General features: G+C 40.3%; 3 protein-coding genes and 1 pseudogene across 18 annotated transcripts; all 4 read left to right on the top strand.

The window, feature by feature from the left end:
• Positions 1 to 3,971: 3,971 nt before the first annotated feature.
• Positions 3,972 to 15,010, top strand: ZNF165 (zinc finger protein 165). Of its 13 annotated transcripts, XM_059938144.1 has the most exons (5): positions 4,008 to 4,130; positions 7,795 to 8,205; positions 8,550 to 8,688; positions 10,765 to 10,893; positions 14,561 to 15,010. In XM_059938144.1, exons 1-5 carry the CDS (start codon positions 4,020 to 4,022, stop codon positions 14,767 to 14,769), a joined length of 999 nt encoding a protein of 332 aa, XP_059794127.1. In that variant the 5' UTR covers positions 4,008 to 4,019; the 3' UTR covers positions 14,770 to 15,010. The 13 variants fall into 13 exon arrangements, with proteins under 13 accessions (XP_059794124.1, XP_059794126.1, XP_059794127.1 ...); XM_059938141.1 differs by lacking the exons at positions 4,008 to 4,130; positions 14,561 to 15,010 and adding an exon at positions 3,972 to 3,995 and having other exon boundaries at positions 7,726 to 8,205; positions 10,765 to 11,745; XM_059938143.1 differs by lacking the exons at positions 4,008 to 4,130; positions 14,561 to 15,010 and adding an exon at positions 3,984 to 3,995 and having other exon boundaries at positions 10,765 to 11,745.
• Positions 15,011 to 18,615: 3,605 nt separating this feature from the next.
• On the top strand, positions 18,616 to 27,401 carry LOC132374451 (zinc finger protein 501-like; annotated as a pseudogene).
• A 6,601-nt stretch (positions 27,402 to 34,002) lies between these two features.
• Positions 34,003 to 54,469, top strand: ZSCAN16 (zinc finger and SCAN domain containing 16). Of its 4 annotated transcripts, none has more exons than XM_059938170.1 (5): positions 34,003 to 34,067; positions 34,690 to 35,112; positions 36,097 to 36,235; positions 40,538 to 40,957; positions 54,122 to 54,469. In XM_059938170.1, the coding sequence occupies exons 2-5, from the start codon at positions 34,729 to 34,731 to the stop codon at positions 54,223 to 54,225; spliced, it is 1,047 nt and encodes a 348-aa protein (XP_059794153.1). In that variant the 5' UTR covers positions 34,003 to 34,067; positions 34,690 to 34,728; the 3' UTR covers positions 54,226 to 54,469. The 4 variants fall into 4 exon arrangements, with proteins under 4 accessions (XP_059794153.1, XP_059794152.1, XP_059794155.1 ...); XM_059938169.1 differs by having other exon boundaries at positions 34,018 to 34,067; positions 34,646 to 35,112; XM_059938172.1 differs by lacking the exon at positions 40,538 to 40,957 and having other exon boundaries at positions 34,018 to 34,067; positions 34,646 to 35,112.
• A 2,212-nt stretch (positions 54,470 to 56,681) lies between these two features.
• On the top strand, positions 56,682 to 106,685 carry ZKSCAN8 (zinc finger with KRAB and SCAN domains 8). Its single transcript, XM_059937918.1, is given in 13 exon segments — positions 56,682 to 56,919; positions 63,825 to 64,332; positions 64,974 to 65,115; positions 66,947 to 67,038; positions 67,354 to 67,477; positions 68,903 to 69,851; positions 82,852 to 83,523; positions 85,327 to 85,396; positions 99,481 to 99,945; positions 100,236 to 100,365; positions 103,219 to 103,967; positions 103,969 to 104,455; positions 105,091 to 106,685. Coding segments are annotated over 11 exon segments (3,885 nt in total). The 5' UTR covers positions 56,682 to 56,919; positions 63,825 to 63,915; the 3' UTR covers positions 104,044 to 104,455; positions 105,091 to 106,685.
• The last annotated feature ends 8,351 nt before the right edge of the window (positions 106,686 to 115,036 follow it).

Below are 115,036 nucleotides of genomic sequence, written 5' to 3' on the forward strand. Positions count from 1 at the left end.
CTGCGCTCTCACTGCTGAGGACCCAGGTTCATCCCTGATCCAGGAACTAAGATCCCACATGCCTCGTGGCACGGCCAAAAATAAATAAATAAATAAATAAATAAATAAATAATCTTCTAAAAATTTTTTAAAAAAAGAAAAAATAGTCCAACAGAGTTCCTCCATTTTCTTTAGTTTAGGTAACCACATTGTCATGCAGGAAAAACAGCAGAGAATAAAATTGCTATGTAATGAAAGGTTCAAACTATAACTACAATGTGAGGTAAGAAAAAAGAAGATATTGGTAAAGGCTTAAGAGGTCAAGTAAAACTTCAGGGAAAAGACAACACTTTAATCTGGGTCTTGACCACAGATAAGTTTTACAAAGGAATGATGAAAATATTCAAAATATATGAGGAAGAAGTGTAGGTAAGGAGGACCATGGTATGTATGAGTAAATGTATTGAATAAATTAATCTTAATTAAGGGTCCATATTAGGCATTGGTGAGAATGAGGGATGGATTATTTCTTCTCACCCCAATGTTTTATTCATGTTTTATGTCTATATTGTATGCATTTCCTATGATCTGTCTTTATTCCCTTGTGTAAAAAGCAGGATTTATATCTGTTGTCTATGTATATATATATATATGTATATATCTTCATGGTGGTCTACAAAAAATTACCTGGGAGGCTATTAATTATCATTTTAAATTTTTAAAATCTGTGTGGTTATTTACTCTGGGACATGTATAAAGTAGCCTATATGAGAAGTAGACCCCACCAGCAATAGAAAGCATGTGCCCTTGTGATTTTTGATTTGGAAATCATATATGATTTAACAGATTGTTTTCCGTGTCCACAATGTCCCCCAGAGCCCTACAAAGTGCATTTTTCCATATGCCATATGTCTCATATTTTAAGTCACACCATCTGAAATATCTCTTCAAAGCTGGTTTTTGAAAATGCTCAATCATTTTTATATGATGTGATACCTGAGAGAGAAATAAAGATACAAAGATAGAAATGAGATAAAGATAGAGGTTTTTTAAAAGATATCCTGCTATAAATATGTATTTATTTGTTTATTTATGATTAGAAGACCTTCTACAAATTATCCTTGTGGTTTTTATCTTCTCTGATGAGAAAGAGATCAGAAAAATTTGTTGGAGCATGTAAGGACCAATGTAAATAACACTAGGTGCAAAGACAGAAGCAACAGCAAAAATGAACCAATCAGTTCCCAATTCCCTATCTCTTGAAAGATCTTTGTATGCACCAGATATCTTAGTTGCAAAGAAGAAATCAATTCTTCTTAATTAAGCAGAAATAAAGTTTACTGAAGGAGTATTGAGTAGTTCATAAAATTGCTGGAAGGGTTGGAGAAGCAGACTCAGAGGCTCATAACCAGACCAGAGCCAAAACAACATACATAACCCTCCTATGAGTTGACCCAAATCACTGTCATTAAACACTGGATGTTACAGCTTGATCCACTGATGCTTTATGCCATGGACACTAGATGCCTATGCTAGCCTACTGCCACTGCTGACCCAAGAACTGGCCATTTCTGCCACTGCTGTCACTACCAGAGAGATTTTTCCACTGCTTCTAGTTTTTGTATCACCTATCTTTGATCCAAGTTGCAGTGAGGCTGTATCTGATTGGTCAAATACAGACTATGTGCCCTTGCCCTAAGTACAAAAAAGGCTGAGAAAGAGAATATCTTCAATTTTTCCCTGCGCTGAACACCATGCTATGCCTCCCAGATCCCCTTTCAACACTGACGGGCTTATTCTCCCAATTGCTGGGAGTGTTGCCAGCTGGTAGCCCTTTCTGACAGCTCTCAGTGTCAGTCCTCTCCAGTAACTGCCCTCAACTGAAAAAGACCAGCTTGGTCCAAGGTAATGACCCCTCCCTAAGGGCAAGCTACATCCAAGGGACTGGTCTCTTGAGGTGGTATAAAGACCTTACCCCTCCACCCAAATCAGGACAATTCTAAAGGACCATCTTTGTTCCATGGGAACAGTAGAGACTTTTGTTGTGACTGCATCACAGCCCAACTTCTTCTGCCCAATGCTACGGCCTTCAATCCCTCACAGGTGTTAATCTCCAAATCACTACCTATAAACTTCCTGCCTGCTAATCTGTCTTTCATAGTATGCTTCTCTTGGAAGCCAACTTGTGACACCAACTATAATGAAATAGTTAAGTAAGCATTCTCTGAATATAATTCAATATAACTAAAAATTAATGACATTCAGAAACAGAAAACATATTCCTTCATTTGAAATCTTTTTAATTCTCTCAGCTATTGATTCAAAGAGACAATATAAATATTTGAGAATATCTAAAAAATTGTGATAATCAAAACACTACACCTGATAAAGTCTGGGAACAACTACAGCAGTGTGCAAAGAAAAATTTTTAGCCATAAACATTTAAATGAAACATAGATGTACTTTAAGAATCCAGTTGAAAAGAGACAACAAAATAAATAAACTGAGGGACTGCAGCAGAAATTGAGATAAAAGCAGAAATCAGTGAATCAGAAAACAGAAAAATAAAACTTTAAAAAATAAGTCCAAGAGCTGTATATTTTAAAAACGATTAGTAAAATTGAGAAACTACTATCTAAACTAAGTAACAAAAAGAGAAGAGAGGGCTTCCCTGGTGGCACAGTGGTTAAGAATTCGCCTGCCACTGCAGGGAACATGAGTTCGAGCCCTGGTATGGAGCAACTAAGCCCATGTGCCACAACTACTGAGCCTGTGCTCTAGAGCCTGCCAGCCACAATTACTGAGCCCACGTGCCACAATTACTGAAGCCCACGCGCCTAGAGCCCGGGCTCCGCAACAAGAGAAGCCACCGCAATGAGAAGCCCACGCACGGCAACAAAAAGAGTAGCCCCCGCTCGCTGCAACTAGAAAAAGCCTGCGCAAAGCAACAAAGACCCAATGTAGCCAAAAATAAATTTAAAAAAAAGAGAGAGAGAGGAGAGAGCAAACATACAACACAAGATGATGGTAGAAGTTCCACATGAGGGAAAAATGATATTCTGATTTAAAAAAACAAAAACAATATCACTCTGGCTGCTCCATTGAGAATGGGCTGTGGGGGAGACAGGCAGAAGCAGAGGGCTCACTTTAGAGTTTACTGCGGTAATCCAAAAAGAGATGATGGTGTTACCAACCCATCTTAGGAGAAAGGATGAACACAATGATGTATTCACAAATGGAATACTATACAGTAATGAAAATTAATTTTAACTCAACAATATGTGTATATCTTAACATATTGAGTGAAAAGAAGCAAATTCAGATTACCTATGAAATGATGCCTTTTAGACAAAAAACAACTAAAATTAAAAGCCTATGTTGTTTGGCCATGAGTATGTATCAAACAGAACTATCTTTTCAATAAGTAAGGGAACACAAAATACGGAGGGAGACAAGAGAAAGAGTTGTAGTAAAGGTTAGGTTATTGTCAATGTTCTAGTTCTTATAGATTTGGTAATGGATTAAAGAATGTTCACAATTTAGGGTAACGCAAAGTCTTAAGCCAGGCGTTATGATCAATGCCATTTTGCATATCTGCGGTCCACCCGGGTTGGGGGAGAAACCAAGGATTTGCGAAAAGTTTCCCATCAGTCCAAAGGTGAAGTTTGAGCCGCGTCCCTGCTGCGTGGGCTTCCAGTTCACGGGCCCATACTGAAATGGGATGAAGTCCAGGATGAGGCCCGCATGGGAGCTGTAGAGGCAAGCTTACTACTACAAAGAGAAGAAAAGACGCCTTCTCCTTCAAAGTCTGAGGACTTCAAAACCGTAGCGAAGACGCCTGGGAAATGGAGTCCCAGCTCCTGAGGAGGTCCGAAGGCTTCTGGGAAGCGCAGTCCAAAGCCGGCCCGTCTCCTTCTGCGCAGCCTCAAAAGTCTCTGTGGAAGGACGCCTTGGGGGGTATTGCAGCTCCGTCCTTCCACCGGAAGTGTCCGATCGGAACCAGCCCTGTGGGAGAGGTGAGTCCGGCTCTGGGGCCTCAGATGTCCGGCCCTTTGTCCCCTTTAAACACCCAGTCCCTATCATGTTCCCTTCGGGATTGCAGCAGCCCTGTGGCGCTCTGGACCGGAACCTCAGAGGAATCCCGAGGAAAGGTGGAACTAGGTTTGGCGTTGGGAGAGCGTTCGCGCCCTCCTATTTCGGGAAAGGATAGGGGTTTCCATAGTTACCCCCGCCGCGCGTGACGTCATCGTTGAGGGCTAAGAGGGCGTGGTTTGGGGGGTGGGCCTCGGGCATTCCTGCTTGCGGAGATTATAGGGTCACTGGTAAGAGGAGAGGCCTGACCCAGTCAGGCAAGGCGAGGAAGGGTGGCATCTGTTTTGGATAGGCTGCGTTCTGCCAGAAGAAAACTGCCCCACGGTCCGGCCCTGACTTCTGCTTCTCATGGGAGGAGTAATCCGCCTTTTCGCAGGAAAAGTGGGGACAGCCCGGCATCCTCATGAAATTTACTCACGCAGTAAATATTTAGTGAGTGTTTCCTGTGTAGCGGGGAGGCCGCGAAACCAGTATTGAAACCAATATCTCGTTCAGAATGAGAGAGAAGACAGCAAATCAGGCAGTTGTAAGACTGGAAAGTGCCACAATTTGAGAAACGCAAGGTGCTGTGAGAGCTGTGAATCCCCTGCTCTGTGACCTCTACTGGATTTCCCCTAACTGCCATCCCTCCGCCAACAAAACTCCTCCCCCCACCCCCGTCCTCCTCCTACCCCAACATACACGCCCAGAACCTACCCATTCACCAGGAACCTACTCATCCAACAGGAAACCTGCACTTTACCAAACTTCCACCTTTCCCAACGTAACTAATTACTCCCTACTGTCTGTTCTAATGGCATTCGTTTACATATCTGCTTAGGTATTTTTGTAACTCTGCTCCAACACAATGATTGTAAAGCACTAGATGCTCAATAAATGTATATTAGCTTGAGGTTAGTAAGACATTTGAAACCCAGCTTTAGGGGATATATATCAAATCCTTGAGAACTAGATGATTTTATCTAGAGTTGTGGACTGTTTTAAGTGGATGAGAAGTGATTAAACATCTGAAGACAGAACTTTCAGCTATGTGAGGAGATATATGTTGTAGAATCAGCTGCTTAGCATGATAATTTAAGTTTAAGCTAGGAATTGTGGATTCTGTAGGCCTACTTTACTGTTCATCTTCCTACACTAAATGAGATAATGCCCATAAATATTTAGGACACTACCTGGTAAACACTTAACACGTCTAGAAAACATAACAAGAAGTGAACTTAGGTCTCTATATCAAAAGAATGTCCCCATAAACTATGAAGGATTGAGACTGATATATATACCATAGCTCTAACCCCCCATTTTCCTCCTCTATCATTGCTAAATTTTGTTCGTACTTTCACCTCCTCAAACTCTGTTTTCCAAGGTTCAATCTGAGCCTGTGATCTTCATTTCATACTTTTGGAGAATTATCCTCAATATTTATCTTTAACTGCCCTTTCCATGGATCTTATCTAAATTTGTATTTCCATTCCTAACTCCTTTCCATTAAAATCTCTTAATATCTGTTGGAAATGTTTTTCTAAGTGGATGTCTCATCATCTAAAATACAGAATATCCAAAACACAAAGCAATTAGGAAACTCAAATTTCCTAATTTACATTTTTATCCAATAAATCAACAAATGTGGGAACTTAAGAATAAATATTAATAATGCATGGTCTTTAACCTCATGGAGCTCCAGTCAATTGATGAAAAAAAAAAAGAAAAAAAAACCAGCCAAACAACTAAAAATAATACAGGTTGATATGTGTTGTATCCACAGATGTTATGTGTTAGGAACTGTAGGAACTCAGAGTAGAGTTGGTGAATTCCTTATCAGAGGTAGTGTAATTCTTAGTCACTCCAATTACACCCTGCAGGCTGGTCTCACTATCAATCTGCTGTTCTCTCCCACTTCCTCAACTCTTTGCTCTCCCTTCCCTTTTGCCTTTCTGGATCTTTCTCATCCTTTATTGTCCAGTTTAAGCCCCACCACCTGTAGGAAATATTTGCACACATACACACACATTCTTTCCTTACCTCAGAGCTATTAAGATATTCAGTGTCTCTACCATGCAATTTGTTTAGTACTTCGGCTTTCAACATTTATCAAACATTTTCAATGTGTGTCACATGAAACTTGTTTTGTTATTTAAATGTTTTGTATCCATGTGTGTTTTATGTCATTTCTTTCCAACTATTTTGCAAACTCCTTGCAAACTCAAATACTATTTTTTAAATTCCTTATATCTGTACATCAGAATAGAGAATATCTAGGCATACCCCATACTAACCAGGTCAGCATCTCCAGCGGCAGGGCCAAGGAATCTGTTTCTAACAAAGTTCCCACATGACAGTTAGGCAGTGAGCTCAGCTCTGAATTCAGACTTTCTTGGAAACCACTGCCATATAACTTCTAGCCCAATGCTTTGCTGTGTTAAGATTCTTAATAACGTCCATGTCTGTGCAAGAATCAATAGTCAGCTTGGTGAAATGTTGAGTAGAAGGACATGAAAGATTGGTACTTGTATTTTGCTATTGTACTCTGGGGCTTCACCTCTAAATTCCTTTATTCAGTTTTTCAGTTCAGACACCAGAATGACCATTCCAAAGTGCTGATAAGACTTGAGGAACTCATATCTAACAAAAAGACTAACAAAATACCGATAATCAAGTCTTGGTGCTGGTTTATTATAATTTACTGGTGATATGATAGGCCTCAATGTCCAGGACATAGACAGAGCCATGAAACCAGAAAGGCAGAGAAGGAATTGTTGGGACAAAAGGAAACCTACCTGAGACTTTTAGGGAAGAAGCTAGTTACACTGACTGAAATTGTTAACCTCTGGCTGTCAAGAAAAGTTGCCCTATTTTATTATTTAAGAGATTTATAAGTAATCCTAGTTCCACATTCTGAATAGATAATTATAACATTCTAAGCTTGTATTTCCCACACACTTTTATGAGTATAGTAGCCTCTTTATGTTTCTATCTTTTCATATTGTGGTCCATCCTAGAAATAAACAATATATCTCCACAAACAATATTTGTCAGGCCATTCTGCTCAGAAGCTTTTGTTGGCTCCCCAGTGCCTAAAAGATAAACTCTGAATTCATGAACTTGACATTTGAAGCTTTCTTCAATAGGGCCTTTGTCTCTATAATCTCCTTATACAAACCTACTGACATTTTGCTTTCCCACTTCTGTGTTCCTACCATTAACCAGTTGTTCAAGCTTGTAATTTCCTATTTCTTTCTCCCACATCCTAGTCAAATCCTATCCATTCATCAGAAGTTAGTTTTTTAATTAAGCTTCTCCTGACCATTGTAACCTACTGTGCTCTTTTCCATCTCCAACTTTATGAAGCACTTCTGTCATTTTTCTCTTTTGATGGTTATTTTCTTTATGACTAATAAATAATTTAATTGCATGTGACAAGTTAACATTTAATATTGCCTTATATTTATATTGTCTTATATTTAATATTTGTAATTTAAATTATCTTATTTTTAAAATAAAATTTTAAGCTGCTTTTAGGTAGAAATTATGCAACAGTTGTATTCCACAAAACAGGTATTTCAGTGCTTTTAAGTGTATAATGAAGAATAACTATTTCTATGATGTGATATTTTGTCTTCCTAGACAGTAATAACAATTTTTTTTATCCCTGAGGAGAGCTCTTTAAACTAAAAAAGGCCTTTCACAGAGCAGAAGTGGGATTCTGATCATACATTTTATCTCAAGATGACAACAGAATCAAAGAAAGCTGCAGCTCAGAACCTTCAAGAGCATGAAGGACTTCTGATAGTGAAGATTGAAGAGGAAGATTTTGTCTGGAAGCAGGACACTTGCTTACAGAGAAGTGATCCCCTCAGGCAGGAGCTCTGCCGGCAGCTGTTCAGGCAGTTCTGCTACCAGGATTCCCCAGGACCCCGCGAGGCACTGAGCCGGCTGCGAGAGCTCTGCTGTCAGTGGCTGAAGCCAGAAACCCACACCAAGGAGCAGATCCTGGAGCTACTGGTGCTAGAGCAGTTCCTGACCATCCTACCAGGGGATCTACAGGCTTGGGTGCATGAACATTACCCAGAGACTGGAGAGGAGGCAGTGACCATACTGGAAGATTTAGAGAGAGGCACTGATGAAGCAGTACTCCAGGTACAAAGGGGATGGGAGATCTAAGACCTCCAGGACGGGTGGAGTCCCACAAAGGGAGAAAACGGCCTGAGATTGATATCTAGTAAGCTTTGTAGGAACTCTTAGTTCAGTATGCAGTTATGTCTCCTTCCCTCTCTGTTTGGTACCATACTACCTTTTATAATTGAGTCAGACTTAGTTCTTCCTTCCCCAGTTTTATATTATTGAGTTGGCCAAAAAGTTTGTTCAATCCGAACGAACTTTTTGGCCACCCCAATACTACAGGAGGTTCTCTTTGGTTTTGGAAGATGTTTAATTCCAACAGGGATTCTCTCATAAACTCAAATGTACTTTGTTTTTCTCAGATTCCAGTCTGTGGACATGGACAAGAACTATTCAGGAGAAAAGTGGCACCTCCTGGACCACCACTTAGTGTCCAGTTCCAGCCAGTGAACACCAAGGTCCTTCATGGTTCTTCAGAACCCCAACTCCTACTGGACCATGGTAAGGGACAATACTGTCTGTGGTGAGCGTCCCTGAAGAACTGGGACAGTGAACCTCCCTTCTCATATTAGTCTTTGTAACTGTAGATGGTCCTTTCCTTTATTACTTAATGAGAAATAGAGAACTTTTTTCTTGTGTGTCATTGGCCAACCAGAAAAAGAGGAGAAAACTTTGTTTCTTATCCAAAATGTCTCCTTTTTTTCATGTGTTCTTTATCCATAATATTTCCAAAACATGAGATGTTTTCATGTTATGAGCAAGTTAAAGGAAAGAAAATGAATGAGTTGAGATGTCAGAGAATGAGAAAAGAAGCAAAAGGGAAAGAAACACATACACAGAAACAAAACATGTTCATAGAGAAGCACATACAATGATAGAGAAAAAGAGAGGCAAATATGTGATGATATACTGAGAAATAGAATATAATTCACAGATATGTAGAACAAGATCCATATTGTTGCCTTTTTTAATTTTAATCTTGGTTTTACAAAACTCTTTTATGTTTTTATAGAAAGTTGGCCATACTTGCACTGACTACCTCCATAGAATCCTCATTGCTATTCGAAAACTCATTGTTTAAAAAGTTCATGGACTCAATATCACTTTAGGTGTATATGGTCCCAAAAATAAACCCAAGAGTAAATTACAGTAATTTTTTTTAATTACCCAAATTCTGCTTTCAAGTTTTCTCTGGACACATTTCCATTCACCCCACCTAAAATTGTAAATTTTCCCACCCTAAGACCAGCACTGCCTAACCCCCTTTACTGCCTAGCTTATTCTAGACAAAGGACACCCTATAACAAAGAGGGGCTGCTTGATTCCAGCATAATATAGAGTCATGAGCACAGTATATGGTTGATGAGCTAGAAGGTAGGAATTTTGAGGACTAGATCATAGTCCTGGAAACCAGTCTGAAGAGCTCAGGTGTGTTGTAGAAGAGATTAAGGGTTTCTGAGTAGGGTGTAAGAGGATGACAGGGTTTTTTTTGTTGTTGTTGTTGTTTTATTTTTGGCTGCATTGGGTATTTGTTGCTGCACGCGGGCTTTCTCTAGTTGCAGCGAGCTGGTGCTACTCTTCGTTGCGGTGCACGGGCTTCTCATTGCGGTGTCTTCTCGTGTTGCGGAGCGTGGGCTCTAGGTGCGTGGGCTTCAGTAGCTGTGGCACATGGGCTCAGTAGTTGTGGCTCGTGGACTCTAGAGCACAGGCTCAGTAGTTGTGGTGCACGGGCTTAGTTGCTCTGCGGCACGTGGGATCTTCCAGGACCAGGGCTGGAACCCATGTCCCCTGCATTGACAGGTGGATTCTTAACCACTGCACCACTAGGGAAGTCCCAGGATGACAGGGTTTAATGACAATTAGTCTGGTAAGGGTATTTAGGATGACTGGGAAGAAGAATAGCTCAGAGTCAGAACAACAAGGAGGCTGTTACAGTTATCTAAACAGGAAGCGGTGAGGTTCTATAGTAACAGAAATGTAAAGAAAGGGAGGTATATAGGGGACATTTAGCAGAAATGACAGAATTTGATTATCCATGAATGATGAAGAAGAAATGGAAGGGTGGATTGGATGGATAGATGGATGGAGGTTTTTCCCACCACATACATACCTCAGAGTCATTATAACTTTACTTTTCTCAATGCATCTATGTCCTCATCTGCTTTCTTTGAGATGGTGCCTCCCTTTCATCCTCTAAGCCTAACACTAGAAATATCATAGACCCAAAGCTCCTCAAGAGCCCTCTCAGTCACATTGCATGGTTCTTTCTCCTTACTTTGTTCCCCACCCCCATTCTTGCTGGTGGTGATCCTCTTCCTAATCTTTTCTGTTGTATCTGCTCATCCTCGGATGTCTGTTTCCTCTCTCTGCCAACCACTGCATAAATTACTTGCTTTTACCAATTTTTCTTTCTTTTGTATCCTCATCCATCAGTCCTCTCATTCCAAAGGCCACACATTTTTAGAGTGGCCAAATGAAGTACCAATAGGTAACCATCTTGCGTGTACCTCAAAGTTTTATTTTCTATCAGCTCAGCAAACAGGTATTTACCCCTTTATTTTTTCATCATTATTTTAGATAATGAGAGTGAAAACAGTGGATCCATGCCAAAGCTGGAAATTTATGAGAGAATGGAATCGCAGAGAATTATATCAGGAAGAATTTCAGGATTTGTAGCAGAAGGATCTGCTGAGCCTCAAGACATCTGTAAGTCTACAGGCAGGATAAAGAGACAACAGGAAAAAGAATCAGGGGAGTCTCAGAAACCATCATCTGCTCAGGATGGAGGTTTTAGTAAAATCCTCACCCACAAAAATACACTTACAGGTGAAATAATAAGCCATGATTGTTGTGAGAGAAGCCTAAATCTGAACTCAAATGAATTTTCACACCAGAAATCTTGTAAACACAGTACCTATGACCAAAGTTTCAAATGGAATTCAGATTTTATTAAGCATCAAAGAATTTATGCTGGAGAAAAAATTCACCAATATGGAAAATCTCTCAAGAGCCCAAACCTTATTAAACATGCAGCAATTTTCAGTGGAGAGAAAACCCATCAGTGTAATGAATGTGGGAAAGCTTTCAGACACAGCTCAAAGCTTATTAGGCATCAGAGAATCCACACTGGAGAGAGACCTTATGAATGTAATGAGTGTGGGAAAGGCTTTGGGGGGAGCTCAGATCTTATTAGACACCAGAGGATTCACACTGGGGAAAGACCCTTTGAATGCAAAGAATGTGGGAGAGCATTCAGCCTGAACTCACATCTTATCCTGCATCAGAGAATTCACACCAGAGAGAAACCCTATGAATGTAGTGAATGTGGGAAAACCTTCAGAGTGAGCTCACACCTTATTCGACACCTGAGAATCCACACTGGAGAGAAACCCTATGAATGCAGTGAGTGTGGGAGAGCCTTCAGTCAGAGCTCACACCTTAGTCAACATCAGAGAATTCACAAGAGGGAAAACCTATTAATGTAAAGAACTTAAATTCATAAGGAAATAGCAAAACGTGAAAAACATTGAATAAAAAATAAATACTTGGTGAGATGAATGACTGTAAGACCAGTGTCTCTTTATTCTCTCTCTCATTCTCAGTTTTCTGTTCTGCATATGATCTTCACCTGTATGTGTCTGCTTTCTGTGAGACGGTGTTCTCCCTCTCATTCTCATTTTTCTGTTCTGCATATAATCTTCACCTCTATGTGTCTGCTTTCTGTGAGACAGTGGATGTACCTCTTCTGTTGACCACTAAAATCAAACCAAAATAGCAGAATTTGGGGGAGGCTAATAAATGGGTTAGTCTATGGCAATGAAAATAGAAAAAGAGGATGCTCTTGGGAAATAACCATGATTACAGTGTGGGGGGAAGAAGATTCAGGTAAAGAGACTGATCATCAACTCTAGTTAATGATTCTCCACAAGAGGAGGTAGGCTAAGCCCAGGAGTGGAATAGCTTGAGCAAGGTACTGCAGAACAGTTCTTTTGGAAGATTCCTTTAAAGAATGAAGACATAGCACAACTAAATTAGACAGTCGTGTCAAACAAGAGGACATATACAGTGGTGGCATTCCAATATGTAAGCCAAAATCTGTGTCCAGAGGTCATGCCAGGAAGTGAACAACCGGAAGAGCATTTAAAGCAAGAGGCCATAATCCAGAGATTCAAATAAGACAGGAGGAGAATAGAAGCAAATTAGGCAAGAGCTAGGGTTAGAGGTAAGGAAAGGTGTTCAAATTGAACTAAACCTTAGAATTTGGAGGAGATACACAGTAGTATAACTGGGATTTTACTGCCACGTATGCTGTGGGGTTTTTGGCACCTTCCTGGGGTAGGTGGATAGAGAGTGTAGTTCTGGGGAGCTCTCTTGACAGAAATAGGGTTCTCTGGCTACTGACAATTGTGGAAGAGGGCTGAAGGAATTAGTACTAAAAATATAGGTCCTGAAACTTTATTTCATTGCTGCTGGCTGCTATTCTCTCCAGAAAAGACCTAGAGGAGAGTGTAGAAAGGGTAGGTATCTGAGAGAAGAGTGGAGAGGAATCTGCAACAAGTTGGAACTCTACCAATGATTTCAGTATATAAAGGTGAATCCTGCTCTACTTGTTTTACCTTTTAGATGAAGCACATTTGAACTAATACGAGAAATAAAAACATATTTAAGGCCTAAATATTCTATAGTATATAATGCTTTTATATGAAAACTCTCTGGCTAGAAACAGAACTTCCATATGAGAAGTATAATCTAATGAACAAAATTTTCCACTAAGAGGCTTTATAAAAAAAGTCTTAGCATTTATTTTTCAATGCCCTTGAACTAGAAATGTCCTGATAGTATCTAAATAACCCAATATTTGTTTTAAGGTAATGTTGAACCCATAGTTTCTTTTTACAGGCGCTGTGCTGATAAAACCTGTCTCATGATTGTACAAGTGCTGTTATTTTTACCATTTTATTTTATTTTATTTTATTTCCCATTTTATAGTTGAGAAAACTGAGCTGTAAAGTGTCTGGCACAAGAACACATAGTAAATGGTAGAAACGGGATATAAACACACATACTATTCCAGTGCCCTAGTTCTTAACCTTAACCTTGACTATGTCACTGACAGTATGACAACGGGATATAAAATTAGAGAAGACAGTACTGGGGAATTCCCTGGTGGCCCAGTGGTTAGGACTTGGCGCTTTCACTGCGGGGGGGCCGGGATTCAATCCCTGGTCCGGGAACCAAGATCCCGCAAGGCGCGTGGCACAGCAACACAATTTTAAAGTTAGGGGCAAGGGGTTTGTATATCACCCTTTTAGAACACTAATTGACCATACGTTTCAAAATCAAGGCGGCAGCAGGGACCTGGTAGGCTAGGCGGCGACTTTGCCCTGGAGGCCCCGAGAGACTACCACGAAGACTACCACCCGCCTGGTTAGCAGGCATTCGGGCTTGTGTGGCCCGGGGGCTGTTGCCCAGGGTTTAACTTCCCTCAGGGCTGCTGTTGAGATTCAGGAACAGGATTCCAGAGGTGAAGGCGGCAGCTACAGGAAGGGGCTGCGACTTAGATCGCCCCCCCTCACACCACACCACACACATGCACACCCACACACCTGTCTGTTTATGTTGCTAGTGAACGTCTGCACACCATTTGATCATTTACTAATCATGATCAGAAGTCTTATCTGTAGATTTATTTCTAGTGGAAAACACCAGCGTGCTCGGTTTGGTAGTTTTGATTTCATCCCTTTGTGGCCAAGCTTCACATTGTTTCCAAATTATAAATTGTATTGTTTGTCTTGCCAAGTTTGTGCTTTCTGTCACATGTGACAAAATTCACCAGCATTGTCAGTTTTCCTTTTGAATTAATATTTTAGTGGTTCATTCAATGAGTTTCAAGATGACTAGACTTCTTTAACCTCAGTTAAAGATTTCAGTAACCTTTGGCATTTCTCTACGTTAGTAATGATTTATTTTGCCTTAGGAATGACCCCGACAAATCAGCCCCAAGGACAATCCCCTTGAAGCAGAGACTGCCATATACCCCCAACCCCTGGAGTAAGAGTTTACTCAAACTGTCATAGGCCATATTGGCTGCAGTCTTGGCTATTAAATATCAAAGGGAACAGAACAGTCTCCTGACAGTAAAAGAGGAGGACAACACGACTGTGGGAGCAAGGTTGCAAAGCTTCAGTCTCTATTCACCCTGACTAGATATATTAGTCTCCGTGTTTCTACTTCCTCTTGAGGATGGAATAAGACTGTGCACATTCTTTGTCTATTGTACGCCCTGAGAACTGTTCCCTAAGATGTCTTTCTAAGGTATTAACTCTGGTTCATTCATTGAGTCTTTCACACCCCAACCATATCTTGTTTCCAGGCTGTAGCCAGTGCCTGTGGAATGGGAGTGCATTCCGAATTTCCTCATCAAGAGACACAGGAGCCACCAACTATTCCTTTCCAGACTATGAAAAAGACAGCTTAAATGGGAATATCCAGAATTCCAGGCCATTCATGAGCAAGGTGAACATCAGAATCCATCTTGAGAAGAAGGGAGTGGTTGAAAGTTCTGCCAGTTATCCAGATTGAACAGCATCAGGAACACTTTAGACATAAGAAACACCATGCTGAATCAGACTGAACATCCATCCTCTCAAGTATTGCATTCCAGCTTGGGTTGCATCAACAAAGGACATGATGCAGAATAACACAGTGCTGTCCTCCCTGTTATCAGCATCAGCAGGAAGCTATGCACCAGCTTTCCTAACTTCATTTAAAAACCTATTCCTGACTGATCTCATAAAATAAAAATTATCTTTATTTAAACCTATTTGTATTTTCATCATGTGTAATTTCATAGTCTAACCTCTACTGTACATTTAGTGCTTGCTCTGTAAAGTAAACTTACTCTTTTGTCTTAAAATTTTTGTACCCTCTTTCCTATTCCCTTATAATAGAAGCCAGATCATCTACCTGATCCTTCAGACTCACCTAAGCCTTGTTTGTTTGGGTTTTTTCCTTTAGTCCCTGTAGTCTTAAAGGGTCAGAAATGATTCTAAAATATCTCCTAGATCTGTCCTCTTCAGTATTACCTCCTCAACTGAAGAAGGGCCCTTCTTCAATTTACCAGTTACCTGGAAGTCCTGCCATTTACAACAATATGGATGGACCTTGAGGGCATTATGCTAAGCGAGGTATATCAGACAGAGAAAGAAAAACACTGCATGATATCATTTATAATTGGAATCTAAAAAAACTGAACTCATAGAAACAGAGTAGAATGGTTGTTACCAGGGGCTGCAGGTGGGGGAACTGGGGAGATGTTTGTCAGAGGGTACAAACTTGTAGTTAGAAGGTGAATAAGTTCTAGGGATCTAATGCACAGCATTGTGATTATAGTTAGCAATACTGTATTATATACCTGAAAGTTGCTAAGAGGCTAGATCTTAAATGTGCTCATCACAAAAAAAGATGAGATAATCATGTGAAGTGATGGAGGTATTAGCTAACACTAAGGTAGTAATCACATTGCAATATATGTGTATCAAATCCTAATGTATACCTTAAACTCACACAACGTTGTCAATTATATCTGATTTTTTTAAAAAGACAAACACAAAAGTATTTTTTAAATGTCAGTATCTTGAAATGGATTCATTCTGACATGAAACATGTTTTCCCAAATCCCACTATTCATATGTCATGATTATTAGCTTTTAGATTAATAATAAATAAATGAAATTTTATTTTATTTATTTTTTGGCTGTGCCATGCAGCTTGTGGGATCTTAGTTCCCCTACCAGGGATCAAACCCAAGCCCACTGCAGTGAAAGCGCTGAGTCCTAACCACTGGACTGCCAGGGAATTCCCATAAATGAAATTTTAAATTCATGCTATACCAAAAAATGGGATTTAAAAATGACTCTTCCTTTATTCTTTTCATTTTAAACCAAAATTTCTCAGTCTCAAACGTAACTTCTTCTTATAGACCCAAGTTTTGTTTTGTTTCCTGAAATTTAAAAAAGTCTTAAAATATTAGAGCCCATCTTTCCCATCTGAAGGCACTGCTCTTCCATATTTTTTAAAGAACGAATATTTGGTTGGAAAGACAGCAACGTTTATGTCTTCTGAATGTGAAATTTTTATAAAAGCATCATAACAAATGCTCTGCAATATATACCTTAGGAAAAAATTTTGGTTTATATTCTGGAAACACAATTGTAACCTGTTTCTTAAGTGATATTTGTAAGGTTTTTTTTTTTTTTTTAATATTTATTTATTTATTTGGATGTGCCGGGTCTTAGTTGCGGCCCGCGGGGTCTTTAGTTGTGGCATGTGGGATCTGGTTCCCTGACCAGGGATGGAACCCGGGCCCCCTGCACTGGGAGCACAGAGTCTTAACCACTGGACCACTAGGGAGGTCCCTGTAAGCTTTTAATATGTATTTTATTTTTGTTTATTTCTTTATTTAATATGTCATACTTTTTCTGTTCGTCCATTTTGCTTTGGCAGAGCCAATACTCACCTCTACTACAACATTCTTAGACCAGCACAGGAATGCCTGTATTCAAGATGCCTTTCACATGATACCTTCTTTTATCCTCATAATATCCTTACTCACCACAATTACAAGGGTTTTTTCTCCAGTATGGTTTCTCCTGTGCTTGATAAGATTTGAATTCCAGCTGAAATTTTTCCCACATTTATCACCTGTTTGTTTGAAGGTTTCTCCACAGTTGCCTCCCTTGTAAGGTTCCCCACTGAGTCTGCTAGATGTGTAGTGCTAGCTTCAAATATGTGTGACTTATGCAGTCACACAATGCCTTAGCACTCACAAGTGTCCTGCTTTCAGAAGGTCAAGAGCTTGGTTTAATGCCCTGTTGTCACAGTCTTGAAATTCTTAACTTTATCGTTCAAACTGTGTTTTGTAAGTGAAGTAAAGTAGGACAATAGAGCATGTGCCTGAGCAGAGGATATGCCCCCATTCACGTGTAGCATTTGTAATCCCTCATGAGCACAAAATTCCAGTGGACCCACAATTCATGAAGAGTTCAGCAAGATGCAAAGTGAGTATGAAGTGGAGCAGAATAGGCTACCCAAAAATGTGCCACTTTGGAATGTGGATTATTTTGAGTTGAAAACTATCAAGACCCAGCAGATTCAGGAAAACTTTTACCTCTCCCTTAACTACCGGAAATAATTTAGACTGGGGACCTGTGCTGGAAAACGAGCTATTAACAGAGATAACTTTTTTCATCTAAAAGACCTATCTGCATGGCAGGGCAAACATCTAATTACCAAACATCTGCTCTTCTTATCATCCTGTTAATTACCCTCCTCCCCTTTGAAGCCCCAGACCCCTATCCCATTCATCAGCTCAGGATGGCATGTAAGCCTCTCTTATCTTCAGGGCTCCTAGACATAAAAAATTAAATTTGTTTTTCTTCTGATAATCTGTTTTATGTCAATTTAATTATAAGACCAACCAAAGAACCTAGAAAGGTAGAAGGAAAATTTTTCTTCCCCAACACCTGCTTCCCACTCCACTTACCAACTTAAAAAGCCTACAGAGTAGAAGCGTTCTTTACAAGCTACAGACCATCAGTTGTTAAATTTTTCCAGAAGACTCTATTCTCTACCTGGGGTTCTAATTTTCTTAAAGAAAACTTTTATGGTGTCCGAGCCCTGCAGCAGTCTCACTTGTTCATGTCAATACACACGATAAGCCTGGAAATTGTCATTTTAACTTGAGCAGTGGTGGTCTCTCTCACTGCGGCCACGCTGCAGGGATCCCAGGACAGGTCTTGGTCACACATGCGTGGGGTGCATCCTGTCCCTGGGCTGTGCAAACTTGGGCAGGTCACTTAAGCTTTTTGCGTGTTTCCGGGTTGTAAGTAGAACACACAGCACCGCACCCATCATAGCGTGCCTTAAGCCTCCTCCTTTCCCTTCCTCTCCTTGTGGGTCATTTATGATCCAGACGGAGCGACTGTACTGATGGGAACACTGCGGACACATGCTGGTTGCGCGATGTGCCTGCCTGGTAAATACATTCAGGTTGACGGAGGTCGGGACGGAGTGAGGGATGCTGTCCAGGGAGGCAGGGATGGGGAGAGGACTCGGGGTCGGGGAACTGGAATTAGAGAAGTGATGCTCGGAGGGCAAGCGCGCCTAGGAAGGTCCTCGCCCGCTGCCCCGCGCGGGGGAGGGCGGGGGGACTCAACGACGCGGAGCTGGCGCTCGGACCCTCTTTTTAAGATGAGGCGAGTTACAAATCAAAACCCCATAGGCCTAGGCGTCCTGATGTGCAGACCTCGCTGCAGGCACGGGGCGCTCGGCCAAGCCAAACGGCTCGCACCTTTCCGAAGCCGCCGGAAGCGCAGGCGCAGGGCTGGGCCGGGTTCGCGGACGCACTTCCGCCGCCGGCAGGTCTGGGGCTCCGAGGGCCTGGGTAGGTCCGGGGCACCGCCTTCCCCGGGCGCTGGTAAGACTGGCGGGAAGACGGCCCCGCGTCGGGGCCTGGGACCCCCAGGTCGGCTGGGCGCGGGCGGGGAGGAGCCACCTCCTTGCTCAGTCGGCGCTGGAAGTGCCCGCGGAGACCCCGCAGCAGCCGGCCGAGCTGGCGGCCGGCGCCGCAGAACGTTTCTGAGTCTCGCAATCCTGGGTTACTGGTGCTAACACGAGTAGTTCTATGCTGACCACCCGTTTGTCCAACGTGGCCGCCTACTGCCGGAAGCCTTTTGTGGTCTGCCAGGTCCTTGTGGCTTGAAGGACACAGACAGCCAACACCTCCTGAGCCTTGCGTTCGTGGTTGGTCACAATGATGTGCCAGTGCGGTAAATGAGAACGGGGTTTGTAGTCTAGCCTGTTAACTCACTATATTGTCTTGCTCTTTCGAAGATCCAAACTAGTGGAAGACATGTATAAGTGGCTCCATGTCCTTTATCTTGAATGATTCCTAAAACAATCTTTCTCCAAGCCCAGTCTAGAATCCCCTAAATTAATCTTTAGGGCCGGGAAGGTGAAGGTGTTTTGGAAAGTTGCCCATTGAGTAACAGATGCTAGGCGCAGAGAAGGCACTAGAGGGCCTCCTTGCATCGTCCTATATTCTGTGCCCGGAAACCTAGAAGTGTACCTGAGCTCCAGACGTGATCCCTGGAGCCAGCACCTGGATGACCAATTCACAGTGGTAACTGCATCCCTCTAACTGAGGTCTTACTAAGTGCCAGGCACTGAATTTAACTGATTCTCAAAATAACCCTATGTAATAAGGTCTGCCGTTTAGTTAATCGCACTGTAACATTATTTTCCTGGTTTTGTAATTGTGCTGTGGTTATGTAAGATGTTAACATTAGGGGAAGCTGGGTGAAGGTTATGGGGATTGTTCTGTACCTTTTTTTCTGGCAATTTTCTATAAGTTTAAAATTATTTAAAAATAAAACGTTTAAAAACCTCTACGATATTTTTGCAGAGGGGAAAACAGAAGTTTACAGATGTTAAGCCACCACACATAAGAAAAGAGGATTCAAGCCCAGGTCTTTTGGAATCCACAGCCCGCGCCCTTAACCACTGCCTGCCATGCTAATTAGTTGGTAATCCACATTTCCGCAAACCCATAGGCCCTGCTTAAGTCTGTTGCTACATGGAAAAGTGAAATCACATACCCCCACACAGCCTACTACCTACACTAACATAATTTGACTGTTCAACTGTCTTCCCTAAATGTAACTCCACTATTCCACTTCTTTAGCAACATACCTTTACTATTCCAGGAAATTCTTGCCCTAGAAAGTAAAAGTTGCCGATAATTATATGTGTTTCAAGAACTTGCCCCTCAATCCATTTATGTGAACATCAAACTCTTCAACTTTCAATGGATAGGATCTAGACTTTTTGTAACCGGCAACTCAAATTCTGCACCTTGCTGTGCCCATCAATCCTAAACTATTGTATCATGATCCTTGCCCAATCCTTATCCTGCTTTGAAAGATCTGCCTTAAGCCCCCAAAACCTCATAAATACCCTGTCTTTGCCTTCCTCCCTGGGAGACACCACTAAGACTCTGTCAAGTAGTGCTCTCTAAGAACAAACTTGGGTTGGCCTTATCAACTGATTGTTTTGGTGTTATTTGGAGGAAGCAAGCATCCAGCAATATTCCCAGTATTGTCAAAAATGCAGTCTCCTGACAAACTTCCCTTCTCCTACTTGGAAAAAGGTTTGAATTGCCTTAAACTTTTATTTTTTTTTTAGTTTTCTTTATTGAATTCTCTTTAATTTGGGATTGAGCCTCCTGTTTCTTCTAAAACAGAAAGGTTAGACTTAGTGTGTGAGCTCAAATATTGAATCAGCCTGCATATACGTATGTTTTTAACTATGGTTTCTGTAACCTTAGGAGTGTGCCCTAAAGGATAACACGTATCAGCAATCCTCCTCTTGGCCCATTGGAGTGGGAATGGCTGCTGTTTTCCTTCCAGATGTTCCTGAAGAGCCAAAAGAGCTCTTTGAAGTAACTAATAAAAAAGGGCCTGCTGTGGGTCAGAGATCTGGCACAAAAGGGAGCAGCCAAAACAACCAGGAGTTATTCTGCCAGCGCTTCCAACATTTCTGCTACAAGGAGACTCCCGGGCCCCATGAGGCCTTGAGCCAGCTCTGGGTGTTCTGCTGTGAGTGGTTAAGGCCTGAGATACACACCAAGGAGCAGATGTTGGACTTGCTGGTGCTGGAGCAGTTCCTGACCATCCTGCCTGAGGAGCTCCAGGACTGGGCACAGGAGCATCAACCAGAGAGTGGGGAGGAGGCGGTAGCTCTGCTGGAAGATCTGGAGAGGGATCTGGATGAATCAGGCCAACAGGTAGGAAAGGGCCCTATGCTCAGCGGAGGGATAGTTGGGAGTGAGCATCCAAGCTGGTCCTTTGTGGGGTCTCTGGGTATCATTTACTCTGTGGGCCCTTCAGATGCCTAAATGAGCTTGCTTGTCCTCAGGTTTCAACCCAGGCCTGTGCACAGGAAGTGCTTTCTGAGACATCAGTACCTCTGGATCCATCTAAGAAAGCAACATATCTACAGCCTCAACCCATGGAGATCCAGCTTAAGGGTGAATCTCAGGACCCTCTACACCAACAGGATTGTGGTTAGTGTTGACACTTAGGTCACATGGCTCCCCTGGAGACCTTAGAATCGTTCATCATTCAGCAGATGTATATTGAGTACTTATTATATGCCAGGCACTGTGCAAGGCACTATGTGTAATAAACAAAGTGGACATGATCTTTGTTTTCATGGAGCTTACAATAGTCTGACGACAGAGGCATTAAACAAACAACCACACAAATAAATATGCCATGATAGATTGTATATGGGGGGAGAGGGATGACAGAGAAGGTCTCTTTGAGGAAATAACATGGTAACTGAATCCTAAAAGTGGAGTAGGAATTAACCAAGTGAATAATAGAGGGGAAAAGCATTCCAGGCAAAAGAGCATGTGCAAAAACAAGTGTGAAAGAAATTGGTGGGTTTGAAAGACGGCCAGTGTGACTGGAACGTGGAGAGACAGGCAGAGTAGCAGAGAGAAGATGGTCAGGAGCCAGAAAATGGGGGCTTTGTGGGTCCTGTTAGGAAGTCAGTAAATCTGTACCTTTCACTGTGTGTAAGCCTAACTCTGGGTTCTCTGAGGATCCCTGCCCTAAAGGGGTTGAGTATCCATAAAAAGATAGCTGTTGATTTGAGACAGTGAATGATTATGTGCCAAATTGGAGATCATGGTTCTGAGGAGAAGAAATCTACCTCTTCAGGCCCTGGTGGTAGCAGAATGGCTGGGATTTGAACTGGGTCGTAAAAAAAGCGGGTAACATTTCACTGGGCAGAGAACATCAGGAAGGCTGTTGCTCATACTCACTCCTCTTCTAGCTCTCTCTGTCCAGAGACCCTGTTCTTCAGCTCTTCAGTGGAGATTTCTAGTTATTTAGCCCTTTTTTTTTTTTTTTTTTTAACTTGTTTATTTATGGCTGTGTTGGGTCTTCGTTTCTGTGCGAGGGCTTTCTCCAGTTGCGGCAAGTGGGGGCCACTCTTCATCACGGTGCGCGGGCCTCTCATTATCGCGGCCTCTCTTGTTGCGGAGCACAGACTCCAGACGCGCAAGCTCAGTAATTGTGGCTCACGGGCCTAGTTGCTCCGAGCATGTGGGATCTTCCCAGACCAGGGCTCGAACCCGTGTCCCCTGCATTGGCAGGCAGATTCTCAACCACTGCGCCACCAGGGAAGCCCGTTTAGCCCATTTTTTTTCCTCCCAGTGCTTCTTTCCTTCCCTGTCCTATCAGACCCATGACATATTTGGGTTTTGCTAATATGCTCAACATTCTCCCGGCCACCCTCACTGCACTGCCACACACATCACCATCCTGTTGGACTCATAAAACACCACCTGTGACCATACCTTCTCCACTCGCCTGCCAAACCAACTCAGAGCTATTCTTCAAGACTCACCTCAGCTGTCGCCTCCTTCAGGAAGCCTTTCTTGATACCTTCCTACATGTTTGAGTTATGTGATACCTCTTGTGCATACCTCTGTCACAGCAGTTAGCATATTGTATTTCCACTTCACTTGTCTGAAGCTCCTTCCGTTGATTACAGTTGGTCATTCTTAGGAACCAGTTTCTTTTTTAAATATGAAATGGACATTTTCTTTAATAGTAAGATGTTAGTTAAGTTTTCTGACATGTTTTATCAATTTCTGAGGCACCGTCCTTGTATGCCAGCACCTTTGCTCTGGATTCACTCTTGTTGAAGTTCATCCTTTAATAATTATTTTATTGAGTCATTTGTTGAGACGTGGATGGATCTAGAGACTGTCATACAGAGTGAAGTAAGTCAGAAAGAGAAAAACAAATATCGTATATTAACGCATGTATGTGGAACCTAGAAAAATGGTACAGATGAACTGGTTTGCAAGGCAGAAATAGAGACACAGATGTAGAGAACAAACATATGGGCATCAAGGGGGGAAAGTGGGGGGGGGGCGGGTGGTGTGATGAATTGGGAGATAGGGATTGACATGTATACACTGATGTGTATAAAATGGATGACTAATAAGAACCTGCTGTATAAAAAAATAAATAAAATAAAATACAAAAATTAAAATAATAATTTTAGCAAGATTCTTTGGGTAGTAGACTTAGTCTTTGCATGTCGGAAAATACCCTTATTTTGCCCTCCCTCCTTTTTAATCATGGTTTAGCTAGGGTAAAATTCTAATTGATAATTTTTTTTCCTCAGCATTTTGAAGATACTACTTCACTGTCTTCTAGCTTCTATTTGCTATTAAAAGGTTACTATCAGTCTTACTGCCTTTTAAATTTTTTTAGGGATTCCATCTTTATCCATTAGTGGCTTTTAGATTTACTCTTAACCTTTATGATCTGAATTTTCATTAAAAAGTGTGTCCTGATAGGGTTTTATTTTTGTTTGTCTTGCTTCATCTGAAAATGCTCTTTTGCTCTAAGATCTCATGTTTTTCTTCAATTCTTGGAAAATTCTCAGCTACTAATTCTTTAAATTGTGCTGCTTTTAAAATTCCTTACATTATTTTCTTCTGGAACTCCCAGAATACACTGATTAGAACCTACTTATCAATCTATTCATTTAGCCACTTTTTCACATATTTTATGTCTTTGTCTCTCTGTGGTACATCCTAGTGGATTCCTCTTCTGTTATCTTTGAGTTTATTGTCTCTAGTTTATCCACTTCTAAAATTTCTATTCAGTTTTTATACCACATATCTTTGTTTCATTTTTGCTTATTTTATTTCATAATTCCATGCTTATTTGCCATGGATGGTATGTCATCATTTATCTCTTTTAGGTATCTTTATTCTACTAATATTTTCAGGATTTTTGATGAAAATAACCTCATCTGGATTGAATTCATGTTCCAATTGACTTTCTGAACCATCTTTCTTAGTGTTCAATTCATTCTGAAATTTTCATATCTAGGCTCACTTTGAGTTCTTTCTGATCTGTTTTACATCATCTGCTTCCATGTTTAGCTATTCTGTTGTTACTGTTACCTGGCCCCCTGGAACCAGGTTTTAGGGCTCCTGTTTCATGTCATACACAAATATCACCAGTGTAGTCACAGGCTTCCAGGTGGCTTGACATGGTTCTTGGTCAGAGTTGTATCTTTCTCTGTATGGGTCTGTGTGCTTGTGTATGTGTGTACCTGCGTGTCCCACCCAGCCTCTGGCATCAAGCAGTGAGCTGGTGCTACTCCCTCCTTTCATGGAGTACTTTTAGGTCCCCATTTTCCTCTGGGACTAAGACTTCAGTCACTCTCTGGGGCCCAGCAGACCCACAGCTTCAACTGTAGCCACCATTGTGTATTTTTGTTTCCTTTCTGGTCCACAGAGATGTTTATCTTACTTTTTAGCACAGATGGGTTTTTAGATTTATTTTCATTTTTTACTCAGTGTATTTAGAGCTGAAGTGTGAACTCATGGCGCCATCCTGCCTAGAAGTATACCATTTTCCCCAACCTTTTTTAGACAGTTAGAAATTGAATTTCTATGCTGTACTTTTTTATATTAATCCATAAATTTTTTTCTCATGCTGATACGGATTTTAGTTCTATTATATGTGCAATGTTGTTTTGCAACCCATCTGCAGTAGCCATTTTTTATTTGCTAATGGCTCTAAAAGACTATGTTCTTGCATAAATGCGTCTCTTCGTGTAATTTGCCTTTAAATTCTACACAGATATATCTAAGGTAACTGTAACATAAATTAAAGTTTTAAAGCACCTAAATACTTTAAGATAACCTTATATAAACCACTAACAATGAGGGTTTTTTAACCGTAGTGGCAAACTGGTTTGGTGAGGAAATTATTGCAGGTTCCTGTCCTAAAAGGAGACCCCGAGGAAAGGCTTCTCTCACTTTTGGCAACATTCTTTCTCAGCTCTGCCTTATCTCTGGGTTTCTGCCCTTCACAGAATGGGCGCTCCAGGACCCAGAAGTGGCTGTCACTTTTCTCAGGCAGACTGCCAGTGAGCTTCTTCCCTCATCCACACTCTCAGAGATCTGGAATCTGCTGTTTGACCATGGCTCCTTCTCATCGCTCATCCCAGAGTCTCTTTAGACAACCCATTTTGTCACAGTCAGCCCAGTGTTTCTGCTCAGAGTTAGGTCAGACTTGTACTACATCCTAGATCTTCAACTGGCTCCATAGTAGTCTTTCCATTTTTTTTCCCATTGAATATCTTTTATAACACAAAGCAAACCACTTTTCCTTGCATTATTTCTACATGGTTATAAATTCTGCCCTTTACTCTGGGTCCTAAAAATGTGATTACTTCAGGGAGAACCTGGCTTGAATGGGACAATCTCACTTTTTTTCAGAAACTGTTGATCATTGAGGAAGTGGCCACATCTCCCACCCTGGAGGAGTAGGGGGTGTTGGGACTCTGCTCAAAGGAACCTCTGTAGGAAAGAAAGGCAGAGGAATTATGGAATCATGCTTTCCTTGGGTGAGGTCAGATGGGAGTCTAGGGCCTGCTAAAGAACCTTCTCTGTGCTAGTACTGGTTTCCTGGGAAATCTCGAATGACCCACAGAGTGTAGCTTCAGGTCTGACAGATTTCCAGTGTTCTTTGCAAGAAGAGTAGTAATGTCTCTGGGAGCTAAAGCAATTTCTGTCTGTCCCCACATGAGAACATCCTCTTTTACCCCATGTGTCTAGACTCTAATCTCTTTGTCCTGCATGTTTACAAATGTGATACTTCTCTGTGGCTGATCCCAGAGGCCTTCAGAGCAACCTGAACAGAACTGTTTCATGACTCCAACTTGGTACCTGCCACTGTCAGCTTCCTGTTTTGTTTTGTTCCTCCCACAGTTTCTGTTCTTTCATCCCTCTCTACTCAACTTTTGGCCTTCCTGGTGAACCCATTCTTATCTTAGGTCTCCTTCTGTTGTTTATGATGCTTGTTCATTGGACCACTCTTAATCCTCCCTGATTTTTCTCCACTTTTTTCTTGAATCACCCCCTCCCAGTCCAGCCACTGCTAGTCCTCTCTTCCTTTGCCATCTCCCAATTTCCTCCTCAAACGTTGTAAAACCATTTTGTTGGTATATTGAAGCTGTGTACTTCTAGTATAAGAGTTTCATTTTATTTCCTGTATATTTCAGTGACATTTGAATACTGTATTTTTTATTTCAGATGATGTGATACGAATTGAGAAAGAAGAATTCGTTCAAAAGCAGGAGCTTACTGTAGATATGGAATCCCAAGAAAAGTTATCAGACCAGATCAATGGAGAGGCTCTTGAATGTGGAGAAACCCAAGAACATGAAGGATGGACAGAAAGATATCAGAGAAACACTTCAAATGACAGAAGATATAAATGTGATGAATGTGGAAAAAGATTCACTCAAAACTCAAGCCTCATTAGACATAAAAGAATCCACACTGGAGAGAGACCCTGTTCATGTAATGTATGTGGCAAAACTTTCATTCAGAGCTCACAACTTACTGACCATCAGAGAATACATAGCCAATTAAAACCGTATCAGTGTGATGAGTGTGGGAAAGCCTTTTATTACGGTTTACACCTTGTTCAGCATCAAAGGACCCACACTGGAGAAAAACCTTTCCAATGTAATGATTGTGAAAGCTTTTCATTACAGCTCAGGCCTTATTCAACACCAAAGGACCCACACAGGAGAGAAACCATACCAGTGTAAAGACTGCGGGAAAGCTTTCTCTCTGAGCTCACATCTGATACAACATCAGAGAGTCCATACTGGAGAGAAGCCATACCAGTGTAGTGAGTGTGGGAAAAGCTTCAGCCAGAGTTCAGGCCTCTTCATCACCAGAGAATCCACAGTGGGGAGAAACCATATGAATGTGATGAGTGTGAAAGGCTTTCAGTCATAGTTCAGCTCTTGTTGGACACCAGCGAATCCACAGTGGAGAGAGGCCCTATGAGTGTGATGTGTGTGGTAAAGCTTTCAGATATAGCTCACATCTTCTGGGACACCGAAGAATCCACACTGGAGAGAAGCCCTATGAATGTGATGTGTGTGGAAAAGCTTTCCGGCAGAGCTCACACCTCACTGTACATCAGCGAATCCACACTGGAGAGAAGCCCTGGTGATGTCAAGAGTGATGTAGAATTTTCCATCTATGCTCATTCCTGTGGGACATCAGAAAAGCACAGCTAGATGTAGGGAACTCTGTGATCACTATTGCAATTTCAGCAGTCTTTTGAAAATACTTATAGAGGCTGAAATAGGCAGGCACCTGACAGCTTACCAAGCAAGACGTTGTGATGTTCTGCCACTAAGCACATCATGTGATGAACTGGGACTTTGGAAGGGCTCATTCCATATTCTCAAACTTTTCTTCTCTGAAGCAAGTGGCTCAGGCAATCTAAATGGTCTGTTAGACAAACAACAAGATTTTAGAGATTACTACTCTTTCTTTTCCCCTTCCCTTTTTATTCTGCCGTTTTCTTTGGAGATAGAATAATAATCTTGTCTAAAGTGTGAATTTAGAATTAACATCTGATCTGCATTTTTTTAAAAAAACATGAATTTTTGGTTAGCTTGATAAAATACATTAACCAATCAATTACATACACTAAAACATTGTGCAATACAAAAGCCACTTTGTAATATTGGAATGAACTATGATTTGCGCGGGTAGGATGGGTTAGTGGCAGTAGAGCAAGAAGATTTACCATGCAATTTCCCAGTGACCTTTCACATCTTAAACCAGAGAGGGCAAACAGGCCAATGGGCTGTAGTTGGCCTTCACATGCATTTTTCGCACAAAGTTTTTTTGGTTTTTTTGGTGAGATAAAATTATTGCAACTACTTAAGTTCACATAAACTCTGACTTTCCAGATTCTCTTACAAAAAGGCATGATGTGGCAACCCTGGGCACCACATTCCCATGTGGGATCAACTGACTGGAGCTGATTATCACTGTTGTCTAGTTGGACATGGTCCCCACTGCCACACAGATTCCTACTGTCTTATGTACCCCCCTTAATTCATTTTGTCTGTGTGAACCCTGCCCCTGCCCTAAGGGTTTCTCAGAGAGGCTTCAGGGCTCTAGGTCCCTTACCACCAAAACAGCTTCATTTTAATTAGTTTTAAATATTGGCCTCCTAAATAAGATTTCTCTGAAGAAAGGGTTTTCTGCTAGCAACAGTCTGAAGATTTAGATTAAATAATAAATTCTAAAATGTAACTTTTGAGCACCTGAAGGTAGAGGAAAGCCACTTTAAAATTTTCTTTAGATAGAATTTATAGGTAATCTATTGAAAGTCAATTATAATAGCCTCTAACCAAATTCTTAGAGACCAGTTAATCAGGAGAGATGAAAAACATAAAAACACACATGAAGGGAGTCAACATTAAGTGAAAAATTGAAAAAACGCAAGGCCAAAAGCAGAGACCATTTGGGAAAGAGAACCGTTGAAATGTGAAACATTCAGTAATAGGAGCAGTTGTGGGAAAGCAGTGGGATGAGGCCTTAATGGGAGAGTAGGCAGAAGTGAAAAGAAAAAGCAGCTAAGAAATGGAAAGATGGGGATAAACTCTACGAGAGGAGGAAAGCGAAGAGAAGTTAGGGAGAAAAGGGAAAGACCAGAGATGCCAGAAAAACAAACTTCGAACAGGAAATAGAAGCAAAATTAGTGAAAACATAATAAATGAAAAAGCAACCTTTAAAGAAATATGAAGGGGAAGTTGAGGGTTTGTAGAGGCTAGAGCCCATGTTTTGATCGTTGACCTCCCAGTGACTTCAGAGTAATAATCAACCCTTTATTTCTATGCCATGTAGGCCAAATCCCTCATATGAAAGATCCTAACCCAAACCTGAGTTCACTACTCTATGTACCACTCAGGATCCTGGTCCTGCATGGGTCTCTGAGTGTTGAGACACAGGACGCCCCTCTTTACCACTCTAAGCCCCAACTTGTTGAACTCTGCTCAGCCTGAACTCTACCTTCTTAGCAAAACCAAACAAGCAGAAGGATTCTCCTGAGGAGCAATAGTATATTCTTGGCCTCTCTCTGCGAGGCATGTGGCTTGCCTGTTCCACTAAAGAGGAAAAAGCATGTTGTGAGATAGTAATATCCATTATAAATTAAATAATAATATATGCAAAAGGAAAAGCCCTTTGCAAAGTATAACAATAATAGCTACCACCTGTTGAACCCCTGTGTCCCAGACACTATACCAAGCACCTTATGGTCAATATATATCTCATGTAAACTTTCCATCTCTTCTATAAGCACTATTTATTATATCTCAATGTCTACATATAATTTATTCTTATGAAAAGCTTGTAATAAAATGAAAAGTTTTTATTACATTAAAATGTTAAATAGCCTGTTAAAGTGCTTTTAGAATAAAATCACACAACTATGTAAAACAGATTAAAAATATCAAAAATTGGAAGGGAATGACAACAAAATATCAGTAGTGACTGTATTTAGGTGATGAAAATGGAATGATTCTCTTCTTTTCTTTCTACTTGTCTTATATTCCAAATGGAAAAGTTAGAATTTGTCCTACACATGTAATAAATACTTTTAAAAAATTAAAATGCTACAGAATTTTCTGAGCCTTTCTGGAGATGATTCTATGATAGTTTTTTCAATTATTTTCTTTAGGACTGGTTTATTTAGATTTTTCTACTTCTTGAATGAATTTCGGAACTAATGGTTTTTTCCCAGAAAACCATCAATTTCATTAAGATTTTTTTAAAATTTTGGTAGCATACTTACCTCCTCATCTGCTATTATTTGTCATTGATAACTTAATTTTCTTCTCTCACTTGGATTTACCATAGGTTTGTTGTTTTTATGGGCTCATTTCCAAAGATTTCATTCTTGGATTTATTTATTAATGTGACTTTTTCTATTTTTAATTCATTTACTTTTATTTTTCTTTTCTAACCTTTTCCTTGGGAATTTCTTTCTCATTCTTTTTCTGATTTCTTGAGTTGAATTCTTAGTTCATTTATTTTCTCTCTATTGAAATAATGAAAGCAAGTGAGTATATACATCTACCATGTGCTGATATTTTTTAAAAATTGTCCACTAGTGTTTTTTCTGGGGTTTTGTTTTGCTTTGCTTTGTTTGTTGGTAGTTTTGGAAGATATAACTGGGGGGGGGGAGGAAGGACTCTCCTTGTCATACATAGACTGTCTGCTTATGCCTTAGCAAAGAGGTCAGAGAGGCTTTATCCAAGTAGAGGAAGGACATGCCTAAGCCAAGGGCAGAGCCAGGATTTTAACAGGATCTGTGACAGTGGTTGGGAGCCTCATTTTGTCTGGTGTTCAACCACTCAAGTTACCACAGCTGGTGCTCCAAGGCGCTGGTGTGTTGATTCTCTGAAGTTGACGAGTGACTGAAGCCAGGGGTAGCTGAAGAATACTCTGGGCTACTCAGTAAGTTCACGGCCTCTAGCAAGGTTTGTGTTTGAAAACCTGATAAGAGAATTTGATACAACAAGGCACTAAATAAGGAGAGAGAAACATGCTGATAGTGCACCATGCACTAAAGGGGAAACAGGAAATAGTTAAGCATTTTCTAGATTTTTTACTTGCTCGTTTGTCTATGAGGGACATATTATGCCACAGTCAAGGGAAAGGGCTTTGGCTTTCCATCATGTAATTCTAATGAAAAAAGAACAGGGGTTATCCTTTGTCTAAATTTTTCTACCCAGAGAGGAGAGTTTTCTAAAGCTTACTTGAAAGTCACTCATTTCTACGCTTTCTAAATGTTCCACCCAGGTTTACTTGATCACTTATATTTGCCCAAAGCACAGGGAAGTTAGATCTGATTTTCATCTTAAAGGAGTTATACTCTTTTACAGGATGACTTGTCAGGCAAAGAATTTCAGAGAGAAAAAAGAGATATTGATGGCATTCTCCAAACAGGAAAATTGTAAGTTGTGAAGAATAAATAGGGTTTAAAAACAATTATCTTTTTCTATTTACACCAGTATTAAGTTTTTATAAAAAATTAAACCTTAACAGAAATATATAATGTATAAAATGCAAGTTCTCTGTAAGTTTACCCCAAGTGATAATCACTGAGAACACGTTTAAGATGATTATTTGACAAAAATGATCATATCATACTGTTTTGTAACTTACTTTTTTTACTCAATATGTCTTTGGCATCTTATAGTTTTTAGTTTTAAAAGTGATTGGGTATAAAGGCTTCCCTGGTGACGCAGTGGTTAAGAATCTGCTTGCCAATGCAGGAGAAATGGGTTTCGAGCCCTGGTCCAGGAAAATCCCACAGGCCGCGGAACAACTAAGCCGGTGCACCACAACTACTGAGCCTGCGCTCTAGAGCCCATGAGCCACAACTACTGAAGCCCGCACGCCTAGAGCCTGTGCTCCGAACAAGAGAAGCCACCACAGTGTGAAGCCTGCACATCAGAACTAAGAGTAGCCCCTGCTCGCTGCAACCAGAGAAAAGCTCACATGCAGCAACGAAGACCCAACGCAGCCAAATAAATATAATAAAAATTTTTAAAAAGTGATTGGGTATATAGAAATTTAAATTCCCAAATGCTGGATATTTGGGTTTCCCAGTTTAAATAAAAACTGTCTTTTTGTACACATGTTCAAACATTTGTATAAGTATTTTATATGGATAATTCAAAGAAGCTAAGTTGCTGGATCAAGGAGTATGGACATATTAATTTTAAGAGGTCTTGTCTTCCAAAAATACACAACAGTGCCTCTATTTCCACACACTTTCTAATATTGAATATTATCGATTTTTTGTCTTAAGTAATCAAAAAGATTTTTTAAATCTCATTATTGTTTTAATGTAAATTCTTTAAGTAGTAAACTTGAATACTTTTTAACAGTCATTTTTGTCTATCAATATTTGTGTTCTATAAATGACGACTTAGGTCCTTTGCCAATTTTTCTACTGGCCTGTTCACGTTTTTCTTTTCTTTTTTTTTTTTAAGAGATCTTTGCTTATTAGGAAAATCAGCGCTGTGTCTTTGAGATGTGTGGTATATTTTACTCTGAGCTTATATTTTAGGTGTTTTTTTTTTTCATTCAAAATTCCTAAATTTTTCCATCACCAGTTCCGTTTATCTTTCTCTTCATGGCTTTTCAGTTATGTCTTCAGGGTTTTTTATGTCACATTTAGAAAGTCCCTCCCCACTCCAAGGTAGCAATAGCTTCACACTTACAAGTTTATTTTTAACACAGCAGCCAGAAAATCTTTTCAATGCCTAAGTTTGATCATGCTACTCCTCTGCTCAGAAATTCTGAATGGCTTTTCATCTTGGAGTACAAAACAATATCCTTGCACTCACACAAGACCCTCATCTCTCTCTCTCTCTCTCTACTCCCAACACCCGTTTGCTCCTTCAGCTCCAGACACATAAGTCTCCTTCCTGTTCTTCGATTATTTCAAATACTCTCCATTCCAGGCCTTTGCATTTTCTATCCCTCTCCCCGACACGCCTTTACCCCTAGGGCCCACTCATCTCCCTCAGTCTTTGCTCAAGTCAATGTACTAATGAGGTCCTCGATGACCACCCCTTTAAAATTGCATTACTACTTCATTCTCATCCCAAACTCCATATTTTCTTTATTTTCTCCTGAGCACTAACAACCACCATCTGATACACTATATATTTTTCTTGTTTGTTTATTGCCTGCCTCCCTACCCCCGCCCCCCCCACACACACACACTTATAAGTTTTATGAAGGTACGGGCATTGTTCTACCTTAAACTAGTTCCAGCTTCTAGAACAGTGCCTGGCACAGTAGGTGAATAATAAATATTTGTGAAAGAAAGAGAAAGAAGGAGAAAAAAAACTAAGATTTTCTTACCCATCAGCTTGGCAAAGATCAAAATATTTTGTAACATTGTGTTGGCAAGTATAGGTAAACATCGCAGATGCATTCTATGATTAGTAATTTGGCACTAAGAAAAGTACAAATGCCCCTACTCTGTGCTCTAGTAAATCTTTTTCTAGGAATATATACTATGGGTATATCCTTACACACAAGAAATTATGATGTTCAGAGTAGTTTATTGCAGCATTGTTTGAAAAATAAAAGAATGGAAACAACATACTTGACCATCAATAGTGTAATTATTAATAAATTATGGCATAATTGAATACTATGTGATTATTCTTTTTAAAAAAGAGTAAGATGGAAGAAGCCCTTTATGTACAATCTCCAAAATCAATTAGTAGGAGGCAAAAAAAAAAAAAACAAGTTGCAGAACTGTTACCATTTGTGTATGGGTGTGTGTATTTGGGGGTGAAGGTGAGGGAATCTAAACCTGCGTAATATACCTATGGAATGATATAGTATATGTCACGAAAAACGGTTGTCAAATCTAGATGCGGGGGCCAGTTATCCTTTTTTTTTTAAATCTTTTTTATTGAAGTTTACTTAATTTACAGTGTTGTGTTAGTTTCGAGTGTACAGCAGAGTGATTCAGTTATACCTATATTCTTTTTAGATTATTTTCCACTATAGGTTATAATTCTTTTTAAACATTGAACCATGTGAATGCATTACATACCCATATTACTTACTTAATAATTAAGTGGGGGAAAAAATCTTGAGAGGGAAAACTTTTTTTTAAAGAGCAAAAAAAAAACCAGCTTGCGGGCGCCTAAGTCCCATCAGTCAAATGTACAGGAACCGGGTCCTCCGCGGGCTAGAGCTGAGGGTAAGAAGCCCGGCAGAGGCCACCGAGGCGAGGCTTCCTAGAGCGGCCCGGAAGTGCCCAGCTGACAGCAACCCAGCGCCGATTGGTCGGTTTGAGTCTAACCTTTGTTCGGGCCGCCCAAAAGACGCTAGCTGTCGCACCTCTACCTCTCCGCGCGAGGTGAGTCTCTCCCTGCTCCTGGGTGGAGGAGGGGGCAGGGCACAGTCGTGGTCTGCAGCAACTGTCTCCCCACACCTCCCCATCACAGGCTGTCCCCTCCCTCCAGACATAGCTACGAGAGAGGACTTGGGCCGACATCCCGGGAGAACGGAGCGAAAGGGAACACTGGTTACGAGTTGCTCTGCGAGGACATTCATCTAACCCCCATCCTGAGTTGGCGCATGTACCCCACAACCAGTGCATCCTAGGGACCCGTACATCTCAGGTTGTGGAATGAAAGAGCTTTTTAACAACGCTGTTAATACTTAGCGTTTATTTAGTGCTTGCTCTCAGGCCAAGGACTTTGCATACTTATTTAATCTACACGTCGACACTATGAGAAACACGAGAATTTTTACAGATGAGGATCTAGTAACTTGCTCTAAATTACACAACAGCCCAGATTCAAATCCATGCTCCTGCTTCAGTGTTCTTATTTACAGCCTCCTATCAGACGGTTTTCTCTACTCAATTCTGGTTGCTTCCCTTTATCAGTGTTTATGTTCACAGCAGCTTTTGTCATTTCTCTATGGTAACAGATTTTTCTCTGAGACAAGATTCTAAGAGATTCTCCTTGAATCAGTTCCAGATAGAGGCTTAATCTTCTGAAAAACAGCCCAGAATGGCCACATCCCTGGAACCTGAGGAACAAAAAGGACTTTTAATAGTTAAGGCAGACCATTATGGGGGACAGGACTCCATCTCACAAAAGTACAGTCCTCACAGAAGGGAACTCTTCAGGCAGCACTTCAGGAAGCTCTGCTATCAGGATGCACCTGGACCCCGTGAAGCTCTTACCCAGCTCTGGGAGCTTTGCCACCAGTGGCTGAGGCCAGAATGCCACACAAAGGAGCAGATTTTAGACCTGCTGGTGCTTGAACAGTTCCTGAGCATTCTCCCTAGGGACCTGCAAGCATGGGTGCAGGCACACCATCCAGAGACTGGAGAGGAGGCGGTGACTGTGCTGGAGGATCTGGAGAGAGAGCTTGATGAACCTCGAAAGCAGGTGGGAAGGGGGCGGTCATTTGGCTGTGAGAGATCAGGGTATAGACCAAGCCAAAGCAAAAGCATATGAAAGAACACCTGAAGGTATTTAATATGTTACCCTAGAGAAGAACAAGGCTTAGGGACTGACTGCCAGTGTCAAATAACTGAAGTGTGACTAAGTAAAAAGAGACACTAGACTGATTCTATGTCAGTTTGGAAGGCTAGGATCAGTGAGAAGCTGTAGGAAGGCAAAAAGGTATCAGAGGAAAACAAACAATTTTCTAACATTCACGGTTACCTATACATAAAATAGGCTACCTTGTAATAAAAAACTCCCCTTCAAGGTGTGGTTCAAGTAGATAATAAGGATAATACAGAACAGCATGGTCTAATTGTGACCCATTCACATTTAATACATGTAATTAAATATACATTTAATATATGGTAATTAAATATAATGTGAGCCCTATATGTAATTTAAATTTTTAGTAGCCACATTTGTGAAATTAAATATATTTCATTTAACCAAAAATAAGTAATCAATATTAAACATGAGGTATTTTACATTTTTTTATTTCAGTTTTCAATATTTGAATGTATTTTACACTTCACATATCTCAATTTGTATTAGCCACATTTCAAGTGCTCAGTAACCACATCTGGCTAGTGGCTATCGTATTGGACCACATGGTTATAGAAGAAATGCCCCCATTTGGTGGAAGTTGGGTTCAATCTTTAAGGTACCTTTCAAGTCCCAAGACTCTATGATTCTGGACCTCTGCAGATCACTGTTAGAGGCACTGAATTTTATTCTCCAGTGTCCTGAACTGTATAGATTAGACTCTGTCTCTTCATTTTTAGTCATTATTGCCATTTGCAATTGAATGAGAATTTGTCCTCTTTTCTATGGCCCTGGCCCCTGGCACATGCTTCTTTTGATCTTTCTCTGAAGTTCTTTCACAAAATCTACCTTGCAAGCCCAATCATACTTCATTGTTCCCAGGTCCCAGCCAATTCAGAAAGACAGGACACACTTTTGGACAAGTTGGCCCCCTTGAGAAGGCCACATGAGTCACTGACTATCCAGCTCCATCACAAGAAGACCCAGCAGGAGCAGGAATCTGGGGAGCCCCAAAGGAATGGTAAGGAGCAGGAGTTTGTGTTTATGAGAGAAGAGCTGGTTCCTTAGGTTAGAGAGGAGCTTTCTCACTTTCATCCTCTCCCTTTTAAGTTTCCCTGCTTGTCCTTCACCTCACTGTGGAAGATGCTATCTCCCTTCCTACGCTTGCCCTATCATGGAAAGAACTATATTTCAGTTTTTCATTAGACTTAAAAGCTGCTATTTGGCCCATGGGGTGGGGGAGGAGTTCACCAGATGTAATCAATGCTACTAATAGAACACAAGATGAGGACTGATAATAGTCCCTTGAGTTTGGCATTTAGAAGTTAATGAGTCTTAGCAAGTCTTAAGTCTCCTGCCTTATCAGGAGGCAGAAGCTGAAAGAGGCAGACTATTTTAATAAGCTTTAGTAAGCTTAACTATGTGGAATCCTCACTTCTTTTCTGTGAGAAGCCATATAAGCTTCTCTCCTCACCTTTGAGAGAAGACAGGACACGAACTTATAAAATACGTCGCAATAATAATTTAACGTGTCTATTGTGCTAAATTCTACTGCGTAGAACACAGAGAATTATTATTATTATGACTAATGGCTTATCTATGCAAAACTTTAAATTCTAGATATCTTTCCTTCTGTTTTTTTTTTTTTACAAATACTTCTGGACCAGTTTCACTCTGCTTCCCATTAATGTAAGTCCAGAAAATTACACACTTCCTATACCTAAAATTATAGAGGTTTACACATGTGCTGCTACCAAAATAACCCTTCGAGGGAATACTATACAGTTAAAATATGAATTGTATTTTCTTAATCTAATCTACCAAAAGATACTTCATGAAATCTAGCTATCCTTGAGGCCTATGACTTCTTAGGGAAGTCTACTTTGTCTGCATTGAACAGTATTAATATGACTTTTTTTCTAAGGTACAGCCCTGGCAATCTTACACAATTTTTATCTGTGTTCCCACTACCACTATACTCCCCGCCAAAAAACAGACAAGCAAAAAACAAAACCACCAAAGCAAAACCAAAGGAAAAAAAGAAAAAAACCCTGCAGAAATCACAACAAATACATTTGAAGAAATGCCTCTCAACTTTATTAAAAGAATGTAATATCTGGTCCAAATCCTCATTTTACAATTAAACAGATATACCCACAGTGATTGTGACTTTTCCAAGTTTCCATAAGGAGTTAGAGGGAAAACTGGGTCTCCTGCCTACTAGTAGAACAATTTTTTAAAACCATCATGATAATATACCAAAAAGCCAGTGTCTTTTAAAATAAATTTATTGTTAAATAGAGAGACTTTTTTTAAAATTATTTATTTATTTATGGCTGTGTTGGGTCTTTGTTTCTGTGCGAGGGCTTTCTCTAGTTGTGGTGAGTGGGGGCCACTCTTCATCGCAGTGCGCGGGCCTCTCACTATCGTGGCCTCTCTTGTTGCGGAGCGCAGGCTCAGTAATTATGGCTCACGGGCCTAGTTGCTCCGCGGCATGTAGGATCTTCCCAGACCAGGGCTCGAACTCGTGTCCCCTGCATTGGCAGGCAGATTCTCAACCACTGCGCCACCAGGGAAGCCCTAGAGAGACTTTTTTATGCAATATCTCATTTTAAAATTTTCATTTTATCCATATCAGCAAGATTATTAGTATTAGCCGTTGGCTAGGGTAATGGGACTCGTCTCTGTAAACATACCTGGAAATTATAATAGTGGTCACTTAATACAGAATTATCTTCACATATGAGAGAACTTGGAGAACCGAGTGTCTTGCAGTTCTTTGTAGCACATTGTCAGGTATTTCAAAGGGAACTTTTTGGATGTTCTCTTAACCCACAACACTGACTCTCCGGTAGCAGTAAGTGATAGTCTACTTTGTTCCAGTTTCACTTCAGTCAGCATTTAACCTTGTTCTTTCCCTCTAGACTGTCAAGCAAGTTGTACGTATGGTAATCAAATGGTCTTTATGGACATACCCTCATCTCAGTGACCAGCAGGACTGGGCTTATCTGGAATGTAACTGATAAGGACTCTTGGATATGCCAAAATAAAATTGGAAGAATGGCCCTGGCAGAAGATGCTAAAATGAAATACTCCTAATTTAATCAGTTCTGAAACAAGATCTCCTAGAATCCTATTAGCCTGGGAATAGCTGGCACTTGGAAGAGATACATAAACAAAGCCCTGAAACTCCAGTTGGCCAAGTAGACTGCAGGTCCCTGAGATGAGAAAAGTTCCCATTTGACAGTTTCCATACAATTTTCTTTATGTTGTTCAATTGCAGATGTAAGGGAGAGGGTTATAATTTGAATTGCTGAACAAGGAAAACTGACGCTGTATTTAAAAAAAAAAAAAAAAATCTTTTGAAGTCCTGGTGAGGGATTTTTCTCCAGACTTCTCCTGAAGTTGTAGGAGAGAGACTCATCCTAAGGACTGGTAGATTCCCCTGAAGGTGGTAAACTGACCACAAGTGCCAACTCTTTCTATCCTTTTTAAAAAGATATTCATCTTCATCAGTAAGCCACCGAAAACCAACCATCAGTGACTCCAGTATGTAAAAGAAGCTGTGGAGCCAATATGTTGATATTTGAAAACACTTTTCTTAATGGTATGGGGGTGTCTCTGATTTCTGTGATTTGCTTAATGATCATTAACCTACTAACTTAGCAATACTTCTGCCACACATTATACTTTTACACATGCTTTATCATACATTTCGTCATCTGATCAAACTATAGGAAAGGAGGAGGGCACAGAGGTGATAAGGAAACCAAAATGGTTATGATCTGCCAACATTTAAACAATTATCAGCAAAGCCAGGACTGATATCTGGACTTTCTGGCTCTAATCCAGTCCTTGTAATTTCTAGCCTGAGATAATATGGTATTTAGATTCCAAAACAATATCATTTTAGAGCAAATAACCAAACTTTAAGAAATATATTGCCTGATTAAAAAATATATATTGTAAGGAGGAAGGTAAGATTTGAGGAAGATTTGGTAGGATGGGGACGTTGTGATGACAATGAAGAACGGGGTTCATGGCGCTCAGTCCAGAGCCAGTGTTTTCCATACCCAGCCCAGGCACTGAAATGTTCTAATAGCTCTTGCTGCTTCTTCCGTCATACCGAGTGAACCACTGAAAACTATATGTGATTAAATGATTGTTTTACAGTTGGGATTCCTAGGCCTGTTGAGATGGAGGTTTCATCATAACCAAATAGGTGACACCCAGCATTAAGACCAAATAGGTTTACTCCCTCCAAATCATCAAAACACCTATTTTCTTATAGAATTCAACTCAACAAATATTTATTGAGTACTTGCTATGTGCCAAGTTCTATGCTTAGCTTGGGGTTGAGGATATGGGGATCAGAAAGAGGGAGAGAGCACATTCGATTTAGGAGGTTAGGGAAGACTCCCTGGAGGAGACAGCATTTGAGATGGACCTTGAATAACAGTTAGGCCAGTGGCTCTCAAAGTGCAGTCCCTGGACCAGCAGTGTCTGTCATACCAAGAAGAGCAAATTCCAGGGCTCTACTCCAGGCTTATCAAATCAGAAGCTTTGGGGGTAGGTAGCACAGCAATGTTTTGGTAAGCCATCCAGATGATTCTGATGCACAATAAAGTTTGAGAACCACCAAGCTAGGGTTTAGACAGGAGGAGATGATAGGGAGGACATTAGTTTCAGAAAAAGGATTCAACCCAGCACATACACCAGGCCATCCACTGTCACTTCCTGCTTATCTTCCTCCATTTATCCTGACCTGCATGCTCTCTCTGCTTTTAGCTAACTATCATTTATACATACTTCCCTCCTTTAATGGTTCCGACTCACTATATTCCTCTCAGACCCCTGATCCCATTACCTTCTCCAGTCACTTTTACTTGGTTTTACTCCCACTTACTACCTAGGTTTCAGACCCCTCATGTTTCTCCCAAAATTTTACCTCCCTCCCCATCTGTTTTCTAATCTCCCTGTTTATCCCTCTTAATTATCCTTGGCATGTGTGTAGTCCCCATTTACCACTCTGCATTTGCACAGGATTGCCAGGTAACCCCTTGTCCACATTTTTGCCTTTTCCTCTCTTCATAATCTATTCACAAATAATGTAGCCTGCTATCTTCCTTACTGGCCTCTTCTTTAATTTCTTCCCTATATTGTCAGTATATGTTTTGATGGTGCCAAATATCTAATTTGTGCATTGCATGTGACTTTTCATTTTTATAACACACTTTTAACATTTACATGTTCTTTATTCCATAGGCTTTTTGCTTCTTAAACCTAGAATAGGACCTGTTTGTATACTGTTAATTTGTTACAGGTGATAAAACCAAGACTAAGAATGAAGAGTTGTCCCAGAAGGAAGATATACCCAAAGACATGGAATTCCTTGGGAAAATAAACAACAGACTTACCAAAGCTATTCCTCAGTATCCTGAATCCAAAGATGTTATTGAAAGTGAAGGCAGATTCGAATGGCAACAGAGGGAAAGAAGACGCTATAAATGTGATGTCTGTGGAAAAAGTTTCAGTCATAGCTCAGACCTTAGTAAACACAGGAGAACTCACACTGGAGAGAAGCCCTATAAATGTGACGAATGTGGAAAAGCCTTCGTTCAACATTCACATCTCATTGGACATCATAGAGTACACACTGGAGTGAAACCCTATAAATGTAAAGAATGTGGGAAAGATTTCAGTGGGCGCACAGGTCTCATTCAGCATCAGAGAATCCACACAGGTGAAAAACCCTATGAATGTGATGAGTGTGGGAGGCCCTTCCGTGTAAGTTCAGCCCTTATTAGACATCAAAGAATTCATACAGCAAATAAGCTCTACTAATATGGTGTAAGTAACAAAAGTTAGACACTCAGGCCTAATTAGTTATCAGAGAAATCTGCCTTGGAGACCTTGAGTATCCTGATGTAGGCAAAGTTTCAATCATCATTAAAAATTTCTCTGGCACCAGAGAATTTACCTGAGTAAAATTTCTTTTTATTTCTAAAGTAGTTCAGTTTCTTGGAAGGAACTAAGAGTTATTTCAGAAAGCCTTGTCCACTGCCAGCATTGCTCACTTGCAGCCCAAGATAACCATGTTTCCTGGTTGAAAGATGTGAATTCTACCTCTCGACTCTGGCTCCTTTTTCCTTGACCACTCAGGGTATGACTTTAGGCAAGACATTCATATTTTCTCTGCCTTCATTTTCCCATTCTGTAAAGTGCAGATGATATAATAGAAGCCCACCAGGTATGCTGTATTAAGTTAAAATAGATGAAAACTGCTTTTGAAATTAAGAACTAAAACAATACTATTTTTCCCCATCATTAGTGATATAATGGCCTAAATATCCCTTATCTTAAAGTAGGGAATATAATAATTTTGTGGAATATTTTGCTTTGCCAATGATAAAAAAATGAGGAAACCACCAGAAAAGATAGCAGGCTAAGAAAAACATTAAAATGGAGAGGAAAGCAATAAGTCATCAGTGGGAGCTGCTGGGAAGGGGGATGATGGAGTGTGTTAGGGATCTGTAACTTTGGATAAGTCACTTCTCTTCTGAATCTCGGGTCATTTAAACTGAGGGAGATGGGGAGAGGTTGGTCTAGAACTGCACTGTCCAATATGGTAGCCAGTAACCACATGTGGCTGTATACATTTAAACTTAACTGAAATAAAGTGGAAAATTCAGTTCCTTGGTGACATTAGCCACATTTTAAGTACGCAATAGCCACGTGTGGCTAGTAGCTACAATAATGGACAGCACAGATCCATTTTTTATCACTGCAGAAACTTCTCAAGGACATTGCTGTTCAATCATTGGTAAGGTACCTTCCAGCTTGGATACATGATTCTGAGTTCAGGAAGGTAGCAAAAGAGATACCTGAAGAGGCTGTAATAGCAATAGGAGATAAAATACAAACAAAGTAATTTAGTAAAAATAACTTTGTGGTACTTTTTCAGCCTTAGAGAGTGTATTGTAATTGGAGAAAGATAATTATTAAGTAAGTACAATAACCTAATAATCAAAATTGAAAGCTTAACTTACTACCTCATCTCTATAAAAAGAGTGTAATTACCTTTACAAGGTAACATCCCCTGTCAGTTACCCTATACTAGTGAGAAACTGGGACTCTCAGGACACTAATACTTTAAGACACAGTGAACAATTTAGTTTTTCTTTTTCTTTTGGCTTCTGAATGTATTAGCATTTCATGAACGTATTTGCGACAGTTTTACATCACTAGTTTGAGAATTTTATAGCATGACAGGAATTGTGACCAAAGGCCAACACATTCAAATTTACAACACCATCAAACTGCCACGAACCACTGATTCTAGGAATACCCATCACCAAAATGATCAGTAAGTGATCTAATCTCTTACTGAAGACATTAATTACACATACTTGCTTTGAGAGTAGAAAAAGCACCAGAATCATTTTGTGTCTACTACTATTGGAAGATGACTCTTAAATCATTCCTCATAACACCATAAACTGAGCTTCTATGTCTTTTGAACATAATGCTCCTTTTAAAAAAAAATGTAAGTTTACTTTGAATGTATACATCAACTGATACAAATATTTTAAGACATCAAGTTTCACACTCATACTTGTTTTTTCGCTTATCTGAGCACTATTTCAAAACATTTGAAACAAAGGATTTTTTAATGATCATGAAAAGTAAAGTATTAAATCTTTAGTATTAGAAACATCCTTATCTAAAAAGTAAAGTTAGGTGCTTAATGAATGATAGCTTTTCCCCCTTTACCTTCAGTCTTGCTAAAAAACTGTCATGTGTAGAAGCTGTTCACAGTCTTTAAAGGGGAAACTCATGTCTCTGATCTTATCCTTGAATTTAGAGTCTTCTGCAATGGTAAGAAAGATGATCCTGGCTACCACAAGATTAAGTTTCCTCAAATGGGTAAAAACGATGACAGACTGATTTTCCTCTAACGTACTCTGTATGACTGAACATTCTATTCAGGTAGTAGTTTTGAATACCTGTTGTGTATAAAGAATTGTTCTAGTCTTAGAGTCGTATACCCTCAAAGTCTGAGTGAAGAGTAGTTTGGAGCACTGAGACTATGCTACCCTTTTTAGTCTGGTGTTGATTCCAAATTGCCACCACAGTGTCCGCCATCTGATCTTGACCAGAGGGGCAAGGATAAGAGTCAGAGAGGTACAGAAAGATTTGGGGCCAGAGACAGCCTGGAGTGATAGTGGCAAGAGAAGAAAGTCCAGTGGGACCTGGGATAACTGCTGGCATAAGGCAAAGGAGGCATGAGGTTGAAGGAGATCTAAGTAGTTGTTAGTATTATGAAGGATTAGGCAGTGTCCTAGTAAGTCTGTAGAAACGCACAAAACAATTGGTGAGGATGCAAGCAGTTGGAAAGAAGATCTCTGAGTTCAATCACAGCCACAGTTATTGGAAAAGAAGGTGTAATATGTTAGACACCGTAATCAGAACCACTGAGTTCTAGCAGAGAGCCATCCTGGAATGATGGCACCTGCTCTAAAAGAACCCTAAACATGGAAGGCAGTTTCTCAAATAGTTGTGTCAAAAACATATGCATCACTCCTCCCAAATTTTTTGGAGGGTTTTTCTTTTTTTTGGAGGGAGGCAACAACTTAGAGTTTGTAGTTTTCATGAACTAGTAGGACAGACAGTGATTTTAAGAGGCACCTAAAGGGAGTACGGGGGTAGTTCTTTCAGATACAGTTGGGGAATGGTGGTTAAACTGGTGATTTTGAATGAGGAGCCAACAGCTATAAAGGGAGGAAACAGGTGAGAGTTGGGGTAGGAGGGGATGTCGGAGGTATGCACGGGCCTTGGTGAAGACGGGGGAAACGATAGAGGAGAAGTGGATGGAACAAAAAGAGAATGATAAAAAAGGAACAAGGGTATAGGGAAAGGAACAAAGATAAAATAAGAGATGGTGATAGAGAAAGAAAAGAGTGACAAGTAATTCTAATATTGACATCAATTATAATTGAGACAGTGGGTTATATACCACAGCCATACAAAGGTGAACAGCTTATCCCAAGGTCATCGAGTCTTACATGCACAGCACATATTATTTATGTTATCTTTATTGAATGGGTCTACAATCTCATTCTGAGCATAAAATTATTTCTTTATAGTCTAATCAAAAAGTCCATCAATAGTGAAACTGCTAGAAACTTTGAAATGCTTCAAAACAACCTGTTCTCCCCTTAGTAATATCACAAGGCAATTAGACTAAGGTTCTAAAAGAATAGATCTCTCAGTCTTTCTTACTCAAATCCTCTAGAGCACAGTTTCTCAACCTTGGTTTCATTGACATTTTCAGCCAAACAATTCCATGTGGTGGGGGGCTGTCCTCTGCAGTGTGGGATGTTTAGCAGCATCCCTGGCCTCTACCCCCTGGATACCAGCAGCCCCAACTTGTGACAAGCAAAAATTTCTTAAGAGATGCAAATATTCCCTGAGGGACAAAATCTCTCCCCCGCCCTGCCAGCCCAGTTGAGAACCACTTCTCTATAGGAAAATAATCTGATTTCCATGACCGTTCCACATCATATACAATAAGATTCAACTTAGAAATGTTATATATGACTAGGACTGTTAGACCCTTTTACTACCCCACAAAATGATTCCCAGGGTACCTAAAATCTATGCAGCAGTCATGCTAAAGAAGTAGTCTACTTTAGGAAGTCATACCTCACTTACTTTTGAGCACCAGAGGAATCTGTCCTCAAGTGTGACTTGCATAAAGAGCTTACATTGCATTTTTCTAGACCTTCTTCTTCCCTCTATACCATACTTCTGCTGCTACCCTCTCCTTTGCCCCTTGACCCAACCACAAATAGACACTTTATCCTTGATCTGCACTGTCCAATACATTAGCCACTAGGTACATGTGGCTATCGAGCACTTGAAATGTGGCTATGCAACTGAGGAACTAAAATTTTTTCACTTTAATTTAAATTTAAAAACTGATACTCAATTCAGTTATTGGAAAACCTTTAAGTATGTTTGGAGTATTTCGGGTATAGGAATCTAATTTTGCCATTCAAAATTTCATGTAATCTCAATACAGATCAAGTATTTCCAATGAAAATTTAATAACTGAATTGAGATGTGTAGTAAGTATAGACACACTGGATTACAAAGACTTAGTATGAAAAAAGGAATGTAAAATATTTCATTAATAAGTTTTATATTAGATTTTAAAATAATATTTTGGATATACTGGTTTAAATAAAATATATTAAAAATTAATTTCACCTGTCTTTTTACATTTTTAATGTGGCTACTAGAAAACTTAAATCCACATAGGTGGATCACATTACATTCCTATTTATTGGACAACACTGATCAAGATCTTCTCACTCTCAGGGTAGGTCCCATTCACTATGTTCCAAACCACCTCAATTCTGTGAGGCTAAGTTCTGTGCTGCCAAGGACTTTTTACCTATTTCTTCTTATTCATTAATCCAACAGGTACTTACTGAGTGCATGCTATGTGCCACACCTCTATTTTAGGTATTGGGGATAGAGCAGGATATAACAAGATATTTCCATGTAAGACTATGAGAAAAATAGTGAATGTTAAAATTAAAGGTATAATGCTGTCCTTTCAGATGGAAGACTATTAGGACGAAAAGGCGGGGCATTTCAGGTTAGGTGTGGGGAGGAAGGAAAGAAGAGGGGGAAAAATAGATTGTTATTTTGGGATTACAATTTCATTTCAATTTAATAAGATTTCAAGTTTGGTTTGTTTGGCAAGTCCAATAGCACAGCAATAGGGACTAAAGGTCTTTGGATATGCCATTGCATGAGAGGACTTATTAAAGGTTAGACCTGCTTTATGCATTATTGTTAATACACACTTCATAGTATTTACTGCAGAAGTCTCTTTGGGGAAATTAGCAATGGAACAATTTCTATATGTAAGAACCATAAATTCCCATGTATGTTGAATTAACCTATTATATATCACCGTAATACTGGGTACAAGGAAGGAAATTTCATTAAACCAGTTATTGTGCCTTTCTGTTTTTCTCTACTCCACTCAGTCGATAGTCTTGGAAAACTCTGCTATAGCCTTAACTTTATCTCAAAGACGTGAAGTGATTACGTGCTTTTGATGTTTTTTGTTTAAAAATAACTTTCCTATGAAGAACAATCAACAGCAGTTAGAAAGTAGATAATTATAAACAAATTCTATTTTACTATCTCTATGTAAAAATACAAACATGAATATGAGGACATCTAAAAATGCAGAAATAGTTATATATTCCATGTATCAATATATAAAAACATAGCTGGAAGGAAATCCTTTTTCAGAATCAGGAAATAGTTCCTTATCTACTAGGTTAAAATCCTAAACCCTCCAGCAAATGTATAATTCAATATTTTGAACAATTTTAGTATTTCATTGTCACATAAAATATGTAAATAGCTATTCACATTATTGTGGTGATTTGCATGTACAATAGGAGTCAGATGGGAAAGAAAATACATTCTTATTTGTAAAGTAATGACAACACAATAAATCTGGAATCTTTGAAATAATTTAAAGTTAAAACATTTCTTAACCTACTGCATATATTTATAAGTTACATAATGTCTAACTCTTGCACAAGTTGAGTTTTTTGCATAAACACTTAATGCTACTTTCTAGGCACTCTCTTACTCAAGGGTTGACCTTAAATTCATTTTTCCCCTTGGATCAGTATTCTTGACACCTATGGAAAAGAACATCCTGGCTCCTCCGGAAAGTAGATAAAGCTAAGTCAGAAATAAAGAAGAAATAAACATGACACTCCAATGGGAAAAGTATAAAACCATCATAGTCAGACAGTTTGGCTTCAAATGAAGAGTAAGTAAATCAATACCTCCTAGAAAAATCTATGCCATTTCTTACACAAAACCCAAACTACTACCAGGACTTTGAGTTAGTTCAGTATAGACATTCTACCAGACATAATGTATTTGATAAAGCTTCTAGCTTTTTATCTTCAGACTGGTTTGCTATATTAATTCAAGGGTCTCAGAAATATGAGAAACAATGACAATAATTCAAAATTTTTCATTATCTGTTCTTGGATGTGTCTTCGTTTGTCACAACTGTTGGGCTATAATAAAGGAGCTGCTTCTGTCTTTTCATAAAAAAAAGAAATCCCTGCTTTTATAAACCTGTATTACAGTGAAGGAAGACAAGACAAATATCAAATAGGAGTAGTGGTATATGGAATATAAATAATGAATTGAAATGAAACAGAGTGGCTGAATGACTACTACAAGTAGTCAGAAAAGGCTTTTCTGGAGAGCTGACATTCTAACTGAAATATAAATGTCCAGCCTTGGGAAGTTCTGAAGAAGACCATGTCAGGCAAAGGGAATTGCTAATGCAGTCTCTACAGTAGGAATGAATCTGAGGTGTTTACAGGAAATGAAAGAAGGTCATTGGGTCTAAAGCACTGGATTAAGGGGAATGTGGTATAAAATTAGGCTAGAGAGGTGAGCAGGGGCCAGGATATGTATTCTAAGCATAATGGGACACCATTGGAAGGGAAGGACATGATCTGATTTTTGTTTTTAAAAGATCATTCTGGTCCCTTAAGGAAGCAAGAGTGAGAAAAGAGCAGAAGCAAGGAGACCAGTCAAGAGGCTACTGCAGTAATACAGATGAGAGAAGGTGGTGGCACCAACCACAGGTCCAAAGTGGACATGAAGAGAAGTAAACAGATTCAAGGTATATTTTGGAGACAAAGCCAAAACAATTTGCTAAAAGACTGTTGTAGACTCCTAAATTCTCACACAAAAAGATGTTTAAATACTGGGTTAAACGTATGAAATTGCCATTTCTGTGTGTCAGAAGCAGTCAAATATCAGCAATTTCAAATGATTTAACCTAGTAGAAACAAAATAAGAACAGAGAAAAATCTAGAGAGAAATGGAACAGGGGAAGGGACTTTGAAATTGTGTGGGGGCCTAATTATGGGCCTAATTAATTTGTTAAATGGAAATCTGTATTCTTTTCTCCTTAAAACTTTCTGTGGAAGGCACCCTTTGTTAAGCCCTTTGTCTAAAGGGAAATTGCCAACAAACCTGATGAGATTCAGAACACCACTATAATAACATGTCTCTGTACAAACTTCCTTCTGGATAGCACATTTCCTAAACTGATAAAGTCAAGGTTATCAATGAAAGGCAGTAGAGCAGAGGTTAAAAGCAGAATGCCTGGGTATAAATCCTTACTCTGCCTGTTACTAGTTATATGACCTTGGCTTACTTTCTGTGCCTCAGGTCTCCCACCTGTAAAATGGTGGTAAAATGGTATCTACCTCATAAGGTAGGAATTACATAAGTGACCAAATGTAATGAGTTTAGAACAGTGCCTGACACATAGTAAGTGCTATGTTAGCCGCTGCCAATAGCGCAGTTAGGTCTTCTTGTTTATCAAAGTGCATCATGTTCAGCATTTTCTTCCCCCCAAACTGCTTAAATTAGTTAACTGGCATTTGATCTTCATGAATTCACTGCATTTGTTGCTGTTGTGTGTGTTTTAAAATAATTCCTGTAATGTTAACAATTACCCTAATTCTGAACTGCTCCCTGCTCCCTAAGTACCTAACCCCAAACCCAGCCCGGTCGGCCCCACCTGTCCACCGGCGGAGAACACCACCCCGGTGACCCTCACTGCGGCACTTACCGCCAGCGCTCGTCTCCCGGCGGACAGGGAAAGGGGGTTTCTTCTGCTTAAGTTCATCCTGGAGGGCAGGCGCCCCTCTCTTCTGCGAGAGGGGCTGGTTGGGACGTTCGGTCACACCAGGAAGGGGCGCCGAGGAGCTTCCTCCACTCACGTCTCAGGGTTGCCAACGGTACCTGCTGTGCCCCGCTCACCGTGATCTGGCAGGACCTTGGGCACTAAGGGAGAGGAAAACTGGCCTCTGTTTAAACTTCTCTGATCGTTAGGGGAAATGAGGGCCCAGAATGAAATGGGTGAAGAGTACTGGCGCTGGTATTCTTTAAACCTGGATTCAAATTCCCGCTCCACCACTTTCCTGTTAGGATCAAGGGCAATTTTTTTAACCTCTCTAAGCCTCGGTTTCCTCGTTTGTGTAAATCAGAATAATATAGTGCCTGTTTCATAGGATGGTTGTGACGACTGTGGGAGTGCACGTAAAAAACTTAGTCTTTAGACGTTTCCTTCCCCTCCCCTGTATCTGCTATCACTCATCCATGTCAGACAAATAGGACTAATTAACCAACTGTCACTTTTGCTTTTCTGGAGCTCATGTGAAGAAAAGTAAAGTGCAAGACTTGAGTAAGGGAGAAACCACGAAGAATACAAAAGATTGACAGTCATTGTGAGCTTCACATAGTTGCCCATCCCAGCATTTTCACCTCACTTGGCTCCTGGCACATGGTAGGCTCTTGATAAGTACTTACTTGGATGAATGAGGACAGATCTAGGGAGAAGGAATTAAAGAACAGAAGGGAGAAAGTGAATCAGACTGACTAAATTTAGCTAGTTGACAAAACAAGCGAAACCACTTTTCTTGTCAGAAATGTATGGTAGTCACTAGGCTCCTGTGTCAGACAAAGGACTTTACTTAATGACACAAGCATCATGAGCTTCATGCTCCCGTTGTCCTCAAAGCCAGAGGAGTGACGTGGAGGGGCCCCAGTGGGTGCTGCTCACGCAATGGGTTTGCATCCTAGCAGAGGAACCCCAAGCATAGGAAAAGCCGGTCTTTGCCCAACCTTGCCCCAGAGTGAGGCAATATCTTTATTATCCTGGTCAGGAAACAAATCTGCTCCACAAGGAGATACAAAAATCTTTGAAAAGATAATCTGAAAGAAAATCTGTCAGAACCCTTGGAGAAATGTGAGAGATCCTTGGAGAATTGTTTCCCAACACTCTAGGTAATAGCATCTGGGGTTAGAGGAGATGTCAGCCTTTTTTTAAACTTTATATACATTAAGGTTCTAGTTTTTTTCATATTTTGTTATTTTAATTTTTTAAAATATAATAAAAATAAAAGGCAAACAGAAGTTTACATTTGTTTTAGTAAGGGATAAGGAGTCACTCAGGGTCTGTGACTGGGGAAATGATAATGATATTTAAGGAACATGAATCTAGTAAACATATCTGGAATGGACTAAAGTTATGAAGATTATCTCAAGGCTGCAGTCATGTAGGTATGAGGTAATTAGAACTGAGGAAGGTGGCTATAATAGAGAAGAGCAACATTTCAAAGGAGAAATCTGCTGGCTCCCACCCTGGAATTGATTTAAAGCAACTTTCACCTGGCCCACAGGGCCCCAGATCAAAGCCAGTTCTCACAGTGAAAATTTAAAGTCACCACTCTGCAGAAATAATGAGGATACGGCAACACCAGTCACAAATCAAGTAGGTGGCCTGGCTCAGCTCCTAGCTGAGAAGCTGTACCTGTGCCTTGTGGCCTCCCCTAGCTCAGCAGGCCTATCCACCTAGTTTGCAACTTCTGCCCTGCTCACTGTTTTGCATTTTTATTCTGTTTCTGATCAGTAGAGATTCAAAGAATGTTTCAACCTAAATGTTTTTTTCCACTTTTTTATATTAACCCATTTCTATGTTTAGAGCAGCGTGGATTAAATACTTAACATACTCATTTACCTAGAAGACATCTGCCAAATTGGTCTTCAGCATTCATTCCCCAACTGATTTATTTAAAGTTTCCTTCTGTTCTCTGGATTGTGTCTTTCTTTTGGGGGGTCAGATCTCTTTGTTACTCTTGTCCCTCCTTTCATGCTCTGCACCTGATTTTCATTAAATGTCCTCTGGATTGGATGCTTATATTTAGGAATGGAGTCCTGTGCTGGTTAATTTAGGTAGTAGGAGTTTCCGCTGCAGTTGTAGGAGGCTGCTTGTGCAGCTGGTATTATCCCAATGGAAATTCTCAGTCCGGGTTGTATGTAAGTAGGCAGGCCTTCCTGTAGAGTGAGTGAACAGGGAGCAAGCAGACAGGCTGGGTGCCTACACAATTACCAAAAATGAGAACCTCTTTCTCCTCCTCCTTGTTCCATTGTAGAGGTCCAGAGTCATTTCAAATTTTGCTATGCTTCTTTCTGAGGCTCCCAGTTAAAAAAGGGAGATATCCAACTGTCCCAAATGCAGTTCTTAAATGGATAGCCCATTCTTGCCATTTGCAACTCTTGGTCCTGAGGTTTGAACTTCTCCAGGATTCTTCTGCAGATGCATACCTGGCCCTGGTGTCTTACAGGGCAATTTCCTCTGCTTCTCCAACAATCTGATCCCAATTGCTTATTCTTTTCCAGAAATTCCTCAAAATTTCTGCTCCGCTCTTTATTTTCTAGCACTGTTATTTATTTATTTTGTTTTAAATTTTTTCAGTTATTTGTGTGTTCTTGGGAGGGAAAGGAAGTAGATATATGTCACCCTTCCAACTTGAACTTAAAACAAGCCATGTTCTTCTATACCACCTCTCTCTCATTTTCTCATTTTTACACACCTCAGTTTTGGATTCTTAGAGAAGGCTTTCTGTTTAAAGTGAAATCTGAGCCAGACCTCGAAGGATGGATAGAGTTTAGGTAAGTGGAGAGTAGTAGGAAGTACACTTCTAGCAGAGGGGTCAGTATGAGCAAAAGTGTGATACTGAATGAAGTAGCAGATATGAGAACCAAGCCACCTCCTATTAAGCCAGACATTAAAGAGATTTGCAAAATGTGAAATGATTCCACTCCTTTTACTTTTTTTGAAAATATAGTTAAATTTCATAAAATATTAAAGTAACAAAATATGTTACTTAAGTTAACATGTAATGGGTATGTTATTGTTAAAGAATAAATATTTTTAATTCCTCAGTTTTAATTTCAAACAAAGTAAATCTTGATGGATATGACCCATATAAACATAAGCTCTTTGGAGTCCTCACTAGTTTTTAAGAGTATAAAAGGAGTCATGAGACTAAAATATTTGAGAATTAATATGCTAGTCCATACACTATATGAAGTTATGCTTCTGAAACTAAAATGTAGAGCAACTATGGAAAATGTGGGAACACCCTTGTGGCCCTAGGTGTGGAAAATATTTGGAGTCTTATTAAAAACATGTTGCCTGCTTATACAAATAAGGAAAGTATGAGTAACCAGAGTCTAACATTTTTTGTGCTTTGGTGGGGCTGTCATGGTTGTTGGACCTAGTGACTCAGGCAGTTTAAAATATGTTCTAAACCCTGGTGTGGCTAATTGTAGTAGTGATTTAAAAGGGTTAAATGCTTACTTTCCATAGCAGGAAGTCAATAGATAATATATCTATACCTGAAAAATCAAGAAATGGCAGTGTTAGCGTGTTATTTATAAATATGGAGGTTAATATCAAGAGTAAAAGGAAAGAGTTAAAGTGGTTGATATTGATAACGGAAGGGAAGAGTGAGGCCTGGTGTTTTTCACAGTATAAACCTGAGAGTACTATTCAATTTTTTTTTTTTTTTTTTTTGGCTGTGTTGGGTCTGTTGCTGCCCGTGGGCTTTCTCTAGTTGTGGTGAGGCGGGCTACTCTTCGTTGCGATGCACAGGCTTCTCTTGTTGCAGAGCACAGGATCTAGGCATGCTGGCTTCAGTAGCTGCAGCACGTGGGCTCAGTAGTTGTGGCTCACAGGCTGTAGAGCACAGGCTCAGTAGTTGTGGCGCACAGGCTTGGTTGCTCTGTGGCATGTGGGATCTTCCCAGACCAGGGATCGAACCCATGTCCCCTGCATTGGCAGGTGGATTCTTATCCACTGCGCCACCAGGGGAGTCCCTACTTTTTTTTTTTTTTAAAGAGCTATTCTTTTTTTTTTTTTTAATTTATTTATTTTGGGTTTGGTTGTGTTGGGTCTTCGTTTCTGTGCGAGGGCTTTCTCTAGTTGTGGCAAGCGGGGGCCACTCTTCATCACGGTGTGCGGGCCTCTCACTATCGTGGCCTCTCTCGTTGCGGAGCACAGGCTCCAGATGCGCAGGCTCAGTAATTGTGGCTCACGGGCCCAGTTGCTCCGCAGCATGTGGGATCTTCCCAGACCAGGGCTCGAACCCGTGTCCCCTGCATTAGCAGGCAGATACTCAACCACTGCACCACCAGGGAAGCCCAGTCCCTACTTTTTTAAAATATATTTTTATTAGTAAAATGCACAAATCAGGTGTGCAACTCAATGAATTTTTACATATGTATGCAACCATGTTAACTACAACTCCAATCAATGGTAAACATTTTTTTGTCTTCTGTCACCAGAGATTAATTTTACTTGTTCATACAAGGCGACTTTTATTCAACATAATATTTTTTAGATTCATCTACGTTGTTCATCTATCAGTAGCTCCTTTTAATTTCTGAGTAGTATTCCACTGTATGAACATAACACTATTTGATTCTCTGTTATCCTGTTGATGAGCATTTGGGTTTTTCCAGTTTGGGCCTACTATGAATAAAGCTGCTATGGACTTATGTTTTCATATCTCTTAGGTAAATACTGAAGGGTGAGATTACTGGGTCATAATGTAGGCATTATTTAACTTCATTAAAAATTGCCATTTTTCAAACTAGTTGTACCATTTTACACTCCCACTAGGAGCGTATAAGAGTTCCAGTTGCTTCATATCCTCATTAGCACTTGGTATTGTCAGTCATTTTAATTTTAGCCATTCTAATGGATGTGTAGTAGCTTTAATTTTATATTTCCTTGATGAATAATGACCTTGAGTACCTTTTCATGTACTTATTGATAATTCATATATCAATATGAATTCTTTGGTAAAGTGTGTGTCCATGACTTTTGCCTATTTATGTTTGTCTTCTTATGATTGAGTTGTAAGAGTTCTTTATATATTCTGGATACCGGCTGTCAGAAATATGTATTGAAAATATTTTCCAGGAACTTCCGCAGTGGCACAGTGGTTAAAGAATCCGCCTGTCAATGCAAGGGACATGCATCCGAGCCCTGGTCCGGGAAGATCCCACATGCCACGGAGCAACTAAGCCTGTGCACCACGTCTACTTAGCCTGCGCTCTAGAGCCTACGAGCCACAACTACTGAGCCCGCATGCCACAACTACTGAAGCTCGCGCACCTAGAGCCTGTACTCCGCAACAAGAGAAGCCACTGCAATGAGAAGCCCATGCACCGCAACAAAGAGCAGCCTTGGCTCACCGCAACTAGAGAAAGCCCGCGTGCAGCAACGAAGACCCAACACAGCCAAAAAAAAATAAAATAAATAAATAAGTAAGATGATATTTTCCAGTCTGTAGCTTCTTTTCACTTTCTAAATGGTGCTTTTTGTTGAACAGAAAATTTAAATTTTGATGAAGTCAAATTTAGCAATTTTATCTATTATTATTAGTGCCTTTTGAGAAATCTTTGCTTAGGTTATAACGCTATTTTACTTCTAAACTACCTATGTGTACAACTTTGGTTTCTAAAAATTATTTTTTAATGTAAAAAAAGAAACAGAGAGCATAGTTCTAGTCTGTTGACAGTTATTTCTAGTTACCATCCCAGCCGGGAGGCAAGAACTATGAGATAAAGAGCAAAAATAAGTGTTTTGCAAGAGCTGAAGCACTGTAACTTCTCAATGTTTGTTGTTATTTGTTTCATTGTGATGATTAGATGACAAAACTCTTAAAAACAAATCAAAGCTACAGGGGGTAGACAAAATATTTTTAGGTTAAGGTTGGGGACTGGATAGAAACATCGGTGGTGGCTATCAGCAGGAACAGATAAGGAGGGGAAATTAAGATGAAGACTGGAGGAACTTCCCTGGTGGTTAAGAATCGGCCTGCCAATGCTAGGGGACACGGGTTCAAGCCCTGGTCCCACATGCCGCGGAGTAACTAAGCTCGGGCACCACAACTACTGAGCCGGCGCTCTAGAGCCCGTGCTCCGCAACAAGAGAAGCCACCGCAATGAGAAGCACGCGCATCGCAACGAAGAGTAGCCCCCGCTCACCGCAACTAGAGAAAGCCTTTGTGCAGCAACGAAGACCCTACGCAACCAAAAATAAATAAATATATTTTTTAAAAAGTGAAGACTGGAGGGGAGCCTGAAAACCCAAAATAAATGGGTAGTTAGAAAGAGTGTTAAAGGAATAAAAATGGGGGACCAAAGTAAAACAGTTTCCATGTGAAAATAAATTAAGGAAAAACCTCATTTAAATTGGAGTCAGGAAGCCCTGAAGGAGAGCTCTCACGCATGTACCACTGTACAGCCTGCATAACCAGCAGGAATAAGGAAGATAAAAATGATTTTAACAAGGTCAGCTTATACAGAATTTTTGTATAAAATTTTCTCTGTCACAACTTCTTATCCGTGATAATAAGAACGTTACTCCTCTTCTGGTACAAGGGAAGACATTTTTCACATGGGAATTGCATAACCTGCTTTTAAGAAAGATCACTTCTTGTCCCAGCAACAAGGCACTGACCACTGCTTGCAGCTAATAAGAAACCGCCATAACAACTAACTCTTGTTCCTCTCCAATGAACTTTTTTTCAAGACAACCCTCCCCAGTCTCCTCCTAAAACCTAATAAAAGCTGACCTTCCCTTTGTCTCTTGCACTTGCCTATGATTCACCACGGCTTGCCTGACCCAAATTGCAATTCTCTGCTTTTCCTGCATAAACCCATTTTGCTGTTAAAATAATTGTGTTTTATTTCTAAGATTAACATCCACAGCCTCCGCCCCAAAATCCTACGTAGTCTGAAAAGTTAACATTGTAAGGGTGTATAAAGAATGAGCATAGATTTGAACTTAGGTTTTTCGAAATTTGTGGTATTAGAACTAGGGTCTACTACTGAAGCTTACGGCACAGATTACGTCATAATGCTAAGCTTAACTCAGCACTAAAAATAAACTACAAAGCAGGTTTTGTAAGAGACCGCAATTCATTAAGATAGGAAAGGGTGGAACATATGTAAAGACTCGAAAAGAATTTACATTTAATTATAATTATTTTTTGAATACTTAATAGTATAAGGTGTACTATTTATTACTAGGTGCCGTAGGGGATTCAAAAAGCTATGAACCATAATTAACAAGAATTCCTCAAGAAATCTGCAGTCTATGTGAGAGGACTGGACATATTTATGAAGCGAGAACAGTAAAGTACAGGGGTAACTAACCCGGCCAAACGCGAGTCTAGTTAATTAGCATCATAAGGATCCTTAAGGTGTATCCTCCTGCACCGATACCCCAGCTTCCGCCTCCTCTCATCCCTGGCCCCCGCACGCCCTCAGATCAGCCCGCAGGGGGACGGTTACCTCCCCAGCGAGCGTGCGGAGCGGACTGGGTGAGCCAGATGCGCGGGGCAGAGGTGACACCACAGTCCGTTATTACCCACGACTTTCCCGATGCCCTAGAGCCGCGCAACCCTGCGACGCGTAGACGCAAGAGGAACGCTAGGCCCAGAGTACTGTTGAGAGGGGCGCGGTGGCCCCGTCCCCTTAGTCGGTCGACCATAGAGCTTTCAGACCTCCAGGATTCCTAGAGAGCTCCCGGAAGTAGCTTGGGACAAGATGCTTGCTGGCCGGTGCTGTGCCTCCGCACGTTTGGAAGTTAGGGGCTGGAGGGGCCTGGTCCAGTTACAGCTCTCGCCCCTTTTTCTACCAGCCCTTCCTCCAGGTCTGTTCACACTTTGCAGCGTCCCTTCCCCACTCGGGCCGCCGCTGGAACTCACGGTGAGTACGGTTCGGGCTCCGGGCCGGTGGAAGGGGAGCGCTTTGTGGCCAGACCAGGCCGCAGGTGAGAACAAGCGTGAGGGGTCTTGAGAGGGGACCTGAGCCGAGGTCGGCGCCCCGGTGATTCGGTGAATCAAGGGTCGCTTTGGTTGCCAGCGCAGGCCGAGTCCGCGTGCCCAAACTTTTTGCGAGGGAACCTTTAGTAGAGATTCGCTGTCTTCATCGCTCATCGTTCTGTGGCGTTATTTGCAGTCGATTTTGTCTTAAAATAGGAAACTGTTCCCGGGTTATCTTTTTTTTTTCCCGTGTTATCTTTCATCCACCTCTTTCCACGATCTGAATTGTTTTTACTTAGCAATTTTGCATTTCCGTCACAATTCTCTTTTTTTTTTTAAGATATATTTTGCTTTTGGAAACCCCAGTTATCCTTGGAAACCTATTTTTCCTGCTAAGTTATTTTGCTCTTTGTAGTGTATTCAGAATGTGGTGGTGTGTTGACTGGATAAATGTACAAAAGAAACATTTTTTGACAACTTCGTGGTGATGTAGAATTCAGACTTATTCAGAATACTTCGTTTATTAAAGCTAATTGAAGCAGATGCCTGGGAACTCTTTAGGAGGGGCCCCATTTCCAAAACTCAAGTGACTCATGAGTAATTTTTGTCAGGCAACATTAAGACTGCCACTACCACCTCTAAAAAATGATCCCTATTTCTGTTTGATTAGTTCAGTTAAGTATACTTATGTAGTAATCATTGTTGTAGCAAATGCATACATATTTTGAATTTCTGCTGTGGTTAAGTGTAAAATGTGGTAGATGTTAAAACTTAAGCAGTTTGAGGTAGGTATAAAGCACAGTGTTTGCTTCACCTTTATCTTTAAAGCCTGGAAAATATCTTTGTTTTGTTTTATTTTCAACTCCCAAACATCCCAAATTAGGCTTAAATTAGTCTAAAGGAAGAAAACATTCTTTCTTCATCTGTTGAAAAGATAATGCTGTTAAAATGGGTTGTGCTTTCAGTAGTTCACAGGATTATAGCGTTTGAGATGAGAAAAAGCTTTAAAGATTGATTATTTTAGCTTCCTAAATCAAGAAACTTGATGAGGTATTCTTAAAAAGAGAATGTAAGAGGCAGTCTTTATCCACAAGGTGTTTACCAACCTAAATACAGGTGTATATACACAAAACTGTTTGAGAGGAGGGTACATAGTAGACTAATTTTGTAGTACATATCTTTGTACTTGGTTAGTTATAGGCTGTAATTTTCAAAAACTGTCTCATGGAAGAGGGAAGAGGCTAAAAATGGAAAATTAGCTACTAAAAAGAATAATCAAATGGATAATGGATAAGATTTGTTGGTTGATTTGGTTTAAAATATGAACAAATCTGATAATTAGATGACTCCCATCAGTTTCACTACTGAGACTTTATTTAATGTCATTTAGTATTATATTACCGTTTTAACATATCAACAATATAAAGCTCTTGCGTGATGCACACTTAACATTGAAACCTTTTAAAGCTAGTATTGACGAGCATTGATTATAAGATGGAAGTTGGCCAGTAGTTCAGTACTTAAAGATCAACCTTGACTTTAGGAAATTCATAAGAAAACATGGTAAAACTATGACTATGCAGAATCACATTCAAAACAGTTAGAGCTCAGAATTCATGTCCCATAGTAATGACCTTTTAAGTTTTTAAACTATAAGTATCTATTTTAAGAAATTTTAAGAATTTATTAAATTTTCCTTGATTTTTTTAAATGAATTATTTTAAAACCATGGGTGTTAATCCTGTCTGTTCAAAACAAAATTGTTTACCCCTTGTCTCAAACCCTCCACAAAATCTCAGCCTCTTGTCCAAATTCACTCTTCCCTCAAATCTCTGTATTCCAGGAAATTCCCCCACTTCTCTGTAAAGTTATCATCTATGAATTAAACCCTCTGTTGTCAGTTACCATATTTAACCTTATCTCTTGCTCCTTGATTTCTCCTATCTGTAGTTTACTCCCAAAACTACTGTTACCAGTCTTGTCTGATTTTAAAGATAACTTTTCAAATTCTCTTCCTTTTCTGTCCACACTCTCTAAGTAGGGGTTCTTAACCTTCCTGGAGTCCTTAGGTGGGTGTTTGGTGTATGAACCCGATGAAATTGAATGTAAACTTTTGTGCCTATGGGCTTTTTTATGGGGAGAAGTTCTGTGTTTTCATTAGATTGAGAGACTATGAGCCAACCCTACCCAACTCTCTCGGCCCAAAACCCCTGAAAGATAGAGACACTGCTTTGAAGACTCATGTCAGGAACAATATGTAATCTGATTTTCCTTCTAAGTGCCTACTTCTTCTTTCCCTTGGCAGACTACAGGTCTGGGATTTTATCTTTTTTTTTTTTTTTTATAAGATATCTTTTTTATTTTTTTAATTTTTATTTATTTATTTATGGCTGTGTTGGGTCTTCGTTTCTGTGCGAGGGCTTTCTCTAGTTGTGGCAAGCGGGGGCCACTCTTCATCACGGTGCGCGGGCCTCTTACTATCGCGGCCTCTCTTGTTGCAGAGCACAGGCTCCAGACGCGCAGGCTCAGTAATTATGGCTCACGGGCCCAGCCGCTCCGCGGCATGTGGGATCTTCCCAGACCAGGGCTCGAACCCGTGTCCCCTGCATTGGCAGGCGGATTCTCAACCACTGCGCCACCATGGAAGCCCTGGGATTTTATCTTGATGTTAGCATTTCTTGCCAGTTGCTTTTGGATATGATGCCTTTGGTTATGCTCTTTTCCATTCTCTACAGTGCTGCCTTCAGTTATGTTTTTCTCCATCCTGTTGTCCACAGTGCTGCCATTGTGATCTTTCTGACATACAGATATGTAATATAACTTCCCTGCTTAAAAAGGGATACAAAGAAAAAGGTCACGGCTACAAACTAACATTTGCAAGAAAACCATGGCCATGGGCCGACATTTGCAGTACATACTATACACAGTGTGATAAATCCTATGTCTGGACCATGTAAAAAATAACTTGGCAAGAATGAGCACCTTAATCTTCTGGGGCAGGGGGTTGGGGGTATTGGTGGCTGAAGAGTGAGGGCAACAGGGAAAACCTAATTTAAAAGATAATAGGTAAGCTGAGACTTTTTAAGTTAAAGTTAAATGATTTCCGTGAGACCAGGATTTATCAGCCTCAACATTGACACTTTGGACCAGATCATTCTTTGTTGTGGGGGTTATGTTATGCATGTAGTACGTTTAATAGCATCTCTGGCCTCTACCCACTAGATACTAGTAGCATCCCTTCCCCTCAGTTGTGACAACCAAAAATGTTTGCAGACATTGCCGAATATTGCCAAATATTCCTGGGAGACGGGGGCAGAATTGAGAACCACTGCAGCAGAGTGGAGATATGAGAAAGCCACATTTGGAAAAAGCTGTATGAAGGAGAGTTTATAGCAAATATAGCTAGGCAGGTTTACATATCATAAAGAGCCTTGCATACCATGCTGAAGTTAGGTTCCCCGTTGAAATATTTTAAGGGGGTGAGTTGTATTACATATTTGTTAAAACAGTCTCTCTAGCAGTATATTAGTTGCATGGGACTACAGTAACAAAGTACCACAAACTGCGTGGCTTAACACAACAGAAATTTATTCTCCCATGGTTATAGCGACCAAAAGTCCAAAATCAAGGTGATGGCAGGTTCATGATCTCCTAACTTCTGGTTGTTACTGGCAGTCCTTGGGATTCCTTGGCTTGCAACTACATAACACCATCTCTGCCTCTGTAGTCACATAGCTCTCTTCTGTGTCTGTGTCTTCACATGGCCTTCTCTTTGTGTGTGTCAATCTCTGTGTCTCTTCTCTTTTTAAAAATATACCAGTCATATTGGCTTAAAGGCCTACCCTACTCCAGTATAACCTCATCTTAATTTGATTACATCTGCAAAGAACCTCTTTCCAAATAAGGTCACATTCACAAATACCAAAGGTTAGTACCTCAACATATCTTTTGTGGGGGACACAATTCAACCCACAATAAGAATCTTTATGGAACATGAATGGAAAGAAAGCATAACCAAAGGCAGGAAGACCACTTACCACTGCTACTGCAGGCAAGAGATGATGCCTAATACCAAAGGTAAAAGCCATAGACATATATCCCCCAAAGAAATAGGACCCTGTAATTGAACAGGTCTAAAGAAGACCTCAGACCTTATATCTAAAACTTACTCTTCAACAAATATAAACACAGTCTGTGTCGGGTATTGTAAATAATAGCCCTCTGATGTTCTTCAATTCTATCAGTATGATAAAAGATAAAGGCCTCTACTCATGGGAAACATACAATTAAGTTAGAAAGTCAAAACTCCTTTGCAACTAGTAATACACAATTATGGCAAAAGTAACATTAAAGTAATACATACTTATGTAACAGATGTATAGAATAAGAGGGAAATCACTTCCAATTGGAATCATTAAGGAAGGATTTTAAGAAGAAAGCATTTTATCTTGTCCTTTGAGAATAGGTAAATAGTTTGGGTACTAATGAAAGAAATCAGAAGACTTAAATAAATGCACAGATATACCATGTTTATGGAATAGAAAACAATATTGTTAAGATGTCAGTTGTCCCTCAACTGAGCTACAGATTCAACACAAATCCTATTCCAGGATTTTTTTTTTTGTGGGAGAAGCCAATTATAACATTTATATCAAAAGGCAACAAAACTAGAAAAGCTGAAACAATTTTGAAAATGAACAACAAAGTTGCAGGACTCTTAGTAATTGATTTCAAGATTTTAAAAGCCACAACAATCAAGACAGTTTTGTATTGGCAAAAAGATAAACATATAGGTCAGTGGAACAAAAAAGACTCCAGAAAGAGATCCACACATGTATAGTCACTTGATTTTTGACAAAGATGTGAAGACAATTCAATGGGTAAAGTTTAATCGTTTTTTGCAAATACTGCTGGAACAATTGATATTTGTATGCAAAAAAATGAACCTCCATCCATACCTCAAACTCTGAACAAAAATTAACTTAAAAGCAATCATAGAACTAAAGGTAAAATCTAAAACTATAAAACTTTTTTAAAAAAACAGGAGAAAATCGTTGTGACCTTGGATTAAGCAAAGATTTCTTAGATATGACACCAAAAGTACAATCCCTAAAAGAAAAAAGTTGACACATTAAACTTCAAAAATTTATGAATTTCTGTTCTTAGAAAGGCACTGTTAAAAGAATGAAAAGGAGGAAATATTTGCAAGTCACATATTTCATAAAGGACTTGTATCTAAAATATATAAGGAATTCTCAAAGCTCAATTATTAAAAAAGCTAATTTTATAAATAGGCAAAAGTTTTGAACAGATACTTACCAAAAAATATACAGTTGTCCCTTGGTATCCATGGGGGATTGGTTCCAGGACCCCTCATGGATATTAAAATTTGTCGATGCTCGAGTCTCATATAAAATGGCATAGTCTTTGCATATAACCTACACACATCCTCACGTATACTTTAAATCATCTCTAGATTACTTATAATATCTAATAAAATGTAAAGGCTATGTAAATAGTTGGTGGTGTGTGGCAAATTCAGGTTTTCCTTTTGGGAACTTTCTGGAATTTTTTTTTTCCCCAAACATCTTTGATCCGTGGTTGATTGAATCCAGGGATGTGGAACCCATGGATATGAAAGACCAACTATATGGATGGCAAATAAGCACAGGAAAGGATGCTCAACGTTATTAGTCAGTAGAGAAATGCAAATTAAAACCCTTGTGAGATACCACTATATGTCTTTTAGAATATCTAAATCTATATATATATGTCTAAATATATATATTTATTTATATGTCAAATGCTGGTCAGGATATGGAGCAACTGCAGTTCTCACATATTGCTAGTGGAATGCAAAGTATTATAGCCACTTTGGAAAACAGTTTGGCAGTTTCTTATAAAGTTATACATATACTTACCATATGACCTAGCAGTTTTACCTCTGGATATTTACCCGGGTGAAATGAAAACTATGTTCACACAAAAACTCATATGCAGATGTTTATAGTGGCTTCATTTGTAATCATCAAAAACTGGAAGCAATTGAGATAGTGTCAACTAGAGAATGGATAAACATTCATCCATATAAGGCATAAACTCCTGATATGTACAACAACATTGATGATCTCAAGTACAATATGCTAAGTGAAAGATGCCAGACTCAGAAGGCTACATACTGTATGATTTTATTTATAAAACATTCTGGAACATCATTAGTGTATGGGACTAGGTTTTGGGGTTGCGGGTGTTGATAGGGCATCCAGGTTCCTTGGAGATGCAGGACCTGTGCCCCAGAGAGGAGTTATAGAGCTTGAGGTAAAGTCCATAGTAGAAGTTAGCCTGGAGACAGGGGGAAGATGGCAGGGGGAGCACATGTATGATAATGTCAGGTGGAGAAGAAGAAAGTGTTAGGACAGTTCTTGACAATATCTTGAGCTAGATTATATGGAAATTATTCTCATGTTGAGAGTGAGGGGCAGGTTGAGAGCCGAAGTGTGTAGAAACAGTATAGCTGGTATAACAAATGTTGAAAGGAGTTAAATCAGGAGCCCTGAGGGCCACATGAGGTTAAATGCAGAATTTCAGTTAGACCCAGTCTACATGGTTTCCTGACTTTGTTTAGCCATGTTCCACATCCCCAAGAGAGAAAGCAGAAGGAAAGAGTTATTCCCAGATGGGATTGGCATGCAGAAGGCTAAGGAGGCAAGGAGTTATTTCTGGAGAGGATCACTTAAATGACTGAGCCATGAAGTCCATGTCATGGTAGGGAACTTGTTAAGATATCTCAGTAAATTACTATGACCTTTGACTTGCCTTTACACTATTTGTCATTTTCTCTTCCCAAAGAAGTACCCTTAAAGAAGAGGCCCTCAGAAGGTTCTCTTAAGAAGATAAAGAAAGTAGTGGAAACGAGTCTCCTGAGCTTTTCCGGCCCTAAATGGCTGCAGAATCAAGGAAGTCTTTAGCCCCATCCCCACCAGACCAGGCTCCTGAAGAGGACCTTGTAATTATCAAGGTAGAGGAAGATCATGGTTGGGACCAGGAATCAAGTCTACATGAAAATAACCCTCCTGGCCAAGAGCTGTTCCGCTTGCGTTTCAGGAAGTTATGCTACCAAGAGACACTAGGACCCCGAGAAGCTCTGATCCAACTCCGAGCACTTTGCCATCAGTGGCTGAGGCCAGATTTGAACACCAAGGAGCAGATCCTGGAGCTGCTGGTGCTGGAGCAGTTCTTGACCATCCTGCCCGAGGAGCTCCAGACTCTGGTTAAGGAACATCAGCTAGAGAATGGAGAGGAGGTGGTGACTCTACTGGAGGATTTGGAAAGGCAAATTGATATACTAGGACGGCCAGTAAGTAGAAGGAGGTGGGCATGCTCTGACTGTGAGAGTCCAGGAAGCTGGGTGGAGGGACATTGACACAACAATGGGAGAATAAATGCCAAGCATAAGTTTGTGTTGCAGGAGGATGAAAAGAGTTATCGTGTGGTATGGCTTGTATTTGTAGAGTTCTTTTTATTCTTATAAAGGATATAAATCCATTTTTTATCCTCATAACTTCCCTACAACTGTATTGTTCTGTTTGCCAGATGGGAAACTGATGCATAGAGAGCTTAACTTACTTTTTCAGGGGCACCCAAATAACTAAATGTAGATCTGAGCCCGTAACTCAGGTTTCCTAGTTCCTTATCAAAAGTTGTTTCCACTGAAGAGCACTGCTTTAAGTTTCTGTTTATCATTCTTCCCCTTTCTTGGGAATGCAAAATATCAGCATTGTGTGCAGCAGGGAGGGCATCAGCAGAAATCTTTTCCTTCAGTACTAAGCAGAAATGATGCCTTTCTGTGCAAATCAACATGTTTGTGTTCCTAAGTCAGTGAGATTCTGCTTTTTCCTTCCCCCAGTATGTATCCCTTTAGATGTGCTCTTAGTACTGTTACATTGTTCGCTTCATTTCTCAAAGGGATTCCTTGTAATGCAGGTGTCTTGTTTCTAGGTCCCTGCTCGTGCACATGGACATAGGGTACTCTGGGAGGAGGTCGTGCATTCCAAATCTGCACCAGAGCCTCCAGATACTCAGCTCCAACCTGTGGCAACCCAGCACAAATCTCCAGTGCTCCAAGGGCCACAAGACAGAGGTGAGGAGCCAGATTTCATTGATGAGGAGTGGGAAAGCAGAGAGGAAAGAAAGTACATTTGGGACACCTGTCTAGTTCCTGGAAGGAACTAGCCTGTACTGTTTACAGACCAGCCATAAGACCTGATTTAAATGTTTATCTAGGCTTCAAATACAGACTGTTAGTCCCAGTGGTAAACTCATGAACAAATTAAAGAATTTGGGGGTTTTATGTATTCATACATTTCTGTTACCACAGTGTATTTACAACATAGGCATTTTGAGGTTTTCCTGGTATCATGACACTTTATTTGTAAATATTTCAGTATGTATTTTCTTAAACAAGAGTGTTTTCATAGATAACCACAGTAAATTGATCACAATTAGGAAATTTAACACTGATGGATGCAATACTAATCTAGCCCACAGTTCATATTCATATTTTGCTGGTTGTCCCAATAATGTTCTTCCAGAGTCTAGTCCAAGATCCCACTTTGCAATTAGCTGTCCTGTCTCTTTAGTCTCCTTTAACTTGGAGTAGTTCCTCAGCCTTTCTTTGCCTTTCACAATCTTGACATTTTTGAAGAGTACAAGTCAGTTATTTTGTAGAATGACAACAATTTGAGTTTGTGTGATGTTTCCTCATATTTAGATTCGAGTTGTATATATTTGGCATGAACATCCCAGAAGTGATTTTGTCCTTCTCAGGAATACAACAGGAATTTGTCTGTTATTGGTAATGTTATCTTTGATGACTTGGTTAAGATTATTCTTGCTAGGTTTTTGTTATTGTTTTTCCCTTTGTAATTAATAAGTAATTTGTGGGGAGATACTCTTGAGTCTATGTAAATATCCTGGTCCTCATGAAACTTTTGTTGCTGAAACACTAGTTTTAGTATTTATTGATGCTTCTTGACTGAATCAGTGATTACTAAAGTGATTATTTTCTAACTCTGTCATTTCTTCTACATTTATTTATTTATTGTAATGGAGAGTGTTCCCTCCTTCCCCCATTTTATTTTATTTATTCATTTTTTATTTATCAATATGGACTCATAAATTCTTATTTTATTCCAGAAATGTTCTGTTACTATCTTTATTTTGATGCTTAAATTGTCTCAGAGTTGGCCAGAGGAGGCCTCTTCAGTCTGGCTCCTGTGTCCTATTGACATTTCTCCATCATTTTTTGAGAATTTTCTTACGGAACAAGATAAGATGTTCTAGTCTCATCTCATACTTGCCCTGAATTTCTTATTTTTTCATTTATGTGGTTTATAGTAATTTGTTCTAAATTAGTGGATTTTTAATATTTCTAAAGAAGTATAGAAACATTTTCAATTAATAATACAATCCTTATGTAAAATTCTAATGCCTGTTGCCCAAGACACAATAGTCTATGTTGATTTTGATATTACCCTGTCTGGTTTCTATAGGAAGCAGATGCTGGCAGTCATGGTAGACATTTCAAAAAAGTAATAAAGTTAGTAGAGATAGATTGGTTCTCATATTCAGCTTGGCAAGAGATTAGGACCTAAAGAAATACTGTGTACAAGCACAAGGATGGAATATAGCTTTGGTGGTAGAGAAGAAATTGTAAAGCACTTCCTGTTAGGAAACCAGTACACTTTCTATTTTTGACATGTAACTTCAGGCTGAGTGGGACATCAAAGTGCAGATGTTTTCTGAGCAACCATAGGTATGAACCCAGAATCCAAGATTAACAGCATTTCATATTCAAAATCTCTGGCATGCATATCGGCTGAAATACAAATAATTTTGGAATGTGTTAGTGCTGGTTCCTATAACCACAGGACAAGGCTGGTCTCATTCATAGCTCCTTTCTCCTCTCTCAGCCATATCTGCTTCACAGAGTCCTACCCCTTCCCAGAAAGGAAGTCCTCGAGACCAGGAGATGACAGCTACACTTCTTACAGCAGGGTTCCAGGTGAGTTGTGCTCCTCACTGAAACCCCATAGCTCCACTTGACAGTGTTTGTGGCATCTACCCCATGTCTGGACTGTCTGTAGCAGTACTCACTTAGGAACTTGCCCCATGTTCTTCTGCATAGAGACAGATTGATCCTTGATTTTCCCCCAATAAATCTGGTGCATTTTCCTGTTCTTTCCTGCTAGCTATGCAGATCCCTTTACAGTACATTCCCACCTCTTGATCCACTCCCACCCTGGTGGATCTCTCTGACACTCTGGGTTTGAACTGTGGAACAGTCCCAGTCCCAGATGGGCATCTTGTTTTGTTTCAGACTTTGGAGAAGATTGAAGACATGGCTGTGTCCCTAATTCGAGAGGAATGGCTTCTTGATTCATCACAGAAGGATCTGAGTAGAGATAACAGGCCAGAGAATTACAGAAACATGTTCTCCCTGGGTAAGGAGAGCTCTGGCTATTATTATCATTTACGATTTTGTGTTTGTTTATGTGTACAGTAGCTTTGAGCTTTCTGAAAGACATAGTTGAGTTTAAACTCAGGATCCAACAGAAAGATAAAATATTGAGACTTCTGGAGTTCTAAAAGGAACTTTTGCAGCCACTATGGAAAACAGTATGGAGGTTCCTTAAAAAGCTAAAAATAGAGTTACCATTATGATCCAGCAATCCCACTCCTGGGTGTGTATCTGGAAAAGACAGAAGCTCTAATTCGAAAAGATACATGCACCCCAATGTTCATAGCGGCACTATTTACAATAGCCAAGACATGGAAGCAACCTAAGTGTCCATCAGCAGATGAATGGATAAAGAAGATGTGGTGTGTGTGTGTGTATATATATATATATCTCAATACAATGGAATATTACTCAGCTGTAAAAAGAATGAAGTAATGCCATTTGCAGCAACATGGATGGACCTAGAGATTATCATACTAAGTGAAGTAAGTCAGACAGAGAATCTAAAAAATAGTGAAATCTAAAATATAGTGCAAATGAACTTATTTACAAAACAGAAATAGACTCACAGACACAGAAAACAAACTTATGGTTACCAAAGGGGAAGGTGGGGAGAGGGATAAATTAGGAGTATGGGATTAAGATACACACTACCATAATATAAAATTGATAAAAAACAAGGATTTACTGTATAGCACAGCAACTATTATATTCAATATCTTATAATAACCTATAATGGAAAAGAATTTTAAAAAAGAATAAAGATATATACACATATATATGTGTAACTGAATCACTTTACTGTACACCCGAAACTAACACGACATTGTAAACCAACTATACTTCAATTAAAAAAATAAATAGAAATAAAATAACCAGAAAAAATAAATATTTTTTTTTTTTTAAAAAGGGCACTTTTATTCTCTAATCTAGGACTTACCTTACAGTTTGTAACGGGGTATTGGTCTCTTTGCCAGTTGGAAATTGAAATTTTTTAGTGCTCTCTGAGTTCACATAGATTTCTCTCACTTAGACCTATTGTGCTCCTCCCTTTTAATGACTGGGACTTTTTTCATTACTTTTCCACTCATTAGGTCTTTTCATAGTTCCATATTCCTTCCCACTCCCCAACTTCCACTTCTCCGTAGTTGATCCCTCCTCTACTTTAGTCCTCCTTCCATCAACCCTATTTGATGGCAGTTCTTCCCCAGTTGGTGTGTGGTACTTTTGTTTGACCCTGCTCCTTTCTCCCCATATTAACGAAGGCATTTCAGAGACAGATGGGAGCTTTGCGTTTACTTGTAGCTGTTCCAAGTGTATTTTCCTTTCCCCCATCTTTGATTTCTTTCTCCTAATATAGAGAATAGGAAGTGACTTTGGCTTGATGTTTATTACATTTTTATTCCAGGTGGTGAGACCAGGAATGAGAACAGGGAATTAGCTTCAAAACAGGTAATATCTACTGGAATCCAACCACATGGAGAGACAGCTGCCAAATGCAACGGGGATGTTATCGGGGGTCTTGAGCATGGAGAAGCCCGAGACCTTCTGGGCACAATAGAGAGGCAGCGGGGAAATCCCACCCAAGAGAGACGACATAAATGTGATGAATGTGGGAAGAGCTTTGCTCAGAGTTCAGGTCTTGTTCGCCACTGGAGAATCCACACTGGGGAGAAACCCTATCAGTGTAATGTGTGTGGTAAAGCCTTCAGTTACAGGTCAGCCCTTCTTTCCCATCAGGATATCCACAACAAAGTAAAACGCTACCACTGTAAGGAGTGTGGTAAAGCCTTCAGTCAAAACACAGGCCTGATCCTGCACCAGAGAATCCATACTGGGGAGAAGCCGTATCAGTGCAATCAGTGTGGGAAGGCTTTCAGTCAGAGTGCGGGCCTTATTCTGCACCAGAGAATCCACAGTGGGGAGAGACCCTATGAATGTAATGAGTGTGGGAAAGCTTTCAGTCATAGCTCACACCTCATCGGACATCAGAGAATCCACACTGGGGAGAAGCCCTATGAGTGTGATGAGTGTGGGAAAACCTTCAGGCGGAGCTCACATCTTATTGGCCATCAGAGAAGCCACACTGGGGAGAAACCCTACAAATGCAATGAGTGTGGGAGGGCCTTCAGTCAAAAGTCAGGCCTTATTGAACATCAGAGAATCCACACTGGAGAAAGACCCTATAAATGTAAAGAATGTGGGAAAGCTTTCAATGGGAACACTGGCCTCATTCAGCATCTGAGAATTCACACAGGGGAGAAGCCCTATCAGTGTAATGAGTGTGGGAAAGCCTTTATTCAGAGGTCAAGTCTCATTCGACATCAGAGAATCCACAGTGGAGAAAAATCTGAATCCACGGGAGTTTAGGAAAAAACTTTAGTCATAGATTGGGCATTATTCAACATTAGAGGAACCATGTGCTAGTGAGAGGTCTTTCAGTGTAATAAAAAGGCAGAAAGTTCAGCATCATTACAACCTTATCTAGGGTCAGAATTGATAGTGGTGACAAAGTTAGAATAGCTCTTCAGTAGTTTGGGCCCAGTGCCTTGATGCAGGTTGATTAGCTTGACTATCTTGGGAGGTGTCTGATGGAGTGGAGCTCCCGATGGCCTAAGGTATCCTTTAGAAGCTTAAAATAGCATTAGAGCAAGTTGCTTGTCGTGGCTTGAGGCACTTAACTTTGTCTTTTTGGTGAGTAGCTATAGGTTTGAGAGAAGCTACTCCTCCTAGTTCCTCTGCTTCTTCCCATCTGTGATCCCTTCTCCCATTTATTCCCCTAAAGGTGCACTTGTGCTCCTAATCTGATCTAAGAAGCTGCTTTAGAGTTTGAAGCAGCCTCTGTGTGAGACTTATATTTAGCTTTCTAAGATCCTAGTTCTAGGGAAATTTTTACAGACACCTCATGTGTTTATGCTTAAGTGTGCATTTTATTTTATTCTAATGCTCCTGATAGTGGAAATCCATATTCCCATGCAAACTCAGAATGCTATATTTTTAACAGCACTCCAGCATTTTTCTTCATATATCACCTTCACTGACTCCACTGAGTCATTGAGCATCCATACGTATCCTTCACCACTCCCAGTCCCAGTACCTGTGTCAGCGAGGAAGTGGACGCATTAGTGATGGTTGTGGGAATGATGCAGAGAAAGAGGTGAGTGGAGACTCAGCCCCGCTGCTCTTGAGCTTGGATGGTTGTACCTTTTGGTGACTTCTGACTCTGCTTTCCACCTTCCCACTGTACACTGTGGTACAAATAGGTGTTTACACTATCCTCGTTAAGGCATCACATGGGAAAAAAAGGAGACAGAGGTGCTTGAAGAAGACATAAAAATCCTTCCAAAGAATGTATACTCATCTCTTTTGGCCCATTACGGTACTGCTCTCTCAGGGGTCTGCACAAACCCCCTGACTAGATGGTCTACACTCTTGTGTTTACCCTGGACCCACCTCCTTAGACGGCCTCAGCATCTCACTCATTCTTCATCTGTTTCTTGCCATTAGTTTTACATATCTACAGCGGTAATCAGTTGAATACTTCACCTCACAATTCCTCATTCTTCTGAATTCTGGTGCACTCCATCTGTAATCCAGCAAAGACACAGTATTAAACTCATCATCACCAAGCACTATATTTCATCTTTGAAGCTTTCAGTATACCAAGGGATATTGTATAAAGTAATGAGGCTGGTTTAAGGTAACACCAAATATAGGTTGTCCTTTAAATTGGGCAGTTCTAGCTATTCTAGTGGTGGTATTATTCCAAGTGCTACCACTCCTCTAGATATTTGGAACATTCTCAAGATTCCCATCTAATAGACCATATAAGAAAACTCTGTTAACTCTTGAATTTCATCTCATTTTTGACCGTTTGATTACTCACTTATTCACCATATTTGGAATTGAATAACTTTTGGCTGTTTCCAAAGTCGGCTGTCAGAATTGGAATTCATTCCATTAATCCTATCCAGAAGAAAATGATACACATTGTGATGAAAATTCCAAGGGAAATTATGAAATTTCACACTGTGACTATCATGAACAGGGACAGCACTTTCTAATCATGTTGTTTTATGATTGATGTTTTCAAAAATCAGTCATAAAATCATGTATCATAGAGGTCCACCTTTTGGATCATAAATTCCTTCCCTATAACATCCCTTCCCTACCCTAGTATGGCCCATATTGACCACTAATAACATCAAGGTTATCTACATCTATTTCATTGAACCATTGGTACCCACTTGTCATTTGTCATCCTGGTTTCCTTGGTTAACTTCTTCAAAACAATGCTTTTCAGTATCCTTTATTTTCTTATCTTCCCTCCTTCCTCCTCCCTCCTCCCTCCTCCCTCCTCCCTCTCCCACTTTTTGGCCTATAGATTACCATTCCTAATTCCCTTGTACTTGAAATTACAAGAAACCAGAAACAAATCTAGTTGTCTCTAGATCCTTGCTCTCCACTTTAGTTGTGCCTTATCGTCCTTAAGATACTAATTCTACCTGAGGCAAATGCTATCTGTGTACAGATATTACATAGGATGGGTACATTGTCAGAGGGAGAGTATGTGTGTGTGTGCATGTGCATGTATACACACACTCCTCCCATGTATTGATAGTTTAGGGGAACAGTTGTCTCCTATTCCAATGAAAGCTCTCAGCAGAGTACCATATTGAAATGACTGTAGATGTACCAGTTAACATCTCTTTATTAGTGTAATGTGTAGCCAGACTTAAATCTCAGAATTACTAAGCATCTGGCAGAAATTTAAAGGAAATATGACCAGAAAGATTAGTATTATACTGGGATGCATTTGAGAAAAGAATATGACTTGAAAGAACAATATATACCAAGGCTGATTCAGCACACCTATAGAAATAGCCAAGTAGTATAAGACAGTAGAAAAAGGCTATTGTTTCTTTGGGGGCATAAGTAGAAGCCCATTCTTGGTCTCAGTTTTCACTCTTAGCATTAGAATATTGTTGATCACTCTGTATGACCTTATTTTGCTCCTAACTATGAGTGACATGCACTAAGTTCCTTTATCCTGCATATTCTGTTTTTATGCTCTTAACCTGAAATGAACTGTTGACCAGTACTTTCTTCTCCCATCTGCAGCTTTTCATTTTAGGACCTGGTGTAATAAAGTGGTTCTTCCGTAACTGTTGCGATCCAGCATAGTCCTAGGAGAGACATCTTAGGTTTCAAAGATTTTCTCCATTGAGTAAGGTGGCAGTGCTAGAATGCAGTGATTGATTCCCATATGGAACAGTTAGTTTTACTCTTGGTTCTGAGGCTCTAGATAATAATAGCTGACATTTATTGAGCACTCACTATGTGCCAAACCCAATGTTACATATTTCTCATGCTTATGGTAGATATTATATACTCCACTGTATGGATGAGGAAACTGAGGCTTAGAGAGTTGAATGAGTTGATCAAGATCACAACTAGTAAGTAACAGAGCAGGGATTCTAACCTACAGAATCTGATTCTCAAGCCTGTGCTCCTGACAACTGGTCTGCTGTATCTCTAATGAACACCCTAACCCTGGCCAGCCATTTAAAAATTATGTATTCCTGGTTACTGAGGGAGGGAATGTGCAGTATAGTGCAAATCCATTACAGTTACTGGAAAACTGGTTGAAAATGCCATTTTGGTTTATAATTGTATCATCTTTAAATGTTGATACTTTTGATGCTTTGTAGTACTAGAAAGCTAAATTCTGCAAGGAAAACATGTTTAAAGAAGTAAAACATGTTTAAAAACTGGGAGGACAAAGCAGTAACTTATAGATTCAAGTACATTTGTCTCTAAACTGCCCCAGGGAAAGTAGCATTGTGGAGGGAAATGAAATATCCATGCCCTAAGCCAGGCAGATGGACAGTCAGGATGACACCAGTAAGTTCATCTACAGCATAAAATGTGTAAAAGCTTCAACTTTACTGCTCATTTCCAACTACCATTTTATTCTTCTGTCATTCATGGTTTTTCAAACATGTCATCCATTGTTAAACCCCGTTTCCTCATTAATCTGTTCTTAAAACTTCTCCTTGTTGGCTTTTGTATTCCACTGAAATATCCTCAGAATCACCAGTGGATAAATATTAATGCCTTTTCTTAGTTCTTGTCCTTCTAGATCTATATTTCATACTCGGGAATTTCCCCTGCATCTCAGGAATTCTCCTTTGACTTGTGGGATCCTTTTTGGTCAGTTTTCTTCACTTTTAGCTTTTGTTGGTCTTTTCTTCCTCTCCACTGAGAAAATCTCCATGTCTTAATTTTATTCACTACTTTTTCTATACTCCTATTTAACCATTGTGATTGTTTACACTTACCTTCTTATATTTGAGTAACTTAATATTTCCTGCCCTGTGGGTTGTCTCTCACAGGTACTATAGGTACCTGTGAACTTTTCCACAGGTACCTATACAACTTGGTGTTTGAAAACAGAATTCATCACTCTGTCCCCAACCCCTGTTTTCCTTTTTAATAGGCATCTTTGCTTAACATCTTTACCCTGAACAGAACTCACTACCCTTCATATTTCTTATCCCAATCTTAGAGTGGTCTTTTAGTCTTTTTCTGGTCTCCACCATTCATGTCCAAAATCTTGCTAAGTTGTTCCAATTCTTAGTCAGTTTTCTCCTTGAGGCTGGACTTTTTTACGTTTCTGCCATCCCTTCATATCCTTCTCTGCAGATCCATATCATCTGAGGCCCAGGTTATTGTAATTCTTTCTTTTCGGTTTACTTGCTCCCAAGATCCCCACCTTGTATGCTTCCAAGATGGTCCTCCTCAAACTCCATTTTTATGATATCTTATTTTCACTCAAGAACACCCAGCAAATAATTCCTATCAGAGCAATGATGTTCAAAGTTCTCCATTACCTTGCCCTCCATACTTAATCTGCCTCAGCTTCATTACTCTCTAGCATATTCACCTTGATTTATCATGGTTAAACTTCCTGTGACCTTCCACTGTTGTCTTATAAGCCCTTGCCTCTGTGCCTTTCTCATGCTGTTCCTTTTGCTTAGATTTCTCTTTGGCCCCAGCTCATGTTCATTACTCCCTTCAAAGCCTAGCTTCCATTACATCTTCTGAATGAGCTCTCCCTGACGATTTCACCTCACACTGAGACCTCCCTTATTCTGTGCTGCCTCAGCACTGATCCTTTGAGTTTGTACTAAGGTCCATGCACTTACTAATATGTTGTTTTGTAATTATTTTCTAGCATTCTGTATTGTAGTTTCACATTTGTATTTATTTCCCAAGTTAAATTGTAAGCTCCTTGAGGGCAGGAATAATAACTTTTACATTTGTATCTTTGCACCCCTTAGTGCCTAGTACAGTGCTGAGCACATAGTAGGCGTTTAATAAATGCTTGTCGAATTATTGTGTGGATTATTTTTTTATATACAGGAATTTTTACACTGCTTTTGAGGATATATGTCTTCTTATTTTGTGCACAGACCCATTTCCATTGTACATCAATAACTGCCTATACCTAAGATTAAAGACCAAAAAATTCAACTTTAGGAGGGTATGTGTGAAAAGTTGAAATGTGAAGCTTTCTATTTGTTTGGTCAGAGTTATTTATTGGTTAAGAAAGAAAATAGGAAGCTCTAAAGATTACTGTTTATCATTGCAAAAGTGCTTGAGAATAGGCTTTTGTATCTCAAGTTAGACCAGTGGTTCTCAACTGGAGAAATCTGGCAACGTCTGGAGACAATTTCGGTTGTACCTTTAGTGGATGGCTGGGATACCACTGGCATCTAGTGTTAGAGGCTAGAGATGTTGCTAAACATACTGCGTGCACAGGACAACCCCCACAACAAAAGAATTATCAAGCTCCGTATGTTTAATAGTGCCAAGGTTGAGAAACCCTGGCCTAGATGTATTTAAGGTAAATAGAAAAAAGAAGAGAGACGAAATACTAGATTTTTTTACAATTAGAAAAATTAGCTATGCCAAGTTTTATGAGAATCCTAAGTGTTTATATATTTTGTAGTTTGTAAGATTACAAAAAGCCTTAATGTTTGGAGTTTACAGCAACATACCGGTATGTTTTAAGATTGCTTTCAGCATCAAATCTGCCTCCATCCTTTCTACCAAGTGGAAGATGTTGTAGGAGTACAAGTCTAGTTTTAGCCTTCTATATCTTGGTTCATTACATAAAATACAAGGTAAAACACTGGGGCCTATCTCTTTAGCAGAGGGCCTGCAACTTACCAAAGATTTAGCTTTGGGGACAACACATGACCCTTGACAGTCCCTTGGACAGCCACTAGACAGGAATAACTGCCAACTTCCCAAGGAAACCCCAAGCCAGAACGTTGTCAAAGTTTGCCAAGTATTAAAATACATTCCCACTTAAGTTTTTAACATACTCTGTTAATCCTACTTAAACACATGTAGGGGGAAATATTAGTAGGAAATTTAGTTAATTAGGAAATTGAGTAGTGTAAAAGAAGACTTTCTAAAAACTAGTCTCCTTTTGTAACTCAATGGTACTTCCTTCAACAGGTTTAAAAAGTAACGATCCCAGAGTTAGAAAAATCGGTTTATGTAATACAGCAAAGAAATAACTGCGTTAATCTGTTGTGTTTACTCATACAGTCTATAGAATGCTAGGTTTGGAAGTGACTTTTGAGATCATTTTCCAGCCCGTTATTCTGTAAATGAAGGTCCAGAGAGGTCATGTGGCTTGCACCAGGTCACCCATTAAGTTAGTGGTACAGGTGAAAATAGAATCCAGGCTTCCTGAGGCTTTGCCTATTTCTTTTTTGGCTAATCATGACCCTTGTTTTATGTTCTTGATTCATACTATGCCGTGGGATGTATTCATGCTTATTGCCTCCACTTGTAGTGTTTCATTTTAGGAATTATTCCTTTTATCAGCTTGTATGTCCAAACGAGTATACTGACTGGTGTCTTGAGTTAAATTCTTTAATAAACGACTCAGTAGTCCAAGGGATTTTGCAGTACCGCCGCCCTTTTGAAAGTCCTGCCCTCTCAGGTCTGGTTCCTAATCTTGGAGAAAGCACATAGAATGTGCAGCATTGGCTTCAGACTGCTAATAGTGAAGACCAGAGCTCTTAGGGTCCTGTGTGTCAGTTTTAGGAATCCTGTAGGGCCCACACTGGAGATACTGCCCTTTCCCAGCTGCAGTGTCTTTAAATTCCAATATTCGAGGGTGACCCTACCCTGGGTAAAATCAGGAAGCAAAAAATCACCTTCGTGACGGGTGAGACAGGAATTCGGAGTCTTTCAAAGACTCGGGGCAGAGGAGCTCCCAGGAATGACTTAGTAGGGACCAGAGCCCACAACGGCCTGCCTGGGTACAAGCTAGGCCCCGCCCCGGAAGTGCAGAGAGGGACTTCCGCCCGCGGGGAGCTCTCGGAGCAGGTTGCTGCTCAGGCGGCTGTAGCGTGCTCTGCGTTTGGGCGGTGGCGTGGTGGACGTTGCTCAGCTGCAACCCCTCGGATTCCCTCTCCTTGGTCGGGCCGGGGTGGAGCGTTGGCATGAACCCCGAGAGGCGGTCCTGGGACGGTGGGCACTAAGCCCAGATGCAACCCTCCAGGGAAGGGTTTTTCTCGCGATTTAGTGCTGCTGGGGTCCACATTTGGACTACTTCTCTCGGGATTATAACCCCTGTCGTTCCTGAGGTCTTCAGAGATTTATTGAGTCACATTAACAACGTGTACCCCTGGTACATTTGGAATCAATGCCCACCAGACCCCTCAGCTTGCCATTCCAAACAAAAGGGAGAAACTGCAAATGATTGGAAGTATTAGGAGCTCTACATTTAGGAGAGGTTTCCTCTTCCACATCTGCGTTTCGTGCCCACATTTCCTTTAGAATGCAGAATACATCTCTGTATTTCAGCTTGGCAATAAATAATCGCCCTTCCCCTTTAGCAGTAACTTTTCCGTCCACACGTGTGCAGACCCGCCTACCGGCAACGGCGGTGCTGTTCTCTCCCGACGCACGTCTCCAGGCCCTCTCCCGGTAGTGCTCCGAGGCAATGGCAAGGAGATTCCTGTGGCACAGGGCCACGCCTGCTAATCCCAGTTTGTGATCTGACAGCCCTTCTTTGCAAGTTAGCCCCTTATTTGACATGGCTTTCTTTTTTTTTTTTTTTTTTCCTCCCATTACCCTTAGTAATTAGTGTAACAGCTATGGCAATCTGCTTTTTCTTTGAGTAAATTAATGTTTCTTTTACAGAAGTATTCCGGAAAAGGGAGGCCCTCAAGAGAAATCTTACTGAATTGCAGACTCTCCAGTTAACAAGAAAGCTGCATGTATGCATTTTTAGAAGAGCTGCTTTTGCTGGTTCCAAGGATTCTGTTACTAGAAAACTGCTCTGAGCTGGCTCCAGCAGCTCGGTTGACAATGGCTGAGTCCAGTTCCTGACTATTCTGATGAGGAATGCCAGGTCTGGGTATGGGAGTGGCATTGGGGGGAGAGGGTCTTTGGGAAAGTGGCTAAGCTGGAGGACCTCAAGAGGGAGTAGGGTGAACCTAGACAAGAGGGCAGCAAAGGAGAGGTATTATCAAGTCATCTTAAAACTTTTAGCCTCTTAGTGATTCTTCTCTTTTTTTCCTACGTTTTATGTAAGCAAGTCTAAAGTCAGACTGTGATAGTGGCCAAATAACTTAATCTCTGTGCTTCCATTTCCTGGTCTGTAAATGAGGATGATAGAAGCAACTGCCTTTTACATTACATGAACATTACCTGGTACATAAGAAATGCTATCTAGATATTTGTTGTAATTATTTCTTCCTCTCCTTACCTTCCTGGGACTTGGCCTGCTCTGCTGATTTATTTGTTTATACAGTTATTCCCTCATAATTTCACGTGTTTAATTTTTTCTAGGTCCCAGTTCTTGCACACAGTCAAGAAGTGATCTATTAATAAATGTCAGCTCTGGCAGCAGAAGGAGAACCACTGTCTCTCCGGCTCCTAACCAGGAATACACTATTGAAATATTAATTACAGGGACCCTTCTCCCTACAGGAGAGTTGTTAAGTGTTAAACTTTGACATTCTATAGTTTTCTGAAGGTTCTGGATGTAAGGGACCTGAGGACACTTTTTTTTTCTTAAGCTTCTGCTTAATGAGATCAGCATAACTGTGTGGTTATGAATGCTCAGCAATCTGGTTAAGTTCAAAATGAGGGTGGAACAGTAGGGAATCCAGCTCAGCTCTGCCAATTCCATGACTTTTATTATTCAGAAGTTCCCCCTTTGCTGTCTGTTGTCTGAGCTATAAGTTGTAAGTATATTTTCCATTTTTTTTTTTTTTTCACTCTACTTAAGTGGGTTTTTTTGTTTTACCTTGCCGGAGTATGGATTCTTTGTGTGTGTGGTCAAATTTATCAATCTTTTCATTTATGGCCTCTGGATTTTGGTTCGTAATTAGAAAGAAAGGGCTTCCTACTCTGAAGTTACAAAAGACTTCTCCCATGTTTTCCTCTGGCACTTGTATGGTTTCATTTATAACATTTACAACTTCTATTTATTTGAAATATTTACCGGTGTACAGAGTGAGGTCGGAATCCAATTTAATGTTTTTCCAGATGATTACCCAGTTCTCCGCATACATTTATTGAAAAGTCTATTCATCTTTTTCTTACTGATTGGCTACCTTTATTATATGCTAGATTTCTGCCTGTGATTGCATCTATTTCTGGACCTTCTATTCTGAATTATTTGTTTATCTCATTCACCAGTGCCACACTGTTTAATTATTGAGGCTTTATAATATGTTTAAAATTCTTTAGGACAAGTGCCCCTTCATTGCCCTTCTTTTTCAGTTTTCCCAGGCAGAGTCTTGCTTGTTTAGTTTTCTATGTGAACTTTAAAATCTACTTATTAAAAAGTTCGTATTTTTATTGGAATAGTGTTAAATTTACAAATTAACATAGGGATTATTTTCTAAGACCTAAGCCTTGAGATACCATTCGCTGGTTCTGTTGGGAGGGAAATGGAAGGAGTTGGGACTGTAACAGATCTAGGTTCAAATTCCACCTCAGCTCTTTTATTAGTTGTCCAACCTCAGAAAACTTACCTGCTTCTTAGATTTCTTATATATGAGAGGATGACTGTAACGTCTGCCCTGCAGGATTAAAGGAGCTAAAAAGCCTAAAATGCCTTTTTCTGTGTAAATAGAATCCTTTCCACTCTTGCTCCCTTCAGGTCCTCAGCTCATGAACCACTGAGAGGGAAGCCTCCAGGATCCCAGAGCGGACCACCAGGTGCCTGGGGCGGGGTTCCGCGGAAGTCGACCTCTCCGAGCCAGTGCGGGCGTCAGAGGACCTGTCGGTTCATCAAATCACGGTTTTCCAGGTGAGACCTCTCTCGTCTTTCTCCTTGGGTTTGGATTGAGCTGTAGGGCGAAGAGCAGCAGAGAGGGTTACTACGCGCTGCACCTCGTTGCCTCACACCTGCCCCTCTACCTTGCGCCCCGACCCTTTTCTTCCCCTCACCCTGCCGCCCCTCCCCTTTCCCCGCCTTCTTCGCACACTCCTCCCTTCTCTTTTACTATCTTTTCCTTTCTCTCTTCCCACGGCTTCTTCTTCTGTCCTTTCCTTCCTCCCTCTGGGCCGTTGCCACACTGGCATTGCCGACTCCCCCAGAGACCCCCGAGTTCCCCAACAGCGTCTGGGAGGCTCGCAGGACTGACAATCGCTGGAGTGACCCTCCTCGCTTTTCTGGCGGGGCCGACTTCCAGGCGGGTGTGGGGAGGTGGAGGAGACTTTCTTTTCTCTTGGCTGTGTGCCCTCAGCTCTCCTTTGTTCTGATAACCTTAGTTATCAGACGATTGACGAGTGACGGACACCTGGCAATTTTATTTAGATGTTCTTGAAATACTGTCATTTTGCCTCAAAGGAAAAAATCAGTTTAGCTGAATGCTCTACTCATGGAAACTCCTTTCTTTTGGTATCTATATCGCATTCCCCTCTGCCTCCAACCTTTTTCTTCTGTTTAAATGATGAAAGCAAATGTCCCTCTTTCTTCTTGATAGCTTTTCTTTGGAATTAAAGATCTTAAGGTATCTGATAACAGCTCAGAAAGGTAACTTTATACATATTTGTAGCCCTTAAGATAATTTATCCAGAAAAAATACTGTATTTATTATCCTTTGTAGTTGCCTAAAGTCAATATCAGCAGTTTGGGGCTGTGAGGGGAATATATTAGGGAAAAGAAGGCACATTGAGGCAGTCACAGGAAAGGCTAATTCAAGTGTGAGCAAGCTACAGACCAGAAGGGGTTTGGGTAGGACTAGGGGTTCTCTGTGTTTTGCTAAGGGCAAAGCGACTTGCACCACATGCTTCCATGGTAGCCATGTTTCTGGACTCTGGGCAAGGGTTCATTTGCATGTGACCTGTGCACTGAGTTAGCCTTTTTCAGTGTTGCCAAGGAGCTACTGTTCAGAGAAACTTGATAGAACAACATCACTTAGAAATGGTACAGTTCCTAAGCCATGGAAGGTATAGTGTCCATATGAAAGTAAACCTGTGACTGATTTGTGGGGCTCGAAACTGGATTAAGGAAATCAGAGGCTTAAAAAGTACATGTTTGTATAAAGAAATATTGGAAAGACACAAGAAGCTAATAAAATTGATTACCTATGGAGGTGGCAAACTGAGGGGATCAGAGTGGAAACAAGTCTTCTTTTTGTATATCTTTTGAGACCATTTTGACTTTTGAATTGTATATTACCTATTCAAAAACATAGACAAATTTTTAAATAAAATTTTTAGGATAGTTTCTGATCTCTGGGCATTTTAGATTAACAGAAAAATTGTGAAGATAGTACAGAGAGTTCTTATATCCCCCCACACCCAGTTTCCTTTTCTTTTTTTTTTTGGCTGCGCCACGTGGCATGTAAAATCGTAGTTCCCCAACCAGGGATCAAACCTGTGCCCACTGCATTGAAAGCATGGATTCTTAACCACTGGATCACCAGGGAAGTCCCCAGTTTCCCCTGTTATTAACATCTTACATTATATAGAATACTTGTCACAACTATTGAGTTACTATTGCCTATTATTATTAAAGTCCATACTTTATTCACGCTTCCTTAATTTTTACATAATGTTCTTTTTTCTAGTCCAGGATCCCATCCAGCATACCATATTACACTTAATTGTCATGTCTCCATAGGCTCCTCTTGGCTGTGACAGTTTCTCAGACTTTCCTTGTTTTTGATGACTTTGACAGTTTTGAGGAGTACTTTCAGGTTTTTTGTAGAATGTTACTCAATTGAAATTTGACTGATGTTTTTCTCATTGTCATGCTTAGGTTAGAGGTTTGGGGGTGTTGACTTATCACTGTTGAGACATAAAACAATTTGTAAGATGGAAAAAGGCAGAGGGGGATAATTTGTGTAATTTGAGTTTGAAGCAAAAGTTTTATTAAGTTTGGAGATAGAATTGAGTTTGTTCCCAGGGGATAAGAGAGTGGGAGCAATCCAACAAGTTATCCACACATTGGTCTGAATTATAAAGATGGAGTGGATCCTTCTTTGGAGAGATAAAGGGTCTGTTCTGTCACAGTTCCAGAGAAGACAAAGCACCCCTGTTGCTAAGATACTGTCTGTCATAGCAACATCAGCTGCAGCAATAGTAGAGGTAGCAGTAGACAGAGCTTCTTTTATCTTCATGTCTCTCTTCCAACCCAAATAGTGTGGACTTGTGTGAGTGGTAAAACACAACGATGATGTTATTGTCATTTTTCCCAAACTAATTAATTATCAGTTGAATTTCTGGTTTTTTGCCTTCTCTATTCCTGTGCTCCTTCATCTGCTCTGCTATCTGAAAATCTCTGCAACTCCTATCTTGTTTCCCAATTTAATTAAATATGATAAAAAGTCTTAAGTAGAAACTATCTATTATTTTATATGCTCACTTATATCCCGGATTTTGTGCTTTAAATACCTTTATAAAGGGTAGACTTAAATAGTTATTTGAGTCAGGTGTTCATTCCAATAGTTCTGTGGTGGTACAGACTGAAGAAAAACATATGATCTGGCCACCGTGTGATCGGTATGTCCTGGGTTTGTGGAACATGTTTGAGAGTCCTAGTTTAGTCTTTATTACATCATATTGCTTTAGCATCAGGGAATAAATTACATTTGAAAGGTCTGTTTATTTCAGGAATCAAGGCCAAAGGTATGAACAAGGTGTCAATTCTGAAGGGAAGATTTTTGTAAGGATGGACCCACACCCGAAGGTCCCCAGCATATATGATAGGGATACTTTACAGATTCCTGAGAATAAAAAAGCTTTTCAGTATGAGAACCAGTTAGAAAGGCATGAGGACAAGCCTGAAGAAGAAAGATGGTATAAATGCAGTGAGTGTGGAAAGAAGTTTGCCCAGAGCTCAAGCCTTGTTCGACATCGGAGAGTCCACACCGGAGAGAAACCCTATGAGTGTGATCGCTGTGGAAAAGCCTTCAATGCACGCTCAACCCTCACTGTGCATGAAAGGATCCACACTGGTGAGAAACCCTATACTTGTAATGAGTGTAGGAAAGCATTCAGTGTGAGGGCGCACCTGATTATACATCAGAGAATCCACAATGGAGAGAAACCCTATGAATGTAATGAATGTGGCAGAGCATTTAGTGTGAGCTCAGACCTCATCAAACATCAGAGAATCCACTCTGGTGAGAAACCTTATGAGTGTGATGAGTGTGGGAAAGCCTTCAGCGTGAGCTCAGACCTCATCAAACATCAGAGAATCCACACAGGAGAGAAGCCGTATGAGTGTAAGGAGTGTGGGAAGGCCTTCTATGTGAACTCAGCCCTTATTAATCACCAGAGGATTCATTCTGGAGAAAAGCCCTATAAGTGTGGAGAATGCAGGAAAGCATTCAGCCAGATCTCAACTCTTATTCTTCATCAAAGAATCCATACTGGAGAGAAACCATACGAGTGTGACGAGTGTGGGAAAGCATTCCGTGGGAGCTCTAATCTTACTAAACACCAGAAAATACATGCCAAAGGAAAGTGTCATCAGTGACTTACATGGTGAAGATATTACAAAGGCCTTTTTTTTTAATATCAGAAGTTGTCACCAAAGGAAGGGTACGGTAAAAGTTAATGTTTTAATTGACACTTCGTTTCTTGGAATATCGAAGAAGTGAGAAGTCAATGAAAAAGGACTCCATCATCGTAATGATTGATTTAAGTCTCTAAGACCGCATCTACTTCTGAGAATGCAGTTTTACAACTCATAAGGTAAATTATACCATAATGTAGTTTGTTATGTTTTAGTAAGAGCAACTTCAGTATTTCAAACATGATTTTTCCTTTTCTTACGTGCAAGCCTTTTGTTTTTGTTGTTGCTACCAGTATTATAGGTGAAACATTAAATTTTGAAATTGGAAGTAATGTTGGTTGGTGAGACAGGGACTACATATCCTCATTGAATCTGCAAATAACTAACCTATTGGTCTTGATTTCTTTGGCTTTGATGTACTACTATGCTCTTAGAGATGGTTAGATGAGTTAGTGACCTCGTGGCAGAAGGCATACTCTCTCTTTTTAGCTAGGAATCCCAACTGATAGTTCTCCAAGGTTATTCTTTTTTTTTTTTTTTTTTTTTTGACCATGCCATGCGGCTTGCAGGATTTTAGTTCCCCAACCAGGGATCAAACTCTGGCCCTCTGCAGTGAAGGGGCTGAGTCCTAACCACTGAACCGCCAGGGAATTCCCTCTTCAAGGTTATTCTTGCTTAGTTAAAGCCCCAGACCTGGGTAAGACTCCACACTCCCAACGCAGGGGCCCAGGTTCAATCCCTGATCAGGGAACTAGATCCCACATGCTGCAACTAAGAGTTCGAATGCCACAACTAAAGATCCCGCATGCTGCAACGAAGATCCCATGTGCTGCAGCCAAGACCCAGCGCAGCAAATAAATACATAAAAATAAATTAATTAATTTTTTAAAAAAGGTTAATTATAAGCCCCAGGCCTTTTGGACTTAATAATCCAATAAACCCCAGAACTTAACTGAGCTTCCTAAACCAAAAACCTCTCAAAGAGTGTCAGGTGCTTCCGACCCTTGCATTCAGTGTTTCTCAAAGTGTAATGTGGCATATGCAAAGACTCAGAGGTATGAGAATGGAACAAGCTTGGGGAACTGTTGTTGAGTTGGGTTTGGCATTAGTCTTAGGATGACTTTCAACGATCTGTTTGAGAATAGAGATGCAGACGTAGAGAACAGAGGTGTAGACACGGGGGTGGGGGGGATGAACTTGGAGATTGGGATTGACATATGTGCACTGCTGCGTGTAAAACATAGCTAGTGGGAACCTGCTGTATAGTTCAGGGAGCTCAGCTTGGTGCTCTGTGGTGACCTAGATGGGTGGGATGGGGTGGGGGCAGGAGGGAGGGGATATATGTACACATGTAGCTGATTCACTTCGTTGTACAGCAGAAACTAACCCAACATTGTAAAGCAACTATACTCCAATTAAAAAAAAAAAAAAAAAACGATCTATTTGAGTGACTATGTGAAGCTTGATATCTGTAATCAACCAGGAGAGCTCAGATTTGGGAGGTGGTAGAAAGTTAAAGAATTCAATTAAAGAAATGTCTTTGTTATATCTGTGGAAATCCCAGTAGAGCTGTTCACCAGACTATAGCCTAACTTCCTAACTATCCCCAGGCCTAAAACTCAAACTCTGTATTCTCTGCACATATGAAACTCAAAGGAAATCTGGACTTTAAAATTACTTTGTTATTATTTTTCTATTTTAGTAGTGATTTCTTACTCCTGGGTAATGGGCCTGAAATCCTTTTGATCCCTGAAACTTAGTAATTCGAGGTACAAGGTGAACACCAAATTGATAGAAATTGCAGATTGCTTTGGTCCACACTGTGGACAAGTAGGAGGGAACACTGTGGGAAGTTGAAGTGGTATTCACTTCAGAGTAAGACTCTGTGTTGCTAAGGATGCACAGTTTCCCTGAATTCTCATCAGCAATTCAAGCAAGTCAGCTATAAGACACACTGGATTCCAGGTAGCTCTAAGCTAACTTGTGCCCTCAAACACTGAGGTGACAGACGCATGTTAAAAAGCACATCATGAAGTCTCTGTTATTGAGGTGGTGCTTACCACACTACTCAGGTAACTTTAGGCCTGGACATGGGGCCTGAAGGCGGAGAATGTCATGGTTCTGCAGCTCAAATTGAGGAGATAGGACCTCACTCAGGGCATGAGGCATGTTAGAGAAAGTAAGGCACGTACTTACAGGCAGTGAAGGGCCTCAAAGAAGCACCAGGAAGTTGACTTTGCTATGCTGGGTTGAAGGTGTTAATTCTTTGCCCTACTTTTTCCTGCCTTTGGCAATTGAAGGACACTGTGGTTTCCCCCTGCTCTGCTCTGGAGAGAGTTCCCTGTCACCCCCTGTCTATGTTGTTATCGCCATTGTTTTCAGTATTTACCTCTTTGGGCCCAGCTGTCTTGGTTTGTTCATAGGATGGTGGTTTGCAGACAGAGTCGTCTGGGTGGAGAACACCCTTCTGGGATCAGCACTGAAGTGATGCCATATCCCACCCAGACCAGCACAACTGTGATTCCTAAGCAGTAAGTAGTGAGTATTCTGAAAACTTTGAAGGAATAGACATTCTGGAAAAAGAAATTTCATTCACTGAAGAATTGAGTGTTAGGAGATCAGGATATATGTAACATGGTTTTTCCTTATAAGCTCAAATTAAGGTATTAGTGATTATCTATTTTAGGTTGGACCTTGTGTCAAGTACTAGGAATACAAAGATAAATGAAAAAAGCACCCTACTCTCCAGAGGCTTACAGTCTATTTGTGGACAGGGAGAAAGGAGTAGATAGAAAATAATAATTACAGTGATAAAGCCATTGGATTTATACCGAATGCTTTGCATTGTAAGTGTAACAAGTACTTATGAGAAGGTTGGAAAAGCTTTGAAGGAGGATGAAATCTTGAAGAAAGAATGAGTTCTTCAGCCACATGAAAAGGAATGAAGGAAGGTACAGTGGGAATAACATGTGAAAATCATGGTGCATCTGGGAGAGAAGAAGGAAGTTTTCAATGTGTATGATTTTTCAGACCTGACCATAGGCAGTTACAAAGGCTTTATCCCTCTTGGGTGTAAAGCTACCCTCCTACACAAGACTTCGAGGCACAGCCAGTGCATGCAGTCTCTGAAGGGAGTTGCAGTCAAAGACTCAGACCGCCTGGCCAGCCATGCTTTTAGGCATATCTGTACTCTTAGCCCAGGCACCTCCTTTTGGGGCCCTTTTTACTGGGGGTCTTGCCCGAGTAACTCTTCAAGATTCTCTCACCGCAATAAGGCAAGACACTTTTCTTCACTCTGACTCAGTACTAGTACTTTTACAATCCTAGCCTTTCCCCTCTTTCTTCCCCTGGCCTCCGGGTCCAGAAAATGACTGGAGCCTTTTGTTTGGTGCTGTCTTGGCAGTGACACAGTCCCCACACCTGTGCTGATTCACCTGACCCCTGCCTGGCACTGTTGCATGGATAAGAATAAAACACTGCAGGAGCCAGCACTTTTTTGTTGTTGGGACTCTTGCTAATGCTATTGCAGTAAGTGATTAAAGGCTTGGCTGTTACTTTCATTTTTGCCTGTGTTAACTGACTAATGCAACACATTCTCACCACTCTAGGATCCAGGCTAGAAGAATACTCCTACCTTGAATATGCTGCTGTTATGGCAAAAGAAAAACAGTGGTAGGACCACATGATGGCTTTTAAAGCATCTATTCAGGAGGAGCATATGTCATTTCCACTTAACGTTTCGTTAGTCAAAGCAGGTCAAATCACCAAGCTTACTATCCATAGGGTGGAGAAAAATAAAGCTTACAAAGAGGACAGTGAATAACTAAGAAAAGTAATATAATTTACCATTGAGATAATGGATCTACCATATTGGCCAATATTTTTGGAATGCTTCCTATGCTGGGGCTTTTTCTGAGTACCTTACATGTGTATTTTTCTCAATAAAAAATAATGAAATGATATACATACTACTATATTCCCATTTTACAGCTAAAAATATTGAGGAACAGAGACAGCTAGGAAACGGTAGAGCCAGGAATTGAAACCAGAAGTTCAACTTGACAATGTTTTCTCCTAACCACTATTCTATATTATGAAAGTTTTGATCTGAAGGTTGTTTATGCACCACAGTGGGCCAGTGTGTTATGCTGGTAAAAACTTTAAAGGTGAAATTCAAGAGCCCTTGGTCTCAACCTATCTTTACCTCTAAGTAATCCTGTTACCTAGGCTAATGCCACCTAGCTGGGCCTCAGTTTTACATCCTTAAAAATAAGGAGACAGGCTAGATATTCTCTGATACACCTTACAGCTTTGAGGTTTTTATCATCTCTCCAAATAGATAGTAAAATGCTTTGTAATGTGATGACCTCTTCTTTAATCTGCTACTTTCTATATTGTTATGTTCACTGGAGCTCTTGAACAAATGAGTCTCCTCACCAGTCCCTTCTTTCTATTTTACTTCTCCTGCTTTACATTAGTGATGATACTAATAATGAGTAGCTTCCATTTATTTAGACCTATTCTGTTCCTGGTACTTTTTCAGGCTCCTTAGGGTAAATTATTTCATTTAAAAGTATAGATGCTATATTTAGAAAAGAAGCAAAGGTGGAAAAAAAATGCTCTAAACATCCCTTTTAAGAACTTAAAGCACAGGAAAATAAACCCAAGAAAGCAGAAGGAAGAAAATACTAAAGATAAGAGCAGAAATTAATGGAAAAGCAAGTATGTATTCTTACTTAGAACTTTCACACATAGAGTTGTGTTTTATGTAGTTTCTCTCTGTAGGCTACTGTCATGTATGTTACATTTGACTCCCTCTTTCTGCCTCTGGGGAAAAGATGCTAATTTCATGATCAACCTGTTCTTTCAGATGGTGACTCCTGGCCTTAAATAAGGAGTCTGTTTCAAAGCAGAGTTTTCCAAGAAGTCTAACACACAAGGGAGATGTTCAGAAGACTAAGTGGGAACATCATCAGGGGCTCCACACTGGACAAGTTCATAGACTTCTGAATAATTTACCCAAGTGGGAGAGGAGCCCCTTTGAGGACGCACAACTTACATTGCCTCAAGCCATGGAGAATATCACTCCGATAAAGAGGCCTAAGATACCTGGGAGAATTCACCCTGAAGTTCAGTCCTGTCGATGCTGTGGGCGTGGGAAATTCTCCATTCAGCTTGTGCACAATTTCCAACTTCAACTGTAATAAAAGAAGCAGCCACTCGTAAAGTGAGTGGAAGTCATTAAGCCAAAGATATCCCTCCCTCATAAGACAAACCCTGGCACACTAGCAGCCCTGACCAAGCACCAGCACATCCAAACTTAAAGAAAGCCCTATAGATCCTCAACCAGGAACGACCTTCAGTGTAATCCCAAGTCTCAATAAACAGCAGAGAAGCCATCCTGAAAGGAGTTTCATGAGAATTAAGAATGTGGCAAAACCTTCAGACACTGGAGTGATCTTAGACATCAGAGAACCCTTGGGGATATCTTCATTGTCAGAAGCCTTCTCTGTGAGCTCAAGTCTCATTGAACATAAGCAAATTCATTTTGGACAGGAGCCTTATCTATGTCACGAATGTGGCAAAGCCTTTAAGTTCTCTGATAGCCTTGCTAAACATCAGAGAATCCACACTGAAGAGAAAACTTACTGGTGTAAAGAGTATAATACTGTAGGATTCATTGTGTTTTGAGTCTGGTCACCCGCCAAAGAACCCACAATGGAAAGCACCATTATGAATGTAGTGAGTGGGGGAAGGCCTTCGTTTGGAAGCCAGCACTTAATTACGAGAAAATCCGTAAATATTAAAATGTGGGAAGGCCTTCACTTAAAAGCTCTATCTTATACATTGGAAAATCCATACTGGAACAAAACCCTATGTATGTATGACCACTGTGGGGACGCTTTCAGCGTTAGCTCAGCTCTTAAAGTGTAACAAAAATTCCTTGTGGGGAAAAGCTCTTTAAGGGTAAATAATGTAGGAAAGCCTTCAGTCAAAGTTCATATCTTATCAGGAATTCCCTGGCAGTCCAGTAGGACTCCACACTTTCACTGCCCCCCACCAAAAAAAAAGAAAGAAAGAAAAAAAAAGTTCAGATCATGTCAAACATCAGGGTCCACACTGGAGAGAAGCTTTATGACTGGGACAGGTGTGGGGAAATCTCTTGAACTCATCTCTTACTAAACAGAGGATACACAACAAAAATGAACCTCAATAGTCAAATATGTGGTAGAGGTATAACATAGAACTTTTCAACATCAAATGTCACCACTAAGAAAAAAACCCAATTGCAAAAAATCACTTTAACTGGCATTATTTTATGCAGTTAGACAAGTATTATCAGAGAGACTTTGTCAGGTCACTTTGGGCAAAGTTGAGTTAGAACAGATTCCTGTGACAGATCTCAGTGGATATTTAACTGTCTTTGGCACAGTTAGCTTTTCATTTTCTACAGTAAATGTAGAGAGAGTAGGGGGATGTCTTTAAAACTAACCACAACCTTGGATAATCCAAATACTATTACATTTATTTTTTGTTTGGAATTCATGATGCTAATTAAATACTTTTTCTAAGAATGATTTTGACATTGATTCCTGGGACGCAACAGGTATACACTTCTACCAGACTTACTCCCTTTTACTTTTTTTTTTTTAAACATCTTTATTGGAGTATAATTGCTTTACAATGGTGTGTTAGTTTCTGCTGTATAAGAAAGTGAGTCAGCTATACTTATACATATATCCCCATATCCCCTCCCTCTGTCTCCCTCCCATCCTCCCTTCCCACCCCTCTAGGTGGCCACAAAGCACCGAGCTGATCTCCCTGTGCTATGCGGCTGCTTCCCACTAACTATTTTATATTTAGTGGTGTATATATGTCCACGCCACTCTCTCACTTCGTCCCAGCTTACCCTTCCCCCTCCCCGTGTTCTCAAGTCCATTCTCTACGTCTGCGTCTTTATTCCTGTCCTGCCCCTAGGTTCGTTAGAACCGTTTTGGGTTTTTTTTTAGATTCTGTATATATGTGTTAGCATACGGTATTTGTTTTTCTCTTCTGACTTACTTCACTCTGTATGACAGACTCTAGGTCCATCTACCTCACTACAAATAACTCAATTTCGTTTCTTTTTATGGCTGAGTAATATTCCATTGTATATATGTGCCACATCTTCTTTATCCATTCATCTGTCGATGGACACTTAGGTTGCTTCCATGTCCTGGCTATTGTAAACAGTGCTCTAATGAACATTGTGGTACATGACTCTTTGAATTACGGTTTTCTCAGGGTATATGCCCAGTAGTGGGATTGCTGGGTCGTATGGTAGTTCTGTTTTTAGTTTTTTAAGGAACCTCCATACTGTTCTCCATAGTGGCGGTATCAATTTACATTCCCACCAACAGTGCAAGAGGGTTCCCTTTTCTCCACACCCCCTCCAGCATTTATTGTTTGTAGATTTTTTTATGATGGCCATTCTGACCCGTGTGAGGTGATACCTCGTTGTAGTTTTGATTTGCATTTCTCTAATGATTAGTGATCCCTTTTTATCGTGTTAGTATATCTGGGAAATGCAGCAAATAAATATCTGTTTTGGTAAATCATTTCACAAAATTTCCTATCCTTTGTTAAAAAAAAAAAAAAAGATGGTGAAATGTGGGTGGGCCATGTGCACATGTGATATGCTGAACACAAACCGTATTTACCTCATTCATCTTTGTGTCTCTAATATTTAAAATAGTGACTGACACAGAGAAGGCTTGTGACACATGTTGTTGAATGACTGCTTGAAGGGCTCTGTTTATGGGTTGGTATCTATTCAGCCTGAAGAGGGATCTCTAATTCTTTCCTATAGGATCTGCCCTCTTCCCAGACCTGGTCAAGAAGTAACCTTGGGTGCTCAGTGGGGATTGATTACAAACTCATTTCATGGTGCATCATAATCATTGGTCTGTGTGTGGCCTTACTTTCAATTTTATACATTTAGGCTTTTAACCAACTCCTTATTATAAACAGTCTTGGTCTGAACACCTTTGGGAGTTTTTCTGGAAAACATACACAGGAATGAAATTGCTGGGTCATAGGTTATGCACTATGTCAATTTTACTAGCAGGTAATGGTTCCTGTTCCTTGGGAACTAAGAGATCTATCTGGTGCCTTACATGATCATGATGTCACCTTTTCTGTGTGGGTTCCTAAGAGCAGCAGATACCCCAACCAGCCAGGCACCCTCTCATCTGGTGAGGATGGGGTGAGGTGAATCTCCAAGGTAGGAATAAAGAAACTTCAACTTCAAGAATAATGCCTGACTTCTCAGGGTCTGTTGAAGCAAACTGATTATACTATTTAAAATACAATGTGGTTAGGGACTTACCTGGTAGTCCAGAGTATAAGACTCCATGCTCCCAATGCAGGGGGCCTGGGTTCAATCCCTGGGCAGGGAACTAGATCCCACATGCCAAAACTAGGTGTTCTCATGCCGCAACTAAGAAGCCTACATGCTGCAACTAAAAGATCCCACATGCCACAATGAAGAGCCAGCATGCTGCAACTAACACCTGGTGCAGCCAAAAATAAATACTTTTAAAAATACTGAAAAAATAAAATACAGTGTGATTAAAAGCTATATATCAGACCATGTTGTGGATAAAGGGGAAAATGAAAGCTTTTTCCCTTCTACCTAAGAACATCATCCCAAAAAGGGAGTGTACTGAGTGCATAGGTCCTGACATTGGGCCTGGAGACACTAAAATTGGATTTTGGGGACTGCCAAAGTGAGGGTTAGTGCTGGTAAATTCCTTCCCTTTGGTGTGTGGGACCCCAGATGACCACACTCTAAAAATAAGTGTGAACCACACACAGACAGGCTCACCCAGGGGACTGCAGTTCAGCTTTTGAATTTCTCAATTTCTACAGTTGGATTTAAGTGATTCCATAATGCTAGTGCCCTCAGGTACCAGGAAATCCTCTCTGTAAGGACATAATAGTCTATTAGCTCTGAAATTATTATTATTTTTTTAATAAATCACATTAGGATTTTTTTTAATTTTATTTATTTATTTATTTGTTTATTTATTTATTTATTTATGGCTGTGTTGGGTCTTCGTTTCTGTGCGAGGGCTTTCTCTAGTTGCGACAAGTGGGGGCCACTCTTCATCGCGGTGCGCGGGCCTCTCACTATTGCAGCCTCTCTTGTTGCGGAGCACAGGCTCCAGACGCGCAGGCTCAGCAATTGTGGCTCACGGGCCTAGTCGCTCTGCGGCATGTGGGATCTTCCCAGACTAGGGCTCGAGCCCGTGTCCCCTGCATTGGCAGGCAGATTCTCAACCACTGCGCCACCAGGGCAGCCCCTCAAATTATTTTTACAAGCAATTTTGCGAAAACTTTTTTTTAAACTAGGCACAAGAGAAGACAAATAATGCAAAGAAAAGTCAACAGAAGCAATTGAGAGTAGAAACATTTCTACTGGGAATTCAGAATTTGAGTTACTGGGCACAGATTTTAAAATAATACGTACAATGTTCAGAAATGAAAGATAAGAATTTTAACAAAAAATGGGGAACAATGGAAAGAACTAAATGGAAATTCTGAAATTGAAAAACAAAAACAAAGAATTTGTGGATGCATATAGCAGCAGATGAAACAGTTGAAGAAAAGATGAGTGAACTACATAGTTGAGAAGAAAATATCTAGAATGAAGCACAAAAAGGACAAAAAGGATGGATTATATAGGAAAAGGGTAAGAGACAGAGAATACAGATCTAAAATATTTGTAATTAGGGTTGCAAGAGAAATTAACAAAATCCAAGCCAGACACAATATTTAAATACATAACAACTAAGAACTTCCTAAAATTTAATTTAGACACGTGGTTAGCTCCACTGACAACCAAGCCCCAATCCTTAGGTGCTTTCCAAAAGTCACCCTATTAACATAAAAGATCTCAACATTGAGGAAATTCCAAGGTTTTTAGGAGCCTAGTGCCAGGAATGAGGAGAAAGACCAAATATATTTCTCTTATTATAAATCACAATAATCACAGGCACAATCTACCAAAACCCCAACAAGGATAAATAGATCATCTGATTGGCCTTTATCTATTAAAGAAATTGAATCAATAATTAATAATCTTCCAAAACAGCACCAGTGCAGCTGGGTTCACTGGTAAATTCTACCAAACATTTCAGTAGAAATTTTATAAATATTATTTCTTAACAGATGATAGAAGCGGAGGGAATACTTCCTAATTCATTCTGTAAGGCTAGAATTACCCCAATACCAAAACTAGACAAAGACATTACTTGAAAGGAAAACTACAAACCAATATATTTCATGAATAGATGCAAAAATCTGCAACAAAATATTAGTAAGTTGAATCCAACAATGTATAAAAAGAATTATACAACATGACCAAGTGGGATTTATCCCAGGTATGCAAGGTTGGTTCACCATTTAAAAATCAGTTAATGTAATCCATCACATCAATAGGCTAAAGAAGAAAAAATATATAATCATATCAATAGATGCAGAAAAAGCATTTGACAAAATCTAACACCCTTTCATAATAAAAATTCTCAGCAAACTAGGGATGGAGAGGAACTTCCTCAACTTGATAAAGAACATCTACCAAAGACTTCCCTGGTGGCACAGTGGTTAATAATCTGCCTGCCAATGCAGGGTACATGGGTTTGAGCCCTGGTCCAGAAAGATCCCACATGCCGCAGAGCAACTAAGCCCATGTGCCACAACTACTGAACCTGTGCTCTAGAGCCTGCGAGCCACAACTACTGAAGCCAGTGCACCTAGAGCCCACGCTCCGCAACAAGAGGAGCCACTGCAAGGAGAAGCCCATGCACCACAGCGAAGAGTAGCCCCCACTCACCACAACTAGAGAAAGCCCACGTACAGCAATGAAGACCCAACACAGCCAAAAATAAATAAATAAATAATAATAATAAAAGATAAGTAGTAGCTTCAAAAAAAAAAATCTACCAAAACTACAGCTAACATCATACTTAATGGTAAAAAACTAGATGCTTTCCTGCTAAGATGAGGAATAGGACAAAGATGTCCCTTCTCACTTCCATTCAACATCATACTGGAAGACTTAATGCAAATAGAGAGCCCAGAAATAAACCCACACACCTACAGTCAATTAATCTTTGACAAAGGAGGCAAGAATATACAATGGGGAAAAGACAGTCTCTTCAGCAAGTGGTGTTGAGAAAGCTGGACAACCACACATAAATCATTGAATTTAGAACACTGCCTCACACCATACACAAAAATAAACTCACAATGGCTTAAAGACTTAAATATAAGACATGATACCATAAAGTTCCTAGAAGAGAACCTAGACAAAACATTCTCTGACATAAATCGTAGCAATGTTTTCTTAAGTCAGTCTCCCAAGGCGATAGAAATAAAAGCAAAAATAAACAAATGGGACCTAATCAAACGTATAAGCATTTTTTTACATAGCAAAGGAAACCGTAAACAAAATGAAAAGACAACCTACAGAATGGGAGAAAATATTTCCAAATGATGTGACAGACAGGGGCTTAATTTCCAAAATGTACAAACAGCTCATACAACTCAATAACAACAACAACAAAAACCCAATCGAAAAGTGGGCAGAAGACCTAAATTGACATTTCTCCAAAGAAGACACACAGGCCAACAGGCACATGAAAAAAATGTGCAACATCAAATAATTATTAGAGAAATTCAAATCAAAACTACAGTGAGGTATCACCTTACTCTTGTCAGAATGACCATCATCAAAAAGTATACAAATAGGGACTTCCCTGGTGGTCCAGTGGGTAAGACTCCATGCTCCCAGTGCAGGGGGCCTGGGTTCGATCCTTGGTCTGGGAACTAGATTCCACATGCACACCACAACTAAGAATCCGCATGCCGCAAGTAAGACCTGGCGCAGCCTAAATAAATAAATAAATAAACAAACAATTAAAAGGTAGATTGGTAATTTTAAAAAAGCATACAAATAATAAATGCTGGAGATGGTGTGGAGGAAAAGGAACCCTCCTACACTGTTGGTGGGAATGTAAATTGGTACAGCCACTTTGGAAAACAGTATGAAAGTTCCTTAAAAAACTAAAAATAGAGTTACCATATGATCCTGCAATTCCACTCCTGCACCTGTATCTGGAGAAAACTATAATTCGAAAAGATACATGCACCCCAATGTTCATAGCAGCACTCTTTACAATAGCCAAGACATGGAAGCAACCTAAATGCACGTTGACCGAGGAATGGATAAAGAAGATGTGGTATGTATATACAGTGGAATATTACTCGGCCATAAAAAAGAGTGAAATAATGTCATTTGCTTCAACATGGTTGTACCTAGAGATTATCATACTAAGTGAAGTAAGACAGAGAAAGACAAATATCATACGATATTGCTTATATATGGAATCTAAAAAAAAAAGAGAGAGAGATACAAATGAACTTATTTACATAACAGAACTAGACTCACAGACATAGAAAACAAACTTATGGTTACCAAAGGGGAAGGAGGGGGAGGGATAAATTAGGAGGTTGGGATTAACACATACACACTACTATATATAAAATAGATAGCCAACAAGGACCTACTGTATAACAGGGAACTATACTCAATATTTTGTAATAACCTATAAGGGAAAATAATCTGAAAAAGAACGTATAGGGACTTCCCTGGTGGTCCAGTGTTTAAGACTCAATGCTCCAATGCAGGGGGCCTGGGTTCAATCCCTGGTCAGGGAACTAGATCCTGCATGCCGCAACTAAAAGATCCTGCGTGCCTCAACTAAGGTCCGGTGCAGCCAAATAAATAAATAAATAAAAATAAATATTAAGAAAAAGAAAAAAAGAACATATATATACATTCTTTTTTATGGATATGTGTATAACTGAATCACTGTGCTGTACACCTGAAACTAAACACAACATTGTAAATCAACTATCCTTTAATAAAATGAATTTTTTTTAAAGAAGGACTGTTATCTGAAATATACAAAGAACTCCTAAAGCTCAACAATAAGAAAACAAACAACTCAGTTTTTTAAATGGGCAAAAGGTCTGCACAGACACCTCACCAGAGAAGATATACAGATGGCAAATAATCATATGAATAGATGCTCCACATCATATGTCATTAGGGAATTGCAAATTAAAACAAGGAGATACCACTACACACCTATTAGAATAGCTAAATTGCTAAACAGTGACAACTCCAAATGCTGATGAAGATGTGGAGCAACAGGAACCCTCATACATTCTTTGTGGGAATGCAAAATGGTACAGCCACTTCAGAAAACAGTTTAGCAGTTTCTTACAAAAGTAAACATACTCTTACCATATGATTCAGCAGTTGCACTCCTTGGTATTTATCCAAATGAATTGAAAACTTATGTCCACACAAAACCTGCACAAGGATGTTCATAGCAGCTTTATTCATAATTGATAAAACTTGGACACAAGAAAGATTTCCTTCAGTAAATGAGCGGATAAACTGTGGTACATCCAGACAATAGAATACTCAGCAATAAAAAGAAATGAACTATTATGCTATGAAAATCCATGGAGAAATGTTATATGCTTTTTGCTAAGTGAAGAGGCCAACCTGAAAAGGCTACAAACTCTCGTTCCAACTACATGACATTGTGGAACAGGCAAAACTATGGAGACAGTAAAAAGATCAGTGGTTGCTGGGGGTTATAGGGGTTGGAGTGTGGGAATGATGAATGGGTGGAGCATAGGGGATTTTTAGGGCGGTGAAACTGTTTAGTATGATGCTTGTAATGGTTGATGCATGTTATTATGTTTTCTAAAACCATAGAATGTATTACAGTTTATATTAACCTTAATGTAAACTATGGACTTAAGCTAATAATACTTTATCAATATTGGCTCACTGATTGTAACCAAAGATACCGCACTAATGCAAGATGTTAATAATAGGGTTTTTATGTAGCCGGGGAGGGGGTTTGGAGGGGCCATGTGGGAAGTCTATACTTTCTGCTCCATTTTTTCTGTAAACCTAAAACTACTCTTTAAAAATAAAGTCTATTAGGTTGTTTAAAGCTATTTTTCAGTAAAAAGACATCGGTTGGGAGTAAAAAGGGAAGTGGGAGCCGATATCTGGTGTTCATATAACAAAGAGCTCATATCCAGAATGTAAAAAGAACTTTCACTCATCAATAATAAATACACTACAAAAAGGGCTCTGAGCTAACTCCTGGAGTGTGGCAAGTCTCAGCAACCTTGTGGGTGATTTGAACTTTATCGACTGGCTCAGATTTCCTCAGGAGAAGGCACGGGGAGAGAAAGAGGGGAATAAAAACCCGAACGCCAGAATGAAGCACTCTTCCCACCCTGGCCGAACCTGGCAAAGGCAGTTAAAGCCGGCGGAGCAGTAAGGTTGATCATAGAGAGGACCGCGCCTCCAGATTCCTAGGCGGGCACCGGAAGTGGCCTCGTGGCCCTGGGCGCCTTTTGCTCGGCCGTTTTGGGTTCCTGGTTGGCCCGGCGGGATGGTGGCTTCAGATTTTGCCTTAACTACCTGCCAGGGCTAGTCTCCAGGGAGCGCCAGTCATCCCCAGAGCTGCGGGTGAGCGGTCGGGCTTCTCCCCAGCCAAGCTGCAGAACGCCCCATCTCTGTTGTCCCACGGGCCAGAGGTGGGACGGGGAGGGGGTCTTTGCGGCTTGCGTGTCCTGTTCTCCCCCCAGCACGTGCACACAATGTTTGGTAACGAGCTCAGTGACGATTTGGCTCTCTACTGTTCGGTTTGGATTTGTCGCTGTTATTTTGACTTTATAATAGCATAAACCACTCAGATTTTGCTTAATTCTCGTTCTTTCATACACGATGGAGGCGGGGCGGGGGCGGGTGGTGCGGTGGGAGAGGGAAATGTCTCAACTGAGGGTTAGGTGCTTAATCCTTTATTCCCTGAACGAACACTATAACCAGTTTATGGAGCTGTAGTGTATTACTCCTCTGTATAAGTAGGTTTTTTTTGTTTTTTTTTTTTTAATTTATTTTTGGCTGAGTTGGGTCTTCGTTGCGGTGTGCGGGCTTCTCATCTCTTGTTGTGGAGCACGGGCTCTAGGCGTGCGGGCTTCAGTAGCTGTGGCTCATGGGCTCTAGAGCGCAGCCTCAGTAGTTGTGACGCACGGGCTTAGTTGCTCCGCGGCATGTGGGATCTTCCCGGACCAGGGCTCGAACCCGTGTGCCCTGCATTGGCAGGCGGATTCTTAACCGCTGCGCCACCAGGGAAGCCCTGTATAAGTACTTTGATTCCTTTAAAGGTCATAAAAGTTTTACTGGAAAAATAACTATGAGTCGGCTCATGTGTATATTGTCGTAGTAAGTTTACTAAAGTGTGGCAAGATCCATCTTCCCTTACCTTGCTAAGGATCAGGAAGCCTCCTTTTCCCTCTACAGGAGTGTCCCAAGACCCATCCTGCCCTGCTGAAGCAGTTCTATGAAGGGGTGGTAGATTATGAGTATACATGAAAGAAAGCCTTGGCAAATGAGCTATGGTGGTCCCCAGCCTTGGCTTATGTGCTTTTTTTCTTCCTGTAATGCAATTCTTATAAACTAAAAAGTCTTTAAATTCTGAGAATGTGGCCTTATTTCCTACAATAGAAGTTCTAATACTAATATTTATGTAGCACTTTTTCTGTATATCAGCAGCCAGGTGCCCTTTCTCAGTAATTCTGATCTATTTTCACGGATCTCAGGAATATTATCCTACTAATGTTCCGCTACTCAGGAACATCACCTTGGCAGTGAGTCTTCATTACTAATAACATAGGTTCTTGACTGCTCTAGTTATTCTGCTGTTTTAATAGTGTGTTCTCCTCCCACAGGAGTGCTCTGATCCTAAGGTTCTTCCTGATTCCTGGTATGTAAGACAAGTGAATCCTATCCTGAGCCATTGCACTCTAAGATGTCCACCAAGTTGAGAGAACACGCAGCCTTGACTCCTGTGGTGCACACTCGAGAGGAGCAGGAGGGACTGAGAATCGTGAAGGTAGAAGAAGAGGAGAACCATGCTTGGGAGCAGAAGTCTCGCCAACTAGGGAATGTGCACCCTTATCAGGAACTTTTCCGCCAGTGCTTCAGGCAGTTCCGTTACCAGGCGGCCCCTGGACCTCGAGAGGCTCTGAGCCAGCTCCGGGAGCTCTGCCAAAAGTGGCTGCGGCCTGAGATGCACAGCAAGGAGCAGATCCTGGAGCTGCTGGTGCTGGAGCAGTTCCTGACCATCCTGCCCAAGGAGTTGCAGGCCAGGGTATGGGCGTATCATCCAAGGAGTGGAGAGGAAGTGGTGACTGTGCTGGAAAATCTGGAGACAGAACTTGGAGACAAAGGACAACAGGTGGGAAAAGGGTTATCTATTGTTCATTTATGAGAACCCCAGGGGTCTACCAGCAAAGAGAGTGGGCATGGGTAAGCAAGAGGTTTTTATGACCATTATTTTCTGGGCTGACGCATTATCCTCTGTTTTCCCTTTAAAGCTCTGCTGCTTTTGTGAACTGATTAAGACACTGGTTTCTTCATCATTCTGCTTTCTGTACCCATAGGAAATTTTATGTTTAATCAAACTTTGAGGTTTAGTTAGCTATTGCTGATCCTCTCACGAACCCAACTCTTCTTGTATGTCCTTAGGTCCAAGCCAGTGCACGTTACAAACAAGAAGTGCTGTGGAAGGAAGTAGGACCTGTAAGCCTTACAAATCAGTCACTTAACATCCAGCTGAAGTGTGATCCTTGGGAGCATTTTCCTCTGCAAGAGAATGGTAAGCTTTAAAATGTGAATCTTTTGTGATCTTTTGGAAGCACTGAGTATAGCGTCTGCTAGGAAGCAGTATTTCTTGTGAAAAAAGTGGTATCTAGAATAGCAGAATAAATTTAACACCAAAAGGTTATTTACAAAGTGAGCATATCTAGAGTTAATTTAATTTTGCATTGGGATATGTGGTATGTTTTAATTGGGTTATGATAGTGGTTTACAATTCTAACTGAATCCAAATCATTATGGAACCGTTTTAACAATACAGATACCCAGATCTACCATAGATTTACTACAGTGGGCCCTAGTACTATATGTTTTAATTAGCTACTATAGAACAATAGTGGTAGCTTATATTTTAAAAATTCAAGTAGTATAGAAAAATACAAAATGAAAATAAAAGTTCCATTCCAAAGAGTTAACCACTGTTAACATTCTCTAGTATATACTTCTAAAATTTTTCTTGTATATTCAAGCCTCTCCCCACTTTTTAGGGAAATTGGTATCATGATGTATTGACTATATTTTTAAATTTTTTTATATTCTTTATGCTCTGGCATTTGGGGCCTTGATCCTGGACAGACTGTCCTTCCCAGGGCTAGCTAATTCCTAGAGACAGCAAAGGACTCCCCTGCAAGTGGGCCTTTCATATACAATCCAACCAATCTGGAGCCCAGTCCCCCAACCATCTCCTTTATCAAACCTTCACACACGAAACCAATATTCCCCCTGCCCTAAATCACCCCAGGGTCAGATACCAGAGAACTAGGGACCATCTCTATAGCCCAGAGTGTGCCAAAATTATTCAAATTATCCATCCTAAGCTTACTCAGCATACCTACCCTGCCTTATCCATTCCCTCCTGGGGAAACTCCAATAAAGGCTCTAGGCCATGCTCTCCCCTCTTCCCCTTCTGCCTCCTGATCGATCGTGGTGCTTTCCCATGCAGCCCTGCATGGCAGACTACATCTTCTGTTCCTTGGGATCTACGAGTGTAAAAAATTTCTTTCTTTGTATAGTCCTTTCCATGTCTGCGTGTCTTACCATACCCGCTTAAAACAAATCCTGGATACATTTTAATATACATATTATACACACCACTTTGCATTTTGCTTTTTTTTTTTTACCTAATGAGAATATTCAGGACATTATTCATTCATGCACCAAACATTTATTGAACATCAACTATGTGTCCAGCAATAGTCTAAGCATTGGGGATATAGAGGTGAACAAGAAGGCCAACGTCTCTGCCCTCATGCAACTTACATTCTAGTTAAATCAGTGGGTTCCACAGTCTCAGTTCCTTCATTCAGTTGCAGTCGATGTTTGTGGCCTAGAGAAAACATGCAGAAATAATGTTATTCTTATCAGTAGAGTTATTTTATTCTTTTTGATGTTTAGTTTTCTGTTGCATACATGTATAATAGTTAATTTAACAGTCTTCTACTGATGTGCATTTAGGCTGTTTCCAGTATTTTCGTTATTTTATTTATTTATTTATTTATTTGGTCACACCATGTGGCTTCTGGGATCTTAGTTCCCCTACCAGGGATTGAACCTGCACCCTCAGCAGTGAAAGCATGGAGTCCTAACCACTGGACCGCCAGGGAATTCCCTCTTTTTGTTATTTTAAACACTGCATCAGTGGATGTCTTTATGTAAAAGTCTTTTGGCTCTTGTGTGAAAATACTGGAGGAAAAAAATTCCTTTAAATGCAGTGAGAGATTGATAGCCACTGGATTAAAGTAGAAAACTTATTATGTAGGCAACAAGGTTATAGTTATTACCTCTAGGGAAAGCAAAAGGACACAGGGTGATGGAGAAAGATGAATTGGGATTTGGACTTCTTACTTTTATACCTTTTGTACTGTTGAAATTTTTACCATGAGTATCTATTCTTTTTATAGTAAAAATAAAGAGTGCGGTCTTTGAATTCAGATAAACCTGAGTTTCAGGCCAAGCTTTATCACTTAATAGTCATGTGATCACAGACCAATTATTTAATTTCTGTGTTTCAGTTGCTGTATCTATTACCCAGCTCATTGTGTTGCTGTGAGCATCACCAAATATTGGGTGATCACTTGGTGTTTTAGCTATCCCATTTCCATGTAACAAACCACTCCAAAACTTAGTGGCTAAAAGGCACAACCATTATGTTATCTCTCACAGTTCTCTGGATTGACTGGGATAAACAGGATGTTTCTTCTACTGTACATGATATCAATTTAAGCTGTAGTTATCGGGGGGCTTGCCTGGACTGTGATGCTCGAGATACTTCACTCACTTCTCATACTTTAGCAGGAGATGGCTAGAAAACTGGGCTTAGCAAGATTCTGAGATGGATGGGCCTCAGGTTATCTCATTCTCTCACTCTTCATGTATCTCTTTAGCGGGGTAACTGGACTTCTTACATGGTAACTCAGGGATCTCAAAAGCATCTTTTAAAGTTTTAATCCTTGAACTGACGTATCATCACTTTCACCATATTCTGTTGGATAAAGCAATTCACAGGCCAGCCTAGATCCTGTGTGGGAGGGGGGTGGACTACACAAGGGATGAATGCTAGAAGGTATGTTCATTGGGGACCCTTTGAAGACTCTTGGGAAATTTACATTTCTTTCCTGCATTTTGAGTTTTTAGATCTGGGCTGGGGCCCAAAAGTTTTATTTATTTATTTTTATTCTCTATGACTCATAGGTGCAGTGAGTATCAAAAACCATTAGGACGATAGTTCTTGCTTATTTAGCACAATCCTTGATATTAGTAAGCATTCATTATGTTATCAATTACTATTACTAATCTTACTTCCAAACATTTATGTGGGACATGTGGCACTTAAATAATCGACTTGCTCTTTCAGCAGGAGCTGAGACCAGGAATATGACTGGTGAATTTGCTCCAAAGCAGATTTCTGCAGAAAGGAATTCATTGGTTGCTTTCCAGGATGCAAAGTGTGGAGAAACTTTTCAATATAGGGGTAAATCAGAACAGCAAAAGGTCAACCCCATGAGAGTAAAACGACACAAATGTAAGGAGTGTGGAAAAGCCTTTGCTCAGAGCTCAGGGCTTGTTCGACATTGGAGAATTCACACTGGAGAGAAACCTTATAAATGCAATCAATGTGGAAAAGCCGTCAGTTATAAATCAGCCCTTCTTTCACACCAGGAAATTCATAATAAAATAAAACGCTATCAGTGTAATGAATGTGGGAAAGCCTTCAGTCAAAACACAGGCCTGGTTCTTCATCAGAGGATCCATACTGGGAAAAGACCTTATGGATGTAAAGAGTGTGGTAAATCCTTTAGTCAAAGTTCACACCTTATTGGACATCTGAGGATCCATACTGGAGAGAAACCCTTCAAATGTAATGAGTGCGAGAGGGCCTTCACTCAGAGGTCAGGGCTCATGGAACATCAGAGAAGTCACACTGGAGAGAAACCGTATATGTGTAAGGAATGTGGGAAAGCTTTCCGAGGGAGCACCAGCCTTACTCAGCACCTGAGGATCCACACTGGGGAGAAGCCCTATCAGTGTGAGGAATGTGGACGAGCCTTCATTCAGAGGTCAAGCCTTGTTCGTCATCAGAGGATCCACAGAGGGCAGAAGTCTGTTTCTGTATCCTAATTGTAAGGAGGCCTTTAATCATAAATCAGGCCTTACTGAACACTTTAGAAAGCTATGCTGAATACAGACCCAATCACTGTGTAATAAATTCAAGAAATTAGGGATGTGGTGTCTCCATTGTTATTCTAAGTAGTCAAACTAGAAGACATTCTGATATCACCCAACAGGTTGAAAGAAGCTGGTAGCTTGTCACTGGAGCAGACCATTCACATTTTGGCCTGAGTCTGTTGTGGATGCTGCTATTTCTTTCTCCCATTCTTTTGGTCCTTCTCCTTTGTGGTCCTTCAGCACTTTTGCTCCTTGAAGTCACTACCATCACATACCCTGAATAACCTGATGATACAGTGGCTCTCAGATTTTGAACAGAAGACCACTGAGACTGTTAGTGTGCATACTATGCAAAGGAGAACTTAGCAGGATGAACAGAGAAAGTGATGCTGTTGTTAACGTTATATAAATGAGGGGTAAGCTAGGTAAGTTACACTTAAAAGTGACTACTCAACGACACAGCTTGCTGTTTTCTTTGCCTTCTCTTCACCCTGTTGGTGAGGGAGGAAGTCCTACCCTAGGATTTGGAAGATGGCCAAACACATGACACCCAACAGTGGACAGATGGGATTGACAGCAGTTAATTAGCTGCTTATACTCATAGCCTAGGGGAGGAGGGCCACTTGGGAGCAGAGTGAACAAATAGGAGCTTTGGGATACAGGCTTTGTAGTAATAAGATGGGGTGATGTCTGGTTTCCTTGGGAGGATGTGATTGACTTGTTTGAATAATTTCATGGGCAGGCAAGGAGGTGAAACCCAGTAGGTTGAGGAGTGTAGCTATTCCAGCTGATGGGGAACGAGCCAAGTGCGGTCACTTCCTGCTGGGTGGGAGGCATATATAGCAAGAGCAGAGGAACCGATGGTTAGGCTTTTGGGTCCCTGTGAGGCTCAAAGATGTCAAGGCAGCATAGGAAGTTTTAGGCCTTGCTGCTCACTTTGTCAACTTAGAAAACAGACATAGTTTTTAGGAAAGAGTTATAATGTATATCTGTGCCCTCAAGAGTGCTGTTTATTCATATGTACTCTTTTTTTTTTTTTCTTTTTCTTTTTGAATCTCAGTGATACACATTCCTCCTCCAGTTTATCTCTAGGAAAAAATCCCAGAAATACCTTTGACCATCCAGCATGCCAGTTGGACTTGATCCCATATTGGTGGTGGGATTGAAGAGACATCAGGTAGCAGAGTCTATAATGCTTCTACATCTTTCTGACTTTCTTATGCTAAAAACCAGTAGAGATCTCAAGCTCAGCTCCCTCACTGTCCACTGTTATCGTCTGGATACCTATGTCCTCATTATGCTTTAGTTTATCTTTTCAACCTTTGGAATAGACAGTCTGAAAAGCATTGATGTTGTCTTCTACTTTGACTTTGAATGAAATATACTTTTCACTATTAGGAGGACTTGAGAAACTAGAAAGTTTATAAGGTAGAAAGTGTATAAAAGTGGGGTATTTCACTATATTCATATTTTTATAGGGACGGTATAAATAAATACCAACCAAGAAAACTCTGGAGGTGCTAATTGTTCATCCTTAGTGCCATCACTTACTTTGTTTTGCCTTGTTTCAAGGCTCAGGTAGGAAATACCTGAGAGGTTGACATCTACAGGTCAGAGGGAAATACCTATGACAAAAATAAAAAAGAAGTGGATAGAACATTAAATCTCCCTGAAGTGAGACACCCTGAAATTTAAAATGCAGACTTGCACAGAATACTTGCACATTTGAGGAATTTTCAACCAAGTGGATGAATTCTCCTGTGAAATGTGCTGATGAACTGAGCTTTTCTGGCAGTGGGAACTATGCCAGAGATGAAAACTGGCATCCTAAGGATCAGATACATTTGGCAGACATTTATGTAGCTCATTCATTGTTTTTAGGAATTGAATTAGCTGTCAGCTTAAAAAAATTTAGAAATTTTATGTAGAAATGGGATTTCCATATTATTTTGAAAAAAATAAGATCTGGCATCACTGGGCCAGACCTCTTACCTTCCAGTTCTTTCCATGCCCCACCCTCCAGCTTCATTATGTGTCTGAGCCCTGGAGACATTTGAATTTGCTTATCTGGAGAATGACTACTTCAGAGGAGAGTTTTATTTCATAGCAGAGTAAACTAAATAGAAACAAGGTGAAGTTATCCTTGACTTTCTGATAGGTTGTTTGCAAAAAATGGAAAACCATAAATTGAGAAATTTGAAAAGTAGGATACAGGTTTCCCCTACTACCTGAAAGTGAAGCATTCCTATGAAACTTTTTGTAAGCCGAAATGGCATAAAGCAAAGAGGCAGTTACCTTAGGACGCATTTTGCTAACGAATGCACAGAATCGAGATGAAGCACAGATGCTCACAGACACAGTTCAAAGCTATAGTGGCTTAATGCTGAGATGCTGAGTGTAGTTCCCAGGGAAGGAGCTTGGTGGTGCCACTCTTGCTGCTTGATTTGCGCGATACCTCTCTAGAAGGCTGGCTGCAAAACAAATGTTGAACGCTATTTTCGCTTTTCACCTTTTTTGGCAAACAAAATCCTCTTCGGCTTTCTTTCAGTTAGTGAAAACAGGTACTAATGTAGGTCTTTATTTGTAAAGGCGAAGAGGCGTAAAGCAAATTTTCAAAAGGCGGGATACTTGTATTTCTTGATTTAGTTTAAATAAAAATAATGAAAACATACATAAGTGTCAATAATGTGACCTTTGTGGACTTGCTAACCTTAGAGTTAGGGATGTGTTTACAAAAGTAAATATAACAGGTCTCTCCACAGTGACTTGGCTAGTATACATTTCTGAAGATACGTGTTTAAAGAACGGTTATTGCCTACATATGTGTCATACATTTTAAGGGTATTTAAAAAGGTAAATAAAACACAGTTTCAATGGTGAATTTAAAATTCAAGAAAGAAAATTTACAATACAAAACAAGGATAAATGAACACAAATCAAAAACAATTCTGCCTGGGAGAATTGGGAAAGTATATAAAGAAGGTGGGCATTTGTGGGACTTTACGGATGAATAGGATTTTGGTTATTAGTCGAGATTCTAAGAGAAACAGAGTATATATTATTCTTTTTTTAAAAAAAAAAGGAATTGGCTCAGATGATTGGGGGCTACTAAGTCCAAAATATGCAGGGCAGGCTGGCAGGTGAACTCAGGCAGGATTTCTGTGTTACAGTTTTAAGGCAAAATTCCCACTTGGGGATATCTCAGTTTTGTCTCAAGGGCTTCAGCTGATTGGATGAAGCCCACCCATTATGGAGGGTAATATCCTTTGCTTCAAGTCAACAGATTGAAGATGTTTATCCCATCTACAAAATACTTTCACAGCAACATCTACACTAGTGCTAAAACAACTGGGCACCGTAGGCAAGCCAGGTTTCCATATAAAATTTAACCATCACAGATATATAGAAAAAGGCAGAAGAAGCTGTTAACACCACACGTGTCACTGATATTGCACAGGGGCGTTATGTGCAATTCCTTTTAAAGGGTGCTGTGTAGAGTAGTAGGTTATATCAAGACTTGTTTCTCTGGGCTGTTTACATCAAAATTGTGTCTTATTTGCTTAAGTATGCCTCCCATGTTAGAGTCCATTTTAAAGAAATTCAAAGCACTTCGGAGGTAACAGTATACAGGAACAAACCCAAGAATGGCATCAGGGAAATCTCACCCTGACTCGCCCATTGCCCCTTAGAAAGCATAAAACTTGGTTGGTGAGCTAAACAGGTTGGAAAAACTTCCCTGAGTTCATTTCGTTATCCATCCACACATTTTATAATAAATCTGACCTGTCGATCTAATTGACTTTGGTCCTTGGAACAGAGAAAGTGAGTGACTTGTTTAAAGTGACCTAGTGCAAGGCTTTAAAATTTCTTGACTCCAAGTCTGGCGTCCTTTATGCTACTGTTTAACGACGTACATTTTCTGGGTGCAGTGGTCGACTCACAAACACCGAGAGGGCGCCAGGCTGCTCTCTAGAAGAGTCTGGGTCTGCAGAAGCTGTGAAGGAGGGAGAGCTCTGGAAGGCGGCCTGGAGAGGCCGGCGGCAGGGCGGCCCGGGTGAGGAGGGAGCGCCTGGTAACCACCAGCGGGGCGCCGGCGAGATCATAGAGATGCTCAGACCTTCCAAGTTCCTGTACAAACCCCGGAAGTAGAGTCTCCGGGACCGAGATCCTAGGTGACTTGTCCAGCTGTATACTTGTGTGCGCGTGTCGGGTCGCACTCCAGCGCTTCTCCCTCTTCTCTTTAGAGCAGAGCCGGCCTCGGGGTGAAGAACCGGGGTTCCTGAGTGGGTTGTAAAGAGAGGGCAGACGCTAGAGTCGAGTTTGGCGGGCGTGGACGCGACGCCCCGCTCTCCGTGCGCAGCCGCGGCTGCCAGGTGTGCCCTAACCCCTGTGAGACCCCCATAGCGCATGCGGAGTGTGACTTGGTAGGCGCAGGGGAAGCGGGGTGGGCTGGATATCCCTGATGTTTGCTGCCATGCAGAGACATACCTGTCTCCGCAGCCTTGGCAACAGTTTGTCCCTAAAGTGTTAGGTTTGGTTTGTCACTATTTTATCTTATAAAGTTAACAAGCTTATGTAAATTCTTGGCCGCCCAGGTAATTTTGTTCTGTTTACAATACGTTCTTATCCCCCAGAGCCCAGGAGAGCCTTCACCTTGACTCTGTACCCTAAGTCAAGTGAACTCTGTCTTGAGCCATCATAGCCCAAGATATCAAAAGTTTGGTGTAACCCTGACTTCTGTAGTTCACATTACTAGGAGCAGAAGGGTTTGCACATAGTGAAAGTGGAAAAGAAGCACATGCTTGGGAGAGGCCTAGATTGCCTGGGAAGGTGCATCCTCACCAGAAGTTCTGCCCCTAGCGTTTCAGGCAGTTCTGCTACTAGGAGGTCCTTGGACCTCACAAAGTTTGAACTTCTGAAGCCAGAGATGCACACCAAGGAGCAGATCCTGGAACTGCTGGTGATGGAGTAGTTCCTGACCCTATTGGAAAAGGAGAGCTTTGTACTTAGATACAGGAGAATCATCCAGCTAAGAGGCAGTAGTTGTGCAGGAGAGTCTGAAGACACAGCTTGGATATGCAGGCCAGCAAGTGGGAAAGGGGTAATCCAATATTATGTTATAAAAATGCTGAATCCTGGGCTTCCAAGTATAGGGAGGGATAGAAGCAAATCAAGATTTTATGTCCTTTCTTTACTGGGGCTAAAGCAGTGTCTTTCTGTTTTTCTTCTTCAAAGATCTGCTGCTCATTGCTGTTGAGACTGTGATATTTGTCTGTCTCCTAACTCCATGGGAAATTTTCTTTTTAACTGAATGCTGAGGTTTTAGCTATTAGCAGTGATTTCACAAACCAATTGGGCCTGTTTGTAAAGGAGCAGTAAATGTAGCGGTCAGACTGCAAGAATTTATATCTAGAGTGTACCGCTTACTAGCTCTGTGATCTTAGGCAAGTTATTTAATCTCATCAGAATCCTTTACATGTACAATGAGAAAATTTTTTTTATCCTTAGGTTCAAGCCCATGCACAAAAGCAGAAAGTACTCTGGAAGGAGGCAAGATCTTTAACCAGAGAAGTCATTGAATATCTAGCTCAAGAATAACCCTTGGGAGCCCACCCCTCTATAGCAAAGTGGTGAGTATAAAAAAGAGCCTTCTGTGAAGAAGTAGTTTCTCCATTGGCAATATGACATGCCTGTCTTTATGCTTTTCATAAGGACAGCCACGTCTGATCTGAGTAGGAATAAGGCAGAAAATTCATCATACATGTAATGATACTTTGCCATCAGTTACACAGAATCGAGAACTTAGCTTTGGGGAGAACTTCTCAGCTACCATCTTAATTGGGGCTTGGCTTTTGGATGTTCCTGCTCTTTACACTGTTTATTTATTTTTATATTTATTTTTATTATATTACTCCTTGAGTGACCTTTATACCACCATTTAATTTTTGGTCAAAGAAGCAAAGATGCAAGGACAGTGCTTTCCATTTAACCTCCTATTTTCTATTAACTTTTGCAAAAATAACCTGTCAGGGTTAATGAGAAAAGGTATGCTGCTTTTACAAAAACTCAAATCAGAGAAAACATTTGAAAGATGAGGGGTATGCATATCATGAAACCATGTGAAAAAGATACACATTTCCCTCAGATTAATGTATGATACAATCTGAAAGGCACCTGTTTCCCTCAGAGTAACTTATTTATGGTCTACGGAACTTTAGTTTGCCATGCACAGTTTCTTGCTTGGGGAGACTTAATGAATACTCAGTTTCCTCTGAGGAATTAAGTGAATTGCACTAATAGTATCTCCTGTGACAAATGGAAACCAAATTCTACCTGACCTTATTCCCATAGAAGCACTATGTTAAGTCAAAATGATGTAAAACACAAGCATTTAGGACCTGTAGTGTTTTTCTACTTGGTATATTAAATTTGTTATGTTTTAAATTCCTATCAAAATATAAATATGGCCGTATATCCTATTATTAATTTCATCTGTATGAAACATTCAAGTATATTCCCTAGTCTTCTTTTTTTTTTTTTTTTGGCTGTGCCAGGTCTTAGTTGTAGCATGCGGGATCTTTAGTTGTGGCATGCAAACTCTTAGTCACAGCGTGTGGGATCTAGTTCCCTGACCAGAGATCGAACCCGAGTCCCCTGCATTGGGAGCATGGAGTCTTAGCCACTGGACCACCAGGGAAGTCCCTATTCTCTAGTTTTTTTCCCAGTATATTTAAGGCACAAAAAGTACACTCCAAGTTAAAGTACAAAATAAATCCAATCCTCTTTAGGCTGTCCTTCCAGAAGGAAAGATGGAAAACTTCATGATTGGGATATGGTGAGATATGTCTACTACTTATTGGTGGACAAGAAACAACTGAGTTTGAGGGACCTCCCAGCTCTTAGTGTAGGAAAGTAGGAGTGGGGATCCTTGGTGTCTCTGTGCCAGATGTGTCTTTAGCCCATAGACAGGGCCTAGAGTAGTGCAGCTAAAGGAATGGTACTCACTGGCCAAAAATGTCTCTTGGATTATTTTCTCAGGTCACATTGGGACCTGATATTTAAAAAGACATTTGGGACATTTGATATTTAAAAAGAAAGGAAATAAGATCAGATACATGAAAGCCAGAGATGGGGAAAGTGATATAAGTCTTCTGCATACTGGCCTCTTCTCCCAGGTTGATTGACATACTGAATAGTTGTATCAGTCATTCAGCCAGCTAATCCCCTGATGTGTGGACTTCCGTGGTTGTGAGAATTCAATAGAGATTAAAATTACAAGAGATTTTAGTCTAATGACAGGAGAAAATATGAGGAAAATACAATGTCCCTGCTTTATGTGATATATTCAGTGGGTGTAGCTGTATCAAATAGTGAGAAGATGTAAGTTGAGGAAATTAATAATTTGATTCTTTAGTCTAATATTATAATACTAAAGAAAAGCAATAAAGCATACCATAAATATCAACCTGAGTTTTTTGGACCTTCCTCATCCATAGAACCAAGAGCCTCCATATATCTAATTATAGCAGCCCCTCAGTTAACCTAACCCCAGCACATGCTTCTAAAAGTATTAATCGTACAGAGTATGTATTTATGAAACCCTTCCTGTGTGTCATTAACTATACCAAGGACATATGCAGAGATAAGTAGAACATGAATTTATAATCTATTAAAGCAGAATAGACTACATAAACAATAAGTAATTATATTATAAAGTCCAAATAATGTTAAAGCACATTAATTCTGACTGAAGGAGTCAGCAGAGTCTTCACAGAAAAGAAGACATTGGTGCTAGCTTTTAATAAGTACAACTTTGAAAAAAGGGAGAGAATTTGTTGACACCTTATTTGTAATTGTAATATACAAAGATGACATTCAAAACAAAGCAATGTGGGATTCTTTACAAAAGAACACTTGGTGACAACACATATATGTGTGTGGATATGTATACACACCTACATATACAAGCATACATTTCTTATACATTATTACAAATCTATTTGAAAAATAGTGCCAAAATAAAATATGATTAGGAAGGCACATTATGCCAATAAAAAATATGAACAGGGACTTCCCTGGTGGTCCAGTGGTTGGGACTTCGCCTTCCAATGCAGGGGGTGTGGGTTTGATCCCTGGTCGGGGAGCTGGGATCCCACATGCCTCGTGGCCAAGGGGCCAAAGCGTGGAACAGAAGCAATGTTGTGACAGGTTCAATGGAGACTTTAAAAATGGTCCACATCAAAAAAAATTTTTTTAAAAAATGAACAGTCTTTTTTATTGAGGTACACTTCTATATTTGTGAATTGTCTGAAATGATATTAGGAAATAGACACAATCCAACATTGAGACAAGACTGCATACCTTCCAGGAACATCCTGTATGGAAGAGGGAAAATGGTTTGGTTATTGAACTTACATCCCATTTGTCTAATGAAAACAGGTTGTCCTTGTTGTATGGTCTGTAATTTACTAAGAAACAAACAACACCACAAAAAGTTGACCTCACTGTCTACGTGGATGGATCCTCTAATCAGTAATATATCCTTCAGGGGTGGTTCACCAACACTTAATCAGAAAGGCCACACTCCAGAGGAAGTTAGCATTAAGCACAGCAATTAGCTCTATCTCCGATTAATAGCAGAGGTTTTACTAATTTACATACTGAATGTTAGAAGTGAGTTTTCATTGGTGGAATTTGTGATATTAAAGATATATAGTGACTAAAAGAATTTAGAGTCTCTTCCTTCTACCTTTGCATGAACATCTAGAGTCCTTCATGGCTCACCCTTTAGAATGGCACTCAAGGCTTGATTCTCAGCCTTTTCTGATGTCAGAAGATTCTGCTTGCCTGATCCTGACTCTAAGGTTAACTGCATCCTTAGCAACATTTCCTCCCAATGAACCTTTCACCCAAGATGTGAGAGGAGCAACCACGCAGACAGAGAAACTGGAAATTCATCATGCTCCCTGAACAGGCTATATGACTTTTGTCCATGCTTGCTGTAAATGTTTCACTCTTAAATTGTTAAGGAAAATGTTTCTTATAAATATTAGATTATAAGTATTAGAGTAAGCAATCATTTCGTATAGTTCATTCTAACAAATAATGAGCAAGTGTCCAAATTTTATTTAACTCATTAATGGAGGAGCCAACAGAATGGCAGACTTGATTCCACAAGAATATACAAAATTGAAATTCATATAATTAGTGAAGGAAAAATGTTGCAATAAAATTGCTAAATTAGATACAAAATTGGTTAGTATTCTCTTCTGGGCAGGGGAAAATTTTATATCTTTTCAGTTTTCTGTAAGTTAACCTCTAACTTTATAGGACTGTAAAACATTTGAAATCTAATCAATTGTGAGTCAATGTTAAATTCCCCAAGAGTCAAAATGTTCTAGCATATTTTTGCCTATTTCCAAGTTTTGATAATTTTCCTGAACATTGCTAATAAATGTCTGTATGCATAGCAGATTTCAGTCTAAAACCAGAACTGATAGCTGGGGGAGAGGAGCCCAAAGCCCTCATGAATCTCGATTGCTGGCTTCTGATACTTCTCAGAATGAGCCTAATAATTATGAATGAGAAAATTAGCTATGTTCAGTTTACATTACAGTCATGTTCAGTCTTGAGACCCCTCCACGTTTTCAGAAGTTGGCACATGTAGATATTTAAAAATCATAAGTACCTAGGAGCAAGATTGATGTAACATGTTTTCTGTTTTGTCTTTGGGTTTTTTTTTTTTTTTGGCCAGGCTGCATGGCTTGCGGGATCTTAGTTCCCCAACCAGGGATCGAACCTGGGCCCACAGCAGTGAAAGCACCAAGTCCTAACCACTGGACAGCCAGGAAACTCCCAAGATTGATGTAACATGTTTAAAAGATTTGCCTTTTCCTTGGGTTTAGTCTGCGAAAACTCTTTATGTAACCATAGCGAGTGAAGCAACAACTTCAGGGTAAGAGTGGACGCAGGGCACTCCCTGAAGAGGATAAAGATCTGAGCAGATCTTTGACAGCCTTTCTAGACTGTGCCCTGCTGGTCATCTCCCCCATCCTGGTGGCCTCTGGCCAACTGCTGTTTGCCAGCCTCCTAGTTCAGTTCACAAGCCTCCTTTCCATTTCCAGCCCCAGGATGGTTTCCTCAACTCCTGAACCTTTCCCAACCTGAGAAGGAGGAATTCTTAACTTGCTCCCTTTCTCCAGGGCCCATCCTGCCTTCCATATCTCCCATGAAGACTCTAACCACTGGGACTTAGTGAATCTCCATACTTGAACTCCTTCTACATTTAAATCTAGGACCACATAATATATTTACGTATTAACATTCTGTTGTTCATCAGTGTCAGGTGTTCTAGGCCTGTGCCCTAATTACATAACAGGCCTCTGGATTGTAAAGATTATGTAATTTTTTTGGTATATGGTTCAGGCCCAAGGAGGACACTAATTTGCCCACTTTATATCTTCTGCAGAACAACTGACCCCTTGTGGGCAGGCTCAGTAAAATTGTGTACTTTACACATAAACACAGTAAATGGGATGGATATATTAGTCATTTCTCCTTAGACTCTTAAGACTCAGAGTTTTTCACAAATGAAAAAGCTATCCATAGTGTGTACTCTGTCAAAAACTCTGCCGTGGTATTGCCTTGTGTGATCTCGTTTAATCCTCTTGATGCCCAGTGCTCTTAGTTTTCTTATTGTCCCCTAATTGGAAACAGATTTAGAGAAGCTAAGTGACTTACTCAAGGGGCACTGCAGCACAGGAACCTGAATTCAGTGACCCCAAATTATAAGCTCTTAACCACTGTCCTATACTATCTGATCTCACTTATTGGATTTTTGATATAATTCCTAGTAAGTATAATTTGACAGATGTTTAGCCACTTTGGACGGGGAAGGGAAGAAATGTGCGGGATGTTTACAAGGCAGGGCTGGTTTTGCTCTGGACTCTGCTGTGTCATTCAGCTCTCCACATCCCCAAGGTGTCAGCCCTTCTGTGAACTGAAGG

Source organism: Balaenoptera ricei, chromosome 11, assembly GCF_028023285.1.
Source record: "Balaenoptera ricei isolate mBalRic1 chromosome 11, mBalRic1.hap2, whole genome shotgun sequence".
Classification (NCBI taxonomy): domain Eukaryota; kingdom Metazoa; phylum Chordata; class Mammalia; order Artiodactyla; family Balaenopteridae; genus Balaenoptera; species Balaenoptera ricei.

Bases quoted from the DNA above. Each gene is read 5' to 3' on its own strand.
- ZNF165 (XM_059938130.1), top strand. From the start codon at position 4,020: ATGTCCGGCCCTTTGTCCCCTTTAAACACCCAGTCCCTATCATGTTCC. The intron at 4,131-7,794 runs GTGGAACTAGGT...TTTTATCTCAAG, and splicing joins CAGAGGAATCCCGAGGAAAG to ATGACAACAGAATCAAAGAA. The intron at 8,689-10,764 runs GTAAGGGACAAT...TCATTATTTTAG, and splicing joins CCAACTCCTACTGGACCATG to ATAATGAGAGTGAAAACAGT.
- ZSCAN16 (XM_059938170.1), top strand. From the start codon at position 34,729: ATGGCCACATCCCTGGAACCTGAGGAACAAAAAGGACTTTTAATAGTT. The intron at 35,113-36,096 runs GTGGGAAGGGGG...CATTGTTCCCAG, and splicing joins TTGATGAACCTCGAAAGCAG to GTCCCAGCCAATTCAGAAAG. The intron at 36,236-40,537 runs GTAAGGAGCAGG...AATTTGTTACAG, and splicing joins TGGGGAGCCCCAAAGGAATG to GTGATAAAACCAAGACTAAG.